Source organism: Acipenser ruthenus, chromosome 31, assembly GCF_902713425.1.
Source record: "Acipenser ruthenus chromosome 31, fAciRut3.2 maternal haplotype, whole genome shotgun sequence".
In the NCBI taxonomy this organism is placed as follows: domain Eukaryota; kingdom Metazoa; phylum Chordata; class Actinopteri; order Acipenseriformes; family Acipenseridae; genus Acipenser; species Acipenser ruthenus.
The window spans coordinates 6,352,480-6,474,375 of record NC_081219.1 but is presented as its reverse complement, the minus strand read 5'-3'; the positions used below and the strand labels follow the sequence as shown (position 1 = coordinate 6,474,375).

The 121,896-nt window shown below is 41.7% G+C and overlaps 3 protein-coding genes across 5 annotated transcripts; 2 read left to right on the top strand and 1 right to left on the bottom strand.

Moving 5' to 3' along the window:
- Positions 1-1,219: 1,219 nt before the first annotated feature.
- On the top strand, positions 1,220-8,043 carry LOC117422255 (endoplasmic reticulum chaperone BiP). Its single transcript, XM_033995157.3, has 9 exons — positions 1,220-1,372; positions 2,792-2,948; positions 3,123-3,354; positions 5,013-5,147; positions 5,241-5,353; positions 5,693-6,083; positions 6,338-6,575; positions 6,671-6,838; positions 7,076-8,043. The coding sequence occupies exons 2-9, from the start codon at positions 2,833-2,835 to the stop codon at positions 7,642-7,644; spliced, it is 1,962 nt and encodes a 653-aa protein (XP_033851048.1). The 5' UTR covers positions 1,220-1,372; positions 2,792-2,832; the 3' UTR covers positions 7,645-8,043.
- Positions 8,044-10,116: 2,073 nt separating this feature from the next.
- Positions 10,117-31,753, bottom strand: LOC131696625 (rab9 effector protein with kelch motifs-like). 3 transcript variants are annotated; one of them, XM_059005598.1, is made up of 5 exons: positions 31,468-31,753; positions 22,009-22,169; positions 21,335-21,484; positions 18,857-19,003; positions 10,117-11,278 (listed from the first exon to the last, which is right to left on the bottom strand). In XM_059005598.1, coding segments are annotated over exons 1-5 (741 nt in total). In that variant the 5' UTR covers positions 31,470-31,753; the 3' UTR covers positions 10,117-10,997. The 3 variants fall into 3 exon arrangements, with proteins under 3 accessions (XP_058861581.1, XP_058861580.1, XP_058861579.1); XM_059005597.1 differs by lacking the exon at positions 31,468-31,753 and adding an exon at positions 24,421-26,147; XM_059005596.1 differs by lacking the exon at positions 31,468-31,753 and having other exon boundaries at positions 22,009-26,147.
- Positions 31,754-31,817: 64 nt separating this feature from the next.
- Positions 31,818-56,939, top strand: LOC117397004 (serine/threonine-protein phosphatase 6 catalytic subunit). Its single transcript, XM_059005595.1, has 7 exons — positions 31,818-31,965; positions 41,898-41,993; positions 42,558-42,623; positions 43,373-43,514; positions 49,730-49,809; positions 55,160-55,369; positions 55,559-56,939. Exons 1-7 carry the CDS (start codon positions 31,891-31,893, stop codon positions 55,805-55,807), a joined length of 918 nt encoding a protein of 305 aa, XP_058861578.1. The 5' UTR covers positions 31,818-31,890; the 3' UTR covers positions 55,808-56,939.
- The last annotated feature ends 64,957 nt before the right edge of the window (positions 56,940-121,896 follow it).

The window sequence follows — 121,896 nt, the reverse complement described above, 5'->3', positions numbered from 1 at the left end:
GTATTGTTGGCGATCATCTTCAAATTGAAAGGGAACAGCTTTCTATGTGAAACAAATACTAACTAACAATATTTTTCAGATTGCTGTAAAATTGCTGTAAAGTGTTGAATTTAAATCAAGGGAAGTAATGTTAAAACTTTACAATGCATTAGTAATACCTCACTGATTCAAGCATTCAAAATCCTAAAAGGTGTAGACAATGTCGACCCAGGGGACTTTTTTGACCTAAAAAAAAGAAACAAGGACCAGGGGTCACATATGGAGATTAGATAAAGGGGCATTCAGAACAGAAAATAGGAGGCACTTTTTTACACAGAGAATTGTGAGGGTCTGGAACCAACTCCCCAGTAATGTTGTTGAAGCTGACACCCTGGGATCCTTCAAGAAGCTGCTTGATGAGATTCTGGGATCAATAAGCTACTAACAAGCAAACGAGCAAGATGGGCTGAATGGCCTCCTCTCGTTTGTAAACTTTCTTATTTATACAGTTGGGTTTTTACTAGAGCAATCTAGGTAAAGTACCTTGCTCAAGGGTCCAGCAGCAGTGTCCCCCACCTGGGATTGAACCCACGCCCCTCCGGTCAAGAGTCCAGAGCCCTAACCACTACTCCACACTGCTGCCCTAGTTTGATGTATGAGTTCTGTATTGTCTGCCTTGAGTCTAAAAAATGAATCTGCCTGGTGGAACTCATGAGAAGTCTACAAATACTGAGTTAAAACTGTGTTTTCTTATTTTATTTTATTTTTTACTACATTATCAGTACAATATAATTGAAACAACACTGTATAAATTAAGACTGAAAAGATAAAGGTATGTACAAAAACTGGGCTTAATAAAAGCTGAATACACTCAATAACTAACCACACTCACGAACATAATAAAATACTGGTATACTGTTTCCTACATAGCATAAAGCTTATTACTTTTGAATTGAATTAGATTATGAAACTTCCAGAAATCATACAAACCGAGGCAAATTCAGAAAAACGACATTAAAGATTAGACCGGCAGTCTTGGCTGCCAATCACAATAAGATCTTGGTCACCGGCTTTCATATGATTGGATCGAGATACCCTTTGTCTACCCAATGAGTAAAATAAATAACATGACTATCAAAACGTCATGAAGCCCCGTACGTGTCCGAATCCAGAGCAGCCAGCGTGCCACTCCCAGCCAATCATTTCGTTCCAACGAGTTGCTTACCGGCCAATCGCTACCCTCCACGATGGGGAAGCGGTGAAGGGTTATATAGAGACAGATCAGAACTGCAAGACATCAGACTTGAAATTAGCAAAGCAGAGGAAGGACTGTCGGATTGTTATTAAAAAAGAGCGGAAAAGCGCATTTAATTCCGAATTTATTACAGTAGAGGTATGTAGTGTTTTTTTTTTCTTTCCTTCAAAGTGACTGTTTATATATATATATATATATATATATATATATATATATAATAAAGTATGTAAGTAATTGTTGTGTAGGTTACCGGCAATATTGTACGCTGATATTGGTAAAAAATACACCTTTAGTAAAATGTTACATTTTAGTCAGCGATTTAGGCCTGCTTTTTTGTGTCTATTAAAAAAACAATGCATTTGATGTGTTGGGTGGAACAACGCAGATCTACTATCTGTATGGAATTAGAAGGGAGATTACGAAGCGTGATTGAATTAATAATGTTTATTATTACACATGTGCGGTATTGTGTCTAGTTTGTGAGTCTGTATTAAATAGCTTGATAGTGTAGATGAGCTTTACTCTTATTTTGTGTGGCTGTGAATGCCAGCATCGTGCGCACCTTCACATTACCGGTAAGCAAGCGTGCACGGACATTAGGACTGGTTTGTGTTGGCCGAGGGTTTTTGTCTGCAGATTTTTGTATTAATTTTTCATAAAACAAAACACAAGACTTGGCGTCAGGTTTTTTTTTTTTTTTTAGCTGTGGGCTGCGCTCTGCTTTTTTCTCCTTTTTTTTTTTTTTTTAGGCCTACCCTACTCCGACTGTAATTCTACCAAGTAATTGTTTTTTAATACCACAATCTGTAATTGTTGGCGCTCACACACAAATGTATATACGTTTAATCCGCGTTGAATCTACCACATTCATGATTTACTATGTAGTATTTAGAGTTGTCGCAGAATTTGACATTGCACCTGAGCCCTGGCAGAGTGCTCCCAGCTCCCATCGAGCACTTAACTGCTTGATTCCGTTTTAGGTCCAATCATAATTTACTTCCTAAATTAAGAAACGCAAATCGCAATACCGTGATGAGAAAATAAAATACATAGGCTGAGTTTGAACAAATGGTCTTTTATCGCGTGGTCAGTGCCACCTACTGGTACTAAAAGTCAATACTTCCATGCATTAAAAGGTTTGCTGCATTAATGGCTGTTGAATTCAGTGACCGCCCAAGTTGCATACCATAAAGGCTGCATCAGTTGCACTAACAAAAAACGTGTTTAATGCTGTATGTATTTTAAATAACTGACAAATATTAAATTAGTATAATATCCGGAGAAGCTAGGAAAGTACGTGGATTTTAGTAAAGGAAGCCATGATTTTGAAGACACTGCTTTTTGTAAATGTGTATTTTGAAACATTCCTACTTTCATTGTAGGCTATTACCCTGCTACATTCATATAACTTATAGACCTTAAGAAGTCTAAAGTTAAGTGTAATTGCAGATACATTGGCATGTTTTATTTACAGTATACAGCAAACTTAACAGTAAAGTTGTGGGTACATAGTATTGTTGCAGTTTTGTTTTAAAAATGAACTGTCTTGTCCAACAGCATTTTAATTGAGCAGTGCCTTGTGAACTACACTACTCAACATGAAGCTGTGCTTTCTTGTTCTGCTGGCCATCAGCAGTGTCTTTGCTGATGAAGATGACAAGAAGGAGAGTGTCGGTACAGTGGTTGGCATTGACCTGGGTACCACTTATTCTTGGTAAGTCTGGCTGATAATACTTGTCTTTGTGGCTCCATTTGAAGTGGTCTATTACACTTGCTATTTAACACTATTCATTGATCAGACCTGTGAATGAACACTAAGCATAAGGCTGGCAATGTTATGGAATACTAAATAACTGTGTTGACAGTATTTGAATTGGTGTTTTTACAGTGTTGGTGTCTTCAAGAATGGACGTGTGGAAATCATCGCTAACGATCAGGGTAACCGTATCACTCCATCTTATGTGGCCTTCACTGTTGAGGGAGAACGTTTGATTGGTGATGCTGCTAAAAACCAGCTGACCTCCAACCCAGAGAACACAGTCTTTGATGCAAAACGTCTGATTGGTCGTACGTGGACTGACCCCACTGTTCAACAGGACATTAAATACTTCCCTTTTAAGGTAATTGGATTGCATTTACAGTTAACTTTAAACATCTAGGCTAGTGTGTACATATGAGACTCGGACAGGGGCGAAATTACAGGCATTATTAATGTTGGGTAGATTACGTTTACAATTAAGCAGGATTAAAATTCAAAGGTAGAGCTCAGCACAGTCACGCTAAAGAATCAAGAAGTGCAGTTAACATGTATTGACCGGTGAGATATTTCAAAGGTGCTGAATTGTTTTGTCATTTCAGATATTTTCACAACATGCTACAATGTGCAGTGCAAAAGAACATCATGAAAAACACATTTGTAGGTGAAAAACGCTAGAATAAAAAATAAACATGTGACATTTTTGGTCCACTAAAATAAATGGCTTTACATAGTCTTAAGTAAGAAAATGTTCGTGTCCAGTACGAAAACACAACACAAATAAATTAACATAGCAACCAAAGTAGCACTGTAGTGTTAAATGTTCAGTTCAAAGAAATGCCCGAGTTACAAGCTCTTGCAGTGTCAAATATGGATTGTAGTGTAACAGGAAAGGGTAATCCGACTGCGTATCATGTGATTTGAAACCGCCAAACTGCACGTCTTCATCATCTGAGTCTTCATTATCAATGATGCAAGCAATTGTCTGAATCATTAATGTACAGAACAACTACTTCTACACAGTTTTTTCTATTTACGTGAGCTGTGATATTTCCCCTTGGGCGTTATTTGCACATGCTTAACCACCCAGCTGGCCATTTATTTTGGCAATTTCCATGTTAATGTTTTTTTTTTTTTTGTAGATTTCATTCTTAACCCTCAAATAAGCAATTTGGAGATTTCAAAGCAATTTGCTATTTAATACACTTTTTTATTGTGATTATGAAAAAGGAATATACAGTATTCCAATAGACCTTCAATAACAACGTTTACAATTGTAGCATTATAATATAGATCACAACAGCATTATACAAGTATAAATAACATCATTTGTTTACAATGGCAGCATTATAATAACATAATTTAATACTTGTGCAGGCATATCACTTTTTAGAAATGATTTGTCAGATTGCAAAGCGGATGCACTTCAAACCTTCATCGATGCTAGCGTCTTTATCAAGGACTTACACCAGAAAACTTGCATTGTAAATTCAGTCACGTCATATACAGTATTTTCCCCAGTTTGAGGCACAGGTGTATAGCGCTGTTATTATGCATTATTATCTGTGACGTGTAGGTCCAATAAATAGGTTGTTTTGACCAGTACTAATCCTGATAAGGCTTCCTTACAACTTGTAACCAACAAATAAAGAAATCTCTTCATTGTATTCTCCTGTAGATACACAGGCATCCATTTTTCACACTCGGCTGTGCATGATCTGGTCTGTCAAGCACATTTCTTAGGGACTGCTGCCATCTGCCAGCGAAACAAACCTGCATACCATCTTACATTAGTGTTCTTATTTTTCATTGAAGCACTTTTTAAAAAGACGTGTTAAACTTGCAGATGCACATATAGCGCCTGCACACTAGTCTCACGGGAGTGACAAACTCGCTCGCACTCCACGTGGAAATTGTGGAAAACCAGGAATTAATGGTGAATTTTACTTTCAGGTCAAAGTTGGGTTGGGGGGTGGTCATTGTTTCTCCCGTCCTATTAATCTAATTACTATTTCTTTTCAGGTTGTTGAGAAGAAGAGCAAGCCTCATATCCAGGTTGATATTGGAGGTCAAACCAAAACCTTTGCTCCTGAAGAAATTTCTGCCATGGTGCTCACAAAGATGAAGGAAACCGCTGAAGCATACCTGGGCAAAAAGGTAGTTTAACATATTGCATCACATATCATTTGACGTATTGGAATGTTACGATTTCTGTGTTTTAACTTTTCCATTACTTTCTGTCTTCAATAGGTTACTCATGCTGTGGTTACTGTGCCAGCCTATTTCAATGACGCCCAGCGTCAGGCCACAAAGGATGCTGGAGTCATTGCTGGACTGAATGTGATGAGGATTATCAATGAGCCGTAAGTGTGTGGTGTTTTTTTATTTATCTTTTATTTTAATTTTATTTAATCTTCTACTTTTGTTTTGGATGAAGGCCTAAATGTCAGAAGATACAGCTTTCCTTAGCTCTGTATTGTCCATGAACTTGTTGCTTGGTATACATGGGTTTTGTTAATTTGACATCCTAATCTCAAATGGCCTTATCCATCAGAATTGAGTGGTCTACAAGTTCTAGCTTGGTGTGACATACTTGTAGATGGATATTTATACTACAATCCGCACTGTTCATTGATATAGCTTCATGTAATTTTTTTAAATGGTCATTTTAAGTTGGGTTTTCATTGACTCTTTCGATACAGAACTGCTGCTGCCATTGCCTATGGCTTGGATAAGAAGGACGGCGAGAAGAACATCCTTGTGTTTGATCTAGGCGGGGGTACATTTGATGTTTCTCTGCTCACCATTGACAACGGTGTCTTTGAAGTAGTGGCTACCAACGGAGATACTCATCTGGGAGGCGAAGACTTTGACCAGCGAGTCATGGAGCACTTCATCAAGCTGTACAAGAAGAAGACCGGCAAAGACGTGCGGAAGGACAACCGTGCCGTGCAGAAGCTGCGTCGTGAAGTGGAGAAGGCCAAGCGGGCTCTGTCTGCCCAACACCAGGCCAGAATTGAGATTGAGTCTTTCTTTGAGGGAGAAGATTTCTCTGAAACTCTTACCAGGGCGAAGTTTGAGGAGCTCAACATGGTAAGTGGATTAACATGGACTGTTAAAACTGTTAACTGTGAAACATGGTTATAACCAGGGCCATCTAAAAGTGGTAGTTAAATCAAGGTCATTAGTCATTGAGGGAGGATATAGACATGTCTTCCTTCCATACAGGAGTTATATAAAGATGCATTTGGGGATAACCAATAGAGAAGACTGGCATGGTCAGGCAATAATTCCCACAAGTACAATGACAGAATTGCATTATAATGTCTGCCGTCTTATCTTCATAGGATCTCTTCCGATCAACCATGAAGCCAGTCCAAAAAGTCCTGGAGGACTCAGACTTGAAGAAAGCTGACATTGATGAAATTGTCCTGGTCGGTGGCTCCACTCGAATCCCCAAGATTCAGCAGCTGGTGAAGGAACTCTTCAATGGCAAGGAGCCTTCCCGTGGCATCAACCCTGACGAGGCTGTGGCTTATGGTGCTGCTGTGCAGGCTGGGGTGCTGTCTGGGGAAGAGGATACTGGTAGGTGTATTGGGACAATAATCCTGATCTTGAATGTTTAATTCAAGTAGAGGTGATAGATTTACACAGGTAGCTAATGAGCTCTGTCTTAACAGGTGATTTGGTTCTTCTTGATGTGTGCCCCCTGACCCTTGGTATTGAGACTGTTGGAGGCGTCATGACAAAGTTGATACCACGAAACACTGTTGTGCCAACAAAGAAATCCCAGATCTTCTCCACTGCATCTGACAACCAGCCCACTGTTACCATCAAGGTTTATGAAGGTGAGGGGACTCTTTCTTTCTGTCTTATTTGATGTTTCTTTACTGCTGTTGGTAAACTGATTTAGAGCATATATATAATTAATTGTATATAAAAAATAAAAAAAAATTACCTTCAAATGCACTACACTATTTCTTTACACGTTGCAAAGAATAATGTTATATGTGAAGTTTAAGAGGAGCACTTAAATTATGAATCAAATTGTAAACTGAAACAGACATTTCTGCCACTTTTTTTAGGTGAACGACCTCTGACAAAAGACAACCATCTGCTGGGCACATTTGACCTGACTGGCATCCCTCCTGCTCCTCGTGGTGTCCCCCAAATCGAAGTCACCTTTGAAATCGACGTCAATGGCATCCTCCGTGTGACCGCCGAGGACAAGGGCACCGGAAACAAGAACAAGATCACCATCACCAACGACCAGAACCGCCTGACCCCTGAAGACATTGAGAGGATGGTGAACGATGCAGAGAGGTTCGCTGAAGAGGACAAGAAGCTGAAGGAACGCATAGACGCCAGGAACGAGTTGGAGAGCTATGCCTACTCTCTGAAGAACCAAATCGGAGACAAGGAGAAGCTGGGGGGCAAGCTGTCCTCTGAAGACAAGGAGGCCATTGAAAAAGCAGTTGAGGAGAAGATCGAATGGCTCGAAAGCCACCAGGATGCTGAAATCGAAGATTTCCAGGCTAAAAAGAAAGAACTAGAGGAGATTGTGCAGCCGATTGTCAGTAAACTGTACGGCAGTGCGGGAGGACCACCACCAGAGGGTGGTGAGGAGGAACAGGCTGAGAAGGATGAGTTGTAGAGCTCCCCCTTCCTTCACATAGGTGTATATATTGGACTCCTTGAGAACTGTAATGTGTTTGAGGAAATCAATATTTTGAATGGTGGAAAACTCATTCACGAATGTAAATGTGGTATCTTCACAGCAAGGTGGAGTGACGTCGTAGCCGGATTGGCTCTGCTGCTGTTCTTTGGCAGTTTCAGATGTGGAGGTCTTCTTCTTTTTTTTTTTTTTTTTTTTCTTTAACAGGGGGGGGGGGGGGGGACGACGACAGATTAAATAGGGAATGGGAACAAATCCAGCGTGTTGAGATGTTTAGAAAATTGTTTACTATTTATTTGAAATTTGGTCATTCTGGGTATTGTAGAAAAATGTTTTCTACTGTAAATTGACCTTGAATAAATGTTAAGTTTGATACTACTTGTCTAAAGTTCATTGCATGATTGATCATGTGCTTGCTATGTTTGCTGACATTCATCAACATTACAAGGGCACCTGTGGGTTTCAAAATTTATCTAATGGAGCAATTTACTAAAATGGCAAATGTGTTACTGGGAGCCAAGCAATGTTCTTTTAAATCATTGGTTTTAGTAATATGATTACTGGTCTCCTTTTAAACATTTTGATCACTTTCATGAAATGCAATTATTTAGAATACAACACTAGACAAACCGCTGCATCCTGGTACATCTCTTCACAGAATATGTACATTTATTTAAATGCCTAATGGGGGTAATGGAACTAAATGCAACAGTATCACTAGTACGTAACATCAAATGTTATAGCCTAATAATTCAGTTGAAATCACAGCAGGCTCTACTGTGTGCTCGAACTATAAGTGGCAATGTCTTTGTAGTTTACTCTCAAAAATAATGACATTAAATTCCCTTTTAAAAGTCATGGCTACAAAGCTTTGTATATATGTCAATCTGTTTGGAACTGGCCATGTTGCTGGGGTGGTGACATTCTTCTGTCTATTTTTGTAAAATCCAGTTGTGTTCTATTCTTGATTCTGGGGGAAGTTTGTTAAGGAGGTTCAGCTGGTCTTCTGTTGGGTGTGGGGTGTGTGTGTGTGGTGTGTGGGTTTTTTTTTTTTTTTCCCCAATTCACCCAATTCAGTTGTCTGTACTAATGTATTCCAGTTTTGAATCGGTTTATCTCTTTGTTTCAGTCCTTACATTCAGGTGACTTCTTAAAACTCAGAAGTTGAAAGCCGCCTTCACCTCTAAGTTCAATGTGGTATTTCTTACATCCACTGGCTGTTGCAGGAGGATATGCTACTGCTTACACTGATGTACCAGCTGTACTTAAATAGAAGACACGGGTTCACCTACAGTCCTTGTTCTCTTAGATCGAGGTGCAGCTTTTGACACCATTGACCGTCTCGAGCATTGTGAGATCGTCAGGCACTAATATTGTCCTGGTTTAAATCATTTCTCTCAAATAGGCAACAATATGTTAAAATTGGGGAAAACATCTCCTTACTATCTAGCCCAATTTTATTTTCATTATATATGCTGCCCTTGGATGACATTGTCTGTAGACATGGGGTCAACTTTCACTGTATGCTGATGACACCCAGCTATATCTGTCTCTAAAACCAGGTGGTGTCTCTTCTATAAAAAATGTGATAAGCTGTCTTGCTGACATCAAAGTATGGATGTCTAATAATTTCCTTATGTTAAAATTAGATAAAACAGAGATAATGATTTTGGGATCAAAAGATAAAAAAAAAAAAAAAATACATCTGTCCACCTTCACAGAGGATAGTTTCCCATACTCTCAGAAAATTGAAATGAGGAATCTTGGTGTAAGTTTTGACCCTGACTTTGCCTTTCAGCCACATATTCGGAATATAATTAAAGTATCTTTCTTTCACCTTGGAGACGTTGCCAAGTTGAGGCACTTCCTTTCACAGCACAATGCTGAGAGACTGATGCATGCCTTCTTATCTAGGATTGATTACTGCAATGTCCTGTTCTCTGGAATTCCAAACTGTGTTCTGTCACGATTGCAGCTTCTACAAAATGCTGCAGCCAGGTGCTAACCAAAACAAAAAAAAAAAAGTGAGCACATTCCCCCAGTGTTAGCAGCCCTCCACTGGCTCCCGGTGCTGTGCAGGATTGACTTTAAGGTCCTTCTTATCACCTATAAAGCCCTAAACGGTTTGGCTCCGGCCTATCTGAAGGATCTTTTAGTCCTGTATGCCCCTGGCCGGCCACTCCGATCCCAAGATGCAGGGCTGCTATCTGTCTCAAGGATTTTAAAGCAAAGGACAGGTGGTAGAGCATTCAGTCATGGGGCACCTGAACTCTGGAATGCTCTACCATGCACAGTGAGAGACGCACCGACATTGGCAATTTTTAAAAATAGATTAAAAACATACTTTATAATAGGGCTTTTATATCCTTATAATATTTATTTTTTATATAGTTTTATTCCTATTTATTGGGTTTGAGTTCCTCATCTGTTGCTTTTATTTGTTTGAATTTTAAAATGTTGTTTTCTCTTGCTGTTTTTATTGTACTAAATGTACTTCCGAATGTTCTTTTTCTTGTTAAAAGCGCCTTATAAATAAAATTTGATTTGATGTTTGAGAGCCCACTGGCTACATGATTAAAGACATGTTATTGCGGAGACAGAAAATGATATGCAAAGTGAATCTAAACAAGAAGACATTCATTAGGATAACTGTGACATCCATATTAAAGTGTTTAACACTTAGTTGGGCAACATAAGTGAATACATTGTCATTCTATTGGCCAGGGGAGAAGAATGAGTAGAACATATACTTCTGTACCCCACATTCTAGGGGCTTTTATATTTACACTTGGTGTTCAATATGAAGTAGACAGTTCAGTGTGAAATACAAAGTTATATTACTGGTATACAAAAAATATGAATCAATTTACAATATACATATAAGCAGGGTAGTAAGCAAGACCGCCCTATTGCATATCAGTTTAAGCCATTTGATGTTTTACAATGATTGAATGCGCAATGCAAGTTTCAATTACGGCACGTCTACGTGACTGTCCTCAAAACAGATCAGCCAAAACAAAGGATTTCATTTTTTTTCCGGTGAAGAAATATTGACAGAATGTATCAAATGACATAAATACAGCTTGTGTTATGATTTTTTCAAAGAAAAATGCGTTTGTTACTTAATGGGTTAAGAACCTAAGACACCAAGATACACATTTCACACAACCGTGCTTCTGATTTAAAATGTAGGGGTGTTTGTAACACTTCAATTTGTGAAAGCTCAGCAACAAGGCATACCATGATGGTTCTCACAGTAAAACCGTGACTAGCTTAAACTGCTATGTATCGAGAATAGCACATTACACTCTGTAAAATAATCGGTGTTCTTGTTAATCAAGTAGTGTTACAATACAGTCATTATAAAGGCCTCCCTCAGTGTCCATGCCACCAAATACAAAGCAGAGGTACACTGGTGCTCCTCGGGATGAGCTGCTGCTCTTCTCTTCTGTGCTGTCAGCTGCTTGCTGGGCTGAATCTTTCCACTCTTGGTCCCCACAAGCTGCCTGTGGACTGGATGCTTTGGGATCAGCCCAGGGAATGACACACATGGAGTGGTCAAGTCTTTTGGCGGGCAGACCTTCAAACTTTAAGAGTGTCCAGCGCTGTTTCTCTGTATGAGAATATAAAAAGAAGGGATTCAGCTTTATAATATACTGTAAAGAAATATTTCTTATCAAGACCCTTATACTTTATAAAAAAACAAAAAAACAAAACTATCAGCTGGCCTCACAGATCCTGATTAGCATCTTGGACTACCTAATGTTACCTTAGCTAAGGTAGTGCAAACTCAGCAGTGTCTTCGGGGTGAAAACACCTTGCTGACTGCAAAGTATGTCAGTCACAAGCAGCTGGTTGGTTACTGTTACTAATGTTTTGAAATAAATATATTTGCTTCAGGATAGATTTTTTAAAAACTACACATCTGAGGATGTGGAAATGTACAGAAGTATTTTGTAGCTTCAATACCTTCAGTTAGGAGGGAAAGCTGGGAGGAATTATAAGTAGGCTGCCTTTGTTCACGGTAAAAAATAGCTTATTTCATGGTCTAAAAACAGGTATTTCACATAATATTCACATAATATCAAATAATATTCACATAAATATTAAACATCATATTTGTTAAAGCAGAAGAAGTGCAGGATGTGCTCTATAGTCTGGACGTCGCGAGGTCGAGTCCAGGCTATTGCACAGCCGACCGAGGGCGGGAGCTTTCAGGGGAAAATAGCAGTCACATTCAAAACTGATCATTTTCTCTGGAAGTATTATACAACAAATGTCTCTAAATATTTAAATGTTTACCTGAAAAACAGGAAATGCTAAATTGTAGAATATTAGATTTTTATGTCCACCTTTTAAAGGCATTCTATCTTCACCATCAGTGAATTATCAAACAAAATAAACACACACACGTGAAATGTCCCATTTTTGTACAATCTTTAGCAGAAATATTTCTGATCTTGATGCAGCTGGTGTCTTTTTAGTTGAAGACATTTTAAAGAAATCGTGCCACTCTATGCAGTGTGTTCAATCATTACCCGGAAGCAAACTAAACTGTCTGTCAGGTTCCTAAATGCAACAGGTAAAGCAAACGTCAGCAATACTGATACCAAGTACAGGATAAGGACTAAGGAGGCAGTGTGGTCTAGTGATTAAAGTCCAGGGCTTATAACCAGAAGGTCACTGACTGACTCACTGTGAGACCCTGAGCAAGTCACTTAACCTCCTTGTGCTCCATCCTGCGGATGAGATGTTAAATCAGTGTATTGTAAGTGACTCTGCATATAATGCACAGTTCTCAGCCTCCCTCGTAAAGTGCTTTGTGATGGTGGTCCACTATGAAAGGTGCTATATAAAGATATTATTACTATAACACAACAAGAAGTGTTTAATCAGTAAAAATAATTGACTGTATTAAATGCCGTTAGGCATGAGAAACTGTAGATTATTTTCTTAACGATTTAGCGCTTTGAGTTGTTTTGTAACCATGGGTGGGTGTTTGGCAGTCAGGAGCAAGGGCTCCTCCCTGGTTCATCCAGCCAATCTATCAATTAACCTCCCTATTAAGCACTGGGTCGAACACTCATTCTCGGCCTTGCTTTTTGCATTGTGTATTGTGACACAGTGCTGCAGACCCCATTTTTCATTCTGCAGTCTGTGCTTCCCTGTGCGTTGTCAGGCTTTTGCTTATATTGTTACATTTTTCTGTGCTTTTGGTTGTGAGAAACCTTTATAGGAGCGGTTCCCCTGGTTTGTCTAGGTGCATTTTGTTTGGGGGTGTGCTTTGTTTGCTGGGCTCTGCCATGCCCCTCTCATCTGTTCTGTGTCTGTCAGCCCTGCATTGTGGTCAGCCCTGCTATGTGTTTCTGACATTATATATATATATATATATATATATATATATATACAGTACTGTGCAAAAGTTTTAGGCAGGTGTGAAAAAATGCTGTAAAGTAAGAATGCTTTCAAAAATAGACATGTTAATAGATTATATTTATCAATTAACTAAATGCAAAGTGAGTAAACAGAAGAAAAATCTAAATCAAATCCATATTTGGTGTGACCACCCTTTGCCTTCAAAACAGCATCAATTCTAGGTACACTTGCACAGTCAGGGATTTTGTAGGCATATAGTCAGGTGTATGATTAAACAATTATACCAAACAGGTGCTAATGATCATCAATTCAATATGTAGGTTGAAACATAATCATTAACTGAAACAGAAACAGCTGTGTAGGAGGAATAAAACTGGGTGAGGAACAGCCAAACTCAGCTAACAAGGTGAGGTTGCTGAAGACAGTTTACTGTCAAAAGTCATACACCATGGCAAGACTGAGCACAGCAGCAAGACACAAGGTAGTTATACTGCATCAGCAAGGTCTCTCCCAGGCAGAAATTTCAAGGCAGACAGGGGTTTCCAGATGTGATGTCCAAGCTCTTTTGAAGAAGCACAAACAAACGGGCAACGATGAGGACCGTAGACGCAGTGGTCGGCCAAGGAAACTTACTGCAGCAGATGAAAGACACATCATGCTTACTTCCCTTTGCAATTGGAAGATGTCCAGCAGTGCCATCAGCTCAGAATTGGCAGAAAACAGTGGGACCCTGGTACACCCATCTACTGTCTGGAGAAGTCTGGTCAGAAGTGGCCTTCATGGAAGACTTGCGGCCAAAAAGCCATACCTCCGACGTGGAAACAAGGCCAAGCGACTCAACTATGCACGAAAACACAGGAACTGGGGTGCAGAAAAATGGCAGCAGGTGCTCTGGACTGATGAATCAAAATTTGAAATATTTGGCTGTAGCAGAAGGCAGTTTGTTCGCCAAAGGACTGGAGAGCGGTACACGAATGAGTGTCTGCAGGCAACAGTGAAGCATGGTGGAGGTTCCTTGCAAGTTTGGGGCTGCATTTCTGCAAATGGAGTTGGGGATTTGGTCAGAATTAATGGTCTCCTCAATGCTGAGAAGTACAGGCAGATACTTATCCATCATGCAATACCATCAGGGAGGCATCTGATTGGCCCCAAATTTATTCTGCAGCATGACAACGACCCCAAACATACAGCGAAAGTCATTAAGAACTATCTTCAGTGTAAAGAAGAACAAGGAGTCCTGGAAGTGATGGTATGGCCCCCACAGAGCCCTGATCTCAACATCATCGAGTCTGTCTGGGATTACATGAAGAGAGAGAAGCAACTGAGGCTGCCTAAATCCACAGAAGAACTGTGGTTAGTTCTCCAAGATGTTTGGGCCAACCTATCTGCCGAGTTCCTTCAAAAACTGTGTGCAAGTGTACCTAGAAGAATTGATGCTGTTTTGAAGGCAAAGGATGGTCACACCAAATATTGATTTGATGTAGATTTTTCTTCTGTTCACTCACTTTGCATTTTGTTAATTGATAAATATAAACTATTAACATGTCTATTTTTGAAAGCATTCTTACTTTACAGCATTTTTTCACACCTGCCTAAAACTTTTGCACAGTACTGTATATATATATATAATATATACACACACACACACACACACACACACATTATATATATATATATATATAATATATACACACATACACACATGAATATACACATATATACAGGGTTAGACTCCTACAGAAAATAGTGAGTGGACTCTCTAGGTTTAACCAATGTTGAGCAATGGTGCACATTTTCCTACCCACAAGGGGTTTTGTGACCCCAGGCCCCAGTGGGGTCCAGGGGCAAAGCTTCACTGGCACATTTACAGTGCCAGTGAAGTCAATTTTACACCTCAAAAGATGACATTGATCTATCGATATTATTTGGGGAGCCAGGTCCATGAAAAATCATGCTGTTGAATGGGAAAATCTTTATTTGCATTTAAATAATGATATTATGTAGAGATTGGATTATTGGTAGTTTTAGGCTACCAATCAGTATAATAATTAGAATTAATAGTGGAGCATATGCTGTCACTGTTGGGTAGATTTTCTATGGAAGGTTCCCAGCCCAGAATAAAGAAAAAGAGACTCTCGCTCTCTAAACTAGGAGGGCTATCCTTGCCTGTTCTTGAGAAATATTATTTGACTGCAAGGCTATCGGTGCAATGCTGCATTTAAAAAAATGTTAATGCGGTATGTACCCATCACATGAAACCATTTGGGAAAATAATCTGACTATTCACATCTCCTGGGCCCCCCAAAAATTGTTTAAACATTTTTTCAAACTTGTATTTTGCATACACTTAATGTCTGGTATAATGTTTACATTTTTTTAGGATTAGACAATAATTTAAAACTGGAGTACAAAGATATTTCGTCCACAAAATAGAAAGCATGGCATCAGCACACTGCAGGACATCTCCAGATGGCACACTGTCATCCTTTGACACGCACAGTCAAGCACAATACAATAGCAAAGGCACTCGGTTCTTTCAAGTCCACACTAATAGCATACATCCAATTGAAGAAATATTATTGCTGCATGCCAAGCCAAATTTTTCAATATTCTAATATCTAAAAACAACATATTTAAAACTCAAAATAAAACATGATTAACATTTTTAAAAGAGGTTTTTAACATAAAATATCACAGTGGTTTCTGCCTTAAAATTCGATGTTTTAATCATTCAATTTAAATAACACTGGCTTAAAACGTAAAAAAGAACAAAATGTGTACAAAGGTTAAAAACAGACAAAATCACCCGTCTCAACAGCACTCATTACAATACCTAATGCCTTTCTAAACATAATAAAACACAATTAAATAAATCCATATCACAGATGTTGGGGTGAGGTGAAGGGCAGCCAGCTTTCTCTCATCCTGCTTCTCGACAGTGAGATTCAACATCGATTCAGCTCCTCAATCACCATCTGCTGCCTCGCTGAAGAGCTCTAATGGGACCGGACTGCACTTCTGCATTACCTGACTTTTAAAGGTGCACAAGACATCTACTATTAAGTTACATTATATGCATTAGTCCGACATTAAACCTACATGTAATATGTGGAAGGTGTATGCGTTGCTCAAATGAGATTCTAAATGCTTTTATTTTTATAGAAACCGAACGTTACTGTAGCCTACTGTATTTGAGTGCTGTTTCTTTTTAATTTCCAAAAATAAACACTTTTAGCAAATCATAATAAAAATAAAAAAAACCCTAGAAGTGCACAAAAAATAAAAATCGGAAAATAACTATCAAAGCACCAAAAAAAAATTGCAAATTATACAACACACAATAAAGCACAAAGCCATCTTATTAAGTTGTATGCATAAAATTTTAAAAAAATCGGACAAAATAGCAAGTCACAAATAAAAAACAACACGACAATTTGTATGCAATAAAATTAAGAACGGAAGGCTTTATATTATAACCTATAGTAAAACAGATGAGCAGTGTCTTTGTAAACACTGATATGCTATGAAACCAAGATCATGCAACAGTCTCTTGACACAGGGGTTGTGCCGACAGACTGGAAAATTGCAAACGTGATACTGATCCACAAAAAGGGAGACAAAACCGAACCAGGTAACTACAGACCAATAAGCCTGACTTCTATTATATGTAAACTTATGGAAACTATAGTAAGATCCAAAATGGAAAATTACCTATATGGTAAGTATCCTGGGAGACAGTCAGCATGGTTTTAGGAAAGGGAGATTGTGTCTAACTAACCTGCTTGATTTTTTTGAGGATACAACATCGACAGATAATTGCAAAAAATATGACATGGTTTATTTAGATTTCCAGAAAGCTTTTGACAAAGTCCCGCATAAACGATTAATTCTCAAACTGAACGCAGTAGAGATTCAAGGAAATGCATGCACATGGATTAGGGAGTGGTTAACATGTAGAAAACAGAAAACAGAAAGTACCGATTAGAGGAGAAATCTCAAAATGGACCGAGGTAATCTACATTAATGACTTAGATTCTGGTATGGTAAGCAAACTTGTTAAATTTGCAGACAACACAAAAATAGGTGTGGCAAACACTGTTGCAGCAGCAAAAGGCCTCTCAAAATGATCTAGACAGCATTCAGAACTGGGCAGACACATGGCAAATTACATTTAATAGAGAAAAGTGTAAGGTACTGCACGCAGGCAATACAAATGTGCATTATAAATATCATATGGGAGATACTGGAATTGAAGAAGGAATCTATGAAAAAGACCTAGGAGTTTATGTTGACTCAGAAATGTCTTCATCTAGACAATGTGGGGAAGCTATAAAAAAGGCCAACAAGATGCTTGGATATATTGTGAAAAGTGTTGAATTTAAATCAAAAGTATTCATACCCTTAGATGCTATGATAGTATTGTCTACAAGGTGCTAGAAATGTCAATATGAACCTAATTCTAGAAAAGTCTACAAAATGCTGGATTGTAGGTGAACATTCTTAGAGAGTATAAAAGGGTTAGGATGATTGCTGCCATTACTAATAAGTCAATATGGGAAAAAGTAAAGAGCTATCTGAAAACCTTAGGCAGAAAATTATTTATTGTCATAAAGCTGGAGAAGGATACAAGAAGATTTCCAAGAATTTGAGTATCCCAATTTCAACTATTGTTTCTATTATCAAGAAGTACAAGACTCTGTCACAACACTCCCTCGGTTTGGAAGGAAGAAGGTCCTTTCACCAAGAACAAGTAAAAGAATTATGATGAAGGTTAATTACAATCAGAGATGGACTGCCAAAGATATTCAAAGTGAACTGGCTGCAAGTGGGACTGGGGTTTCCATTTCAACCATAGGTCGAGTATTGCATGGTGAAGGTCTCAATGGTCACAGGCCAAGGAAAAAGACACTCTTAGGAAAACGTCACAAGGACAAATCGCTTAAACTTTGCAAAACAGCATTTGAATGATGGATATGAGTTCTGGTCAAAGATTTTGTGGAGTGATAAAAAAAAAAAAAAAGTTATTTGTTCATGCTAGTTGTTACATTTGGAGAAACCCTAACCCTTCTTTTTTTCCCTATTGGTGGTGCAGATGCGGGGAGCCAGGGGTTCTCTTTCGGGGGTAAGTGACGTTCACTTTCCAACCTTAGGTTCAGCCGAGCTGGCCTCAAGCTCCGAGAGGATGGTTCTCCGAGTGCCAGAGGGGACCCCCCGGCCAAACCTCTTAACACACTATCATCCCAGGTTTCCCCTGGGGCAGCATACATGCTCCCAGCCTTAGAGGCAGATTGGTTCAGTCTCACCTCTGAGAGTGTGGTTCTCCCTGAGGCAGGGGGCAACCCTGCACTCTTTTCTAACAATCTCTCTCTCATTCCAGGTTCATGCTCCCAGCCTGGAGGCCGATTGGTTCAGTCTCACCTCCGTAAGGGCAGCTCTCTGCGAGCCGAGGGGAAAGCATGTCATCTTCCTGAGGTCACAAGCACAGAATTCCTATTTCAAGTCCCAGAGCTTACTCCTCGCAGCCCTTGCTCCTGTCCAGTAAATAGGCCACTTAAAACATGTATATTTACACTCTTCTTTCAGAATTTCAGAATGGGGATTTTCACGGGAGACCAGTTATTACTCTGCAATAGGTACATTTCACGGAAATTGTGAAATCTGTGATAACTGAAAAAAAATACAGCCTTCATCATAAGTAATGAGTTGCACATTTCAAATATTTTGGCATATACTTTTGATCAGAAAAGTCAGTTAAAAGAATTGGATAACCTTGTCAACGGTCCAGTAAATGTAACTTGGTTCTGTATTTTCTTACCCGTGTGGTATTTATACATAGTGTTTAATGCTCCTGATGCGTCCATTCCTCCGGAGATGTAGATTAATTTCCCCAGCGACACTGCAGAGTGCGCAGCGCAGCCGGCTGGAGCGCCTCCTTTCATCACTCTCTCCCACTTCAGATCAGCTGGAACACAAAAAGGAAACTATTTCAAATCAAAACACCAAAATGTTTCCTATTTATCAGTAAAAGTCACATTCAATATCGCAGGTTTGATTGCACCAACGTGGATTAAAAACTAACCCAGATTAAATCAAGGATTATATTTTAATCATGTTGTACAAAACTTTAAACCAGGTTTTATACTTAAACCTTGTTTAAAATAATCCAAGATTAAAATATAATGCCATTGCACCACTCATTTTAATCCAGGTTTAAACGTGAAAGGTGGATTCAATTTAAACCTTCCTTGCAGGTGGTTTAAACTTGGACATAATAGCAGCATCCTTTAACAAAATGTACCTTTCTATAAAATAAACAAGGGCACAATCCGTCTCAATTTGAGAACATGAAATGCTAGTCAGGGCAAATCTAACCCAATGAATATTCAGTAAAACCCATTAGTTACAAACAAATAAGATATAAGCATGCTTATAATAATAATAATAACAATATAATAATAATAATAATAATGTTCTATAACGACATATTTTAGGATGTGACATCAATGGGGAAGAAAATTACTAGTTATTTTTTTCACAGCCCAAACGGCAAAAGACCAAAAAACTAGTGCTTGTCGCTCCTGTTCATCCGATTAGTCGGCCCACCGCTGGTATTGTTTAAACCTGAAGATTATATTACAACAGGGCTAGGCAAAGTGGGCAGGCAGCTACTGACACCAGCAATAAGACATGAAACCCACAGCACATATATGAAAGCTACTGTAAATCAAGTGCAGTGGATATGGTAGAAATGCTCCCTCAATTATAATAATTGGTACCTTACTGTTTATAAATTAACCCAAACAAAATTTAGTTGCACTAAAATAAATATTTTAAAGTTTACGCAAAGTAAAACGAAGCTATTCTTACAGTTACTCAAAGTTAAACGAAGCTATTCTTACAGTTACTCAAAGTTAAACAAAGCTATTCTTACAGTTACTCAAAGTTAAACGAAGCTATTCTTACAGTTACTCAAAGTTAAACGAAGCTATTCTTACAGTTACTCAAAGTTAAACGAAGCTATTCTTACAGTTACTCAAAGTTAAACGAAGCTATTCTTACAGTTACTCAAAGTTAAACGAAGCTATTCTTACAGTTACTCAAAGTTAAACGAAGCTATTCTTACAGTTACTCAAAGTTAAACGAAGCTATTCTTACAGTTACTCAAAGTTAAACGAAGCTATTCTTACAGTTACTCAAAGTTAAACGAAGCTATTCTTACAGTTACTCAAAGTTAAACGAAGCTATTCTTACAGTTACTCAAAGTTAAACGAAGCTATTCTTACAGTTACTCAAAGGTAAATGAAGCTATTCTTACAGTTACTCAAAGGTAAATGAAGCTATTCTTAGAGTTACTCAAAGTTAAATGAAGCTATTCTTACAGTTACTCAAAGTTAAACGAAGCTATTCTTACAGTTACTCAAAGTTAAACAAAGCTATTCTTACAGTTACTCAAAGTTAAACGAAGCTATTCTTACAGTTACTCAAAGGTAAATGAAGCTATTCTTAGAGTTACTCAAAGTTAAACGAAGCTATTCTTACAGTTACTCAAAGTTAAACGAAGCTATTCTTACAGTTACTCAAAGTTAAACAAAGCTATTCTTACAGTTACTCAAAGTTAAACGAAGCTATTCTTACAGTTACTCAAAGTTAAACGAAGCTATTCTTACAGTTACTCAAAGTTAAACAAAGCTATTCTTACAGTTACTCAAAGTTAAACGAAGCTATTCTTACAGTTACTCAAAGTTAAACGAAGCTATTCTTACAGTTACTCAAAGTTAAACGAAGCTATTCTTACAGTTACTCAAAGTTAAACGAAGCTATTCTTACAGTTACTTGATATTCAGAATGAATGCAGGACGACCCGGTCGGCAGGACTGGAGGTTGTAGGAAAGCTGCAGGCTGCAGTGGGGCCTATGTTGTCACTTTTTGATAATTAATTTAAAACATCATCTGAGCAGAGAAATAGTATATAATGAGTAGAATTAATAAAACAATGTTTTCTTGTGCTCTTCTTTTTTTTGTTTACATTTGCTTTTACATTTACATTTGTTGAATACGGTGTATACAAGTAATGACTGATTGCTAATCAGAAATGTAGGGTTACCTGCTTAATCCAAGATTTACTAATCCTGGTTGAAATGTTTGTGGTGAAATGTAACTGTGATTAAAACATAAACCCAGAGCAACTAACCCTAGATTAGCACTTATTTAATCCTCGTTGATGCACTCAGCCCTAAATGTCTTGTTTCTCATTAAAGCACTGACAATATCCTTAACTGTCATCCATACTTACTTGTATTTATGCAGTACAGATCACTGTAAAATTTGTCTCCAGCCAACCCACCATGGATATACAGTTTGAGCCCTACAGCCACTATTACATGACCATGTCTAGGAGATGGGGCTTTGCCTTGTGTATCTGGCTGTGACCAAGTTAGAGTAGCTGAAAAAACAAGAAGAAAATGGTTTGGGGATTAGGATAGTGCAGTTTGTGTTGAGGTGAACATCTACAGGTGAACCACAAACCATACAGTTCAAAGACAAACGTCTTACCGTCCAACTAACGAGCCAGCTCTAATCAGAAGCAAGCACGGGCGTTATACTGATGTCAGTAATATTAACTCATCGGCCACTAGCAGGAGATTGTATTAAAAGTTAATCAGAAATACTGAAATTCTGTCCCATAAAGTTGGCAACAAGATTAAGAAAGACAAAAAAGATAAGTTATCATACTAGCAAGAAACAATGGTGTTTCATTATAGTTTTAATACCTTTACGGTGTTACACTGAAAATCTAACCCGCTGATTAAGAACATGTTGTTGGATAATCTGAAAGTATTATGGATTGAATGGATGGAAGGTTCTGTGGTTCAATTACATAATTAAGAACACCGTTGGAACAATGACCAGGTCAGGAAGGGACAGAGTTGCCCATCCCTAATTTAATGAAAGGTATTGTCCTCTTACCCAGATCTATAATGTGTGAATCAGAGAAGCTTCCATTAGGGATTGCACCTCCTACAATAAGGATCTTCCCTTTACCCTGGTTGTCCGCAGCGCTGGGAAGGTAGGTGCATGTGTGACCCACTCGAACCCCAGGACTCTCCCCTTGTGGCACAAGGGCATACCTGAAAAACAGGCCAGCAAGGAACACACTGTAGAACATCCCCTCACACCACACTGAGCACACATTAACATTACCCGGGAAGCACGTATTGAGATCCATTCAAAAAACTTCAACTTAAAGTGTTTTTATGAATACAATCTTGAAACAGCAGTCCAGAACAGTTTCAGGAATATCAAATTCGGTTTTATCCAGAAAAACAGACTTTGAAATTACATTCCTTAAATAACTCATGAGTTAATGCTTCATGAATTGCGCCCAATATTTCATGAGGTTAGTTTAAACGTCATCATGAACTGTGTTTGCCTCTTCGACTTCTGTACATTTTCTATCAGGTTTCAAATTTAGACAGTGCTAACCCAAATACAGGGTGTATTCCATATTCAATTCACTGTGAGGCCATGTTGCCAGTAAATTATAAAAGTCATCAGTAACTATTAAACCCTCACTGCTGCTGATGTAAGAAACATTAGAGAAACGTTATAAAGCCAATCACAAGTTTTGAATACAAGTCTGTGGCAGTCTGGCGCGTGTGGGGACGTCACAGACCCAGAAGGAGACAGACACAGACAGCACTGGGGTATGAAACCCCCTAATGCGCGTATTTATTAAATAAAATAAAAAGGTTTTTAAAACAGAACAAAAGACTTTCACAAAACAAAACGGTGTGTTGGCCAAAATAAAAAGACAAACAAAACACTGACCCAAACAAATACTGTGCTGAGGTGGTTTAGCACCAATAGCAATTGTCAATATTTTTAATTATTTCTCCTCTCTCACTCTCCACTCACCGAACACCCAGCCCCGTGTGCGTGAAACACTGGGTGCGTTCACTGAGATCATTCTGCGCAGATTCTGTGCAGAATCTGACCAATTTAGCCAATGATCTTCTATGAAATGGTCAGATTCTGCACAGAATCTGCACATAATGATCTCTGTGAACGCACCCACTGGCTCTTTTACGCATTGTGCTCCCCGTGCTTCCATACTAGTACCCACTTTAATCTGCATGTGGCGTGATTGTTCAATCCCCATGCCTAAATACAAATATACATTTATCAACACTCGTGCTAAACATAGACCCACATTATATCCCGTGCATCAACACATATACACCAACATTAACACGCCACATACAACACATAAATATGCACGGGTCGGGGCACCCCGCCACAAAGTCATTTTGAATACATTGAAAAATACAAGTAGTCATTTGTTACAGAATTAAGTTTCTTTTAGTATTTCGAAATAGTAAGTCCTATATTTCCCTGCATAAGGGCCCTTCACTATTGTTTTTTTTACTTGAGATTTTTTTTTTTTTAAATGTGCAAGTCACACGGGGAAATAAAGACTGAGCACAGCACATTCAAATGATTTTAAAGTCTGTTTTGATTTAATAAATAAAATATGATATTCATGAAAGACTGCTGTTAAAGAAATAGTATTTTGAATATCAAAATCTATTTAACATAATCCATCAAAGCAGGCTTTGTGTTTCTTGTAGTTTAGGAATTTCTGTCCTGACAGGTGTTTAAGATAAATGGCAGGTATTTTTCAAACAGAAGTCCTACTTTATGCCCTTTGATGTACATGTCACCGAATCCCTTGCTATAGATTACAGCAGATGTGTGCTTCACATGCACCTAAACACATCGAAAAAATGAATTCTCTTTGCAGCAAGTCAAAAACCATGCAAACACAGTAAACAAAAAACAACACACACACACACGTTCAGAATATGGCATCGATACTTATTATTTTGCACGTAAACCTGTGATATTTTTTTTTTAGATTACTTCACAGGTCTATAAGCCTTACACCTCTACAAACCTCAGGTCACCAGTGACGTTTAGTGTCTCAACTTAGCATCCCAAGGAACAATATTCCACATCACAGAACCAGCACACATTGAGTACAATAGTCTGTGTATGAGAGTGCACTCGCAGTACTGTCCCTGACTAATTCCTGTGCAATTGTCTTTAATCAACAAATAGAGGGAAGGTAAATTAATAAAATAAAATAGAAAAATCAAAATATTAGGTTTACTTCTATCTAATTGATTGCAGTTTCAATACTAGATTATTCCGTCCAGACCTGAAGTAGCTCATGATCTCATTGTACCTGTTAACCTTGGAGTGGACTGGCCCGCCAGACCGCAGTTAGACACCCCTTGCAATGCAGTATGGTGCTATTTTACAAAGGTAATATACTATATATGAAATAACTCTGCATTAAAAAAGATCCGGGTAGCTTACCAAGTTCCCTTTTGCAGAGACTGATCTGGTTCTAGTACTTGAAGCAGCCCCATAATACTTGAAACACAGAACACAAATTGGGTTGATTATGCCTGGAACAAAACTCAAAATACAGTAATGAGTGTAGTTTTTTCGGAGCTTCACTATGGGCCATTTTGTAGGTAATAATAGTGTGGCCATGCTTTTACTGTGCTTAATATAAGCGTGTTTACAATGCTATACCACAGCCAATTTACCACATTGCCTGTTCTTTACCGTTACTAGATTTGCCGATTTTTTATGTCAATAAATCGCCCCTAGGGAAACCACCAGCTGGATTAATATATCAATAAGAGAAGGCATTCATTAAACAGGTCCTACACATTTTTGCTTAAAAACATATTCATGCATATTAAAAACATATTCAACATATTCTGCGGTATGCTCAACTAGCCACTGAAGCGGAACAGCGAGGATGGAGAGTTCGGGTTTACCCAGTGGAAGTGGGTTGTCGAGGATTTGTGGCACACTCTACAACCCGGTTTCTCAGAGACGTCGGATTCAGTGGCCAAGAGTTGCGTCGCACAGTGAAGAACTTATCTGAAGCAGCAGAGAGGAGTAGCAACTGGCTGTGGTTGAGACTGAAAGATTCTGGCTGGGGATCTCAAGCACAATAGAAAGAAAGAAACGCTGATGTACAGGTAAGTAAGCTGGGCTGAGTTGAGTGGGGGACGGAGGGGGGTGATGCTGGGACGCCAGAATCACCGTCGAGCCCTCTTGAGGTGTCGTGGGCTAGTCGACGAAACACTGAGGATGGAAGGTGCCCACTTGAAAACCCCAGAGATGTACCCTACTTAGCTCAATCCAGACGGTTGTCATGCTGATGCGCTGGGGAGGCCGCACTTTGGTTGATCCCCGGAGCCAGCATCGCAGCCGTTGTGTGTGCTGATGCGCCAGGGAGGCAAAATAAGCTGATCCCTGGAGCCAGCATTACACTTCAGCCATTAACACCAGACAGAAGGATATCTACATCATCATATGGAAGGAAACGTAAATGGATGGAGACACATATGGATCACATTAGTTTACTGTAAAGCTACGTCTTAGTTGGTGCTTATCTTGGCGAGAGCCGAGTTCAAATCAGCATGAAGTTTTAACATCTACTCTCGTGTAATGGAAATCATGAAGATGGAAATCTGGATACGTCCAGTGACTGCTGTGAATAGTGCAGCTGGCAACAAGGGAAAGACCTTGTGACAGCCTGGAGAGACAGCTGACAGGAGGAAAGATACCCCATTGGGGCTGGTAAGGGTTAGCTACCCTTGTCGGCAGTATCCAGCTCTGTGTTTACAGGATGCTGGAGACACCCGCCCAAGGCTTCTAAGAAATTAAAGAGAAAAATACCCCTAGAGTCTGCGAGAGCGGGGGCGGAAGATGACTCAACGTTGGACAACACGGTTAACGACTTAGGAACGGAAACGGATATGAGTATGGAGAGTACTTCACAAAAGACTAGTTCAAGATCTGCAGTTAACAAAGACATGGAACTCCAGGTTTGTGTCTGCGGCTGGAGCAAGGCGGTTTGAAGATTCATCAAGGGAGAATGAAATGCTTGAGGCAGAAGGGACAAGGGCCTCGCATTGATCAGTACTTCTTACGAAGTCAGTCAAGTCAGTCGAATGAAATCCAGCGACAGGAAGCAAACCACAGTTCGCAGGATATCAGCACCCCTGTCATAGATGTGAGGAGGACTTGCATGGACACAGTTAGTGATGAACCTAATGATCCTTGTGAACCCGGTCAGACAAACCAGCATAAGAGAGAAAAGAACCTCAACGGGCACAAGCCTGGAGTTAAATGGCCAAGAGCTTGTGAGAAAACTGCATGGGACACAGTAAACACAGATCTCTGCGTTGCATTGGAAAGATTAAGTGGAACAGTTGAAAAGAAGCTGGATAAATTTGGGGACATCATCTACGCATATGGAAGTGAGAGGTTTGGAGTTGAAAAAAGGAAGGAAAAAGTACAAACTATTCCTGGAAAGTCTAGAAGGCAGCAGGAGATTGAACGCTTAGTTAGAGAAAGGAGACAGCTGAGGAACCAATGGAGAAGAGCAGAACAAAGACAGAAGGAGGGACTCAATCTCTTACAAAGGGTCATAAAAGATAAGCTTGCAACATTGCGCAGAGCTGAGCGCCTACGGAAACGCTACAAAAAGAAGGAGCGTGCGAGAGCTAACTTTTATAAAGACCCATTCAAATTTGTAAAGAAGTGTGGCAAAGTGCCCCGCCCCTGTGTGCATTTGTGTGATCTGTGTTGTATGTTGTATGTTGCGTGTGTTAATGTTGGTGTATAGATTGGTACACGGGATATAAACGGGTCTGTGTTTCACGTGTATTTAAAGTGTAGATTTGTATTTAGGCACGAGGAGAGCACAAATCACTTCACGTGCTGGTTAAATGTAATATGTGAGCACGGGGTTGCACAGAATTAATTCACGTGCTGGGATTCAAGTGAATAATTAATTAGTAATTGAATCCCAGCACAACAGTATAAATAGATGCACGTTTAGTCACTCGTGGAGGTGTTCGGTGAGTGGAGAACGGGATTGGAGACGGAGGTGAAATAATAATAATAATAGTAAAAGTAAAAGTAGTAGTTAACGTGTTTTCACTCACCGTGTTTGTTCGTCTGTGTGTTGTGCACTGTCTAGTCCGTTTTGTTTGTCCTTTTATTTTGGCTACAAGTGCCGTGTCCTGTGTTTTTGTTGTTTCAAACCTTTTATTTTCTGTCTGTTATTAAATGCTGAGCGCAATCACGCGCTCAGCTTTACCAAAACCCCATCTCTCTGTTTATTTATTTCCTCCATCTGGTCTGACGCCACCCACTCCGGCCGTCTTTGTGACAAGAAGTTATTCACCAGTGAGAAGAATGGCACACTAAAAGCATCTAAGGTTGAGCTGGAGAGATATTTGGAGGAAACACATACAGATTCAAAAAGGCAGGAGCCTATGTCAATTCCGTCAGACATCCCACCTATCAATACACCAGAATACCAAATGGAGGACTGTGCACCTAAGTGGAAAGAAATAGAGCAAGCTGTGAAAAAAGCAAGGGCTTCATCATCTCCAGGGCCTAATGGAGTTCCGTACAGAGTGTACAAGAGTGCTTCAGGAGTTCTACGAATTCTGTGGAAATTGATGAAAGTGGCATGGGAAAAACAGGTTGTACCAAGAGCATGGCGCCGAGCAGGTGGAGTCTTTATACCTAAAGAAAAAGATTCTACAAGCATCAGTCAGTTTCGTCCCATTTCCCTATTAAACGTAGAAGGCAAGATTTTCTTCAGCATTATTGCTCAGAGATTGTCAGCTTACCTATTAAAGAACTGCTTCATTGACACTTCAATACAAAAAGCGGGCAGTCCAGGTTTCCCAGGTTGCTTAGAACACATCAATGTGATCTGGCAACAAATTCAATCAGCTAAAAAGGAGAGGAAGGAGCTCCATGTGACATTCCTGGATTTGGCTAATGCATATGGTTCAGTGCCACATGAACTACTTTGGGCAGCATTTGATTTTTTCAGTGTACCGATGACAATAACAAATTTAGTGAAAGCCTATTTTGGAGATTTGCAATTCAGTTTTTCAACTTCAGAATTCAGCACTACATGGCAATGCCTAGAGGTTGTAATAATGGCAGGATGCACCATTTCTCCACTGGCTTTTACCATGGCAATGGAAGTAATCATTAGGGCATCAAAATGGGTAGTAGGAGGAGAGCGCTTGGCTTCTGGAATGCGACTACCACCAATTCGAGCATACATGGATGACATGACAACCATGACTACAACAGTAGCCTGCACTAATCGATTATTGGGCAAATTAACCAATAACATTGAATGGGCACGAATGCAATTCAAGCCCACTAAATCAAGGAGCATCTCTATAATTAAAGGCAAAGTAGTAGATAAAACATTCTTCATTAATGGTGAGGCAATACCAACAGTGTCTGAGAAGCCAGTGAAGAGTCTTGGGAGATGGTACGACGGGGATCTAAAGGACACAGTTCGTGTGGGAGAAGTTAGACAACAAGCAGTGGAAGGGTTGAAGAGCATAAACAGCTGCACTCTACCAGGTAAACTAAAACTCTGGTGCTTTCAGTTTGGTCTACTGCCGAGGTTGCTGTGGCCACTGACTGTGTACAAGGTTTCTTTGACAACAGTAGAGAAGCTGGAAGCTTTAATCAGTTCATACATCAGGAAATGGTTGGGAGTTCCACGTTGCCTCAGCAGAGTGGGACTTTATGGTAAAGGAATACTGCAGCTACCAGTCTCTGCTCTAACCGAGGAGTTTAAGTGCGCCAAGGTCAGACTGGAAATGACATTAGTAGAGTCACGCGATAAATGCGTAAGGGAGGCAGCACCTGTGTTGAAAACTGGAAGAAAGTGGGCGGCAAAGAAAGCTGTGGAAGATGCAAAGGCTGCCCTTCGAATTGGTGATATTATGGAGCAAGTTCAGCATGGAAGAGGGGGTCTTGATTTCAGTTCAGCTCCTCCTACATGGCACAAGGCAGCCCCAGCTCAAAGGAGGAAGCTGGTAGTCAACGAGGTGCAAAAGCAGGAGGAGAGGATGAGGTGTATAAAGGCCATTTCCCAGGCCAAGCAGGGAGAATGGATGAGATGGGAGAGTGTGGAACAACGCAAGATTGGCTGGCAAGACCTATGGTCAATGGAACAGAGCAGGATCAGTTTCCTCATCAGGTCAACATATGATGTTCTCCCATCACCACAGAACCTAAACCTCTGGGTAGGAGAGGATCCCTCATGTCCTTTGTGTTCATCACCTGCAACATTAAGGCACATTTTGACAGGATGTAAGGTGGCTCTTAGCCAAGGACGGTTTACTTGGCGCCATGACCAGGTGCTGCGATGTTTGGCCTTAGCATTGGAAGACAAGCGTAACATGACCAATAAGTTGTCACCTGTTCCATCAAAACATTACACACAAAATACAACATTCCTCCGCCCAGGACAGCAACCACCAAGAAAAGGTGTTAAAACCAATCCTCGCCGAGGACAATTGGAAGCTGCTAGAGACTGGAAAATGCTGGCAGATGTTGGTCAACGGCTTATTTTTCCACCTGAGATTGCTACCACTAACCTTCGACCAGATATTGTCTTGTGGTCTGGATCAGCACGCCTTGTTCACCTGGTAGAGTTAACAGTGCCATGGGAGGATGCTGTAGATGAGGCGTATGAGAGGAAGAGACTGCGGTATGCTCAACTAGCCACTGAAGCGGAACAGCGAGGATGGAGAGTTCGGGTTTACCCAGTGGAAGTGGGTTGTTGAGGATTTGTGGCACACTCTACAACCCGGTTTCTCAGAGACGTCGGATTCAGTGGCCAAGAGTTGCGTCGCACAGTGAAGAACTTATCTGAAGCAGCAGAGAGGAGCAGCAACTGGCTGTGGTTGAGACTGAAAGATTCTGGCTGGGGATCTCAAGCACAATAGAAAGAAAGAAACGCTGATGTACAGGTAAGTAAGCTGGGCTGAGTTGAGTGGGGGACGGAGGGGGGTGATGCTGGGACGCCAGAATCACCGTCGAGCCCTCTTGAGGTGTCGTGGGCTAGTCGACGAAACACTGAGGATGGAAGGTGCCCACTTGAAAACCCCAGAGATGTACCCTACTTAGCTCAATCCAGACGGTTGTCATGCTGATGCGCTGGGGAGGCCGCACTTTGGTTGATCCCCGGAGCCAGCATCGCAGCCGTTGTGTGTGCTGATGCGCCAGGGAGGCAAAATAAGCTGATCCCTGGAGCCAGCATTACACTTCAGCCATTAACACCAGACAGAAGGATATCTACATCATCATATGGAAGGAAACGTAAATGGATGGAGACACATATGGATCACATTAGTTTACTGTAAAGCTACGTCTTAGTTGGTGCTTATCTTGGCGAGAGCCGAGTTCAAATCAGCATGAAGTTTTAACATCTACTCTCGTGTAATGGAAATCATTATAATTGGTTCGGATCAACCATATATCTAAAAACAAAAATACACGTTACAACAATACCATCACAACATACCACGACGATCGGAACAGAAATGTGAAATGATTCGGAAGTATTTCCTTCTAGAAATTCAATTACTACTATCTTGTTAATATTGATTTTTTTTTTAAAATAAAATATCAAACTATATTAATTTACTTTTTCCACCAGCACAACTATGCTTCTATTCCAGTATATCTCTGACACTTTGCTGCCCCACGCAGTTCACTTTAACTTTCCCCTTTGTTCTCTCACAATAGACCAATGAAATTGGACGTTCTGTGCTGCCAAGGAAACGAATGTTGCTGTCATAGAGACCGGGCTGCGTTAATAGGCAGAGCGCTCTGCCATGAAGCTAAGTAACATGGCTCTTATTTAACAGTGTGTTACGAAGAGAGAGCTTTCAAGATGGCAGAAAACACAACTCAGGCGTTGTTTTTGTGTGAATTGATAGAAGATTGTGCAGAAAATCTGCTGTTTAATGCCTCTATTGTACTTGCATCGAGAGCCAACACCATGGCTTTAGCGGCAGTGAATTCAAACACATGTACGGACTGAAAACTATGTTGAGAGCATTGTTCCTCAGTACTATTTTCTGTATTTTTAGTACTACTTTATCGCTCCACTTGAAATGTTCTTTGTATGACTTGAAGTGACTGAGAAACACACACTACAACACACACAGACACACTGATTTACACAGACACACACAGACAAACATACACTGAGACACACACACACAAACTGACATACACACACTGACACATACAAAGAGCATTTCAAGTGGAGCGATAAGTGGAGCGAAGCGATCAAAAAAAGGCGCCAAGTTAGAAGCAAGAATTGTGAATCTTGGGCCCCAGCACCTTTCCAATTGTGCCTATTTGCTTGATGCTTGACAAGATTGGCCTAATTGCTTCTCCTAACATTGGCTTTTGTGTATCACCCCTTTAAACGGCTGTTACGTTTTTCTAACTTGTTTTTTTACATTGTTTTTGTTATAGATAATAAATACGTACATAATCACTGCCTGTCTTTCCTTCACACATCTGGATTTGCAGTCAGTTGTCGCGTCTTTCGAGCTATGTTTTTACGCATGCGCCGCGGAACGGGACAGTGCTCAGAAAATAGTATTTTTCATAATAATTACGTATTGTCAAAATTTGCTAATGTTGCCGTTTTCTTCAAAAGGCCTTGGAAAAATGTAAAATCTATTTTAAAAGTTTGATACATTTTTTAACACGGCGAAAACCAGCAAAATTTCTCACGCCTCCATTGACTCTCCATAGAAACAAGTCGCCAAGCTCTCTGTGTTACCACAATGCTTTGCGCGCAGTGAGACGGAAGTCTCCATTGAAAATCAGCGGAGTCGCTTTTTTGTGTAAAGGGAAGTGACGTTTCGACCCTCCCTTGCAGTCGGTAACACGGTTGTTGTTCCTAAAATGGCGCCGCTAGATCTAGACAAGTATGTGGAAATCGCAAGACAGTGTAAATACCTCCCAGAAAACGATTTAAAGGTAAGAAGGAACACTAATATAAATAAACGGTTGCAATTATTTGGTGCAGACTCAGCCCTATTAAAATGTATAACTGCGCTTAGACGAGTTGTGGGCAACCCGGAGTCTGGAGCGCTACAGCGGAACCCCAACAATTCCTAGTCGTGAAACAGCGCAAAGCTGTTTAAAAAAACAATAACAATAACAACAACAACAACAACAAAAAACTACCAATTTTAAAATAAATATATGTAAAAAGATATTGCTTACAATTCAAATGTTATGCTGGGGAACGGTTATTAAGCGCCACGGCTCAGAAAGTGGGCTGTGCAGGGTGTTGTGTGCATTGAAATATTATAAATTAATCTATATCCCTAATTTTCGTTTAAACTATATTCATTAACTTCTAGCCCAGAACAGTTTGTTTTGTCGCCATAATGTATATGCGTTCACTCTCAATCTATGTTTGTTGTAGTTCAAAATAACTGGCTTGTTATGTAATACTAGTTAATACACTAAATATTACATGTTTCTGTAAAACTAAAGTCAGGTATTGCTGGTTAATACTTTAATATTTTGATCGAAGTAGCAATAGTAAACTAGTTATACTACTTTTTGTACATATACGGATAAGGAAGTGTATACATTGCGATGCACATTAGCTTATACATTAGATCTATGAAGTGTGTTAGAGCTCAATCAAAACATTCACACTAACTAAGGAACTTTTTATGTGTGTAACACTGGTTTAGTACAATAAGCCTGTATCTTACAGTAGGCTGCATATATTGGTGCGAACAGTAAAGAGTTAATATTTGAGCCTACATTTTCTGTCCCAACCAGCTACAATTACAAACATTGTGGAGTAGTGGTTAGGGCTCTGGACTCTTGACCGGAGGGTTAAGGGTTCAATCCCAGGTCTGTACCCTTGAGAGAGGTACTTCACCTAGACTGCTCCAGTAAAAACCCAACTGTTTAAATGGGTAATTGTATGTAAAAATAATGTGATATCTTGTAATAATTGTAAGTCGTCCTGAATAAGGGTGTCTGCTAAGATATAAATAATAATTAATTAGCCTAATCGTTAGGTACTCATTTCCAATGTGTGGGGCTTGATTTGTTCTGCTACACAGCAATAAAGTTAATTGTGGCTGACTAGATAAACAAGTATGTTAGTAACACATCCTCGCCACTACTGTACATTCAAAAACGCGATCGGTGTGACATCCAAAGTATGTATAGAAATGGTAATGACTAGTTTTAATGAAAATTGGTTGTGCTATTTAAAACCTAGCTGTCATTAGGTAAGCAAATGAGGTGTTAGTACCAAGATGGAGTATATTAAAATGACCGATTTACAGTATGTGGAATAACGTTTTGTGTTTAATATACATACCAATGTAAGTGCTTAGAGATAAATGTATAAAAATGGGTTATTCTATGACACGATGGACCTTCAATACTTTCTGAAAGTTTTGTTGAAAAATATTGATGTTTGGGCAAATTACAAGACATTGTTTCACCTGAGTGATTGCTATGACATTAATGCACGTTTATTCACGGGGTCTTTTATAAGCAATAATGGACACTACTCTCGATTTATCTTCTGAAAATAAATATTTTATAAATTCAATAGTTCATTCATTACATTACACCGTGTAACATTTTTTTTTTTTTTTTGGTTCCTCGGTAGCAAGTGTTATTTCCTAATTGCTTATGCCTCAAAAGTATAGAAAATGGCTATTATTCCCCACAAACTTTACTTTTGTGACCAGGACAGTGATATTTTGAAATTTACCTATTTTCCAGAACATTCCAGATAGATTCAGTGCTGAGTAAACTTGGAGTAACTTCTAGAACTTTCTAGAACTTTCCAGTAATATAAATAGTAGTATAAATACAGGGGCCTTAAGCCCACCAGTTCAGTTTAGTTCCAGCTGCCTAAGTGGATACATATCTGCATTTTTCTGAGATGGCATCAAGAGGCTGCAAGCATCTGGCAGACGCATTTTGCTATGTCTGCGGCCAATTTATCAAGACAAGAGCGAAAAAGTACTCTGTGGAAGCATCTGCTAAGATGTGTGAGGCCTACAAGGCATATTTCGGCATGCCTGTTGGGGATCAAGACAAACCCTGGGCACCTTATTTCACCTGCGAGCACTGCAAAAAAAATGGACAATTGTTGCTTGGAATTTTATGTTATAAAATTAGTTACAATTTTTAAAATTGTAAAAGTTTTTAATTTTAAAATGTTTTACAATTTTCAATGTTATTGAAAAAATATATCATATATGAAAAATGTTGCGAGAATCTCTTACACATTAGTCATGGGTGAAATAAATGTATTTTTGTAGGATGGTACAGAGGGGAAAAGAGAGCCATGAAGTTCGCTATCCCAAGAATTTGGCGGGAACCCACTGACCACTCAAGCAACTGCTACTTCTGCATGGTGGACCCTTCCAAGCGGACCGAGTTCTCTGTGGGGAGGAACAACGTCAAGTGGGAGCCACTGGTGGACCCCCGGAAGGTGCTGATGCCACCACTGCACATCAAATTGGGCCTTATGAAACAATTTGTCAGAACTCTAGATAAGGAGTCGGCAGCCTTCAAGTACCTTCAAGACTTCTTCCCTAAGCTGTCTGAGGCAAAGGTCAAAGCCGGTGTCTTCGTCGGACCACAGATAAAGAAGATCCTGGAGTGCAATGAATTCCCCAAGAAGCTCACTAGTAAGGAGAAAGCGGCTTGGAACAGCTTTGTCGCAGTGGTTCGGGGCTTCCTGGGCAATCACAAGGCCGAAAACTATGTGGAGCTGGTTGAGACTCTGGTGAAGAACTACGGCACAATGGGCTGTAGGATGTCCCTCAAAGTCCATATCCTTGATACTCATCTTGATAAATTCAAGGAGAACATGGGAGCGTACTTGGAGGATCAAGGCGAGTGCTTCCACCAGGATATACTGGACTTTGAACGCCGCTACCAAGGACAGTATAACAAGAACATGATGGGAGACTACATTTGGGGGCTGATTCGTGAAAGTGATTTACAGTATAATCGTAAATCTCGAAAAACTACTCACTTCTAAATCTTTTGTAGTCATTTTTGTATTACTTTAGTATAAATACATGTTAATTTGGATTCATATGTTGTTTTTTTCTGACTTTATGTGAACGAAAAGACACAAATTCGCCCGTTTTCTCATTGGAAATAGGTAAATTTCAAAATACCACTGTCCTGGTCACAAAAGCAAAGTTTGTGGGGAATAATAGCCATTTTCTATACTTTTGAGGCATAAGCAATTAGGAAATAACACTTACTACCCAGGAACAAAAATTGTGTTATAGTGGAGGGGGGAAAAAAACATACCTGACAAATTTAGTTTATGAAATAGTACCTGCTTATGTCCACTCGTTTTTTGATATTTATAAATGTTGTAAAAACAAATATATTAACACACAACACAGAATAAGTGTTCTAACTATAAGTCAGATACATTGGATTTACAGTGTTTTCCCTTTTCTCTTGTCGTGTTTTGTTTCTCTGTGCTAGAGTCCTGCATCGGGTTGGGTGTCCACGGGTGACCCGCAAAAGAGGGTCGGGTCGGAATGTGAACTTTTTGGGTCTGAATTTGAATCGCCAAAAATGTTTTCTGTGTAGTCGTCTGTAAGCCTTTCCCAAATAACGTATTAGAAGGTAAATGTACTGTACCAGTATTTCCTGCACTAAAGCAGGAGGCGATTAGGGAGGAATCAGCTGACTAAGCAGTGTTGTTCTCAGTTGTTTGATACGTCGTAAGATCTTTTTATCACATCTGCCTGGTGATATTAAAGGGTTTATATCATGTAGTTAGAGAGGTAAATCAGAAGTGTGGAATTATTTTGGAATCACAGTGAATGAAAATAATTAACATGTGACTGGATTCGTTGCTTGTAAAACCTGTCATTATGTTTTTGTGAACTCTGCAAAAGCACAGGTGGAGCTCCCTTTCAACTGGTGACACGAAAGGAACAGATAGGTATTTTATAGTAAAGTAAGTAAGTAGAGATAGTTAATATGTTACAATGTTAAAATATATCCAGACCATTAGAGAAAGCTACCACGCTGTATAGCCTATTGTGTAAACTCAATCTGTGGAGAATTGTAGAGATGTCTGTGTGTTAATGCAAGAGCATAAGAGTCAGTTAACACAGGCAGTAGGACAAAGGCAAAGGACAAACACTTGCAAGTTCTGGTTGGGTTGCGGGTAAGAATACTGTTGTAGCGGCTTGCTGGTTCGAGTCAGGACCTGTAGTAGGGGGTCTGGATCGGAAACAGGACCCGCGCAGGACTACTCTGTGCTGCTGAAAATTTATCCGCACTTTAACAATTAAATGCCTGTCTCAGTGACGTCGTATGAAAAAACAAACAAGCAGACAGTGAAATTCAGTTCCTCCCCTATCCAATGATATGCATAACAAGCTGTACTGCAAATTATGGTGGCCCAGCAAGTCAAAGAACAAAGTGCGTTTTTTTTGTGTTTACCCAATCACGGGCCCAGAATGACGCTTCAGTATGATTGTGTTTACATGATCGCAAGCTGTTTGTTGTGTTGCTTAGAACTGTGTAACCACATTTTGTTTGGGGACCATCTGGAGTTTACTTACGAACCACAGGTTGGGAACCACTGTTCTAGGGGATGGAAATAAGATGGCCATTGCATTGCAGTTTGATTTTGTGAGCTAAAATACACACTTGTGTTTATTACCTATGCACTGCAGGGATGGAAATAAGACTCCTATTGTATAGCAGTTTGGTCCATTCTAGGTTTTATTAGCCAGTGTATATGTAACAAACTCAGGTGTGTCTTAATAAACTCATAGTAAAACCAGGAATGGATGAAACTGCATGTAGTTGGTCTTATTTCCATCACTGCACTGTATCTTATCAAGCTAATATTAACAAGTAAAGGTCTCAAACTGCTGTATAGTGGTATTATTTTTTACATCCTTGTAATGTATGTGAAAATGTGAATCACATTTTGCATATATTATTGAAATGGCCTTTGTTTCGCCAGCTAAACAGGAATGTAAGACCTTGTGCATGTTCTACTTTTTCATGATACCGACAGCTGTATTTAGGCCCTTGTTGAGGAATGGGTAATTCTGTGACTTTTTTCCATTGACGATGTGTTATTCCTTTGCTCATGTCGCCTGATTCAAATTAAATGTCTGTTGCAGAATTGTTACCTGAACATTATTCAGTTTTCTTTGAAATGGAGGGGGGCAGATTAGGGTTTTGACTTTTTTTAACAGCAAACCAAAAATATTACTAAAATTTTGCACATAAGGGGAGACATTGACATATCCATGGTATTTTTTGAGATTTTTATTTTTGGGGTTTCACCCCAAGGTCAAAGGTGAAAAACTTAAGGTGTATCTTTCCTTGGTTGTCTTCCAGATTTGTTTTCTGGAATAGCTATGTGATTTCCAATAAAAATGACACCTACCACACAAGTCTGGAGCACAAACAGTTTTTGAGTAAAAGCAGGGATGGAATTCTCAACAATGTAGTACAGGTAGTCCTATGCGCAGTCAGGTGTAAAAATAAAAAAAACAAAAAAAAAAACAAACCCACTAACACTAGTAACTGCTGTAGAGAGGGAGTTTTGTTTCAAGATATCCTGAAACAGGTGATATAAAAAAAGAAATTAAATAAAAAGATCTTGGTCAAACTATGCACAATATAGGCTGACATTTTTAATGTAACAGGCACTACTATTAAAAAAATAAATAAAAAATGATGTACTTGACTTGACCATTTTAATCGCCATAGTATTATCTGAAATCACCCCATACTTTCCAGACCCTGGGTACGCACCTACAACAGAACCTGGCCATGCTACATTGATAGCCTGGATTAGAACATAGGGTGCATTACCGGATGCGCCACTAGGGAGCCCCTGACGTTTGTTATAATTTTTATAAAAAGGCATCTCTAAACAAAGGAACAAGGCAAAGCCACTTTTGGAATTATTTTGAGGAATTGGATGACAAAAACACAAGTTCAATGTAGGGCTATAACGAAGGGTACATTTTGACCTTCGAAGGTTCGGAACAAATTAACAAAGGAAGGTTTGAACCTTCAGTGTTACTAATTTGCATAATTTACTGGTGACATTACCATAGCTACTTGTTTATATTTGATTGAAAATCCTATTTTACAGGTAATCCATATAAATGGAATAAAACATCCACATGTAGTTTAAAAATACATTATGTAGAACAGTAATCATGTTCAATCAAATAGGAGGAGTGGCAAACACTGTTGCTGTAGCAAAGGTCATTCAAAATGATCTAGACAGCATTCAGAACTGGGCAGACACATGGCAAATGACATTTAATAGAGAAAAGTGTAAAGTACTGCACGCAGGCAATAAAAATGTGCATTATAAATATCATATGGGAGATACTGAAATTGAAGAAGGAATCTATGAAAAAGACCTAGGAGTTTATGTTGACTCAGAAGTGTCTTCATCTAGGCAATGTGGAGAAGGCCAACAAGATGCTCAGATATATTGTGAGAAGTGTTGAATTTAAATCAAGGGAAGTAATGTTAAAACTTTACAATGCATTAGTAAGACCTCACCTAGAATATTGTGTTCAGTTCTGGTCACCTTGTTACAAAAAGGATATCGCTGCTCTAGAAAGAGTGCAAAGAAGAGCAACCAGAATAATCCTGGGTTTAAAAGGCATGTCGTATACAGACAGGCTAAAAGAATTGAATCTTTTCAGTCTTGAACAAAGAAGACTATGCGGTGATCTGATTCAAGCATTCAAAATCCTAAAAGGTATAGACAGTGTCGACCCAGGGGACTTTTTTGACCTGAAAAAAGAAACAAGGACCAGGGGTCACAAATGGAGATTAGCTAAAGGGGCATTCAGAACATAAAATAGGAGGCACATTTTTACACAGAGAATTGTGAGGGTCTGAAACCAACTCCCCAGTATTGCTGTTGAAGCTGACACCCGGGGATCCTTCAAGAAGCTGCTTGATGATTCTGGGATCAATAAGCTACTAACAACCAAACGAGCAAGATGGGCTGAATGGCCTCCTCTCATTTGTAAACTTTCTTATGTTCTTATGTAATTGATGCTGCTTGCGCGTAAGCTTGCATTGCAGCAGCACTAACTGCAGTGGACTTCGGCAAAACAAACTTAATTTAACAGTTACCGTTCCAAGTAGGTTATCAGTCAGTCACATTTTACTACTACTGAAAATATTAATAATGATAATAATAATATGAACTTAAGTTTGTAAAGGGACCCCAGAGATTGGATGTGCCTCCATGATACATCAATAGTCGCTTGCACAGTTTGCATTCAACTTTTTTTTTTTTTTTTGGTCGTCTGGGCATTTAACAAAAAAAAGCCCAAACAGCAGAGGGAGGGATTGAGAGACATTTCTTTCAATACAGCCTATGCCTATCACTTTGCTGTCAAAATGGTTTATGAAGAAATGTTCCTTTGGTTAACACAGGCTGGAGGGGGGCGGGACGGACGGCGCTCAGTTTTTAGTGTATTTTGTATATTTCAAACATATTCTACCATAGCACTTCTCTTACACTGTCTTGTACACTAGGTATTCAGTACATATTTTATTAAAGCACTACAACTGCTATAGGTACCCCCCAGTGCTTTGGATACTATACCCTGCTCCATACACGGCACCGGGACATATAGAGTTGCTATGTATAAAGATTTGGTTGGATTTTAAAATAAAAAGATCGAATTTTGCTTACGAGTGACATTTAATGTGTGCTTTTATAGTATTCATACATTGACAAACGATTTCTGTTAACAGAAAAGAAAAAAAAAACACAGTGCGTGAATTCCGTTTGACGAACCTTCGAAGGTTAAAACAATCTTTGAATTCCTGGCTAGCGAACAAACTTTCGAACGTTCGAACCTTTTAATACAGCCCTTATTATTATTATTATTATTATTATTATTATTATTATTATTATTATTATTATTATTTCTGCCAAAAGTGGCTTGAAAACTCACCATATTCTGTAGGTTGGTAGATGCTTATGGGAAGATAGAAAATGCTGAAGAACTTATGTCGTAAGTCACGTGGTTTGGCTGCCGTATTCGATTGATATAAAACATTGTAATAATTTTTCTTTCAAAAACGACTTATTGCAGAGTGCTGAAAGTTGGTATAGTTGTTGAGTGATAGTCCAAGATTAACTGGTGTTCGTAAGAAGCTGATAGGTTGTGTGGTATGGCGGCCATGCTGCATGACTAGGGCCCTGTGAAAATCACGATTTCACGGGCTGCGCGGAAATCGTGAAATTAGCCCAATACCGTGATTTTTGTAATATGCTTAAATAAAAATAATTTCATAATTTGTATTTCATACAAAAAAATAACATTAACGCAACTATACAGCGCTGATATGTGCCTGCGTATAATATTAACCATGCACACAGTGCTGTGCAGTGATTGTCATGTGACTAATTAAAATACACACTATAAACAAGAATGAATGTCTCTAAAAAGGCTAAAAATGTGTCTGCAGCTGATCACATAAAGCAATATCCAGCAGGAGTTTACAAAACAATGGAGGTAAGCTCTTCTGTACGTCCTGCAACGTTACTGTAGATCACTACCGAAACTCGTCTGTTGACAGCAAGTATTCACCGAAAGAGAAAGGCGAAAATCCAGAGCAGTACCGCAACTGCTTTACTTGCAGAAACAAAAAAACGGTGACATATATTCCAAAAGTCCACTTATTAAAATTTGACCTGACAGAGGTGTTTGTTTGCGCGAATATCCCTTTTGAAAAACTGGACAACCAAAAGTTACGGAAATTCTTCAGACAGAGGGTAGCAAATGGTAGAGCGATTCCTTCATCAGCCCAGCTGAGTCGCCTCCAGAAGGGGAGGCACCCCTGCCGCCGTCGCCGCCAGAAGGGGAGGAGCCCCTTCCGCTGTCGCCTGGAGTCGCTGCGAGCTCTGCTTCGCCTGGGGTCGCTGCGAGCTCTGCTTCGCCTGGGGTCGCTGCGAGCTCTGCTTCGCCTGGGGTCGCTGCCAGCCCTTCATTGCAGCAGGGGAATATTGTGGCTGGAGCACTACAAAGGGGAGCTGCTGCTGGCCATGAAGAAGGGGGGGGGGGGGGTCAGGAGACCAGCTCCCCCCGCAGCAGTTTCGCTGCAGGAGCGAGTGTGGCCGGAGCCCCAAAAGAGGGAGCTGTCGGCTACGAAGAAGGGGAGGGAGGGGGGGAGGTGAGGAGACCACCTCCACCAAAGCCCTGACCACCCCCCCGTGCCATAGCCCGGTGCCTGGGGGTTGGTTTCCTCAACCTGGGCTCCCAGACACCCGGGCGAGATTAGGCAGCTCGTCCTCTGCCAGTGTATATATAAAACCTTGTGGTAATGCGTGGCTGTCGGTTAGTGCGTTGTTAAACTAGTCGGTAGTCACCCGTAATTAATAAACTCGTGCAGATTGTAGAATAATTACTAGCTAGTTAAACCCCTCGGCCACGTATGTAAACCTTAAGTGCTCTCAGTTCAGTGTGGGAGTACAGAGGAGAAGTACGAGAGAACGGTGAGTTTAAACAGAAACTACAGGATCAGTGAAAGCGATTGCTAAGCCTGACCAATTTTGTTGTGTTTTATGTGTTCGAGATTTGTTTTTGTTTGAATATTTATTTTGCTCTGTGACCACTGTTTTTTGTTAATATTTTATTTATTTTTGTTTCAAAATAAAACTGCGCAAGCGCCATTGCACCATACCTGCAGTGTCTGAGTCTTTCCTGCTTCTGGTCTGACGTCACCACTCTGCCAACCCTGTCACACCTCGCTTTTTATAAGTAGATTAATGTTAGGGAGGGTGCCCATCACGACATGACCTGATGCTTGTTTTTGGGTCTTTTAAAGTGCATTGGAATTTTAAAATGTGTTATTTTATTTTCCAGCGATTATGTGACTATGTCTGTGACCTGTTACTTGAAGAGTCAAATGTTCAACCAGTGTCCACTCCTGTTACCGTTTGTGGAGACATACATGGCCAGGTGAGAAACTCGAAGGAAAGCAAAATTTGCTAAATGTTAAGTAAGCACATGGTACTTGCCTATATACATTTGTTTCTTGCAACTACTTTAACATTATCTGTCCGTTTCCCCCCCCTTTTTAATAGCACTGTTTAGAAGTGCCACTGGCCATCTGTTGTATTTCCCTTTTACAAAGTGATCAAATCATGTACTGCAGGAAACACGAGACAAAGCTGGACTTGGAAAGCTGTATGAAGCACTTATTCAGTGTAATTGTAGACTACAAATGCAGTACATTCCTGATTTGCATTTCCTTATATTGAAGAGTTGAGCTGAGCCTTTAACACCATCTCTCAAAACCAAAATGAGTTCAGTATTGGGTTGCTGCCTTTTGAGGTTTCATAGTCTTATTCTCGAACTGAAACTATTAATGTACTGTACAGAAAACTGCATTCAGTTGACCTTTAATTGCCATTTCTCTGTCATGTGGTCTGTTTTAGTGTTGCTAAACTGTGTATTGGTTTATGTATAGTGGTTGCTAAGCTACACATGTGATTTTAACACTAATTCTCTTTTCTTTTCCAGTTTTATGACTTATGTGAGCTTTTCAGAACAGGAGGCCAAGTCCCAGACACAAACTACATTTTTATGGTAAGTAAAGTCCCAGCACTGGGGTACATGGGATTATTGTATTCTAGTCAATACCACCAAAGCATTGAGTGCACTTCTGCAGTCCTTGAAAGTTTGGTTTCAAGTAAAAAAGACAAATGTTTTGGATCGTCCCCACCTCAATGGAAGTGTTTTAGGAAGAATACCAAAATATTAGCTCTCAACTCTGATTTGGGTCTATAATTGTGTGTTGCCCATGACTGATGAAAATGAGCACCAAAAAGGGGCAATGTTTGAGACTTCAGATCTTTCAAAGTTTTCAAAATACCTTATTGATACTCTGAACACACAGAACACCTATTGGTGACCATGAATGGTAATATGATGCAGGCAAATACGTGGTAAATGGGCAGGTAACTTTAAAGTGACTGCTGTGGTAGAGACCTAGAGAAGTAAACTATGGGAGATACCAGAACTGAGTCAGAAATGGGCTGACCAGATGTGTCTGTATTAAAGAAGCATGTACTTGGTCTTTGTGGTTTGTATGTAAATAAATAATAGGATTCAATGTCCAGATCCTTTTTTGTTAAGTAACAGTTAGTTAGTGGTAAGCCTGTTGATTCTGTATTTGGGTGGAGTGACACATGAGTGCCAACATTTTGTTTTTCATTTGGCTAAGTGTGAACTGTAAGTTTTTAACTGACTCATAAAAATCAGTGCTGCCCAGGTCAATATTTTTATTAGGTCAATCGGTAATCCTGTTTACCTTTTCTGTTTGTTTTTTTTGGCAGGGTGATTTTGTAGACCGAGGGTATTACAGCCTTGAGACATTCACCTACCTCCTTGCCTTAAAGGCTAAGTGGCCAGACCGTATCACACTGCTGAGAGGCAATCATGAAAGCAGGCAGATCACACAGGTGTATGGCTTTTATGGTAAGTTTCATCATTTAGCCAAAAGTACCTTATTGTTGACAACTAACATTAAAGTGTGTTGGTGCAATGCTAAACTACAGTGATGCCTGTAAGGGTCGACACCTTGTAGGTTTTTGAATACACTGTTACTAGTTTATTTAAATGCATAATAACCTTTAAATTACACTGGCTCTAACAGCAGATTGCCCAGTAGGAATGAATCGCTATACTGGTTTTGCGGTTTACCGCGGTTTAGGTGCATTACGGTATATATGTTTCTGTTTTAGCAGTAGGACCCATCATTTCGTAATTCTAGATCAACTAAACAAAGCACTTTGTATTTTTTTGTAAACAGTTAGAATAATGCTGAGAAAAGCCAAGAAAAAAAAATAAAAAACGGATCTGAGGCGGATCTGAGCAATACACATAGTCCCTTCACCACAGACATAACACAAATACCTGCTTCCACATCCAGCGCTCAAAGAATATCGCAGACATTTGCCAAGCTTTTTGAGATGTTCTAGTAATAAAATAATGACTTGGATAGCATTATTGAGGAGTTTGGTGATAAAACAAGATGATTTATCGGTATGCACTGCTGTGAAGAGATGTGATAAATACAGCGAACGTTGAATAGTATTTTAGGTCTATATATTTATAATATTTATAATTTGCTTGTGTATTATGTTTTGTAAAAGTTTCAAACCCCAAATTAAAATTTTCATGACGCAAGTCACTTGTAGTCTCTCTCTTTTGGCATCTTCTACTACTGTAAGTTATGGCCTAATGTTTCATATGAAATCCATTTGTTGCTAATTGACAATTATCATGCTTGAAAACTAACACCTGATAATTATAGAAATAAATACATAATACATTGGAAATCTGTGATTCGAAAAAGCAACAAAAATGTTAACTAAAGACTACAGCAACAGTCTCAAAATGTCAGTGATACAACTAAACGAAAAGGAGAAACTACCAGAAAAATAGCAGAAAGACTTGGTTTACTGAAAAGCAATGTGTGGCTATTATTGACAAACACAGGAGAACAGGAACTACTGCAACTAGCTGAAGGTGTTGAAGACCAAGAAAGATTTCTGCAAAATCTGAAAGAGCAGCCCAGCAAAATCCTTGGATTACTGCAAAAGATTTGACACAAGAATTGAGAGAAGATCAAGAAATTCACAAGCGAACAATTAAACAATACCTTAACAAAGTGAATGTCCATAAGCGATATGAGTTTGAATACTTGAAGCATAATGATTCCTTCAACCAAATTTTATAGTCAGACAAATCCAAAATATAAAGCAACAATATCATATATCCATTTTTAAACAACTTTAGCATAACAGAGACAGAAGTGTTAAAGGGACTAGGAGCTCTTAAAATAAACAAATCCCCTGGGCCGGATGAGATCCTCCCAATAGTACTCAAAGAAATGAAATAAGTTATTTACAAACTAAGATCATGCAACAGTCTCTTGACACGTCAGTTGTACTGACAGACTGGAGAATTGCAAACGTAATACCGATCCACAAAAAGGGAGACAAAACTGAACCAGGTAACTACAGACCAATAAGCCTGACTTCTATTATATGTAAACTTATGGAAGATATAATAAGATCCAAAATGGAAAATTACCTATATGGTAACAGTATCCTGGGAGACAGTCAGCATGGTTTTAGGAAGGGGAGATCGTGTCTAACTAACCTGCTTGATTTTTCAGAGGATGCAACATCGACAATGGATAATTGCAAAGCATATGACATGGTTTATTTAGATTTCCAGAAAGCTTTTGACAAAGTCCCTGTGGCGGAGTGTCCCGCCCTTATTTATTATTATTTGTATTTGTTTGTGGCGCTGATAAAAGCGCTGCGTCTTTTGGTATTGTTTTTTATATTTATAATTTAAAAACCCTGTGAGGATACGTGACTGATCAGCTACTGATTATTTAACTAGCTGACAGTCACGCATCCTTACCAAACGCGTGCAGACTGTGGCCGAGGGGTAATAAGATAATTAACAGCTAGTTAACCCCTCGGCCAGAGTATAAGAACCTGCAGCTGTCCATGCTGCAGGGTTGTGTGTACAGAGAGGAGGTACGGGGAGATAGAGAGGAGACAGAAATTAACAATTGCTAAAACGTGCTGGATTAGCCAGCACGACACTTACTTGTTTGTCTGTCTGATTCGTTTGGCCCTCGTGCCCTTTGGTTTCTGTTTTGTTGTTTGTTTAAATCTTTTATTTTTGTTTTGTTTATTAATAAAATCAGCTGAACGCCGTTGCGTTCAGCTTCACCCGCCCATCCATTGTTTTGATTCAGTTACTTCCTGGTCCGTGACGTCACCACACCTCACCACTGCAAGCCATCCTGCCACAGTCCCGCATAAAAGATTAACCCTTTCCAGTCCATTTATTAAGTGCGCGTCAGGTCCAATTTATTTTCACACGCACAGTTAATTTTAGACACGCTGTTTAACCCTTTGCGGTCCATTTATTAATCGCGCGTCAGGCACGCCAGGTCTAATTAATTTTCACACGCGCAGTTAATTTTATACGCGCTGTTTAAAAGTATTTTTTTTCACAGTCAAACGGGTTTAAATGTCCCTGCATATCAACAAAGCACACACTAGGCATCTCCAGCCCCGCCCCAGCCTTTTGTTTGCTATAGCGTTCAGCTGTGTAAGAAATAAATAATAATAATAATAATAGTCGTAAATACCGATCGATCATCTCCAGATCACTCGTTTTATCACCAAACTCCTCAATAATGCGATCCAAGTCATTATTTTATTACTATAACATCTGAAAAAAGCTCTGCAAATGTCCATGATAGTCTCAGTGCGCTGACCCACTTAGCCAGCTTGTTTACTATGGACGCCCATTATCTGATACCTGATACCATGTATGACTATTCATGAAATACGCCTTTTTTTTTTTTTTTTTTTTTTTCCCCGACTTGTCTCGGCTCCTGTCGCTACCACTCGGCAATTGAATGGTTTTCTCGTCTTTTTCCGGAGAAAAAACGACTAAACACCCGTTTATTGCGTTGCTATAATGATGTCGGACCCAGTCCGACAAAGGACCTGTGAGGAATAATTGCAATGTCGGACCCAGTCCGACAATGGACCGCAAAGGGTTAAAAGTATTTTTTTCCACTGTCAAATGGGTTTAAAAGGCCCTGCATATCAACAAAGCACTCACTAGGCATCTCCAGACCCGCCCCACCCTTTCGTTCGCTATCGCTTTTACATATGCTAAGAAATAAATAATAATAATAGTCGTACATACCGATCAATCATCTCCTGATCACTCGTTTTATCACCAAACTCCTCAATAATGCGATCCAAGTCATTATTTTATTACTATAACATCTCAAAAAAGCTCTGCAAATGTCCGTGATAGTCTCTGTGCGCTGACTCAGTAACAGCCAGCTTGTTTCCTTGTGACTGCCCCTATGTGATGCCAGGGGCAAGTATGACTATTCATGAGATGCGCCTTTTTTTATGTTTTTTTTTTTTTTTTTATCTGCTTGTCTCGGCTCCTGTCGCTCCCACTCGGCCATTGAATGGTTTTCTCGGCTTTTTCCGGAGAAAAAACGACTAGAAACCCGTTTTTTTGATGATGTCGGATAGGGTCCGACAATGGACCGGATAGGAATAATTGCAATGTCGGACCAGGTCCGACATAGGACCGCAAAGGGTTAATTCTCAAACTGAATGCAGTAGGGATTCAAGGAAATGCATGCACATGGATTAGGGAGTGGTTAACATGTAGAAAACAGAAAGTACTGATTAGAGGAGAAATCACAAAATGGAGCGAGGTAACCAGTCGCGTACCACAGGGATCAGTGTTAGGTCCTCTGCTCTTCCTAATCTACATTAATGACTTAGATTCTGGTATAGTAAGCAAACTTGTTAAATTTGCAGAAGACACAAAAATAGGAGGAGTGGCAAACACCGTTACAGCAGTAAAAGGTCATTCAAAATCATCTAGACAGCATTCAGAACAGGGCAGACAAATAGCAAATTACATTTAATACATTAAAGTATAAGGTATTGCACGCGTGCAATAAAAATGTCCATTATAAATACCATATGGGAGACTAGCAAAGTGGTGAGTGGTTACAGATGTGTGCAGTGCAGAACGGATACAAAACAGACAGACAATGATTTCCAGGTGCAAAGGTGTTTATTGATTATACAATGTCCAGAGCCTTAGGGCAAACACCTGTAAATAATAAATGATGGAAGTGATACAACGGCGTGTATCGCTTCGTTTGTAATCCTCTGGTTTGACCCGAAACCATAAAACACAGTCCAAGTTCTTTCCTCACCCACACGTAACACAGAACACAAACACAGTGTTTATTTTAGTGCGTGAAACTAGTGCTCGTGGTGAAGACAGTACGTTTGTGAAACAGGGTGCTGGTGTTTAATAACAAACAAAAGGTTAACAAACGCATCTGCTCCTCCAATCCTTGGATGCCACGCAGTTTACCGTCCGGGTACCGTTGGGTAGCGTAGCTCCGCCCCCTTCCTAAATGACCGACTTCCACCTACTCTAAGGAATAAATTGTCATGCCATTTAGTAAAGGGTACTCTGTTCCTTTTACACAACGCCCTCACAGGTTGGGAGGGAGATCTAACACCAAGAATCATTCGATCTCTGTCACAGAGACACTGAAATTGAAGATGGAATCTATAACAAAATACCTAGGAGTTTATGTTGACTCAGAAATGTCTTCATCTAGACAATGTGGGGAAGCTATAAAAAACTGCCAACAAAATGCTTGGATATATAGTGAAAAGTGTTGAAATAATAATAATAATACGGCGACCAGAACACAGACAAGATTTTGACTTGTTTTTCTGAAGTCAGACAGCTGAATCGATGCCTAGCTAGCTCAGGGCAGTAAAAGACAGTCACAGCGGCATTTGTGACGTCAGGCAGGAAAAACAGTTGCTGTTTACTTTTATTCTTCTCTGTTTTTGTTGGCACAGACTTTGTACAATTTAAATGTATAATGTATAGAAATTTAATGAAAATATAAATTTGTAAAACGGCGTGTCTCCATGTATAAGAACTCCTCCTAAGAGAACACCCTTCTGGTGAAACCAGACACAAGTCGCCAAGAAATTTGGTGTTTTCTGTTTTGGTGAGTTGGTTCACCATTGTGTCAGATGTTCATGTCTCGAACATTGCTTCTGTACATAATTAATCTAGAGTTGCTGCATTTATTGTGTGTGTGTGTGTGTGTGTGTGTATTTTTATTTATTTATTTATTTATTTATTTATTTACATATCAATACACTGAACAGGTCATGTGACACTACTGGCAATGGTAGCGCACAGAGTTCATACAACACAGTGTACGAAAACTTTGGGATCTACTATCTGAACTAATGTTCTCTGTTCTATAATAAACAAACTCGGCTACTTGCCCATTTGTCGACGGTTTCGACTTGCTTACTCACTCTTTGGTATTCAACCCTGGTTCTCTCTCGCTCACGCTCACTCACACACTGTGCTGAAGAGCTTGAGCATGGCAAATAAACAGTTAGGGCGGTTATGTGATGGGTGGATACATGACGGATTACTGTATTTATTAATTTTACTTTTTTTTCACAGCCCTGTTTACCCTTTTGTTTAATTTCACAGCTGACTAAAATCTGACTGTATAAGAACATTTTGTTTACTGTTACAGATGTGTGTGTTTTTATTAAATTTTTTTAAAACTGTTTATTGTTTTTTTAAAATTTGAGAACCAAAACAAATAATTGTTCCAGTATACCATGGTATTTATTTTGACAGTTATACCAGCGCTTCCCTAATTGAACGTTTCTGTTATTTGTGCCACTGTAGTATGTCTGTTGAAATGTGCTGCACATGTCTGCTGGCTATCTGTCCTGACCCCCTTACGAGCAGAGTCGTGCATTCTGGTTATCTGCGCACATTCAAGGAACACCCCAGTAATTGTCTTGAACAGGTTGGTCAATGCAGCCACTGCTTTGAGGGACAAGCCTGTTGCACGGGCACCTGCAATTGTGCCCCTTGTGAACTTGAGATTCTTCAGCTTTCACATGGTTTTTGCTGAATAGTCGCACAAAACTCCCACAGTTTAAGTCTATAGGATGACATGACCTTATACATTTGCATGCTTTAGACGTCTTTTTTTAAATTTTTTTATTCCTTGACTGTCAGCATTATAATGCCTTTTTTCTTTTTCTTAACAGATGAGTGCCAAACCAAGTATGGAAATGCAAATGCTTGGAGATACTGTACCAAAGTTTTTGACATGCTTACAGTGGCAGCAGTGAGTAGATTTTATATTCACAATTTCATTTATTTTGAGAAGTTGTCCTAATACTGAACTCATCTGCACAATTTGCCAGTTTATTCCATATTATCTTTGCATTGTCTTTGGATGTAGACATTTCAGTAGCATTGGTAATGTTTTTTTATGTCCATTGTATTTTTATGTATTGTCCTTTTTCATATACAAACATTTGAAAAAACTGACGTTCTTGCTATAGCAACAGATCAAACAACAAAGCCATGAAGCGAGGACTGAGCATTTTGTTTTCTCCACTAGATGTCTCTCATACATTCATTACAAACATTTTGACCAGTGGCGGCTGGTGGCCAAAATAAATGGGGATTCAGAAAAAAGGCAGAGGATCATTCAGGGGCGGACAAGTTGGTGGTCCGGGCGCCGGGGACTACCAGAAATTGGGTCCGGACTTCCAAACTGTAATGATGCAAAGCCCGCGGGACTACAGACAGCTTCTAAAGATTTTTTTTTTCTTATGCAGTTACTTCAAAGATCTTCTGTATAGAAAATTTTTGGTTACTTTGTACAGACAGACTGATAAAACAGCTCAGTTTACTTCCCGTTTTTAGTACAGCGCAATATTCTGAACTATCCACACAGCACGAATTAGCACAGCTCTTTCCAGTTTTTTCTTTCCTTTTAAATTAGGGGTGGGCAACGATATGAAAATTGTACATCGATATCATGCACGTGTTTTGATATCGATAATATCGAAGTCTTCCAAAAACACAAATATAATATAACACAATTGCAATATGAAACATATATAGACGTTAACAGATATTTACATGTGAAAAGCAATAACTTAACTAACTGTAACTTTGTGGTGCTTTGCTTCACAATATCCATAGAGAAAAACAAGGTATTGTTATTGTTGTACTATTCCATCATCAGCTACCTCAAAAAATAAATATTTCAATGCGCAGACTTTGGAGTTGTTTATTTTTTTAGTTAATCCAGAAGTAATTGAATCTTCATCGTGACTCACGACACCTCTAAAGTATTGTGTATGTAATGCTGAATGTTGCATTATTTTGAGATGTGTTTTGATGTTTAAAAAGTACATCTCATTTATAATAGCGAAAGTTCCCATTTTAAAAATACATTAATAACAGAGTAAGTAATCACATGGACAAATAAGAACATAAGAAAGTTTACAAACGAGAGGAGGCCATTCAGCCCATCTTGCTCGTTTGGTTGTTAGTAGCTTATTGATCCCAAAATCTCATCAAGCAGCTTCTTGAAGGATCTCAGGGTGTCAGCTTCAACAACATTACTGGGGAGTTGGTTCCAGACCCTCACAATTCTCTGTGTAAAAAAGTGCCTCATTTTCTGCTCTGAATGCCCCTTTACATTGTCAATACCTTTTAGAATTTTGAATGCTTGAATGTGATCGCCGCCTAGTCGTCTTTGTTCTGCATATGACATGCCTTTTAAACCAGGAATAATTCTGGTCGCTCTTCTTTGCACTCTTTCTAGAGCAGCAATATATTGCCTGTTCTTTGTTTACACCGACGTCTTCCGCAAGCGTCACTGGGTATCCTCTCTCCGGCCACCCGAATGCACAACCAAGCACAGTTCTTTTGGGCTGAGCAATCCCCCAAGGCCCGCCTCTCAGCCACTCAGAGAGAGGGAACGCCAACACACCCTTTTCCCCACCTCTCCGTGTCATCGCCATGACTGACAGGCGGATCTTGCAAGACTGCTGCCCTCTTCCTGCAGAACCATGGACACACCAGACAGTTAGCACTGATCTCCCATTACAAATAGCTACATTGATAAGTAGTGATTTTCTAATTGATTAAATGTTTTAACTAACATTCGGCCCATCTTCCTCGTTTGGTTGTTAGTAGCTTATTGATCCCAGAATCTCATCAAGCAGCTTCTTGAAGAATCCCTGGGTGTCAGCTTCAACAACATTACTGGGGAGTTGGTTCCAGAATCCCACGATTCTCTGTGTAAAAAAGTGCCTCCTATTTTCTGTTCTGAATGCCCCTTTATCTAATCTCCATTTGTGACCCCTGGTCCTTGTTTCTTTTTTCAGGTCAAAAAAGTCCCCGGGTCGACACTGTCTATACCTTTTAGGATTTTGAATGCTTGATTCAGATCGCTGCATAGTCTTCTTTATTCAAGACTGAATAGATGCAATTCTTGTAGCTTGTCTGCATACGACATAACTTTTAAACCTGGGATAATTCTGGTTGCTCTTTGCACTCTTTCTAGAGCAGCAATATCCTTTTTGTAACAAGATGACCAGAACTGAACACAATATTCTAGATGAGATCTTACTAATGCATTGTAAAGTTAACATTCCTTCCCTTGATTTAAATTCAACACTTCTCACAGTATATCCGAGCATCTTGTTGGCCTTTTTTATTGCTTCCCCACATTGTCTAGATGAAGACATTTCTGAGTCAACATAAACTCCTAGGTCTTTTTCATAGATTCCTTCTTCAATTTCAGTATCACCCATATGATATTTATAATGCACATTTTTATTGCCTGCGTGCAGTACCTTACACTTTTCTCTATTAAATGTCATTTGCCATGTGTCTGCCCAGTTCTGAATGCTGTCTAGATCATTTTGAATGACCTTTGCTGCTGCAACAGTGTTTGCCACTCCTATTTTTGTGTCGTCTGCAAATTTAACAAGTTTGCTTACTATACCAGAATCTAAATCATTAATGTAGATTAGGAATAGCAGAGGACCTAATACTGATCCCTGTGGTACTCCACTGGTTACGTCACTCCATTTTGCGCTTTCTCCTCAGTAATTTCTGTTTTCTACATGTTAACCACTCCCTAATCCATGTGCATGCATTTCCTTGAATCCCTACTGCGTTCAGTTTGAGAATTAATCTTTTACGCGGGACTTTGTCAAAAGCTTTCTGGAAATCTAAATAAACCATGTTGTATGCTTTGCAATTATCCATTGTCGATGTTGCATCCTCAAAAAAATCAAGAAGATTAGTTAGACACGATCTCCCTTTCCTAAAACCATGCAGACCGTCTCCGAGGATATTGTTACAATATAGGTAATTTTCCATTTTGGATCTTATTATAGTTTCCATAAGGATCTCATCCGGCCCAGGGGATTTGTTTATTTTAAGAGCTCCTAGTCCCTTTAACACTTCTGCCTCTGTTATGCTAAAGTTATTTAAAACTGGATAGGAACAGGTCGACATGTGGGGCATGTTGTCCGTGTCCTCCTTTGTAAAAACCTGTGAAAAGTAATCATTTAATATGTTTGCTATTTTTTTCTCTTCGTCTATGATTTTGCCATTTATATCTCTTAGACATTTAACCTCCTCTTTGAATGTTCTCTTGCTGTTATAATATTGGAAAAACATTTTGGAATTGGTTTTAGCCCCCTTAGCAATATTGATTTCTATCTCTTCTTGGGTTTTCTAACTTCCTTTTTGACTTGTGTTTGCAGTTCCAAGTACTCTTTCTGTGTACTTGGTTTTTGGTCCCTTTTTAAACGCTCTGAAAAGTGCCTTTTTTCGCTGAATATTTTTTTTAATTGATCTATTAAACCATTTTGGCCATTTTGTTTTAGATTTAGATTTGTCTACTTTTGGCATGTAATTGTTTTGTGCCTGTAGTACTACATTTTTAAAAAACAGCCATCCTTTTTCTGTGGATGTTCTCTATTTTACTCCAATCTACTTCTGTTAGTCTCATAGTTAGTTTCATACCTTCATAGTTTTCTTTTCTAAAATTGTAAACCTTAGCTTTAGTCATTACTTTTGGGGTTTTAAAAAACACTTCAAATGAGACCATGTTGTCTGAGTTTGCTCTCTGACCACTGTTTTAGTTATTCTGTGTTCGTTATCTACAAAGACTAAATCAAGGCATGCCTCCCCTCTAGTCGGTGCCTTGACAAATTGCGTTTGGAAGCAGTCATTTGTCATTTCCACCATTTCTATTTCGTCCGTCGTGCTACCCACCGGGTTTTCCCATTTTATATGGGGGAAGTTGAAATCCCCCATTAGTATGGCTTCTCCTTTTCTACACGCATTTTGAATGTCATTGTATAACAGATTATTTTGCTCGGCGTTTGAATTTGGCGGTCTATAGCATGCTCCTATTATTATGCCCTTTGAATTTTTGTCCATTATTCTGACCCATATTGATTCTGCATTGTTTTCTTTGTCCAAATTCAACACCTGGGCTTCAAGACTATTTCTTATGTATAGTGCTACCCCTCCGCCTCTTCTGTCCTGCCTGTCTTTCCGATACAGTGTGTACCCACTAATATTATATTCGTCTCCATCACTCTCAGACAACTAAGTTTCTGTAACACCTATCACATCGTAGTTACTTGTTAGTACAGTAGCTTCAAGTTCTAATATTTTGTTTCCGAGACTTCTAGCATTAAGATAAATACATTTAATAGCTGTCTTACCTGAGTTGTTGCCTTTCTTTTGATGTGGTCTCCCTTCTGTTTTTTTTTGTTTTCTCCCCCCTTCCTTTCTAGTTTAAATGCTTCTGGACCTCCTCAAGGATCCTTTCTCCAAGTAGATTGGTTCCCTTTCTGTTTAAGTGCAGTCCGTCCCACCTATATAGATAGTCCTTGTTGTAGAATGTGCTCCAATGTTCAAGAAAGATGAAGCCTTCCTGTGTGCACCACGATTTCAGCTATGCATTTTGATTTTGTATTTCCAGCTGTCCATATAGTCTTTTGCAAGGTGCCGGCAGTATCCCAGAAAATACCACAGTGTTGGTCTTGTCTTTTAATTTCCTTCCTAGCTCTCTGAATTTGTTTTGCAGGGATCTTGGCCCGCCTCTTCCAATGTTGGTTGTAGTTGGATTTATTTTGGGGGTGGGGGGTGTTTATGCTACAACCTAACTTGCTTCCAATTTCTTATTATTACTATGATTAGCTGCAAAGACAACAGGGCCAACCAGTGATTGGATAATGTTTTGCTTGATCGGTTTTTATTGTGCACAATTTCCTAGTAACTGTAATATTACTTGTGTAATAGAAAATAAAAAATGACTTATCATTAATATCTCCAAGTCAAGGAGCTCGAATGTCTGAGGTCACACCAGGTTGAATCTGAGTCTTTTGTGGCTGTGACTAGTCCGAGTCACGAAAAATCTGACTCGAGTCCTACAAGTAATTTTATTTTTTATTTTAAATTGAGCAGGCACTGCCTCTTACCTCTTCACTGCCTCTCTTGCCTTTTTAAATTGAGCAGGCATTCCCTCTCTTACCTCCCCTAAGGAGCATGCACTGATTTGGACGCATGTGTTTTGCTAAAATTGTAACGTGGTAATTGAAAACTGTAAATGTTAACCTTTACCTGTCTTTGGTTTTTGTCTGTAGTTGATTGATGAACAGATCTTGTGTGTGCATGGAGGGCTTTCCCCAGATATCAAGACCCTTGATCAGATTCGGACTATAGAGCGCAATCAGGAGATCCCACACAAGGGGGCGTTCTGTGACCTGGTGTGGTCCGACCCTGAGGATGTGGACACCTGGGCCATCAGCCCTCGAGGGGCAGGCTGGCTGTTTGGAGCCAAGGTCACTAATGAGGTAACCCAAACACATTGCTTCCTCAAATTGTATTTACAATTAAATAAAATTTATTGTGTTCCATACATTTCTGAACCGGTTGCATCACAAAAACACATCCGCCTTCCTTTTATGGCACACCAGATGCAAAACTGATTGGTGGACACCAGCTGTAAGCATGTTAATATTTTCTTTATTTTCTGTTTGCAGTTTGTTCACATCAACAACCTAAAACTGATCTGCCGAGCGCATCAGCTGGTGCACGAAGGTTATAAATTCATGTTTGACGAGAAGCTGGTGACAGTATGGTCTGCTCCTAATTATTGCTACCGCTGTGGAAACATTGCATCAATCATGGTCTTCAAAGATGTGAACACAAGGGAGCCGAAGCTGTTCCGCGCAGTTCCAGATTCAGAACGGGTTATTCCACCCCGAACAACGACACCGTATTTCCTTTGAGCCCCCCCCCCCCCCCGACCCCCCCCCCCCCCCCCTCCTTCTCTACTTTTATGTATGACCTTTTTTTTATTGCCTCCTTCGCTGCTGAAATTGCATCGTTGCCCCCTTTTTTGTGTGTGAAATGTTTAGGTTATAGAAGTTCTTACACTTTTTCTTTTACAAAATTTTAAAGTAGCAGCAATACCAAAGCTCAGCACATTGGCTTGTATTGACACTTCCCGTTCCCGTTATTTCAAAAATATTTTAATTTTTTTGTTTTGTTTTTGTTAATTTGATTTGACATAATCTTGCTTCTGCATATCATAGTTACTGATGGTATTTACAATGAAAGATTAAGTGATACTGAACACTATGCAGAGTTTAATATGAACATGTTACTTGCTGTCTTCTCTGTTGTATGTATCCCTGCAATATCTCATTCAACACAATCGTTTTCATATTTTTCACATGAGCCGGGTCTCCTTGTAAACTGGGGAATGCAGCCAAACCATGGATATGTGGAGGAGCTTGTAGTTACTGACCAGAGGTTTTGAACAGAACGTTCCCTGCTATTGCATCCAAGTAAAAGCTCTCACCTCTAACCTCCATTAAACAATAAACAAACATTAAAACCAGCAAAAATTTGGTTTAGGATAGAAGGTAGGATTTCCTTGGATACACTACTGGGAAAACTATGGCATTACAAACTTGTGATTTACTGGGTTTTAAATTGATTAATGCCCCATATGAAACATTAGTGATCATGTTGATACAATATTACAGGGATACATAGGAGACACAAACTAAGTAATGGATTTGTGTTAAACTCAGTATTGCTTCATTGTGAGTGTAAAGTTCAGCAGCGAAGTAAATAAATGGTGCACACAAGGACTATAAACCTAGTTTGTGCTGTGTAGAGACATCCAAGATGGAAAACTGTCAAATATTTTAAATGGATAATAAAGTGGTCTAAAGGCTGCAATTTTGTTATTTTAACAAGGGGACAGAAGCAGAGAGTGTTCTCGCGGTTTGTACATTTAAATGATTGTATTGATCCTTTTTCTTCCCCAGATTCGTTGTATTTTATTATAGTAATATAGTATCTGCAATCCACCCAGAGGTTAAGTATTGAAATAAACTGCTTTATTATTGACTTTAGGTGTCTTCTATTTGTATATTATGTCAGTAGCCAGTACTTCTGCCATTAGATAAACCTGAACATCAGCTGAAGATGTTGCTAAATAGAAAACATTTTGTCCAGTTTGTCTTGCATTAAAGATTACAATACTTTTTGGTTGACCATCTATTGTCAGTTAGAAATAATCTTTATTAATATATATCTTATTTTTAAATATTTATTTTAGTATTTGATAGGGAGAAGAAAAACACTGTGAGCTTGCTTCAAGATCTCTTGGTGTTTTCATAGAGTTGAGTAAGGTATATAGGGCTTGCCATACACATTCATGAACCTGCATGAACCAGTCTAACATTCAGCAAATGGGGCCAATCATAATGCTGTACAAGCATTTATACATGCCTTCTAGATATCAGTCCTATATAGTATATTGCAGCCATGACATAGAACCATAGTGTTACAGATTTTGAGGTCTTCAAAATAATTATTTTAATACAGATTCTACATTATTATTCACAATCTGATGACAATGGTAGAAGACTGGTTTCTGCACTTGTTTTAATGTGGAAAAAAGTACCTTCTGTAATTGTTCATAGCTACTATGCACTCTCATATCGAAGACCATTCAGAGAGTGACTTTATATTTGCAGCGGTGTGATAAATGTGGTGACCATATAGAGAGTATTTTTGTTATTTTTTTAAAAGTTTTTTTTAATCAGTCTGTGAACATCATTGGGTAAGCAAATTATCATGGTTAAGTATTAAAATGACCGATTTACAGTTTTTCTTCACAAGAAAATGAATATGTGACTTACTGATGGATGGTTATACAGAGAGAGAACAAAGTTCACAAACGAGAGGAGGCCATTTGGCCCATCTTGCTTGTTTGGTTGTTAGTAGCTAATTGATCCCAGAATCTCATCAAACAGCTTCTGGAAGGATCCCAGGGTGTCGGCTTCAACAACATTACTGGGGAGTTGGTTCCAGACCCTCTCAATTCGCTGTGTATAAAAGTGCTTCCAATTTTCTGTTCTGAATAATCTCCATTTGTAACCCCTGGTCCTTGTTTCTTTTTTCAGGTCGAAAAAGTCCCCTAGGTCGACATTGTCAGTACCTTTTACAATTTTGAATGCTTGAATCAGATCGCTGCATAGTCGTCTTTATTCAAGACTGAATAGATGCAATTCTTGTAGCCTGTCTGCATATGACATGCCTTTTAAACCCGGGATAATTCTGGTCGCTCTTCTTTGCACTCTTTCTAGAGCAGTAATATCCTTTTTGTAGCGAGGTGACCAGAAGTGAACACAATATTCTAAAGGAGGTCTTCCTAATGCATTGTAAAGTTTTAACATTACTTCCCTTGATTTAAATTCACCACTTTTCACTATATAGCCAAGCATGTTGTTAGCCTTTTTTATAGCTTCCCCACATTGTCTAGATGAAGACATTTCGGAGTCAACATAAACTCCTAGGTCTTTTTCATTGATTCCTTCTTCAATTTCAGTATCTCCCATATGGTATTTATAACAACATTGCACCTGGATCACTATGTAACACAATTTTTGTTCCTGGGTAGTAAGTGTTATTTCCTAATTGCTTATGCCTCAAAAGTATAGAAAATGGCTATTATTCCCCACAAACTTTGCTTTTGTGACCAGGACAGTGGTATTTTGAAATTTACCTATTTCCAATGAGAATACGGGCGAATTTCTGTCTTTTCGTTCACATAAAGTCAGAAAAAAACAACATATGAATCCAAATTAACATGTATTTATACTAAAGTAATACAAAAATGACTACAAAAGATTTAGAAGTGAGTAGTTTTTCGAGATTTACGATTATGCTGTAAATCACTTTCACGAATCAGCCCCCAAATGTAGTCTCTCATCATGTTCTCGTTATACTGTCCTTGGTAGCGGCGTTCAAAGTCCAGTATATCCTGGTGGAAGCGCTCGCCTTGCTCCTCCGAGTACGCTCCCATGTTCTCCTTGAATTTATCAAGATGAGCACCAAGGATATGGACTTTGAGGGACATCCTACAGCCCATTGTGCCGTAGTTCTTCACCAGAGTCTCAACCAGCTCCACATAGTTTTCGGCCTTGTGATTGCCCAGGAAGCCCCGAACCACTGCGACAAAGCTGTTCCAAGCCGCTTTCTCCTTACTAGTGAGCTTCTTGGGGAATTCATTGCACTCCAGGATCTTCTTTATCTGTGGTCCGACGAAGACACCGGCTTTGACCTTTGCCTCAGACAGCTTAGGGAAGAAGTACTTGAAGGCTGCCGACGCCTTATCTAGAGCTCTAACAAATTGTCCTAACAAAAGGCCCAATGACGGTGAGCCAGACTGACCAACAGTTACACTTGTGTTCCACAGGGTGGCAGCAGACACCCAGAAAATAAATTAGCTGACTGCACTGTAACTGGAACAGTGGGTCTCCACAGCTGTTGGGAAGCAGCACAAGAGTGTGTTTGATATGAAGTAAATTAAGCTTTAACTGTTGCTGTCCACCCTAACCTGACCAAGGTTTCTAAAGTTTGCAATTTTTTTCTTCAATTGTGCTTAACCAAGTTGAGCAGTTTCTCTAAGCTTTATGTATAGAAACTGTACAGGAGTCTATAGGCTCCATGTTTCATTGATCATAATAAATCAAAGAATGCACACACAGGCAAAGTCAAACCAACATTTATGACAGAGAAAGCTGTGTACATTTCAGTTAAGGTAGTAGGATTGTTAAATGTCTCAAGTGCTTTGTTCTTATTTGAAATGTGCTCAGCGTGCCTTTAAGCAGTCATGGTGTGTGGGACTGCCGCTCTGTGTCTCTCAGGTCTACATGTTCAAGTATGACTCCACTCACAGCCCCTTCAAGGGAGAGCTGCAAGCTGAGGAAGGCAAGCTGGTCATCTAACCAGAGGCTGTCTTCCAGGAGTGAGTACGAAAGGAACATATGAGCCGGGGAGCAGAATTCACAAATAAAAACAATAGATAACGCTGTGTTGAGGGTCACAAGTATTTCATGTGCAGTGAACGATTTCCATTTGTTTTTAATGTAAGTAAATAGCCAACCAAAACAACAAAGTCAATGTTGTAATTAATATAAATCCCTATTGTCACTTATACAGTCTAAGGGTGAACCAATACTTCAGAAAAGTAGTTAATATGTCCAAAACAACTAAAATAACAGTTTGAATTTCCTCCTGCTTCCTGCTTCCTGCTTCCTGGTGCATCCTTTTTGGTCTTCCTTCCGATCTCCGTGCCCCATACCTCTGCTTCCTAGAGTCAATGTGTGTTAATGGGAACAGTTAAGCAGTCAATCCACTGCAGCTGCGAGTATTTTAGTTTTGATTAAATATAGCTTGTTCTATTTGCTGTTTCCATGCATTTAAACTGCATCTAAACAGTGATGACAAGTTGATTACTTAGTACATGATCAATTTAAGTCCATACAATTTGAACCCAAATGCCATTTACCCCACATACTTGTGTTAGTTACTTTGTGACACTTACATATGCTGTACAATGCTAACCTATGCTTTTCCGTGCTTTCACTGTGCTTTATTACCCTTCGCTATGCTTTTACTATAGGAAACTTTTACAGTGCCTTGCATAAGTATTCACCCCCCTTGGACTTTTCTACATTTTGTAGTGTTACAACCTGGAATTAAAATTGATTTAATTTGGATTTTTACCATTTGATTTACACAACATACTTAACACTTTGAAGGTGCAAAATATTTTTTATTGTGACACAAAAGTTAATTAAACAAAAAAAAAGACATGTGTTGGTTGCATAAGTATTCACCCCCCTGAGTCAATACTTGGTAGAAGCACCTTTGGCAGCAATTACAGCTGTGAGTCTTTTTGGGTAAGTCTCTACCAGCTTTGCACATCTGGATCCTGCAATGTTTGCCCATTCTTCTTGGCAAAATTGCTCAGGCTCTGTCAAGTTGGATGGGGACCATTGGTGAACAGCAATTTTCAAGTCTTGCCACAGATTCTCAATCGGATTGAGGTCTGGGCTTTGACTGGGCCATTCTAAGACATTCAGGTTCTTGTTTTTAAACCACTCCAGTGTAGCGTTGGCTGTGTGTTTAGGGTCATTGTCCTGCTGGAAGGTGAACCTCTGCCCCAGTCCCAGGTCTCTTGCAGACTGAAACAGGTTTTCCTCTAGAATTTCCCTGTATTTGGCTCCATCTTGCCCTCAATCCTGACCAGTTTCCCAGTCCCTGCCGATGAAAAGCATCCCCATAACATGATTATTATTATTATTATTATTATTATTATTATTATTATTATTATTATGTATTTCTTAGCAGACGCCCTTATCCAGGGCGACTTACAATTGTTACAAGATATCACATTATTTTTACATACAATTACCCATTTATACAGTTGGGTTTTTACTGGAGCAATCTAGGTAAAGTACCTTGCTCAAGGGTACAGCAGCAGTGTCCCCTACCAGGGATTGAACCCACGACCCTCCGGTCAAGAGTCCAGAGCCCTAACCACTACTCCACACTGCTGCCCCAGCATGCTTCACCGTGAGGATAGTGTTCTCAGGGTGATGAGCAGTGTTGGCTTTGCGCCACACATAGCGTTTTGCTCTAAGGCCAAAAAGTTCAATTTTGGTCTCATCAGACCAGAGAACCTTTTTCCACATGTTTGCTGTGTCTCCCACATGCCTTTTGGCAAAATCCAAACAGGATTTTTTCAGCAATGGCTTTCTTCTCACCACTCTTCCATAAAGCCCAGCTTTGTGGAGCGTCCGGGTTATAGTTGTCCCATGGACGGTTTCTCCCATCTCAGCTGTGGATCTCTCCAGCTCCTTCAGAGTTACCATTGGCCTCTTGGTTGCTTCTCTGTTTAATGCCCTCCTTACCTGGTCACTGAGTTTTGGTGGACGGCCTTCTCTAGGCGGAGTCGCAGTTGTGCCATATTCTTTCCATTTTTTAATAATGGATTTAACGGTGCTCCGGGGGGATGTTCAAAGTTTGGGATATTTTTTTATAACCCAACCCTGATTGGTGCTTCTCCAGAACTTTATCCCGGACTTGTATTGATAGCTCCTTGGTCTTCATGATGCTGTTTGTTTAGATATGCTCTCTAACAAACTCTGGGGCCTTCCAGAAACAGGTATATTTAATCTGAGATCATGTGACACTTTAATTGCACACAGGTGGACTCCATTCAACTTCTGAAGTTGAACTTGTGACTTCTGAAGGCAATTGGTTGCACCAGAGCTTATTTAGAGGAGAGAGAGAACCTGAGAGGAGAGGAGAGAGTGATCAGCACCACACCATTCCAGAGGGGCGAGAACCTGAGAGAGGAAAGAGTGATCAGCACCACACCATTCCAGAGGAGAGAAAGAGAACCTGAGAGAGGAGAGAATGACTAGAGGGGAGGCATACCTTTTCAAATAACAAAGACAGAATAACTAAAACAGAGGTCAGAGAGCCACTGGCTAACTCAGACCACAACATGTTCTCATTTGAAGTGTTTTTAAACCCCCAAAAGCAATGACTAAAGCTAAGGTTTACAATTTTAGAAATGCAAACTATGAAGGTATGAAACAGAGACTAACAGAAGTAGATTGGAGTAAAATAGAGAAAACATCCACAGAAAAAGGATGGCTGTTTTTTTTTAAATGTAGTACTAGAGGCGCAAAACAATTACATCCCAAAAGTAGACAAATCTAAATCTAAAACAAAATGGCCAAAATGGTTTAATAGATCAATTAAAAAAATATTCAGCGAAAAAAGGCACTTTACAGAGCGTTTAAAAGGGACCAATATGTTAATTATACTTTTATACTACGTAATTTTTGAGTTTTTGTTCATGTGTGTGAACATCCAAAATGCTAACAGTGTATTACATTTTATATATTAAATATTTTAATGGTTATAGTAAAATTAAACGTCCTCGCTTGCAGTATATGCCACGCCACTGACAGCATGGCCGTGGTTAGCATTGCCACTGGCAGCATTGATACTGCCAGGATTGCCCCAGCTGGAGGAGCCAGCCAGGGCGCTGTCAGCACGTCTGCTGACATAATTTCCACTCTCCGCATTGCCGCTGCCAGCATTGCCCTTAGCAGCATTTCTACTGTCCGCATTGCCGCTGCCAGCATTGCCCTTAGAAGCATTTCCACTGTCCGCATTGCTGCTGCCAGGATTGCCCTTAGCAACATTTCCGCTGTCCACATTGCCACTGCCAGCATTGCCGCTGCCAGCATTGCCCTTAGCAGCATTTCCGCTGTCCGCATTGCCGCTGCCAGCATTGCCCTTAGAAGCATTTCCACTGTCCGCATTGCCGCTGCCAGCATTGCCCTTAGCAGCATTTCCACTGTCCGCATTGCCGCTGCCAGCATTGCCGCTGCCAGCATTGCCGCTGCCAGCATTGCCCTTAGAAGCATTTCTACTGTCCGCATTGCCGCTGCCAGCATTGCCCTTAGAAGCATTTCCACTGTCCGCATTGCTGCTGCCAGGATTGCCCTTAGCAACATTTCCGCTGTCCACATTGCCACTGCCAGCATTGCCGCTGCCAGCATTGCCCTTAGCAGCATTTCCGCTGTCCGCATTGCCGCTGCCAGCATTGCCCTTAGAAGCATTTCCGCTGTCCGCATTGCCGCTGCCAGCATTGCCCTTAGCAGCATTTCCACTGTCCGCATTGCCGCTGCCAGCATTGCCGCTGCCAGCATTGCCCTTAGAAGCATTTCCACTGTCCAAATTGCTACTGCCAGCATTGCCCTTAGTAGCATTTCCGCTTTCCACATTGCCACTGCCAGCATTGCCCTTAGAAGCATTTCCACTGTCCGCATTGCCACTGCCAGCATTGCCCTTAGCAGCATTTCCAATGTCCGCATTGCCGCTGCCAGCATTGCCCTTAGCAGCATTTCCACTGTCCGCATTGCCGCTGCCAGCATTGCCCTTAGCAGCATTTCCACTGTCCTCATTGCCGCTGCCAGCATTGCCGCTGCCAGCATTGCCCTTAGAAGCATTTCCACTGTCCGCATTGCCGCTGCTAGCATTGCCCTTAGCAGCATTTCCACTGTCCGCATTGCCGCTGCCAGCATTGCCCTTAGAAGCATTTCCACTGTCCGCATTGCCGCTGCCAGCATTGCCCTTAGCAGCATTTCCACTGTCCGCATTGCCGCTGTCAGCATTGCCCTTAGCAGCATTTCCACTGTCCTCATTGCCGCTGCCAGCATTGCCGCTGCCAGCATTGCCCTTAGAAGCATTTCCACTGTCCGCATTGCTGCTGCCAGCATTGCCCTTAGCAGCATTTCCACTGTCCGCATTGCCGCTGCCAGCATTGCCCTTAGCAGCATTTCCACTGTCCGCATTGCCGCTGCCAGCATTGCCCTTAGCAGCATTTCCACTGTCCTCATTGCCGCTGCCAGCATTGCCGCTGCCAGCATTGCCCTTAGAAGCATTTCCACTGTCCGCATTGCCTCTGCCAGCATTGCCCTTAGCAGCATTTCCTCTGTCTGCATTGCCGCTGCCAGCATTGCCCTTAGCAGCATTTCCACTGTCCGCATTGCCGCTGCCAGCATTGCCCTTAGCAGCATTTCCACTGTCCACATTGCCACTGCCAGCATTGCCCTTAGAAGCATTTCCGCTGTCCGCATTGCCGCTGCCAGCATTGCCGCTGCCAGCATTGCCCTTAGCAGCATTTCCACTGTCCTCATTGCCGCTGCCAGCATGGCCGCTACCGCATTGCCGCTGCCAGCATTGCCGCTGCCAGCATTGCCCTTAGAAGCATTTCCACTGTCCGCATTGCTGCTGCCAGCATTGCCCTTAGCAGCATTTCCGCTGTCCACATTGCCACTGCCAGCATTGCCCTTAGAAGCATTTCCGCTGTCCGCATTGCCGCTGCCAGCATTGCCCTTAGAAGCATTTCCACTGTCCGCATTGCAGCTGCCAGCATTGCCCTTAGCAGCATTTCCACTGTCCGCATTGCAGCTGCCAGCATTGCCCTTAGAAGCATTTCCACTGTCCGCATTGCCGCTGCCAGCATTGCCCTTAGCAGCATTTCCACTGTCCGCATTGCCGCTGCCAGCATTGCCCTTAGAAGCATTTCCACTGTCCGCATTGCCGCTGCCAGCATTGCCCTTAGCAGCATTTCCACTGTCCGCATTGCCGCTGCCAGCATTGCCCTTAGAAGCATTTCCACTGTCCGCATTGCAGCTGCCAGCATTGCCCTTAGCAGCATTTCCGCTGTCCGCATTGCTGCTGCCAGCATTGCCCTTAGAAGCATTTCCACTGTCCGCATTGCCGCTGCCAGCATTGCCCTTAGCAGCATTTCCACTGTCCGCATTGCCGCTGCCAGCATTGCCCTTAGAAGCATTTCCACTGTCCGCATTGCAGCTGCCAGCATTGCCCTTAGCAGCATTTCCGCTGTCCGCATTGCTGCTGCCAGCATTGCCCTTAGAAGCATTTCCACTGTCCGCATTGCCGCTGCCAGCATTGCCCTTAGCAGCAGTTCCACTGTCCGCATTGCCGCTGTCAGCATTGCCCTTAGCAGCATTTCCGCTGTCCGCATTGCCGCTGCCAGCATTGCCACTGCCAGCATTGCCCTTAGAAGCATTTCCGCTGTCCGCATTGCCGCTGCCAGCATTGCCCTTAGCAGCATTTCCACTGTCCGCATTGCCGCTGTCAGCATTGCCCTTAGCAGCATTTCCTCTGTCCGCATTGCCGCTGCCAGCATTGCCAGCAGCATTTCCGCTGCCGGAGTGTCACCCCACTGTCAGCCTTGGTGCTGCCAGCGTTGCTACAGGCAACCGTTCCGCTGCCAGCACTGCTCTGGTTGGAGAAGCCAGCCTGTAAGCTGTCAGCATTTCCAAGAGAGCAACAAATAAATTAAACAATTGCTACTCGTGCTGGTTCAACACCCAGCAGTTTTGTTTAGTTTGTTCAGTGTGTGTTCTGTTTTGTTAACCCTTTTATTTTTTTCATTTATTAATTTTCAATTAACCGGTGCAACCGTGCATTTACTCACAGTACTGTTGTCATTACTTCCTGGCCTGACGTCACCACCAGCCAGCCTGTTCACAAGCCCTTATCGCTAACATTAATAATATGGGTATACTGTCTGATTTACTCCTTTAAGATTAATATGACTACCTGCTTCCTTCTAATCCCTAAAATATGTGAGGTAATCTTTAAAGTAACACTGTTTTTGTGTATCATGCAATTCCTTGTATTGACCGAGATAAGAATCTATATAGAAAGGTATTTTATGATATGTAACACCTGCTCTGTCAATTAGTCTGGCCTTGGTCTAAAATATATTTCCTCTTTGACATAAAACTTGAATAAATAAACTTTTTAAAATAAACTCTTTAATAAACCTACTTACAGATAAGAATTCCAGTGGCACCCTTTCTAGCATGAGTCACTGGTTAAAGAAACCAGGCTGTAAGCCTATTTTCAAGTTGATTATAGTTCTGTTAAATTCAAGAGACTGCTCATACCAGTATTTTTACTTTAAAAAATCATATAGCTCCAGAAATGAAGCTAGCTCGATCAGGGCCATATACTCCTGCGTCATATACTTTCCACTCAAAGGGTGCAAGAGACTTGTACAAGGGAGAAATGGTTTCAGGGTCACTTGTGACAAAACCAATAGGCAAGTCAAACGTTCACTATCAGCAGCATTCACTGTTTAGACCATGACAAGTATGGCTTCAAAGATGAGGATGCACTTAAAATAAAAGGCTAAAATTGAGTCATATAAGATATGCAAACAGTACTGTTGAATAAGATAACAATTAACACAGGAAGTATTTATTGGTACACTTTTAAATTCTAGGGAAGTTACACGCTCACCAGTGCCATCAATCAATAATACAAACAAGCTTACCATTTTACTTTAAAGATTACAAATAATTCTGTGTAGTAATAATAAAAACCAAAACACAGTATTCATACTAGTTTATCTCCGAGTCAGTCTTTGTCATCTGGGTTGTATTGCAAACTAATTGACCCGATCTTTAGGGGTGATTTTTATCATTTTTCAGCATCTTTAACAAGCTTGTTCAATAGTAACAATGCACTGGATACTGAAGTGAACTGCAGCTACGTTTTAGCATGAATGTGACACTGACAGTGCTCCTCGCTCAACCTTGACCTCTATACATCAGAAGCAGTTTTATTGAACATGTATGTTTACGTGAATTTAAAGCAAAATTGCCTGTGTTGATGATTATATACGATATTGAAAATATAAAAAATCATTGATTCCTAGGATCTCTGGTGATGACACATTGCATAGTATTAATAGCTTGAATTCTATGATTTTTAATTTGCCATGTAAGTACCAAGCACCAGCTTTGGTTTTCATGAGTGTAGCAAAATTACTCTGTTTAAACATGTTTTCATATGTATGGCAGTGTGGTGTGTTTAAACATAAGAACATAAGAACATAAGAACGTTTACAAACGAGAGGAGGCCATTCAGCCCATCTTGCTCGTTTTGTTGTTAGTAGCTTATTGATCCCAGAATCTCATCAAGCAGCTTCTTGAAGGATCCCAGGGTGTCAGCTTCAACAACAGTATGAGTATAATGATTAATAATTATATTTACCATTATTATTTATACTGTACTTCTACAGAAAGCAGAAAGATTGCGCTTCCTGATTAGGAGGCTTGGTGGTCCAGTGGTTAGGGCTATCTTTTTGGAACTTTAACAGCCTTTTGATGGCCTTTTGACAAACTTTTTTTTAACTTTGGCCTTTTGATACCCAGCATGCACTGCAATACCCAGCAGAGTTATACACTGATATTCTGATTGCACAGCAATCCCAGCATGCACTGCCATATCCAGCAGAGTTATACACTGAGATTCTGATAGCACAGCAATCCCAGCATGCACTGCAATACCCAGCAGAGGTATACACTGATATTCTGATAGCACAGCAATCCCAGCATGCACTGCAATATCCAGCAGAGTTATACACTGAGATTCTGATAGCACAGCAATCCCAGCATGCACTGCAATACCCAGCAGAGGTATACACTGATATTCTGATAGCACAGCAATTTAAATGAAGTTCGTAAGTGGTTGTGTTACTCACATACACAATATTGATATTTATAGGGTATACAGTTATACAGCGATACAGTGGTTTCAGCCATCTAAGGACAGGTACTGCATGGGAGCCAAATAAGCTAGACACTCGAGCTTCTGGATTCATTATCTGCATGTCCCACAGGTACTCTGTAGTAATTTGCAGCCTCCTTTCACAGCCTGTTTGAGAGCCTGGCATAGATGGTCAAATTGTGCACAGTACACGTAAAGTCGTGTTCATCTCTTTTTTGGTGTTAAAAATCAGTCTTTGCAGGAATCATTCCACAAACACTGGGATCAGTTACAGACTGCCAGTCTCATACCAGCTAACTTTTTAATGGACTTCATAGCTGGTTCTGTTGCTGAAAAACACTGAAACTGCTTTTTTGAAATTGCAGGCGATATGGTGATTTAAACCACCTGAGGACAGCATTGGAACCAAAAGGCACAGGAACTTGTGCTTCTGGATTTATTATCTGGATGTACTGCAGGTACTCTGTAGCAATGTGCAGACTCCTAGCGCACGCGTTTGTTACTTAATTAAGTAATTTAAGGTACAGATCGAACAAAAACCAGGAGGGACACCAGCCCCCCACGACCAGGATTGGAGACCCCTGCTAGCAGATTCATTTGCTCCATATCACCAGACTTATATTGCGCCCTTTTTAATTCAAACACTTAATGAATCTCCCTATTGTATCTTGCTAATTCTGCATTTGTTATGTGCTTCTCCAGGTAGAATATATGTATTTTATTAAACAACAGGTGTGTAGTGTAGTGACTACATCTTCCTTACAGTGAGTGTAAAGCGATCCGTTTTGTTCAAGGAATGTATAGATAGAAACATGTTTCAACTCATTTCATCATTGTCAGATATCCGTGATGTAATTAAGAAATTGAGTTGGTTTAAAAATGTTAATTACAGCTTTAAAGGCAGGTAGAGAGTAGCAAGCCCAATTATAAACGACCTGTCTTGCATTTTGTGTTTACCCACAGCTGAGTTTGGGATAATGTGCTAAATAAAAATAAAATAAATAAAAAGACAACAAGAAAGTTGCTGTGCCCTCTACCAGCATCCCAAAGGGGCACGGATAAGCAATGGAATGTCCATTTTTCAAACAAATGGCAGTTTCTGAAACTCCAGTAGCAATCAGAGTTTTGCTTATGCTGCCAGCATGCCACATTTCAAGACCCTGGGTGGTTCAGAACCCCCTTTACCATATCAGACAGAGTGCCCTTTCTCACCATTTTTAGGGTGATTCACCCAGGGTCTTTAAACACTTTTAACTCCCAAAATTACGGTACCCCTAGTTTTAAAAAGCTCTTTATTTAAATGAAAGACAATACCTTGGATTTATATAGCACCTTTCATCCCATAGGATACCAAAGCTCTTTAGACGCGGCAGCTATTTACTTTGCCAGTACACTGACACAGCAGTTAAAGTGGGAGAAGTGAGGAATTGTTTAGCCATTTGAACTACAGGAGGAAATTTAGGTAGGCCAGATTGTAAGTGCCTGAGTTGGAATTTAGCCATTATATTTGCATAGTCCAACTGTTTAAACATTATCTACAATCTACAGTTTAAACTACACTATGTAACACAATTTTTGTTCTTGGGTAGTAAGTGTTATTTCCTAATTGCTTATGCCTCAAAAGTATAGAAAATGGCTATTATTCCCTACAAACTTTGCTTTTGTGACCAGGACAGTGATATTTTGAAATTTACCTATTTCCAATGAGAAAACGGGCGAATCTGTCTTTTCGTTCACATAAAGTCAGAAAAAAACAACATATGAATCCAAATTAACATGTATTTATACTAAAGTAATACAAAAATGACTACAAAAGATTTAGAAGTGAGTAGTTTTTCGAGATTTACGATTATACTGTAAATCACTTTCACGAATCAGCCCCCAAATGTAGTCTCCCATCATGTTCTCGTTATACTGTCCTTGGTAGCGGTGTTCAAAGTCCAGTATATCCTGGTGGAAGCACTCGCCTTGCTCCTCCGAGTACGCTCCCATGTTTTCCTTGAATTTATCAAGATGAGCATCAAGGATATGGACTTTGAGGGACATCCTTCAGCCCATTGTGCCGTAGTTCTTCACCAGAGTCTCAACCAGCTCCACATAGTTTTCGGCCTTGTGATTGCCCAGGAAGCCCCGAACCACTGCGACAAAGCTGTTCCAAGCCGCTTTCTCCTTACTAGTGGGCTTCTTGGGGAATTCATTGCACTCCAGGATCTTCTTTATCTGTGGTCCGACGAAGACACCGGCTTTGACCTTTGCCTCAGACAGCTTAGGGAAGAAGTCTTGAAGGTACTTGAAGGCTGCCGACTCCTTATCTAGAGCTCTGACAAATTGTTTCATAAGGCCCAATTTGATGTGCAGTGGTGGCATCAGCACCTTCCGGGGGTCCACCAGTGGCTCCCACTTGACGTTGTTCCTCCCCACAGAGAACTCGGTCCGCTGTGGCCAGTCCCGCCTGTGGTAGTGCGCCTTGGTGTCCCTGCTGTCCCAAAGGCAAAGATAGCTGGGAAACTTGGTAAAACCGCCTTGGAGACCCATCAGGAATGCCACCATTTTGGTCTCCTATGACCTTGATGCCATCTCAGAAAAATGCAGATATGTATCCACTTAGGCAGCTGGAACTAAACTGAACTGGTGGGCTTAAGGCCCCTGTATTTATACTACTATTTATATTACTGGAAAGTTCTAGAAAGTTCTAGAAGTTACTCCAAGTTTACTCAGCACTGAATCTATCTGAAATGTTCTGGAAAATAGATAAATTTCAAAATATCACTGCCCTGGTCACAAAAGCAAAGTTTGTGGGGAATAATAGCCATTTTCTATACTTTTGAGGCATAAGCAATTAGGAAATAACACTTACTACCCAGGAACCAAAAAAAATAAAAAATTTGTTACACAGTGTTATAATCGTCTGTCTGTTTATTGATCACTTGCACCTGCACACTGTTAACCACTGTGCCACAAGGATCTACATTTGTATTTAATAAATAGTTTTGTCACATTTAACCAGCCTGAAAAAACAGCACAGATCGGCTTCTGCAGGTCAGCTTTGCGGTCCTCTCGCCCAAACTGCACGAGATGACATCTCTTATACAATAAGAGTCACCCTTCACACAACGTATTAACTTATAGTATAAAAACTCCTTCTAAGATGTGATATTTTCAGAGACCCGATAGACCCCTGAAACCAATTAAGCTGGATATGACAGGTTCTACTGTAGTATACTTTATCTTTAAAAAAAGCAATTTTGTAGTGTCAAGTTTGCACATACTCTCTCTCTCTCTCTCTCTCTCTCTCTCTCTCTCTCTCTCTCTCTCTCTCTCCCCCTCTCTCTCTCTCTCTCTCTCTCTCTCTCTCTCTCTCCCTCTCTCTCTCTCTCTCTCTCTCTCTCTCTCTCTCTCTCTCTCTCTCTTTCTATATATATATATACAGTGCCTTGCAAAAGTATTCAGACCCCTGACCAATTCTCTCATATTACTGAATTACAAATGGTACATTGAAATTTCGTTCTGTTTGATATTTTATTTTAAAACACAAACTCAAAATCAATTATTGTAAGGTGACATTAAGAGTCACCCTTCACACAACGTATTAACTTATAGTATAACAACTCCTTCTAAGATGTGATATTTTCAGAGACCCGATAGACCCCTGAAACCAATTAAGCTGGATATGACAGGTTCTACTGTAGTATACTTTATCTTTAAAAAAAGCAATTTTGTAGTGTCAAGTTTGCAGTGTGGAGTAATGGTGCACCAGTCAACCATATCAAGAGCTCTGCATAACACTGGCCTGTATGGGAGGGCGGCAAGAAAGAAGCCATTACTCAAAAAGTACCATCTGAAAGCACGTCTGGAGTTTGCCAGAAATATCACATCCCTGTTTTAATACTGTACTGTATCTCTCCAACAATACTATACTATACTGTTCTATATTATATTAATACCTCTCCTGCAGGAACCTGTCCCTTTCCATGACAACACATCCTAATACTACTGTACTATACTATACTGTACTATACTATATCAATACCTCTCCAGCAGCAGCCAGTCCACTTTCCATTTACACTTTGCATTTTCTGTAATATAAGAAAATGGTGCGGTAACCAAGGTCATTTCACAACCAGCACAAGCAGAAAAAAGGGAATTTGCAACAGGGCGTCAATTTCACTTCCTTAACTGTCAAAAACACTTCTGTCAGCTAGAGGGCGGCATTGTATTTATAGCTACGAATACAAATATCAATATGTTGTTCTATATAGCATATCCACAAATATATTATAGAACAATTTATAATTTATAATATACAATTTATCATTTTTTAACCAAATGCAATTTAAATATTAGTCTACGCTGCAGAAACACTTTTTGGTTGTAGAAGAAAGTTGAAAATAATGATAATTCTGTATTGGTTGCAGATGATTGTCTTGCCTGTTCTTTGGAGTAAGGGCGATTACCTTACAAAGTATTTTAAAATATGATTCCCAGTGTTTGAAAATAGAAAGTTCAGTTATTGTTGGTTCCTGGGTAGTGTTTGGTCTATAGGTTTATTGCAGATTGGTGTTTACTGAAGCCCAATAGCAGTTACAATAAGCACACTGAGAAACAGAGTGTGCCTCTGATACTACATTTAAGGACAATTTATCTCAATTAGACATGTATGCATGCTGAAGCTTTTAAGATTTCATGCTTATTTATGCAGATTTCTGACAATGAAGTATCATAAATTATCAATGCTATTGATGACATTATAAAGGAAGCACCTCTAAAATACAGGCATGTCTTCTCTCTACATAAACCCTACTGAATAAAAACAGAGCTCTTAGTATCCACTGGAATTTCATAACCTGGGCCCTCTTAAATCAATGGGTGAAATAAAGCAACTTGAGTTTTTGTATTCAAATATCAAGATGTCATCATTCCACTCCAAGAAAACAGATCTAAAGAATAAATAAGGAATAAAGACATCATGGGTAATTATAAACTCTAAATTAGGATTGTACATCTTAGTAAATATGTAAGTACAATTTTAAAAAATCGTTACAAAATGCTTTTTATCATATGTCCCTGTGGCAATGTGGCCACGCCCTTGTGCGTAGTGTGTGTTATATGTTGTATGTTGCGTGTGTAAATGTTGGTGTATAGTCATTGGTACACGGGATATAAATGGGTCTGTGTAACACGAGTGATTTAAAAATGTAGATTTGTATTTAGGCACGAGGATGGCACAAATCACTTCACGTGCTGGTTAAAATGTAATGTGTGGTCATGGGAGTACACTTAATTAATTTACGTGCTGGGATTCAAGTGATTAATTAATTAGTAATTGAATCCCAGCACAACAGTATAAATAGATGCATGTTTCATTCACTCGGGGTTGGGTGTTCGTGAGTGGAGAACGGGTGTAGAGAGATGGAGAACTGAAGAGAAATAAAGGAAATAACAATTGCTACAGTGTGCTGGAAGTGCCAGCACGGTACTTGTTTAAACGTTCGTCCACTTGTTTTGTGTGTTAGTACGTTTTGTTTGTCTTTTTATTTTGGCGTGAAGTGCCGTGTCCTGTTTTTGTGTTCGCTTATTTTGTTTATTAAATGCTGAGCACAACCAAGTGCTCAGCCTCACCAACCTCACTGTGTCTGTCTGTTTCTTCCGGGTCTGACGTGTCACCACTCAGCCAGCCTTGTGACATATGGTTGTCAGAAGCGGGATAACAGCGCCCCCCAGACTCAGGCCGGAAAGAGTACCGCAGTTTCTTTTGGGGAAAAAAAAATGACAATGGCAGAAGACGCCAGGAAACTACGGGACTGGAACCTGGACAATGCTGGGCTGGAGGCCCAGTCTATGCCCATAGCCACCCGGATCCTGTGGCTGATAGACAGGGAGCGATGGGAGGCCTATGGGTGGGAACACACCCTAAGCACCTGGGAGGAAGGTGTGGAGTTGGTCCTCAGCTACCTGGAGGCAGCTATAAGTAGAACAGCAGCCCAGGTAGCAGGGTCTCCAGCAGGAGGATTCATGGCCAGCTGCACCTTCCTAGAGATGGGGGAGGAGCCCGAACGTCCTACGCCTGAGTGGGGGGAGCCCGAATGTCCACAGCCCAAGAGGGGGAGTCGGTGCATCCACAGCCCAAAAGGGAGGAGTCGGTGCGTCCACAGCCCAAAGGGGAGGAGTCGGTGCGTCCACAGCCCAAAGGGGAGGAGTCGGTGCGTCCACAGCCCAAAGAGAGGGAAGTCGGGGCTTCCACAGCCCTAGGACCCAAGCTGCCAGCAGAGGAAGAATGCCTGCTGGTTCCACCTCCACCAGCATGTCCACCAGCAGAGGGAGAATGCCTGCTGTCCCCATGTCCACCAGCAGAGGGAGAATGCCTGCTGTCCCCATGTCCACCAGCAGAGGGAGAATGCCTGCTGTCACCATGTCCACCAGCAGAGGAAGAATGCTTGCTGTCCCCGTGTCCACCAGCAGAGGAAGCATGCCTGTTGGTTCACCTGCTGCTGCCGTCCCGAGAGCTAGAGAGGGAGGAGCCATCGCTGCCATCCCGAGAGCCAGAAGGGGAGGAGTTACATGCTCAACCCCCTGAATTTTTCTGAAGGGGGAGAAGGGCAGGATGCTGGTGTCCCCCAGCAGCCTCTATTTATGCTGCTGAAGGGAGCATGGCACACACCATCCCAGCCGCCACAGCAGAGGGAGCCAGCACCGCCACAGCCTCCCTCTGAGTGGCCAGCATCCGCCCCATCGCCACTACCTCCACCACAGTCCCCTGCAAGAGAGGCAGAGCCGCACAAGTCCCCTGCAAGAGAGGCAGAGCCGCACCAGTCCCCTGCCACGTCAGGAGACTACACGCTGCTCCCACCTCCATCGTCAGGAGACTACACGCTGCTCCCACCTCCACCGCTTCCGCCACTAGGAGCAGAGCAGCAGGAGCTGCCTCTGCCTCCGCCACCTCCACCGCTTCCTCCACTAGGAGCAGAGGAGCAGGAGCTGCCTCTGCCTCCGCCACCGCCAGGAGCAGAGGAGCAGGAGCTGCCACTGCCAGGAACAGAGGAGCAGGAGCTGCCTCTGCCTCCGCCACCGCCAGGAGCAGAGGAGCAGGAGCTGTCTCTGCTTCCCACACCTCCACCACAGGGAGTACGGTGGCCGGAGCCCAAGAAAGGGGAGCTACCGGCTACAAAGACAGGGGGAGAGGTCAGGAGACCAGTTTCCCCAGCAGCAGTTTCGCTGCAGGAGTTCTTGTGGCCGGAGCCCCACAGGAGGGAGCTACTGGCTACGAAGAAAGGGGGAGAGGTCAGGAGACCAGCATCCCCCGCAGCAATTTCGCTGCAGGAGTGGACCAGCATGCTGTCAGCCGTGCCACTACCGGTAGGGGTGCTGACAGCATTGCCAGCCATGGGCCCACTGAAGCCTCCCTTCCCAGCCCAAGACTTTGTCTTGGACTGCTGGGTTTTTAAGGGGGGAGGTGGCCGTTGAGGCCATGTGTGCTGCGCACAAGGGGGGGTATATGTGGCAATGTGGCCACGCCCTTGTGCGTAGTTTGTGTTATATGTTGTATGTTGCGTGTGTAAATGTTGGTGTATAGTCATTGGTACACGGGATATAAATGGGTCTGTGTAACACGAGTGATTTAAAAATGTAGATTTGTATTTAGGCACGAGGATGGCACAAATCACTTCACGTGCTGGTTAAAATGTAATGTGTGGTCACGGGAGTACACTTAATTAATTCACGTGCTGGGATTCAAGTGAATAATTAATTAGTAATTGAATCTCAGCACAACAGTATAAATAGATGCACGTTTCATTCACTCGGGGTTGGGTGTTCGTGAGTGGAGAACGGGTGTAGAGAGATGGAGAACTGAAGAGAAATAAAGGAAATAACAATTGCTACAGTGTGCTGGAAGTGCCAGCACGGTACTTGTTTAAACGTTCATCCACTTGTTTTGTGTGTTAGTACGTTTTGTTTGTCTTTTTATTTTGGTGTGAAGTGCCGTGTCCTGTTTTTGTGTTCGCTTATTTTGTTTATTAAATGCTGAGCACAACCAAGTCCTCAGCTTCACCAACCTCACTGTGTCTGTCTGTTTCTTCCGGGTCTGACGTGTCACCACTCAGCCAGCCTTGTGACAGTCCCCAACACTTTACTTTGGTCTACCTTTTAACTTTCAACAGAGTATATGTGGGTGTCTGAATGTTTCAAAATTCATATTGTTGCTGGTTAAATTTCCTGTTGAGAAACTTTCCTTAGAATACAGAAAGCATTATCAGTTTTCAGAAAGGTTATTTCCTTGTGTTTGTGATGCCACAATTCCAGAAGATGATGAAACTTATTTAAATGTGCACTGCAGTCAGCTAAATTCCCCTATCAGAGTCAAAGTTTTGTTTAATATGGCCCTAAAGTTTGTGCGTAATTATTATTATTTATTTCTTAGCAGATAGCAGCCCTTACTCAAATAAACACATTTCAAGAATCACAATACAGTTAAGAGCAAATAGAATAACTTAAGCCATAATAAGAGCATGTTTAACTAAGAGCAAAAACAAAGTACAGTACAACATGATTCAATATAGGGGCAGATCAAGTAAGAGAGGTAGTTAGATAAGAATGCTGAGTGCAGTGGAGTAACATACACATGGAGTTAACAGTTAAGGCAAATTCAAGCGCAGGATCAAATACAGATATAATACAGAGCAATAGTAGGGAGTAGGTTAGGTGCCATATTGTCCAGAAGGGTAGAGTTTTAGTGTTTTACAAGTGCTGTCTGAACAGGTGGGTCTTGAGGAGGCGCCAGAAGGCGGTCAGGGACTGGGCGGTCCTGATAACCGGAGGTAGGTCATTCCACCATTGAGGGGTGAGGGTGGAGAAGGAGCAGGCTCTTGAGGCAGGGGAGCAACAAAGAGGTGCAGCCAGTCTTCTAGTGCAGGAGGAGCACAGAGGTCAGGAGGGGATGTAAGGAGACATGAAAGTCTGGAGGTAGCTGGGTGCAGTCTGGCTGAGGCATCCATAGGCGAGTACAAGGGTCTTGAACTGGATGCGAGCCATGATCGGGAGCCAGTGGAGAGCAATAGAGTAACGTGGGAGAAGCGGGGCAGAGAAAACACCCGGTGAGCATCGGAGTTCTGGATGAGCTGGAGCAGATGGGTGGTGGACGCAGGGTGGCCAGCCAGGAGGGATTTGCAGTAGTCTAGGCTGGAGAGAACCAGGGCCTGGACTAGGAACTGCGTGGAGTAAAAACAGAAGGGAGACCACATCAAAACAAAGGCAACAACTCAGGTAAGACAGCTATTAAATGTATTTATCTTAATGCCAGAAGTCTGAGAAACAAAATGTTAGAACTTGAAGCTACTGCACTAACAAGTAACTACGATGTGATAGGTGTTACAGAAACTTGGTTGTCTAAGAGTGATGGAGACGAATATAATATTAGTGAGTACACACTGTATAGGAAAGACAGGCAGGACAGAAGAGGCAGAGGGGTAGCGCTATACATAAGAATAGTCTTGAAGCCCAGGTGTTAAATATGGACAAAGAAAACAACGCTGAATCAATATGGGTCAGAATAATGGACAAAAATTCAAAGGGCATAATAATAGGAGCATGCTATAGACCGCCAAATTCAGATGCTGAGCAAAATAATCTGTTATACAATGACATTCGAAATGCATGTAGAAAAGAAGCCATACTAATGGGGGATTTCAACTTCCCCCGTATAAAATGGGAAAACCCGGTGGGGAGCACGACAGACGAAACTGAAATGGTGGAAATGACAAATGACTGCTTCCTAACACAATTTGTCAAGGCACCGACTAGAGGGGAGGCATGCCTTGATTTAGTCTTTGTAAATAACGAACACAGAATAACTAAAACAGAGGTCAGACTCAGACCACAACATGGTCTCATTTGAAGTGTTTTTTAAAACCCCAAAAGTAATGACTAAAGCTAAGGTTTACAATTTTAGAAAAACAAACTATGAAGTTATGAAACAGAGACTAACAGAAGTAGATTGGAGTAAAATAGAGAAAACATCCACAGAAAAGGGATGGCTGTTTTTTAAAAATGTAGTACTAGAGGCGCAAAACAATTACATCCCAAAAGTAAACAAATCTAAATCTAAAACAAAATGGCCAAAATGGTTTAATAGATCAATTTAAAAAAAATACTCAGCGAAAAAAGGCACTTTACAGAGCATTTAAAAGGGACAAAAAACAAAGTACACAGAAAGAGTACTTGGAACTGCAAACACAAGTCAAAAAGGAAGTTAGAAAGGCCAAGAGACAGGTAGAAATCAATATTGCTAAGCGGGCTAAAACTAAATCCAAAATGTTTTTCCGATATTATAACAGCAAGAGAACATTCAAAGAGGAGGTTAAGTGCTAAGAGACACAAATGGCAAAATCATAGACGAAGAAAAAAAAATAGCAAATACATTAAATGATTACTTATCACAGGTTTTTACAAAGGAGGATACGGACAACATGCCCCACATGTCAACCTGTTCCTATCCAGTTTTAAATAACTTTAGCATAACAGAGGCAGAAGTGTTAAAGGGACTAGGAGCTCTTAAAATAAACAAATCCCCTGGGCCGGATGAGATCCTCCCAATAGTACTCAAAGAAATGAAAGAAGTTATTTATAAACCGCTAACCAAGATCATGCAACATCTCTTGAGACAGGGGTTGTACCGACAAACTGGAAAATTGCAAACGTAATACCGATCCACAAGAAGGGAGACAAAACCGAACCAGGTAACTACAGACCAATAAGCCTGACTTCTATTATATGTAAACTTATGGAAACTATAATAGTCTAAAATGGAAAATTACCTATATGGTAACAATATCCTGGGAGACAGTCAGCATGGTTTTAGGAAAGGGAGATCATGTCTAACTAACCTGCTTGATTTTTTTGAGGATGCAACATCGACAATGGATAATTGCAAAGCATACAACATGGTTTATTTAGCTTTCCAGAAAGCTTTTGACAAAGTCCCGCATAAAAGATTAATTCTCAAACTGAACGCAGTAGGGATTCAAGGAAATGCACGCACATGGATTAGGGAGTGGTTAACATGTAGAAAACAGAAAGTATTGATTAGAGGAGAAACCTCAAAATGGAGCGAGGTAACCAGTGGTGTACCACTGGGATCAGTATTAGGTCCTCTGCTATTCCTAATCTACATTAATGATTTAGATTCTGGTATAGTAAGCAAACTTGTTAAATTTGCAGACGACACAAAAATAGGAGGAGTGGCAAACACTGTTGCAGCAGCAAAGGTCATTCAAAATGATCTAGACAGCATTCAGAACTGGGCAGACACATGGCAAATGACATTTAATAGAGAAAAGTGTAAAGTATTGCACGCAGGCAATAGAAATGTGCATTATAAATATGATATGGGAGATACTGAAATTGAAGAAGGGAACTATGAAAAAGACCTAGGAGTTTATGTTGACTCAGAAATGTCTTCATCTAGATAATGTGGGGAAGGTATAAAAAAGGCCAACAAGATGCTCGGATATATTGTAAGTGTTGAATTTAAATCAAGGGAAGTAATGTTAAAACTTTATTATTATTATTATTATTTATTTCTTAGCAGACACCCTTATCCAGGGCGACTTACAATTAACTTTACAATGCATTAGTAAGACCTCATCTAGAATATTGTGTTCAGTTCTGGTCACATCGTTACAAAAAGGATATTGCTGCTTTAGAAAGAGTGCAAAGAAGAGCAACCAGAATGATCCCGGGTTTAAAAGGCATGTCGTATGCAGACAGGCTAAAAGAACTGAATCTATTCAGTCTTGAACAAAGAAGACTACGCAGTGATCTGATTCAAGCATTCAAAATCCTAAAAGGTATAGACAATGTCAACCCAGGGGACCTGAAAAAAGAAATAAGGACCAGGGGTCACAAATGGAGATTAGAGATTAGAGACATGTGTGAGTATTCAGAACATAAAATAGGAGGCCCTTTTTTACTCAGGGAATTGTGAGGGTCTGGAACCAACTCCCCAGTAATGCTGTTAATAATAATAATAATAATAATAATAATGTTTAAGCTGACACCCTGGGATCCTCCAAGAGGCTGCTTGATGAGATTCTGGGATCAATAAGTTACTAACAACCAAACGAGCAAGATGGGCGGAATGGCCTCCTCTCGTTTGTAATCTTTCTTATGTTTAATCAAATGCAATTTAAATATTAGTCTACGTTGCAGAAACACTTTTTGGTTGTAGAAGAAAGTTGAAAATAATGATGATTCTGTATTGGTTGCAGATGATTGTCTTGCCTGTTCTTTGGAGTAAGGGCGATTACCTTACAAAGTATTTTAAAATATTTGGGAAGTATGTTTAAAGCTAAGATAAAATATGATTCCCAGTGTTTGAAAATAGAAAGTTCACTTATTGTTGGTTCCTGGGTAGTGTTTGGTCTATAGGTTTATTGCAGATTGGTGTTTACTGAGGCCCAATAGCAGTTACAATAAGCACACTGAGAAACAGAGTGTGCCTCTGATACTACATTTAAGGACAATTTATCTCAATTAGACATGTATGCATGCCGGAGCTTATTTATGCAGATTTCTGACAATAAAGTATCATAAATAATCAATGCTATTGATGACGTTATAAAGGAAGCACCTCTAAAATACAGGCATGTCTTCTCTCTACATAAACCCTATTGAATAAAAACAGAGCTCTTAGTATCCACTGGAATTTCATAACCTGGGCCCTCTTAAATCAATGGGTGAAATAAAGCAACTTGAGTTTTTATATTCAAATATCAAGATGTCTGCTGTAGGGGAATGTGTGAAAAGAAACTATCATAAGTTGTCTTATTTATGAGCGAGACCTTGGCGCCAGTATCAACCAGCAGCGGAATCAAAATGTCATTCACATAGCAACCACAGGTTTCAAAGGGAGTGGCTGGCTGGGACACTGAGTTGATTGCTACTGGTGATGAAGTTGCAGTGTCGGAAGCGGTAGCAGGTGAGGTGGGTGCTGAGCAGCACCACCGGGCAAAGTGGTTCAATCTTTGGCAGTTCCTACAGCGCTGGCCATTTGCTGGGCACTCAGGAGAACGAGTAGGATGCCTGAGTGACCCACAATTAATGCACCGTCTGGGACATGATGGAGAATTATTTTGCACTTTTTGTACAGGGACTTGTGCTGTTATGTCTACAGATGGCGGTGTTGAGGAGCCTGCTAGTTTACTAGCAGCTGCTAATGCAGCTTCCACTTGCTTCCCGATATCCACTGCTTTCCCCAATGATAAGTCATCAGATTCTAATAACAGGCACTCCCTAAGGTGTGCACAAGACGTTTTTTCAATTAACTGATTCCTTATTAATTCATCCTGCAGCGCTCCGAATTTGCAGTGCTGTACTAGCTCTTGCAATGCCGATATGAACTGTACAATTGACTCAACCGGCTGCTGAGCTCGCTGACGAAACTGAAAACGGTTGAGAAGAACACTTTGCCGGGGTCCGAAATGTGCAGACAGGGCATCGACAGCTGCTTTAAACGTGTCGTCCGCCGGTTCCAAAGTAGAGAAAATGCGCTGGCCTTCTGCGCCCAAGCAATGTAAAAGAATGGCTCTCTTCCGTGCATCCGCCACATCTTGTAAACCCAACGCTATTAAGTAAGTTTGGAAGGATTGATGCCACCGGCGCCATGGGACTGTGGGATCGCCTGGGACGGACAGGAATGATGCAGGCGGAGGTAACGAACAATCAGCCATCCTCGTCGCCAAATGTTGTGTCAGGAAGGACGCAAGACTCTTGTACTTAGAAACGTTGTTGTTTATTATGTGTCAGAACAAACACTCACTAACACTCAGCTTTATTTTAGAAGTCCGACCCTCTGTGTTCCTAGCCCAAGCTGTCCCCCCAGGAACCGTCACCCGATTTTCCACAGTTCCCCATTACGTCACCCCTGTAGCATCGAACATGCACAACTCTAAACATAACATCAGCTAGAGGGCGGCATTGTATTTATAGCTACAAATACAAATATCAATATGTTGTTCTATATAGCATATCCACAAATATATTATAGAACAATTTATAATTTATAATATACAATTTATCATTTTTTAACCAAATGCAATTTAAATATTAGTCTACGCTGCAGAAACACTTTTTGGTTGTAGAAGAAAGTTGAAAATAATGATAATTCTGTATTGGTTGCAGATGATTGTCTTGCCTGTTCTTTGGAGTAAGGGCGATTACCTTACAAAGTATTTTAAAATATGATTCCCAGTGTTTGAAAATAGGAAGTTCAGTTATTGTTGGTTCCAGGGTAGTGTTTGGTCTATAGGTTTATTGCAGATTGGTGTTTACTGAGGCCCAATAGCAGTTACAATAAGCACACTGAGAAACAGAGTGTGCCTCTGATACTACATTTAAGGACAATTTATCTCAATTAGACATGTATGCATGCCGGAGCTTATTTATGCAGATTTCTGACAATAAAGTATCATAAATAATCAATGCTATTGATGACGTTATAAAGGAAGCACCTCTAAAATACAGGCATGTCTTCTCTCTACATAAACCCTATTGAATAAAAACAGAGCTCTTAGTATCCACTGGAATTTCATAACCTGGGCCCTCTTAAATCAATGGGTGAAATAAAGCAACTTGAGTTTTTATATTCAAATATCAAGATGTCTGCTGTAGGGGAATGTGTGAAAAGAAACTATCATAAGTTGTCTTATTTATGAGCGAGACCTTGGCGCCAGTATCAACCAGCAGCGGAATCAAAATGTCATTCACATAGCAACCACAGGTTTCAAAGGGAGTGGCTGGCTGGGACACTGAGTTGATTGCTACTGGTGATGAAGTTGCAGTGTCGGAAGCGGTAGCAGGTGAGGTGGGTGCTGAGCAGCACCACCGGGCAAAGTGGTTCAATCTTTGGCAGTTCCTACAGCGCTGGCCATTTGCTGGGCACTCAGGAGAACGAGTAGGATGCCTGAGTGACCCACAATTAGTGCACCGCCTGGGACATGATGGAGAATTATTTTGCACTTTTTGTACAGGGACTTGTGCTGTTATGTCTACAGATGGCGGTGTTGAGGAGCCTGCTAGTTTACTAGCAGCTGCTAATGCAGCTTCCACTTGCTTCCCGATATCCACTGCTTTCCCCAATGATAAGTCATCAGATTCTAATAACAGGCACTCCCTAAGTTGTGCACAAGACGTTTTTTCAATTAACTGATCCCTTATTAATTCATCCTGCAGCGCTCCGAATTTGCAGTGCTGTACTAGCTCTTGCAATGCCGATATGAACTGTACAATTGACTCAACCGGCTGCTGAGCTCGCTGACGAAACTGAAAACGGTTGAGAAGAACACTTTGCCGGGGTCCGAAATGTGCAGACAGGGCATCGACAGCTGCTTTAAACGTGTCGTCCGCCGGTTCCAAAGTAGAGAAAATGCGCTGGCCTTCTGCGCCCAAGCAATGTAAAAGAATGGCTCTCTTCCGTGCATCCGCCACATCTTGTAAACCCAACGCTATTAAGTAAGTTTGGAAGGATTGATACCACCGGCGCCATGGGACTGTGGGATCGCCTGGGACGGACAGGAATGATGCAGGTGGAGGTAACGAACAATCAGCCATCCTCGTCGCCAAATGTTGTGTCAGGAAGGACGCAAGACTCTTGTACTTATAAACGTTGTTGTTTATTATGTGTCAGAACAAACACTCACTAACACTCAGCTTTATTTTAGAAGTCCGACCCTCTGTGTTCCTAGCCCAAGCTGTCCCCCCAGGAACCGTCACCCGATTTTCCACAGTTCCCCATTACGTCACCCCTGTAGCATCGAACATGCACAACTCTAAACATAACATCAGCTAGAGGGCGGCATTGTATTTATAGCTACGAATACAAATATCAATATGTTGTTCTATATAGCATATCCACAAATATATTATAGAACAATTTATAATTTATAATATACAATTTATCATTTTTTAACCAAATGCAATTTAAATATTAGTCTACGCTGCAGAAACACTTTTTGGTTGTAGAAGAAAGTTGAAAATAATGATAATTCTGTATTGGTTGCAGATGATTGTCTTGCCTGTTCTTTGGAGTAAGGGCGATTACCTTACAAAGTATTTTAAAATATGATTCCCAGTGTTTGAAAATAGAAAGTTCACTTATTGTTGGTTCCTGGGTAGTGTTTGGTCTATAGGTTTATTGCAGATTGGTGTTTACTGAGGCCCAATAGCAGTTACAATAAGCACACTGAGAAACAGAGTGTGCCTCTGATACTACATTTAAGGACAATTTATCTCAATTAGACATGTATGCATGCCGGAGCTTATTTATGCAGATTTCTGACAATAAAGTATCATAAATAATCAATGCTATTGATGACGTTATAAAGGAAGCACCTCTAAAATACAGGCATGTCTTCTCTCTACATAAACCCTATTGAATAAAAACAGAGCTCTTAGTATCCACTGGAATTTCATAACCTGGGCCCTCTTAAATCAATGGGTGAAATAAAGCAACTTGAGTTTTTGTATTCAAATATCAAGATGTCATCATTCCACTCCAAGAAAACAGATCTAAAGAATAAATAAGGAATAAAGACATCATGGGTAATTATAAACTCTAAATTAGGATTGTACATCTTAGTAAATATGTAAGTACAATTTTAAAAAATCGTTACAAAATGCTTTTTATCATATGTCCCTGTGGCAATGTGGCCACGCCCTTGTGCGTAGTGTGTGTTATATGTTGTATGTTGCGTGTGTAAATGTTGGTGTATAGTCATTGGTACACGGGATATAAATGGGTCTGTGTAACACGAGTGATTTAAAAATGTAGATTTGTATTTAGGCACGAGGATGGCACAAATCACTTCACGTGCTGGTTAAAATGTAATGTGTGGTCACGGGAGTACACTTAATTAATTCACGTGCTGGGATTCAAGTGATTAATTAATTAGTAATTGAATCCCAGCACAACAGTATAAATAGATGCATGTTTCATTCACTCGGGGTTGGGTGTTCGTGAGTGGAGAACGGGTGTAGAGAGATGGAGAACTGAAGAGAAATAAAGGAAATAACAATTGCTACAGTGTGCTGGAAGTGCCAGCACGGTACTTGTTTAAACGTTCGTCCACTTGTTTTGTGTGTTAGTACGTTTTGTTTGTCTTTTTATTTTGGCGTGAAGTGCCGTGTCCTGTTTTTGTGTTCGCTTATTTTGTTTATTAAATGCTGAGCACAACCAAGTGCTCAGCCTCACCAACCTCACTGTGTCTGTCTGTTTCTTCCGGGTCTGACGTGTCACCACTCAGCCAGCCTTGTGACATATGGTTGTCAGAAGCGGGATAACAGCGCCCCCCAGACTCAGGCCGGAAAGAGTACCGCAGTTTCTTTTGGGGGAAAAAAAAATGACAATTAGCAGAAGACACCAGGAAACTACGGGACTGGAACCTGGACAATGCTGGGCTGGAGGCCCAGTCTATGCCCATAGCCACCCGGATCCTGTGGCTGATAGACAGGGAGCGATGGGAGGCCTATGGGTGGGAACACACCCTAAGCACCTGGGAGGAAGGTGTGGAGTTGGTCCTCAGCTACCTGGAGGCAGCTATAAGTGGAACAGCAGCCCAGGTAGCAGGGTCTCCAGCAGGAGGATTCATGGCCAGCTGCACCTTCCTAGAGATGGGGGAGGAGCCCGAACGTCCTACGCCTGAGTGGGGGGAGCCCGAACGTCCACAGCCCAAGAGGGGGAGTCGGTGCGTCCACAGCCCAAAAGGGAGGAGTCGGTGCGTCCACAGCCCAAAGGGGAGGAGTCGGTGCGTCCACAGCCCAAAGGGGAGGAGTCGGTGCGTCCACAGCCCAAAGAGAGGGAAGTCAGGGCTTCCACAGCCCTAGGACCCAAGCTGCCAGCAGAGGGAGAATGCCTGCTGGTTCCACCTCCACCAGCATGTCCACCAGCAGAGGGAGAATGCCTGCTGTCCACATGTCCACCAGCAGAGGGAGAATGCCTGCTGTCCCCATGTCCACCAGCAGAGGGAGAATGCCTGCTGTCACCATGTCCACCAGCAGAGGAAGAATGCTTGCTGTCCCCGTGTCCACCAGCAGAGGAAGCATGCCTGTTGGTTCACCTGCTGCTGCCGTCCCGAGAGCTAGAGAGGGAGGAGCCATCGCTGCCATCCCGAGAGCCAGAAGGGGAGGAGTTACATGCTCAACCCCCTGAATTTTTCTGAGGGGGGAGAAGGGCAGGATGCTGGTGTCCCCCAGCAGCCTCTATTTATGCTGCTGAAGGGAGCATGGCACACACCATCCCAGCCGCCACAGCAGAGGGAGCCAGCACCGCCACAGCCTCCCTCTGAGTGGCCAGCATCCGCCCCATCGCCACTACCTCCACCACAGTCCCCTGCAAGAGAGGCAGAGCCGCACCAGTCCCCTGCAAGAGAGGCAGAGCCGCACCAGTCCCCTGCCACGTCAGGAGACTACACGCTGCTCCCACCTCCATCGTCAGGAGACTACACGCTGCTCCCACCTCCACCGCTTCCGCCACTAGGAGCAGAGCAGCAGGAGCTGCCTCTGCCTCCGCCACCTCCACCGCTTCCTCCACTAGGAGCAGAGGAGCAGGAGCTGCCTCTGCCTCCGCCACCGCCAGGAGCAGAGGAGCAGGAGCTGCCACTGCCAGGAACAGAGGAGCAGGAGCTGCCTCTGCCTCCGCCACCGCCAGGAGCAGAGGAGCAGGAGCTGCCACTGCCAGGAACAGAGGAGCAGGAGCTGCCTCTGCCTCCGCCACCGCCAGGAGCAGAGGAGCAGGAGCTGTCTCTGCTTCCCACACCTCCACCACAGGGAGTACGGTGGCCGGAGCCCAAGAAAGGGGAGCTACCGGCTACAAAGACAGGGGGAGAGGTCAGGAGACCAGTTTCCCCAGCAGCAGTTTCGCTGCAGGAGTTCTTGTGGCCGGAGCCCCACAGGAGGGAGCTACCGGCTACGAAGAAAGGGGGAGAGGTCAGGAGACCAGCATCCCCCGCAGCAATTTCGCTGCAGGAGTGGACCAGCATGCTGTCAGCCGTGCCACTACCGGTAGGGGTGCTGACAGCATTGCCAGCCATGGGCCCACTGAAGCCTCCCTTCCCAGCCCAAGACTTTGTCTTGGACTGCTGGGTTTTTAAGGGGGGAGGTGGCCGTTGAGGCCATGTGTGCTGCGCACAAGGGGGGGTATATGTGGCAATGTGGCCACGCCCTTGTGCGTAGTTTGTGTTATATGTTGTATGTTGCGTGTGTAAATGTTGGTGTATAGTCATTGGTACACGGGATATAAATGGGTATGTGTAACACGAGTGATTTAAAAATGTAGATTTGTATTTAGGCACGAGGATGGCACAAATCACTTCACGTGCTGGTTAAAATGTAATGTGTGGTCACGGGAGTACACTTAATTAATTCACGTGCTGGGATTCAAGTGAATAATTAATTAGTAATTGAATCTCAGCACAACAGTATAAATAGATGCACGTTTCATTCACTCGGGGTTGGGTGTTCGTGAGTGGAGAACGGGTGTAGAGAGATGGAGAACTGAAGAGAAATAAAGGAAATAACAATTGCTACAGTGTGCTGGAAGTGCCAGCACGGTACTTGTTTAAACGTTCATCCACTTGTTTTGTGTGTTAGTACGTTTTGTTTGTCTTTTTATTTTGGTGTGAAGTGCCGTGTCCTGTTTTTGTGTTCGCTTATTTTGTTTATTAAATGCTGAGCACAACCAAGTCCTCAGCTTCACCAACCTCACTGTGTCTGTCTGTTTCTTCCGGGTCTGACGTGTCACCACTCAGCCAGCCTTGTGACAGTCCCCAACACTTTACTTTGGTCTACCTTTTAACTTTCAACAGAGTATATGTGGGTGTCTGAATGTTTCAAAATTCATATTGTTGCTGGTTAAATTTCCTGTTGAGAAACTTTCCTTAGAATACAGAAAGCATTATCAGTTTTCAGAAAGGTTATTTCCTTGTGTTTGTGATGCCACAATTCCAGAAGATGATGAAACTTATTTAAATGTGCACTGCAGTCAGCTAAATTCCCCTATCAGAGTCAAAGTTTTGTTTAATATGGCCCTAAAGTTTGTGCGTAATTATTATTATTTATTTCTTAGCAGATAGCAGCCCTTACTCAAATAAACACATTTCAAGAATCACAATACAGTTAAGAGCAAATAGAATAACTTAAGCCATAATAAGAGCATGTTTAACTAAGAGCAAAAACAAAGTACAGTACAACATGATTCAATATAGGGGCAGATCAAGTAAGAGAGGTAGTTAGATAAGAATGCTGAGTGCAGTGGAGTAACATACACATGGAGTTAACAGTTAAGGCAAATTCAAGCGCAGGATCAAATACAGATATAATACAGAGCAATAGTAGGGAGTAGGTTAGGTGCCATATTGTCCAGAAGGGTAGAGTTTTAGTGTTTTACAAGTGCTGTCTGAACAGGTGGGTCTTGAGGAGGCGCCAGAAGGCGGTCAGGGACTGGGCGGTCCTGATAACCGGAGGTAGGTCATTCCACCATTGAGGGGTGAGGGTGGAGAAGGAGCAGGCTCTTGAGGCAGGGGAGCAACAAAGAGGTGCAGCCAGTCTTCTAGTGCAGGAGGAGCACAGAGGTCAGGAGGGGATGTAAGGAGACATGAAAGTCTGGAGGTAGCTGGGTGCAGTCTGGCTGAGGCATCCATAGGCGAGTACAAGGGTCTTGAACTGGATGCGAGCCATGATCGGGAGCCAGTGGAGAGCAATAGAGTAACGTGGGAGAAGCGGGGCAGAGAAAACACCCGGTGAGCATCGGAGTTCTGGATGAGCTGGAGCAGATGGGTGGTGGACGCAGGGTGGCCAGCCAGGAGGGATTTGCAGTAGTCTAGGCTGGAGAGAACCAGGGCCTGGACTAGGAACTGCGTGGAGTAAAAACAGAAGGGAGACCACATCAAAACAAAGGCAACAACTCAGGTAAGACAGCTATTAAATGTATTTATCTTAATGCCAGAAGTCTGAGAAACAAAATGTTAGAACTTGAAGCTACTGCACTAACAAGTAACTACGATGTGATAGGTGTTACAGAAACTTGGTTGTCTAAGAGTGATGGAGACGAATATAATATTAGTGAGTACACACTGTATAGGAAAGACAGGCAGGACAGAAGAGGCAGAGGGGTAGCGCTATACATAAGAAATAGTCTTGAAGCCCAGGTGTTAAATATGGACAAAGAAAACAACGCTGAATCAATATGGGTCAGAATAATGGACAAAAATTCAAAGGGCATAATAATAGGAGCATGCTATAGACCGCCAAATTCAGATGCTGAGCAAAATAATCTGTTATACAATGACATTCGAAATGCATGTAGAAAAGAAGCCATACTAATGGGGGATTTCAACTTCCCCCGTATAAAATGGGAAAACCCGGTGGGGAGCACGACAGACGAAACTGAAATGGTGGAAATGACAAATGACTGCTTCCTAACACAATTTGTCAAGGCACCGACTAGAGGGGAGGCATGCCTTGATTTAGTCTTTGTAAATAACGAACACAGAATAACTAAAACAGAGGTCAGACTCAGACCACAACATGGTCTCATTTGAAGTGTTTTTTAAAACCCCAAAAGTAATGACTAAAGCTAAGGTTTACAATTTTAGAAAAACAAACTATGAAGTTATGAAACAGAGACTAACAGAAGTAGATTGGAGTAAAATAGAGAAAACATCCACAGAAAAGGGATGGCTGTTTTTTAAAAATGTAGTACTAGAGGCGCAAAACAATTACATCCCAAAAGTAAACAAATCTAAATCTAAAACAAAATGGCCAAAATGGTTTAATAGATCAATTTAAAAAAAATACTCAGCGAAAAAAGGCACTTTACAGAGCATTTAAAAGGGACAAAAAACAAAGTACACAGAAAGAGTACTTGGAACTGCAAACACAAGTCAAAAAGGAAGTTAGAAAGGCCAAGAGACAGGTAGAAATCAATATTGCTAAGCGGGCTAAAACTAAATCCAAAATGTTTTTCCGATATTATAACAGCAAGAGAACATTCAAAGAGGAGGTTAAGTGCTAAGAGACACAAATGGCAAAATCATAGACGAAGAAAAAAAAATAGCAAATACATTAAATGATTACTTATCACAGGTTTTTACAAAGGAGGATACGGACAACATGCCCCACATGTCAACCTGTTCCTATCCAGTTTTAAATAACTTTAGCATAACAGAGGCAGAAGTGTTAAAGGGACTAGGAGCTCTTAAAATAAACAAATCCCCTGGGCCGGATGAGATCCTCCCAATAGTACTCAAAGAAATGAAAGAAGTTATTTATAAACCGCTAACCAAGATCATGCAACATCTCTTGAGACAGGGGTTGTACCGACAAACTGGAAAATTGCAAACGTAATACCGATCCACAAGAAGGGAGACAAAACCGAACCAGGTAACTACAGACCAATAAGCCTGACTTCTATTATATGTAAACTTATGGAAACTATAATAGTCTAAAATGGAAAATTACCTATATGGTAACAATATCCTGGGAGACAGTCAGCATGGTTTTAGGAAAGGGAGATCATGTCTAACTAACCTGCTTGATTTTTTTGAGGATGCAACATCGACAATGGATAATTGCAAAGCATACAACATGGTTTATTTAGCTTTCCAGAAAGCTTTTGACAAAGTCCCGCATAAAAGATTAATTCTCAAACTGAACGCAGTAGGGATTCAAGGAAATGCACGCACATGGATTAGGGAGTGGTTAACATGTAGAAAACAGAAAGTATTGATTAGAGGAGAAACCTCAAAATGGAGCGAGGTAACCAGTGGTGTACCACTGGGATCAGTATTAGGTCCTCTGCTATTCCTAATCTACATTAATGATTTAGATTCTGGTATAGTAAGCAAACTTGTTAAATTTGCAGACGACACAAAAATAGGAGGAGTGGCAAACACTGTTGCAGCAGCAAAGGTCATTCAAAATGATCTAGACAGCATTCAGAACTGGGCAGACACATGGCAAATGACATTTAATAGAGAAAAGTGTAAAGTATTGCACGCAGGCAATAGAAATGTGCATTATAAATATGATATGGGAGATACTGAAATTGAAGAAGGGAACTATGAAAAAGACCTAGGAGTTTATGTTGACTCAGAAATGTCTTCATCTAGATAATGTGGGGAAGGTATAAAAAAGGCCAACAAGATGCTCGGATATATTGTAAGTGTTGAATTTAAATCAAGGGAAGTAATGTTAAAACTTTATTATTATTATTATTATTTATTTCTTAGCAGACACCCTTATCCAGGGCGACTTACAATTAACTTTACAATGCATTAGTAAGACCTCATCTAGAATATTGTGTTCAGTTCTGGTCACATCGTTACAAAAAGGATATTGCTGCTTTAGAAAGAGTGCAAAGAAGAGCAACCAGAATGATCCCGGGTTTAAAAGGCATGTCGTATGCAGACAGGCTAAAAGAACTGAATCTATTCAGTCTTGAACAAAGAAGACTACGCAGTGATCTGATTCAAGCATTCAAAATCCTAAAAGGTATAGACAATGTCAACCCAGGGGACCTGAAAAAAGAAATAAGGACCAGGGGTCACAAATGGAGATTAGAGATTAGAGACATGTGTGAGTATTCAGAACATAAAATAGGAGGCCCTTTTTTACTCAGGGAATTGTGAGGGTCTGGAACCAACTCCCCAGTAATGCTGTTAATAATAATAATAATAATAATAATAATAATAATAATAATAATAATAATAATAATAATGTTTAAGCTGACACCCTGGGATCCTTCAAGAGGCTGCTTGATGAGATTCTGGGATCAATAAGTTACTAACAACCAAACGAGCAAGATGGGCGGAATGGCCTCCTCTCGTTTGTAATCTTTCTTATGTTCTTATGACAACACATCCTAATACTACTGTACTATACTATACTGTACTATACTATATCAATACCTCTCCAGCAGCAGCCAGTCCACTTTCCATCTACACTTTGCATTTTCTGTAATATAAGAAAATGGTGCGGTAACCAAGGTCATTTCGCAACCAGCACAAGCAGAAAAAAGGGAATTTGCAACAGGGCGTCAATTTCACTTCCTTAACTGTCAAAAACACTTCTGTCAGCTAGAGGGCGGCATTGTATTTATAGCTACGAATACAAATATCAATATGTTGTTCTATATAACATATCCACAAATATATTATAGAACAATTTATAATTTATAATATATAATTTATCATTTTTTAATCAAATGCAATTTAAATATTAGTCTACGCTGCAGAAACACTTTTTGGTTGTAGAAGAAAGTTGAAAATAATGATAATTCTGTATTGGTTGCAGATGATTGTCTTGCCTGTTCTTTGGAGTAAGGGCGATTACCTTACAAAGTATTTTAAAATATTTGGGAAGTATGTTTAAAGCTAAGATAAAATATGATTCCCAGTGTTTGAAAATAGAAAGTTCAGTTATTGTTGGTTCCAGGGTAGTGTTTGGTCTATAGGTTTATTGCAGATTGGTGTTTACTGAGGCCCAATAGCAGTTACAATAAGCACACTGAGAAACAGAGTGTGCCTCTGATACTACATTTAAGGACAATTTATCTCAATTAGACATGTATGCATGCCGGAGCTTATTTATGCAGATTTCTGACAATAAAGTATCATAAATAATCAATGCTATTGATGACGTTATAAAGGAAGCACCTCTAAAATACAGGCATGTCTTCTCTCTACATAAACCCTATTGAATAAAAACAGAGCTCTTAGTATCCACTGGAATTTCATAACCTGGGCCCTCTTAAATCAATGGGTGAAATAAAGCAACTTGAGTTTTTATATTCAAATATCAAGATGTCTGCTGTAGGGGAATGTGTGAAAAGAAACTATCATAAGTTGTCTTATTTATGAGCGAGACCTTGGCGCCAGTATCAACCAGCAGCGGAATCAAAATGTCATTCACATAGCAACCACAGGTTTCAAAGGGAGTGGCTGGCTGGGACACTGAGTTGATTGCTACTGGTGATGAAGTTGCAGTGTCGGAAGCGGTAGCAGGTGAGGTGGGTGCTGAGCAGCACCACCGGGCAAAGTGGTTCAATCTTTGGCAGTTCCTACAGCGCTGGCCATTTGCTGGGCACTCAGGAGAACGAGTAGGATGCCTGAGTGACCCACAATTAATGCACCGCCTGGGACATGATGGAGAATTATTTTGCACTTTTTGTACAGGGACTTGTGCTGTTATGTCTACAGATGGCGGTGTTGAGGAGCCTGCTAGTTTACTAGCAGCTGCTAATGCAGCTTCCACTTGCTTCCCGATATCCACTGCTTTCCCCAATGATAAGTCATCAGATTCTAATAACAGGCACTCCCTAAGGTGTGCACAAGACGTTTTTTCAATTAACTGATCCCTTATTAATTCATCCTGCAGCGCTCCGAATTTGCAGTGCTGTACTAGCTCTTGCAATGCCGATATGAACTGTACAATTGACTCAACCGGCTGCTGAGCTCGCTGACGAAACTGAAAACGGTTGAGAAGAACACTTTGCCGGGGTCCGAAATGTGCAGACAGGGCATCGACAGCTGCTTTAAACGTGTCGTCCGCCGGTTCCAAAGTAGAGAAAATGCGCTGGCCTTCTGCGCCCAAGCAATGTAAAAGAATGGCTCTCTTCCGTGCATCCGCCACATCTTGTAAACCCAACGCTATTAAGTAAGTTTGGAAGGATTGATGCCACCGGCGCCATGGGACTGTGGGATCGCCTGGGACGGACAGGAATGATGCAGGTGGAGGTAACGAACAATCAGCCATCCTCGTCGCCAAATGTTGTGTCAGGAAGGACGCAAGACTCTTGTACTTATAAACGTTGTTGTTTATTATGTGTCAGAACAAACACTCACTAACACTCAGCTTTATTTTAGAAGTCCGACCCTCTGTGTTCCTAGCCCAAGCTGTCCCCCCAGGAACCGTCACCCGATTTTCCACAGTTCCCCATTACGTCACCCCTGTAGCATCGAACATGCACAACTCTAAACATAACATCAGCTAGAGGGCGGCATTGTATTTATAGCTACGAATACAAATATCAATATGTTGTTCTATATAGCATATCCACAAATATATTATAGAACAATTTATAATTTATAATATACAATTTATCATTTTTTAACCAAATGCAATTTAAATATTAGTCTACGCTGCAGAAACACTTTTTGGTTGTAGAAGAAAGTTGAAAATAATGATAATTCTGTATTGGTTGCAGATGATTGTCTTGCCTGTTCTTTGGAGTAAGGGCGATTACCTTACAAAGTATTTTAAAATATGATTCCCAGTGTTTGAAAATAGAAAGTTCAGTTATTGTTGGTTCCAGGGTAGTGTTTGGTCTATAGGTTTATTGCAGATTGGTGTTTACTGAGGCCCAATAGCAGTTACAATAAGCACACTGAGAAACAGAGTGTGCCTCTGATACTACATTTAAGGACAATTTATCTCAATTAGACATGTATGCATGCCGGAGCTTATTTATGCAGATTTCTGACAATAAAGTATCATAAATAATCAATGCTATTGATGACGTTATAAAGGAAGCACCTCTAAAATACAGGCATGTCTTCTCTCTACATAAACCCTATTGAATAAAAACAGAGCTCTTAGTATCCACTGGAATTTCATAACCTGGGCCCTCTTAAATCAATGGGTGAAATAAAGCAACTTGAGTTTTTATATTCAAATATCAAGATGTCTGCTGTAGGGGAATGTGTGAAAAGAAACTATCATAAGTTGTCTTATTTATGAGCGAGACCTTGGCGCCAGTATCAACCAGCAGCGGAATCAAAATGTCATTCACATAGCAACCACAGGTTTCAAAGGGAGTGGCTGGCTGGGACACTGAGTTGATTGCTACTGGTGATGAAGTTGCAGTGTCGGAAGCGGTAGCAGGTGAGGTGGGTGCTGAGCAGCACCACCGGGCAAAGTGGTTCAATCTTTGGCAGTTCCTACAGCGCTGGCCATTTGCTGGGCACTCAGGAGAACGAGTAGGATGCCTGAGTGACCCACAATTAATGCACTGCCTGGGACATGATGGAGAATTATTTTGCACTTTTTGTACAGGGACTTGTGCTGTTATGTCTACAGATGGCGGTGTTGAGGAGCCTGCTAGTTTACTAGCAGCTGCTAATGCAGCTTCCACTTGCTTCCCGATATCCACTGCTTTCCCCAATGATAAGTCATCAGATTCTAATAACAGGCACTCCCTAAGGTGTGCACAAGACGTTTTTTCAATTAACTGATCCCTTATTAATTCATCCTGCAGCGCTCCGAATTTGCAGTGCTGTACTAGCTCTTGCAATGCCGATATGAACTGTACAATTGACTCAACCGGCTGCTGAGCTCGCTGACGAAACTGAAAACGGTTGAGAAGAACACTTTGCCGGGGTCCGAAATGTGCAGACAGGGCATCGACAGCTGCTTTAAACGTGTCGTCCGCCGGTTCCAAAGTAGAGAAAATGCGCTGGCCTTCTGCGCCCAAGCAATGTAAAAGAATGGCTCTCTTCCGTGCATCCGCCACATCTTGTAAACCCAACGCTATTAAGTAAGTTTGGAAGGATTGATACCACCGGCGCCATGGGACTGTGGGATCGCCTGGGACGGACAGGAATGATGCAGGTGGAGGTAACGAACAATCAGCCATCCTCGTCGCCAAATGTTGTGTCAGGAAGGACGCAAGACTCTTGTACTTATAAACGTTGTTGTTTATTATGTGTCAGAACAAACACTCACTAACACTCAGCTTTATTTTAGAAGTCCGACCCTCTGTGTTCCTAGCCCAAGCTGTCCCCCCAGGAACCGTCACCCGATTTTCCACAGTTCCCCATTACGTCTCCCCTGTAGCATCGAACATGCACAACTCTAAACATAACATCAGCTAGAGGGCGGCATTGTATTTATAGCTACGAATACAAATATCAATATGTTGTTCTATATAGCATATCCACAAATATATTATAGAACAATTTATAATTTATAATATACAATTTATCATTTTTTAACCAAATGCAATTTAAATATTAGTCTACGCTGCAGAAACACTTTTTGGTTGTAGAAGAAAGTTGAAAATAATGATAATTCTGTATTGGTTGCAGATGATTGTCTTGCCTGTTCTTTGGAGTAAGGGCGATTACCTTACAAAGTATTTTAAAATATGATTCCCAGTGTTTGAAAATAGAAAGTTCAGTTATTGTTGGTTCCAGGGTAGTGTTTGGTCTATAGGTTTATTGCAGATTGGTGTTTACTGAGGCCCAATAGCAGTTACAATAAGCACACTGAGAAACAGAGTGTGCCTCTGATACTACATTTAAGGACAATTTATCTCAATTAGACATGTATGCATGCCGGAGCTTATTTATGCAGATTTCTGACAATAAAGTATCATAAATAATCAATGCTATTGATGACGTTATAAAGGAAGCACCTCTAAAATACAGGCATGTCTTCTCTCTACATAAACCCTATTGAATAAAAACAGAGCTCTTAGTATCCACTGGAATTTCATAACCTGGGCCCTCTTAAATCAATGGGTGAAATAAAGCAACTTGAGTTTTTATATTCAAATATCAAGATGTCTGCTGTAGGGGAATGTGTGAAAAGAAACTATCATAAGTTGTCTTATTTATGAGCGAGACCTTGGCGCCAGTATCAACCAGCAGCGGAATCAAAATGTCATTCACATAGCAACCACAGGTTTCAAAGGGAGTGGCTGGCTGGGACACTGAGTTGATTGCTACTGGTGATGAAGTTGCAGTGTCGGAAGCGGTAGCAGGTGAGGTGGGTGCTGAGCAGCACCACCGGGCAAAGTGGTTCAATCTTTGGCAGTTCCTACAGCGCTGGCCATTTGCTGGGCACTCAGGAGAACGAGTAGGATGCCTGAGTGACCCACAATTAGTGCACCGCCTGGGACATGATGGAGAATTATTTTGCACTTTTTGTACAGGGACTTGTGCTGTTATGTCTACAGATGGCGGTGTTGAGGAGCCTGCTAGTTTACTAGCAGCTGCTAATGCAGCTTCCACTTGCTTCCCGATATCCACTGCTTTCCCCAATGATAAGTCATCAGATTCTAATAACAGGCACTCCCTAAGGTGTGCACAAGACGTTTTTTCAATTAACTGATCCCTTATTAATTCATCCTGCAGCGCTCCGAATTTGCAGTGCTGTACTAGCTCTTGCAATGCCGATATGAACTGTACAATTGACTCAACCGGCTGCTGAGCTCGCTGACGAAACTGAAAACGGTTGAGAAGAACACTTTGCCGGGGTCCGAAATGTGCAGACAGGGCATCGACAGCTGCTTTAAACGTGTCGTCCGCCGGTTCCAAAGTAGAGAAAATGCGCTGGCCTTCTGCGCCCAAGCAATGTAAAAGAATGGCTCTCTTCCGTGCATCCGCCACATCTTGTAAACCCAACGCTATTAAGTAAGTTTGGAAGGATTGATACCACCGGCGCCATGGGACTGTGGGATCGCCTGGGACGGACAGGAATGATGCAGGCGGAGGTAACGAACAATCAGCCATCCTCGTCGCCAAATGTTGTGTCAGGAAGGACGCAAGACTCTTGTACTTATAAACGTTGTTGTTTATTATGTGTCAGAACAAACACTCACTAACACTCAGCTTTATTTTAGAAGTCCGACCCTCTGTGTTCCTAGCCCAAGCTGTCCCCCCAGGAACCGTCACCCGATTTTCCACAGTTCCCCATTACGTCACCCCTGTAGCATCGAACATGCACAACTCTAAACATAACATCAGCTAGAGGGCGGCATTGTATTTATAGCTACGAATACAAATATCAATATGTTGTTCTATATAGCATATCCACAAATATATTATAGAACAATTTATAATTTATAATATACAATTTATCATTTTTTAACCAAATGCAATTTAAATATTAGTCTACGCTGCAGAAACACTTTTTGGTTGTAGAAGAAAGTTGAAAATAATGATAATTCTGTATTGGTTGCAGATGATTGTCTTGCCTGTTCTTTGGAGTAAGGGCGATTACCTTACAAAGTATTTTAAAATATGATTCCCAGTGTTTGAAAATAGAAAGTTCAGTTATTGTTGGTTCCAGGGTAGTGTTTGGTCTATAGGTTTATTGCAGATTGGTGTTTACTGAGGCCCAATAGCAGTTACAATAAGCACACTGAGAAACAGAGTGTGCCTCTGATACTACATTTAAGGACAATTTATCTCAATTAGACATGTATGCATGCCGGAGCTTATTTATGCAGATTTCTGACAATAAAGTATCATAAATAATCAATGCTATTGATGACGTTATAAAGGAAGCACCTCTAAAATACAGGCATGTCTTCTCTCTACATAAACCCTATTGAATAAAAACAGAGCTCTTAGTATCCACTGGAATTTCATAACCTGGGCCCTCTTAAATCAATGGGTGAAATAAAGCAACTTGAGTTTTTATATTCAAATATCAAGATGTCTGCTGTAGGGGAATGTGTGAAAAGAAACTATCATAAGTTGTCTTATTTATGAGCGAGACCTTGGCGCCAGTATCAACCAGCAGCGGAATCAAAATGTCATTCACATAGCAACCACAGGTTTCAAAGGGAGTGGCTGGCTGGGACACTGAGTTGATTGCTACTGGTGATGAAGTTGCAGTGTCGGAAGCGGTAGCAAGTGAGGTGGGTGCTGAGCAGCACCACCGGGCAAAGTGGTTCAATCTTTGGCAGTTCCTACAGCGCTGGCCATTTGCTGGGCACTCAGGAGAACGAGTAGGATGCCTGAGTGACCCACAATTAATGCACCGCCTGGGACATGATGGAGAATTATTTTGCACTTTTTGTACAGGGACTTGTGCTGTTATGTCTACAGATGGCGGTGTTGAGGAGCCTGCTAGTTTACTAGCAGCTGCTAATGCAGCTTCCACTTGCTTCCCGATATCCACTGCTTTCCCCAATGATAAGTCATCAGATTCTAATAACAGGCACTCCCTAAGGTGTGCACAAGACGTTTTTTCAATTAACTGATCCCTTATTAATTCATCCTGCAGCGCTCCGAATTTGCAGTGCTGTACTAGCTCTTGCAATGCCGATATGAACTGTACAATTGACTCAACCGGCTGCTGAGCTCGCTGACGAAACTGAAAACGGTTGAGAAGAACACTTTGCCGGGGTCCGAAATGTGCAGACAGGGCATCGACAGCTGCTTTAAACGTGTCGTCCGCCGGTTCCAAAGTAGAGAAAATGCGCTGGCCTTCTGCGCCCAAGCAATGTAAAAGAATGGCTCTCTTCCGTGCATCCGCCACATCTTGTAAACCCAACGCTATTAAGTAAGTTTGGAAGGATTGATGCCACCGGCGCCATGGGACTGTGGGATCGCCTGGGACGGACAGGAATGATGCAGGCGGAGGTAACGAACAATCAGCCATCCTCGTCGCCAAATGTTGTGTCAGGAAGGACGCAAGACTCTTGTACTTAGAAACGTTGTTGTTTATTATGTGTCAGAACAAACACTCACTAACACTCAGCTTTATTTTAGAAGTCCGACCCTCTGTGTTCCTAGCCCAAGCTGTCCCCCCAGGAACCGTCACCCGATTTTCCACAGTTCCCCATTACGTCACCCCTGTAGCATCGAACATGCACAACTCTAAACATAACATCAGCTAGAGGGCGGCATTGTATTTATAGCTACGAATACAAATATCAATATGTTGTTCTATATAGCATATCCACAAATATATTATAGAACAATTTATAATTTATAATATACAATTTATCATTTTTTAACCAAATGCAATTTAAATATTAGTCTACGCTGCAGAAACACTTTTTGGTTGTAGAAGAAAGTTGAAAATAATGATGATTCTGTATTGGTTGCAGATGATTGTCTTGCCTGTTCTTTGGAGTAAGGGCGATTACCTTACAAAGTATTTTAAAATATGATTCCCAGTGTTTGAAAATAGAAAGTTCAGTTATTGTTGGTTCCAGGGTAGTGTTTGGTCTATAGGTTTATTGCAGATTGGTGTTTACTGAGGCCCAATAGCAGTTACAATAAGCACACTGAGAAACAGAGTGTGCCTCTGATACTACATTTAAGGACAATTTATCTCAATTAGACATGTATGCATGCCGGAGCTTATTTATGCAGATTTCTGACAATAAAGTATCATAAATAATCAATGCTATTGATGACGTTATAAAGGAAGCACCTCTAAAATACAGGCATGTCTTCTCTCTACATAAACCCTATTGAATAAAAACAGAGCTCTTAGTATCCACTGGAATTTCATAACCTGGGCCCTCTTAAATCAATGGGTGAAATAAAGCAACTTGAGTTTTTATATTCAAATATCAAGATGTCTGCTGTAGGGGAATGTGTGAAAAGAAACTATCATAAGTTGTCTTATTTATGAGCGAGACCTTGGCGCCAGTATCAACCAGCAGCGGAATCAAAATGTCATTCACATAGCAACCACAGGTTTCAAAGGGAGTGGCTGGCTGGGACACTGAGTTGATTGCTACTGGTGATGAAGTTGCAGTGTCGGAAGCGGTAGCAGGTGAGGTGGGTGCTGAGCAGCACCACCGGGCAAAGTGGTTCAATCTTTGGCAGTTCCTACAGCGCTGGCCATTTGCTGGGCACTCAGGAGAACGAGTAGGATGCCTGAGTGACCCACAATTAATGCACCGCCTGGGACATGATGGAGAATTATTTTGCACTTTTTGTACAGGGACTTGTGCTGTTATGTCTACAGATGGCGGTGTTGAGGAGCCTGCTAGTTTACTAGCAGCTGCTAATGCAGCTTCCACTTGCTTCCCGATATCCACTGCTTTCCCCAATGATAAGTCATCAGATTCTAATAACAGGCACTCCCTAAGGTGTGCACAAGACGTTTTTTCAATTAACTGATCCCTTATTAATTCATCCTGCAGCGCTCCGAATTTGCAGTGCTGTACTAGCTCTTGCAATGCCGATATGAACTGTACAATTGACTCAACCGGCTGCTGAGCTCGCTGACGAAACTGAAAACGGTTGAGAAGAACACTTTGCCGGGGTCCGAAATGTGCAGACAGGGCATCGACAGCTGCTTTAAACGTGTCGTCCGCCGGTTCCAAAGTAGAGAAAATGCGCTGGCCTTCTGCGCCCAAGCAATGTAAAAGAATGGCTCTCTTCCGTGCATCCGCCACATCTTGTAAACCCAACGCTATTAAGTAAGTTTGGAAGGATTGATGCCACCGGCGCCATGGGACTGTGGGATCGCCTGGGACGGACAGGAATGATGCAGGCGGAGGTAACGAACAATCAGCCATCCTCGTCGCCAAATGTTGTGTCAGGAAGGACGCAAGACTCTTGTACTTATAAACGTTGTTGTTTATTATGTGTCAGAACAAACACTCACTAACACTCAGCTTTATTTTAGAAGTCCGACCCTCTGTGTTCCTAGCCCAAGCTGTCCCCCCAGGAACCGTCACCCGATTTTCCACAGTTCCCCATTACGTCACCCCTGTAGCATCGAACATGCACAACTCTAAACATAACATCAGCTAGAGGGCGGCATTGTATTTATAGCTACGAATACAAATATCAATATGTTGTTCTATATAGCATATCCACAAATATATTATAGAACAATTTATAATTTATAATATACAATTTATCATTTTTTAACCAAATGCAATTTAAATATTAGTCTACGCTGCAGAAACACTTTTTGGTTGTAGAAGAAAGTTGAAAATAATGATAATTCTGTATTGGTTGCAGATGATTGTCTTGCCTGTTCTTTGGAGTAAGGGCGATTACCTTACAAAGTATTTTAAAATATGATTCCCAGTGTTTGAAAATAGAAAGTTCAGTTATTGTTGGTTCCAGGGTAGTGTTTGGTCTATAGGTTTATTGCAGATTGGTGTTTACTGAGGCCCAATAGCAGTTACAATAAGCACACTGAGAAACAGAGTGTGCCTCTGATACTACATTTAAGGACAATTTATCTCAATTAGACATGTATGCATGCCGGAGCTTATTTATGCAGATTTCTGACAATAAAGTATCATAAATAATCAATGCTATTGATGACGTTATAAAGGAAGCACCTCTAAAATACAGGCATGTCTTCTCTCTACATAAACCCTATTGAATAAAAACAGAGCTCTTAGTATCCACTGGAATTTCATAACCTGGGCCCTCTTAAATCAATGGGTGAAATAAAGCAACTTGAGTTTTTATATTCAAATATCAAGATGTCTGCTGTAGGGGAATGTGTGAAAAGAAACTATCATAAGTTGTCTTATTTATGAGCGAGACCTTGGTGCCAGTATCAACCAGCAGCGGAATCAAAATGTCATTCACATAGCAACCACAGGTTTCAAAGGGAGTGGCTGGCTGGGACACTGAGTTGATTGCTACTGGTGATGAAGTTGCAGTGTCGGAAGCGGTAGCAGGTGAGGTGGGTGCTGAGCAGCACCACTGGGCAAAGTGGTTCAATCTTTGGCAGTTCCTACAGCGCTGGCCATTTGCTGGGCACTCAGGAGAACGAGTAGGATGCCTGAGTGACCCACAATTAGTGCACCGCCTGGGACATGATGGAGAATTATTTTGCACTTTTTGTACAGGGACTTGTGCTGTTATGTCTACAGATGGCGGTGTTGAGGAGCCTGCTAGTTTACTAGCAGCTGCTAATGCAGCTTCCACTTGCTTCCCGATATCCACTGCTTTCCCCAATGATAAGTCATCAGATTCTAATAACAGGCACTCCCTAAGTTGTGCACAAGACGTTTTTTCAATTAACTGATCCCTTATTAATTCATCCTGCAGCGCTCCGAATTTGCAGTGCTGTACTAGCTCTTGCAATGCCGATATGAACTGTACAATTGACTCAACCGGCTGCTGAGCTCGCTGACGAAACTGAAAACGGTTGAGAAGAACACTTTGCCGGGGTCCGAAATGTGCAGACAGGGCATCGACAGCTGCTTTAAACGTGTCGTCCGCCGGTTCCAAAGTAGAGAAAATGCGCTGGCCTTCTGCGCCCAAGCAATGTAAAAGAATGGCTCTCTTCCGTGCATCCGCCACATCTTGTAAACCCAACGCTATTAAGTAAGTTTGGAAGGATTGATACCACCGGCACCATGGGACTGTGGGATCGCCTGGGACGGACAGGAATGATGCAGGCGGAGGTAACGAACAATCAGCCATCCTCGTCGCCAAATGTTGTGTCAGGAAGGACGCAAGACTCTTGTACTTATAAACGTTGTTGTTTATTATGTGTCAGAACAAACACTCACTAACACTCAGCTTTATTTTAGAAGTCCGACCCTCTGTGTTCCTAGCCCAAGCTGTCCCCCCAGGAACCGTCACCCGATTTTCCACAGTTCCCCATTACGTCACCCCTGTAGCATCGAACATGCACAACTCTAAACATAACATCAGCTAGAGGGCGGCATTGTATTTATAGCTACGAATACAAATATCAATATGTTGTTCTATATAGCATATCCACAAATATATTATAGAACAATTTATAATTTATAATATACAATTTATCATTTTTTAACCAAATGCAATTTAAATATTAGTCTACGCTGCAGAAACACTTTTTGGTTGTAGAAGAAAGTTGAAAATAATGATAATTCTGTATTGGTTGCAGATGATTGTCTTGCCTGTTCTTTGGAGTAAGGGCGATTACCTTACAAAGTATTTTAAAATATGATTCCCAGTGTTTGAAAATGGAAAGTTCAGTTATTGTTGGTTCCAGGGTAGTGTTTGGTCTATAGGTTTATTGCAGATTGGTGTTTACTGAGGCCCAATAGCAGTTACAATAAGCACACTGAGAAACAGAGTGTGCCTCTGATACTACATTTAAGGACAATTTATCTCAATTAGACATGTATGCATGCCGGAGCTTATTTATGCAGATTTCTGACAATAAAGTATCATAAATAATCAATGCTATTGATGACGTTATAAAGGAAGCACCTCTAAAATACAGGCATGTCTTCTCTCTACATAAACCCTATTGAATAAAAACAGAGCTCTTAGTATCCACTGGAATTTCATAACCTGGGCCCTCTTAAATCAATGGGTGAAATAAAGCAACTTGAGTTTTTATATTCAAATATCAAGATGTCTGCTGTAGGGGAATGTGTGAAAAGAAACTATCATAAGTTGTCTTATTTATGAGCGAGACCTTGGCGCCAGTATCAACCAGCAGCGGAATCAAAATGTCATTCACATAGCAACCACAGGTTTCAAAGGGAGTGGCTGGCTGGGACACTGAGTTGATTGCTACTGGTGATGAAGTTGCAGTGTCGGAAGCGGTAGCAGGTGAGGTGGGTGCTGAGAAGCACCACCGGGCAAAGTGGTTCAATCTTTGGCAGTTCCTACAGCGCTGGCCATTTGCTGGGCACTCAGGAGAACGAGTAGGATGACTGAGTGACCCACAATTAGTGCACCGCCTGGGACATGATGGAGAATTATTTTGCACTTTTTGTACAGGGACTTGTGCTGTTATGTCTACAGATGGCGGTGTTGAGGAGCCTGCTAGTTTACTAGCAGCTGCTAATGCAGCTTCCACTTGCTTCCCGATATCCACTGCTTTCCCCAATGATAAGTCATCAGATTCTAATAACAGGCACTCCCTAAGTTGTGCACAAGACGTTTTTTCAATTAACTGATCCCTTATTAATTCATCCTGCAGCGCTCCGAATTTGCAGTGCTGTACTAGCTCTTGCAATGCCGATATGAACTGTACAATTGACTCAACCGGCTGCTGAGCTCGCTGACGAAACTGAAAACGGTTGAGAAGAACACTTTGCCGGGGTCCGAAATGTGCAGACAGGGCATCGACAGCTGCTTTAAACGTGTCGTCCGCCGGTTCCAAAGTAGAGAAAATGCGCTGGCCTTCTGCGCCCAAGCAATGTAAAAGAATGGCTCTCTTCCGTGCATCCGCCACATCTTGTAAACCCAACGCTATTAAGTAAGTTTGGAAGGATTGATACCACCGGCGCCATGGGACTGTGGGATCGCCTGGGACGGACAGGAATGATGCAGGTGGAGGTAACGAACAATCAGCCATCCTCGTCGCCAAATGTTGTGTCAGGAAGGACGCAAGACTCTTGTACTTATAAACGTTGTTGTTTATTATGTGTCAGAACAAACACTCACTAACACTCAGCTTTATTTTAGAAGTCCGACCCTCTGTGTTCCTAGCCCAAGCTGTCCCCCCAGGAACCGTCACCCGATTTTCCACAGTTCCCCATTACGTCACCCCTGTAGCATCGAACATGCACAACTCTAAACATAACATCAGCTAGAGGGCGGCATTGTATTTATAGCTACGAATACAAATATCAATATGTTGTTCTATATAGCATATCCACAAATATATTATAGAACAATTTATAATTTATAATATACAATTTATCATTTTTTAACCAAATGCAATTTAAATATTAGTCTACGCTGCAGAAACACTTTTTGGTTGTAGAAGAAAGTTGAAAATAATGATAATTCTGTATTGGTTGCAGATGATTGTCTTGCCTGTTCTTTGGAGTAAGGGCGATTACCTTACAAAGTATTTTAAAATATGATTCCCAGTGTTTGAAAATAGAAAGTTCAGTTGTTGTTGGTTCCTGGGTAGTGTTTGGTCTATAGGTTTATTGCAGATTGGTGTTTACTGAGGCCCAATAGCAGTTACAATAAGCACACTGAGAAACAGAGTGTGCCTCTGATACTACATTTAAGGACAATTTATCTCAATTAGACATGTATGCATGCCGGAGCTTTTAAGATTTCATGCTTATTTATGCAGATTTCTGACAATGAAGTATCATAAATTATCAATGCTATTGATGACATTATAAAGGAAGCACCTCTAAAATACAGACATGTCTTCTCTCTACATAAACCCTACTGAATAAAAACAGAGCTCTTAGTATCCACTGGAATTTCATAACCTGGGCCCTCTTAAATCAATGGGTGAAATAAAGCAACTTGAGTTTTTGTATTCAAATATCAAGATGTCATCATTCCACTCCAAGAAAACAGATCTAAAGAATAAATAAGGAATAAAGACATCATGGGTAATTATAAACTCTAAATTAGGATTGTACATCTTAGTAAATATGTAAGTACAATTTTAAAAAATCGTTACAAAATGCTTTTTATCATATGTCCCTGTTGCAATGTGGCCACGCCCTTGTGCGTAGTGTGTGTTATATGTTGTATGTTGCGTGTGTAAATGTTGGTGTATAGTCATTGGTACACGGGATATAAATGGGTCTGTGTAACACGAGTGATTTAAAAATGTAGATTTGTATTTAGGCACGAGGATGGCACAAATCACTTCACGTGCTGGTTAAAATGTAATGTGTGGTCACGGGAGTACACTTAATTAATTCACGTGCTGGGATTCAAGTGATTAATTAATTAGTAATTGAATCCCAGCACAACAGTATAAATAGATGCATGTTTCATTCACTCGGGGTTGGGTGTTCGTGAGTGGAGAACGGGTGTAGAGAGATGGAGAACTGAAGAGAAATAAAGGAAATAACAATTGCTACAGTGTGCTGGAAGTGCCAGCACGGTACTTGTTTAAACATTCGTCCACTTGTTTTGTGTGTTAGTACGTTTTGTTTGTCTTTTTATTTTGGCGTGAAGTGCCGTGTCCTGTTTTTGTGTTCGCTTATTTTGTTTATTAAATGCTGAGCACAACCAAGTGCTCAGCCTCACCAACCTCACTGTGTCTGTCTGTTTCTTCCGGGTCTGACGTGTCACCACTCAGCCAGCCTTGTGACATATGGTTGTCAGAAGCGGGATAACAGCGCCCCCCAGACTCAGGCCGGAAAGAGTACCGCAGTTTCTTTTGGGGAAAAAAAAAATGACAATGGCAGAAGACGCCAGGAAACTACGGGACTGGAACCTGGACAATGCTGGGCTGGAGGCCCAGTCTATGCCCATAGCCACCCGGATCCTGTGGCTGATAGACAGGGAGCGATGGGAGGCCTATGGGTGGGAACACACCCTAAGCACCTGGGAGGAAGGTGTGGAGTTGGTCCTCAGCTACCTGGAGGCAGCTATAAGTAGAACAGCAGCCCAGGTAGCAGGGTCTCCAGCAGGAGGATTCATGGCCAGCTGCACCTTCCTAGACATGGGGGAGGAGCCCGAACGTCCTACGCCTGAGTGGGGGGAGCCCGAACGTCCACAGCCCAAGAGGGGGGAGTCGGTGCGTCCACAGCCCAAAAGGGAGGAGTCGGTGCGTCCACAGCCCAAAGGGGAGGAGTCGGTGCATCCACAGCCCAAAGGGGAGGAGTCGGTGCGTCCACAGCCCAAAGAGAGGGAAGTCGGGGCTTCCACAGCCCTAGGACCCAAGCTGCCAGCAGAGGGAGAATGCCTGCTGGTTCCACATCCACCAGCATGTCCACCAGCAGAGGGAGAATGCCTGCTGTCCCCATGTCCACTAGCAGAGGGAGAATGCCTGCTGTCCCCATGTCCACCAGCAGAGGGAGAATGCCTGCTGTCCCCATGTCCACCGACAGAGGAAGAATGCTTGCTGTCCCCGTGTCCACCAGCAGAGGAAGCATGCCTGTTGGTTCACCTGCTGCTGCCGTCCCGAGAGCTAGAGAGGGAGGAGCCATCGCTGCCATCCCGAGAGCCAGAAGGGGAGGAGTTACATGCTCAACCCCCTGAATTTTTCTGAGGGGGGAGAAGGGCAGGATGCTGGTGTCCCCCAGCAGCCTCTATTTATGCTGCTGAAGGGAGCATGGCACACACCATCCCAGCCGCCACAGCAGAGGGAGCCAGCACCGCCACAGCCTCCCTCTGAGTGGCCAGCATCCGCCCCATCGCCACTACCTCCACCACAGTCCCCTGCAAGAGAGGCAGAGCCGCACCAGTCCCCTGCAAGAGAGGCAGAGCCGCACCAGTCCCCTGCCACGTCAGGAGACTACACGCTGCTCCCACCTCCATCGTCAGGAGACTACACGCTGCTCCCACCTCCACCGCTTCCGCCACTAGGAGCAGAGCAGCAGGAGCTGCCTCTGCCTCCGCCACCTCCACCGCTTCCTCCACTAGGAGCAGAGGAGCAGGAGCTGCCTCTGCCTCCGCCACCGCCAGGAGCAGAGGAGCAGGAGCTGCCATCGCCAGGAACAGAGGAGCAGGAGCTGCCTCTGCCTCCGCCACCGCCAGGAGCAGAGGAGCAGGAGCTGTCTCTGCTTCCCACACCTCCACCACAGGGAGTACGGTGGCCGGAGCCCAAGAAAGGGGAGCTACCGGCTACAAAGACAGGGGGAGAGGTCAGGAGACCAGTTTCCCCAGCAGCAGTTTCGCTGCAGGAGTTCTTGTGGCCGGAGCCCCACAGGAGGGAGCTACCGGCTACGAAGAAAGGGGGAGAGGTCAGGAGACCAGCATCCCCCGCAGCAATTTCGCTGCAGGAGTGGACCAGCATGCTGTCAGCCGTGCCACTACCGGTAGGGGTGCTGACAGCATTGCCAGCCATGGGCCCACTGAAGCCTCCCTTCCCAGCCCAAGACTTTGTCTTGGACTGCTGGGTTTTTAAGGGGGGAGGTGGCCGTTGAGGCCATGTGTGCTGCGCACAAGGGGGGGGTATATGTGGCAATGTGGCCACGCCCTTGTGCGTAGTTTGTGTTATATGTTGTATGTTGCGTGTGTAAATGTTGGTGTATAGTCATTGGTACACAGGATGTAAATGGGTCTGTGTAACACGAGTGATTTAAAAATGTAGATTTGTATTTAGGCACGAGGATGGCACAAATCACTTCACGTGCTGGTTAAAATGTAATGTGTGGTCACGGGAGTACACTTAATTAATTCACGTGCTGGGATTCAAGTGAATAATTAATTAGTAATTGAATCTCAGCACAACAGTATAAATAGATGCACGTTTCATTCACTCGGGGTTGGGTGTTCGTGAGTGGAGAAAGGGTGTAGAGAGATGGAGAACTGAAGAGAAATAAAGGAAATAACAATTGCTACAGTGTGCTGGAAGTGCCAGCACGGTACTTGTTTAAACGTTCATCCACTTGTTTTGTGTGTTAGTACGTTTTGTTTGTCTTTTTATTTTGGTGTGAAGTGCCGTGTCCTGTTTTTGTGTTCGCTTATTTTGTTTATTAATCCTGAGCACAACCAAGTGCTCAGCTTCACCAACCTCACTGTGTCTGTCTGTTTCTTCCGGGTCTGACGTGTCACCACTCAGCCAGCCTTGTGACAGTCCCCAACACTTTACTTTGGTCTACCTTTTAACTTTCAACAGAGTATATGTGGGTGTCTGAATGTTTCAAAATTCATATTGTTGCTGGTTAAATTTCCTGTTGAGAAACTTTCCTTAGAATACAGAAAGCATTATCAGTTTTCAGAAAGGTTATTTCCTTGTGTTTGTGATGCCACAATTCCAGAAGATGATGAAACTTATTTAAATGTGCACTGCAGTCAGCTAAATTCCCCTATCAGAGTCAAAGTTTTGTTTAATATGGCCCTAAAGTTTGTGCATAATTATTATTATTTATTTCTTAGCAGATAGCAGCCCTTACTCAAATAAACACATTTCAAGAATCACAATACAGTTAAGAGCAAATAGAATAACTTAAGCCATAATAAGAGCATGTTTAACTAAGAGCAAAAACAAAGTACAGTACAACATGATTCAATATAGGGGCAGATCAAGTAAGAGAGGTAGTTAGATAAGAATGCTGAGTGCAGTGGAGTAACATACACATGGAGTTAACAGTTAAGGCAAATTCAAGCGCAGGATCAAATACAGATATAATACAGAGCAATAGTAGGGAGTAGGTTAGGTGCCATATTGTCCAGAAGGGTAGAGTTTTAGTGTTTTACAAGTGCTGTATGAACAGGTGGGTCTTGAGGAGGCGCCAGAAGGCGGTCAGGGACTGGGCGGTCCTGATAACCGGAGGTAGGTCATTCCACCATTGAGGGGTGAGGGTGGAGAAGGAGCAGGCTCTTGAGACAGGGGAGCAACAAAGAGGTGCAGCCAGTCTTCTAGTGCAGGAGGAGCACAGAGGTCAGGAGGGGATGTAAGGAGACATGAAAGTCTGGAGGTAGCTGGGTGCAGTCTGGCTGAGGCATCCATAGGCGAGTGCAAGGGTCTTGAACTGGATCCGAGCCATGATCGGGAGCCAGTGGAGAGCAATAGAGTAACGTGGGAGAAGCGGGGCAGAGAAAACACCCGGTGAGCATCGGAGTTCTGGATGAGCTGGAGCAGATGGGTGGTGGACGCAGGGAGGCCAGCCAGGAGGGAGTTGCAGTAGTCTAGGCTGGAGAGAACCAGGGCCTGGACTAGGAACTGCGTGGAGTAAAAACAGAAGGGAGACCACATCAAAACAAAGGCAACAACTCAGGTAAGACAGCTATTAAATGTATTTATCTTAATGCCAGAAGTCTGAGAAACAAAATGTTAGAACTTGAAGCTACTGCACTAACAAGTAACTACGATGTGATAGGTGTTACAGAAACTTGGTTGTCTAAGAGTGATGGAGACGAATATAATATTAGTGAGTGCACACTGTATAGGAAAGACAGGCAGGACAGAAGAGGCAGAGGGGTAGCGCTATACATAAGAAATAGTCTTGAAGCCCAGGTGTTAAATATGGACAAAGAAAACAACGCTGAATCAATATGGGTCAGAATAATGGACAAAAATTCAAAGGGCATAATAATAGGAGCATGCTATAGACCAAATTCAGATGCTGAGCAAAATAATCTGTTATACAATGACATTCGAAATGCATGTAGAAAAGAAGCCATACTAATGGGGGATTTCAACTTCCCCTGTATAAAATGGGAAAACCCGGTGGGTAGCACGACGGACGAAACTGAAATGGTGGAAATGACAAATGACTGCTTCCTAACGCAATTTGTCAAGGAACCGACTAGAGGGGAGGCATGCCTTGATTTAGTCTTTGTAAATAACGAACACAGAATAACTAAAACAGAGGTCAGGGAGCCATTGGCAAACTCAGACCACAACATGGTCTCATTTGAAGTGTTTTTTAAAACCCCAAAAGTAATGACTAAAGCTAAGGTTTACAATTTTAGAAAAGCAAACTATGAAGTTATGAAACAGAGACTAACAGAAGTAGATTGGAGTAAAATAGAGAAAACATCCACAGAAAAAGGATGGTTGTTTTTTAAAAATGTAGTACTAGAGGCACAAAACAATTACATCCCAAAAGTAATCAAATCTAAATCTAAAACAAAATGGCCAAAATGGTTTAATAGATCAATTTAAAAAAATACTCAGCGAAAAAAGGCACTTTACAGAGCGTTTAAAAGGGACAAAAACAAAGTACACAGAAAGAGTACCTGGAACTGCAAACACAAGTCAAAAAGGAAGTTAGAAAGGCCAAGAGAGAGGTAGAAATCAATATTGCTAAGCAGGCTAAAACTAAATCCAAAATGTTTTTCCGATATTATAACAGCAAGAGAACATTCAAAGAGGAGGTTAAATGCTAAGAGACACAAATGGCAAAATCATAGACGAAGAAAAAAAAATAGCAAATACATTAAATGATTACTTATCACAGGTTTTTACAAAGGAGGACACGGACAACATGCCCCACATGTCAACCTGTTCCTATCCAGTTTTAAATAACTTTAGCATAACAGAGGCAGAAGTGTTAAAGGGACTAGGAGCTCTAAAATAAACAAATCCCCTGGGCCGGATGAGATCCTCCCAATAGTACTCAAAGAAATGAATGAAGTTATTTACAAACCGCTAACCAAGATCATGCAACATCTCTTGAGACAGGGGTTGTACCGACAAACTGGAAAATTGCAAATGTAATACCGATCCACAAAAAGGGAGACAAAACCGAACCAGGTAACTACAGACCAATAAGCCTGACTTCTATTATATGTAAACTTATGGAAACTATAATAGTCTAAAATGGAAAATTACCTATATGGTAACAATATCCTTGGAGACAGTCAGCATGGTTTTAGGAAAGGGAGATCGTGTCTAACTAACCTGCTTGATTTTTTTGAGGATGCAACATCGACAATGGATAATTGCAAAGCATACAACATGGTTTATTTAGCTTTCCAGAAAGCTTTTGACAAAGTCCCGCATAAAAGATTAATTCTCAAACAGAACGCAGTAGGGATTCAAGGAAATGCATGCACATGGATTAACATGTAGAAAACAGAAAGTACTGATTAGAGGAGAAACCTCAAAATGGAGCGAGGTAACCAGTGTTGTACCACAGAGATCAGTATTAGGTCCTCTGCTATTCCTAATCTACATTAATGATTTAGATTCTGGTATAGTAAGCAAACTTGTTAAATTTGCAGACGACACAAAAATAGGAGGAGTGGCAAACACTGTTGCAGCAGCAAAGGTCATTCAAAATGATCTAGACAGCATTCAGAACTGGGCAGACACATGGCAAATGACATTTAATAGAGAAAGATGTAAAGTATTGCACGCAGGCAATAAAAATGTGCATTATAAATATGATATGGGAGATACTGAAATTGAAGAAGGGAACTATGAAAAAGACCTAGGAGTTTATGTCTTCATCTAGATAATGTGGGGAAGGTATAAAAAAGGCCAACAAGATGCTCGGATATATTGTGAGAAGTGTTGAATTTAAATCAAGGGAAGTAATGTTAAAACTTTACAATGCATTAGTAAGACCTCACCTAGAATATTGTGTTCAGTTCTGGTCACCTCGTTACAAAAAGGATATTGCTGCTTTAGAAAGAGTGCAAAGAAGAGCAACCAGAATGATCCCGGGTTTAAAAGGCATGTCGTATGCAGACAGGCTAAAAGAACTGAATCTATTCAGTCTTGAACAAAGAAGACTACGCAGTGATCTGATTCAAGCATTCAAAATCCTAAAAGGTATAGTCAACCCAGGGGACTTTTTTGACCTGAAAAAAGAAATAAGGACCAGGGGTCACAAATGGAGATTAGATAAAGGGGCATTCAGAACATAAAATAGGAGGCACTTTTTTACTCAGAGAATTGTGAGGGTATGGAACCAACTCCCCAGTAATGCTGTTGAAGCTGATACCCTGGGATCCTTCAAGAGGCTGCTTGATGAGATTCTGGGATCAATAAGTTACTAACAACCAAATGAGCAAGATGGGCGGAATGGCCTCCTCTTGTTTGTAATCTTTCTTATGTTCTTATGACAAGACATCCTAATACTACTGTACTATACTATACTGTACTATACTATATCAATACCTCTCCAGCAGCAGCCAGTCCACTTTCCATTTACACTTTGCATTTTCTGTAATATAAGAAAATGGTGCGGTAACCAAGGTCATTTCACAACCAGCACAAGCAGAAAAAAGGGAATTTGCAACAGGGCGTCAATTTCACTTCCTTAACTGTCAAAAACACTTCTGTCAGCTGTTGTGTCAGGAAGGACGCAAGACTCTTGTACTTATAAACGTTGTTGTTTATTATGTGTCAGAACAAACACTCACTAACACTCAGCTTTATTTTAGAAGTCCGACCCTCTGTGTTCCTAGCCCAAGCTGTCCCCCCAGGAACCGTCACCCGATTTTCCACAGTTCCCCATTACGTCACCCCTGTAGCATCGAACATGCACAACTCTAAACATAACATTCCCCCCCCCCTTTTTTAAACACCATTAGCCAGTCACATAGTCCTTCATCCATGTAGGCTGTTGTTTGGCCCTCTGAAGTCGCCATACAACTTGAGGAGCCCTGAGAGGTGCAGGTGGGGCTGCCAGCCCGTTGTCAATCACAGCCGGGGGCTGCCAGGAAAGAAGTGAAGGAGTGCTCCCCCCCTCCTTGTGCTTCTGTTGGCACCGGAACCTTCCTCAGGTGATCTGCATGCCATTGTGACCCATCCTGCAGACAGTAAGTAGCTGGACCCAGCTTTTTCATAATCTGTGACGGTTCTGACCATCGAGGCTGTAGCTTGCTGTGACGCCGGGGAAGCCAGACACGCACCCAGTCCAGCTCCTGCAGTTTAGGTGGTTTGGCCCTTCTGGACTGGTCAAACCTCAGCTTCATACGCTGCTGCTGAGCCTCTACGTGCTAACGTGTAACTGACGGTGCAGGATTACTCTTTGCAAAACTAAGGCGATCAAGAGGGAGTTGTAATTCCCTTCCCAGCATCAGCAACGCTGGGGACACCCCTGTAGTTGTGTGCTTAGAGGCACGGCAGTGTAGGAGGGTTTGCAAGAGAGCTGCTTCAAACTGCCAGCCCTCGGTCAGGTAGGCACGAATGCCATTCTTTAGCGTCTGGTTGAGGCGCTCCACACCTCCGTTAGACTGGGGATGGTAAACAGCTGTCCTGATGTGTTTAATAGCTTTTTCTGCCAGGTAAGTGGTAAAGTCATTTGAGATGAATTGGGGCCCGTTGTCTGTGGTAATGATGTCTGGTAGACCCAAACGAGCAAACAATGAATCCAAACTTTGAATCACTGCTTGAGTGGTGACTGACCCCATCGGCAGAGCTTCTGGCCACTTTGAATGAAGGTCATGCACCACTAAGTGCTTGAAGCAGTTGCACTAGGTCAGGTTCGGTGTCCGTTACCTGCTGGACTGTTGACGGTGGAATGACTGCTCTTGACAGAAGATCAGCAACTGTGTTCTGTCGGCCTGGTGTGAATTCTAGAGTATAATTGTACTGGTTTAAACGGTCAGCCCATCTCAGTAGCTGTAGTGGTTTATGTCCTGAGCCGCTAGTGGACAAAAGTGCAGTGAGAGCTTGATGATCAGTTCGCATTGTGAAGGCTCTGTCGTAGAGATAGAGGTGCCAGCGCTCACATGCCCAAATGCAGGCCAACGCTTCCCTCTCACCCACCGAGTACTTTTGTTCAGCTGGAGTGAGGGAGCAAATGCCACCGGTTTCTCTACACCATTATGAAGTTGTGACAGTACAGCACCCAGAGCCACTGCAGAGGCATCACAGGTAACAACTGTAGGTGCTGCAAGACTGAAGTGTGCCAACATATGGGGCTGAAGTGAGCTGATGCTTAATAGTCTGCACGGCACGGCGACAAGCTGTGGTCCACTCCCATGGTATGTCCTTTTTGAGGAGGTGGCGTAGTGGAGATGTAGTGGAGGCAAACTGTGGGAGATAACAGAGGTAATACGTAGCCATGCCCAGAAAAGATGCCAGTTGGGGTACTGACTGTGGGTCAGGGAGGGTCTGGATGGCGTCCACATGCGAGAAGATAGGAGTGATGCCTTGCCCTGAGAGCTTGTACCCTACAAATTCTATCTCTGGAACACCAAGTAGGTACTTCTCAGTGTTAAGCGTAACGTGATGGGCAGAGAGCTGACGGAAAACCTGAAGTAGACAGGCATCATGTTGAGACTGGGTGGCTCCATGAACTACAATATCGTCCAAGTAAATGGACACCCCAGGTATGCCAGCTAGAAGAAGGGACATTATCTTCTGGAAGCAGCTGGGGGCGGAGCTGAGGCCAAAGGGCATGCGTTTATATCGGAAAACCCCCATATGTGTGATAAAGGCCGTGAGGTCTCGGCTGGCCGGTGCCAGGGGCACTTGAAGATAGCCCTGCTTTAAATCCAGTTTGCTGAAAACAGTGGAGCCATGGAAATGTGTGGTGAGTTCTTCAGCGGTGGGCAGGGGGTATTTATCTGGAATGATGGCTTTGTTGACTGCACACAGGTCCACACAAAGACGCAGTTCTCCAGATTTTTTGCGTGCGATGACCAGGTTCGAAATCCAAGGGGAGGCGTTGATGGATTCGATGATGTCCGAGTCGAAGAGGCGCTGTAGTTCTGCTGTGACCTGGTCTCGGAGGGACAGAGGCACTCTCCACAGGGGTTGGATGACCGGGGTTACAGCCGCGTTGACTGAGGGCTGGTGTACAAAGTCCGTGATGCACCCCAGGCCTGTAAAACGTGTGGTGCCAGGTAGTTGTTACATGCAGGACGTCTGTGCCACAGGAATCAGACAGCCGAAAGTGTAGGCTTTGACTGGTGCCATCAAATTGGCACCAGTCGCAGTGATGTAGAAAATTGAAGGGGCAAGGGTGTGGTTTTTGTACCGCACAGAAAGGCAGACAGTGCCCAGCACAGTAATTGGGGCGTGGCCATAACCAGAGAGAGTAACTGAAGTCTGCTGTAGGGGAATGTGTGAAAAGAAACTATCATAAGTTGTCTTATTTATGAGCGAGACCTTGGCGCCAGTATCAACCAGCAGCGGAATCAAAATGTCATTCACATAGCAACCACAGGTTTCAAAGGGAGTAGCTGGCTGGGACACTGAGTTGATTGCTACTGGTGATGAAGTTGCAGTGTCGGAAGCGGTAGCAGGTGAGGTGGGTGCTGAGCAGCACCACCGGGCAAAGTGGTTCAATCTTTGGCAGTTCCTACAGCGCTGGCCATTTGCTGGGCACTCAGGAGAACGAGTAGGATGCCTGAGTGACCCACAATTAGTGCACCACCTGGGACGTGATGGAGAATTATTTTGCACTTTTTGTACAGGCACTTGTGCTGTTATGTCTACAGATGGCGGTGTTGAGGAGCCTGCTAGTTTACCAGCAGCTGCTAATGCAGCTTCCACTTGCTTCCCGATATCCACTGCTTTCCCCAATGATAAGTCATCAGATTCTAATAACAGGCGCTCCCTAAGTTGTGCACAAGACGTTTTTTCAATTAACTGATTCCTTATTAATTCATCCTGCAGCGCTCCGAATTTGCAGTGCTGTACTAGCTCTCGCAATGCCGATATGAACTGTACAATTGACTCATCCGGCTGCTGAGCTCGCTGACGAAACTGAAAACGGTTGAGAAGAACACTTTGCCGGGGTCCGAAATGTGCAGACAGGGCATCGACAGCTGCTTTAAACGTGTCGTCCGCCGGTTCCAAAGTAGAGAAAATGTGCTGGCCTTCTGCGCCCAAGCAATGTAAAAGAATGGCTCTCTTCCGTGCGTCCGCCACATCTTGTAAACCCAACGCTATTAAGTAAGTTTGGAAGGATTGCTACCACCGGTGCCATGGGACTGTGGGATCGCCTGGGACGGACAGGAATGATGCAGGCGGAGGTAACGAACAATCAGCCATCCTCGTCGCCAAATGTTGTGTCAGGAAGGACGCAAGACTCTTGTACATAAACGTTGTTGTTTATTATGTGTCAGAACAAACACTCACTAACACTCAGCTTTATTTTAGAAGTCCGACCCTCTGTGTTCCTAGCCCAAGCTGTCCCCCCAGGAACCGTCACCCGATTTTCCACAGTTCCCCATTACGTCACCCCTGTAGCATCGAACATGCACAACTCTAAACATAACATCAGCTAGAGGGCGGCATTGTATTTATAGCTATGAATACAAATATCAATATGTTGTTCTATATAACATATCCACAAATATATTATAGAACAATTTATAATTTATAATATATAATTTATCATTTTTTAATCAAATGCAATTTAAATATTAGTCTACGCTGCAGAAACACTTTTTGGTTGTAGAAGAAAGTTGAAAATAATGATAATTCTGTATTGGTTTCAGATGATTGTCTTGCCTGTTCTTTGGAGTAAGGGCGATTACCTTACAAAGTATTTTAAAATATTTGGGAAGTATGTTTAAAGCTAAGGTAAAATATGATTCCCAGTGTTTGAAAATAGAAAGTTCAGTTATTGTTGGTTCCTGGGTAGTGTTTGGTCTATAGGTTTATTGCAGATTGGTGTTTACTGAGGCCCAATAGCAGTTACAATAAGCACACTGAGAAACAGAGTGTGCCTCTGATACTACATTTAAGGACAATTTATCTCAATTAGACATGTATGCATGCCAGAGCTTTTAAGATTTCATGCTTATTTATGCAGATTTCTGACAATGAAGTATCATAAATTATCAATGCTATTGATGACATTATAAAGGAAGCACCTCTAAAATACAGGCATGTCTTCTCTCTACATAAACCCTACTGAATAAAAACAGAGCTCTTAGTATCCACTGGAATTTCATAACCTGGGCCCTCTTAAATCAATGGGTGAAATAAAGCAACTTGAGTTTTTGTATTCACATATCAAGATGTCATCATTCCACTCCAAGAAAACTGATCTAAAGAATAAATAAGGAATAAAGACATCATGGGTAATTATAAACTCTAAATTAGGATTGTACATCTTAGTAAATATGCAAGTACAATTTTAAAAAATCGTTACAAAATGCTTTTTATCATATGTCCCTGTCACAAAGACGGCCGGAGTGGGTGGCGTCAGACCAGAAGCAGGGAGTAAACAGACAGAGACTTGGAGTTTGGTGGAGCTGAGCGAATGGTTTCGCTCAGCATTTAATAAAACAGCACAGAAAATAAAAGGTTTGAACAGACAAAAACACGGGACACGGCACTACACGCCAAAATAAAAAGACAAACAAAACGTACTAAACACTTAACAAACGGTGCACGGAGAGACAAACAAACACGGTGAGTACAAACACTTCTAGATATTATTTTTACTTTACTACTTTACGTTCTCCTTCTCTCTCACCCGTTCTCCACTCTCAAACACCCAACCCTGACTGAATGAAATGTGCGTCTATATATACTATTGTGCTGGGATTCAATTACGAATTAATTATTCACTTGAATCCCAGCACGGGAATTAATTCTGTGCAACCCCGTACTTGCATATTATATTTTAAATGCACGTGCGTGATGTGCAATCCCGTGCCTAAATACAAATATACAATTTAAACACACGTGAAACACAGACCTGTTTATATCCCGTGTACCAATCTATACACCGACATTAACACACGCAACATCCAACACATAACACACAATTGCACACAGGGGCGGGGCACATTGCCACAGTCCCCAACACTTTACTTTGGTCTACCCTTTAACTTTCAACAGAGTATATGTGGGTGTCTGAATGTTTCAAAATTCATATTGTTGCTGGTTAAATTTCCTGTTGAGAAACTTTCCTTAGAATACAGAAAGCGTTATCAGTTTTCAGAAAGGTTATTTCCTTGTGTTTGTGATGCCACAATTCCAGAAGATGAAACTTATTTAAATGTGCACTGCAGTCAGCTAAATTCCCCTATCAGAGTCAAAGTTTTGTTTAATATGGCCCTAAAGTGTGTGCGTAATTATTATTATTTATTTCTTAGCAGATGCCCTTACTCAGGGTGACTTACAGTTGTCACAAAATATACACATTTCAAGAATCACAATACAGTTAAGAGCAAATACAATAACTTAAGCCATAATAAGAGCATGTTTAACTAAGAGCAAAAACAAAATACAGATTCAATATAGGGGCAGATCAAGTAAGAAAGGTAGTTAGATAAGAATGCTGAGTGCAGTGGAGTAACATACACAAAGGGTTAACAGTGGAGAGGGAGGGGTCCAAGGTGACTCAGAGGTTCTTGGCTGAGGAGGAGGGAGAGAGGGTGGTAGATTCAAGAGGAATGGAGATGGAGAGATCAGAGAACGGGGAGGAGGAGGGGAAGAAAAGAAGGTCAGATTTTCAGGTTGAGTTTGAGATTATTATTATTATTATTATTATTTATTTCTTAGCAGACGCCCTTATCCAGGGCGACTTACAATCGCAAGCAAATACAAATACATTCAAGTGTTACAATATAAGTCATACAATAAGAACAAGAAATACAATAATTCTCAAGTGTGACAAACCACAATTCAATAATACAGCAGATAATAGTGAAAGTTACATCAGGATATGATTAAATAGTGATAGTTACATCAGGATATGATTAAGTACAAAATACTACAGATTAAACACTTGGCAGATTACAATATTCTGAGGTACAGGATTAAATGCAGTAAAATAGGGGGCAGATAAGAGCAAAATAAAGCATATTTAAATGAAGGGTGATAGTGTCCCAGGATACAACAGAGGAGTTCTACAGGTGCTGTTTGAAGAGGTGAGTCTTAAGGAGGCGCCGGAATGTGGTCAGGGACTGGGCAGTCCTGACATCTGTAGGAAGGTCGTTCCACCACTGCGGAGCAAGGGTGGAGAAGGAGCGGGCTCGGGAGGCAGGGGAGCGTAGCGGAGGTAGAGCCAGTCTTCTAGTGCAGGCGGAGCGGAGAGGTCGAGTGGGGGTGTAGGGAGAGATGAGGGTCTGGAGGTAGCTGGTTGCAGTCGATCAAGGCATCTGTAGGCTAGTACAAGAGTCTTGAACTGGATGCGAGCGGTGATCGGGAGCCAGTGGAGCGAGCGGAGTAGTGGAGTAGCGTGGGCGAAGCGAGGTAGAGAGAACACCAGGCGAGCAGCAGAGTTCTGGATGAGCTGGAGCGGACGGGTGGCGGACGCAGGGAGGCCAGCCAGGAGGGAGTTGCAGTAGTCTAGGCGGGAGAGTACCAGGGCCTGGACCAGGAGCTGGGTAGCATAGTTGGTGAGGAAGGGTCGGATTCTTCGGATGTTGCTCAGGAAGAATCTGCAAGTGCGTGCCAGAGTGGAGATGTGCTGGGAATAAGAGAGGCAGGGGTCCAGGGTGACTCCAAGGTTCTTAGCTGAGGAAGAGGGAGAGAGTGTGGTAGATTCCAGAGGAACAGAGATAGAGAGATCAGAGGAGGGGGAGGAGGAGGGAAAGAAAAGGAGGTCAGATTTAGAGAGGTTGAGTTTGAGGTGATGCGAGTGCATCCAGGAGGAAATAGCAGACAGACAGGTAGAGATACGGGAGGAGATGGTGGAGTCAGAGGTGGGGAAGGAGAGGAAAATCTGAGCATCATCAGCATAGAAATGGTATGAGAAACCATAGGATGCGATGAGGGGGCCCAGGGAGCGGGTGTAGAGAGAGAACAGGAGAGGACCCAAGACTGACCCTTGGGGGACTCCAGTTAAGAGAGGGTGAGGTGTGGAGGTTGCTCCACGCCAGGTTACCTGGTAAGTGCGGTTGGAGAGGTAGGAGGAGAACCAGGCCAGAGCAGTGCCAGAGATCCCCAGGTCAGCAAGAGATGATAGTAGAATAGAGTGATCAACAGTGTCAAAGGCAGCAGAGAGGTCGAGGAGAATTAGGACAGAGGAGAGAGAGGCAGCTCGGGCACACTTAAGTGAGTTGGTGACAGACAGAAGGGCGGTTTCAGTGGAGTGAGCAGAGCGGAAGCCAGATTGGAGAGGGTCAAGCAGAGAGTGGTTGGACAGGAAAGCAGAGAGCTGGCGGTGTACAGTCCGCTCGAGGGTTTTGGAGAGGAAGGGTAGGAGGGAGACAGGACGGTAGCTCTGGAGGGAGGTGGAGTCGAGGGTAGGTTTTTTGAGGAGGGGAGTGATAGAGGCTTTTTTGAAGGCAGAGGGGAAGATGCCAGAAAGTAGAGAGGTGTTGAGGAGGGAGGAGATGAAGGGGAGTAGAGCAGGAGCAGCAGCTTGAAAGAGGTGAGTGGGGAGGGGGTCCAAGGCACACGTGGTGGGTTTGTGACCCTGGAGCAGGGAGGAGAGGTCAGAGTCTGAGAGGGGCAAGAAGGTGGAGAGGGAGGGCGAGTTAGTAGGGGATGTAGTGGGTGTAGGGGTTGGAGCAGGAGGGGGTGCGGGGGAGGGAGAGGTGTTAAAGAGTTTGCGGATATCTGAGATTTTAGAAGAGAAGAAGGAGGCAAAGTCGTCAGGGGAGATAGAGGAGGGAGGAGGAGGGGGGGGAGGGTTTAGGAGGGAGGAGAAGGTAGAGAATAGTTTACGTGGGTTGTTAGTGGAGGCTTGGATTACAGATTGGAAATAAGCACATTTAGCAGAGGAGAGAGTAGAGGAGAAGGAGGAGAGAAGAGTGCGGTAAAGTTCTAGAGCAGCAGGGAGTTTGGTTCTCTTCCATTTCTTTTCAGCAGATCGCAGTGTGATTCTTGCCGAGCGGAGCACAGAGGAGAGCCAGGGATGGGGAGGGGAGGGGCGAGCAGGTCGGGAGGTGAGGGGACAGAGGGAGTCGAGGGA

Excerpts from the sequence above, each read along its gene's own strand:
- LOC131696625 (XM_059005596.1), bottom strand. The coding sequence starts at position 22,267 with ATGGATCTCAATACGTGCTTCCCGGGTAATGTTAATGTGTGCTCAGTG. Across the intron at positions 21,485-22,008 it reads TTCACACATTATAGATCTGG|CTACTCTAACTTGGTCACAG; the intron begins GTAAGAGGACAA and ends TTGTTTTTTCAG. Across the intron at positions 19,004-21,334 it reads TCTGTACTGCATAAATACAA|CTGATCTGAAGTGGGAGAGA; the intron begins GTAAGTATGGAT and ends TTTGTGTTCCAG.
- LOC117397004 (XM_059005595.1), top strand. The coding sequence starts at position 31,891 with ATGGCGCCGCTAGATCTAGACAAGTATGTGGAAATCGCAAGACAGTGT. Across the intron at positions 31,966-41,897 it reads TCCCAGAAAACGATTTAAAG|CGATTATGTGACTATGTCTG; the intron begins GTAAGAAGGAAC and ends TTTATTTTCCAG. Across the intron at positions 41,994-42,557 it reads GTGGAGACATACATGGCCAG|TTTTATGACTTATGTGAGCT; the intron begins GTGAGAAACTCG and ends TTTCTTTTCCAG.
- LOC117422255 (XM_033995157.3), top strand. The coding sequence starts at position 2,833 with ATGAAGCTGTGCTTTCTTGTTCTGCTGGCCATCAGCAGTGTCTTTGCT. Across the intron at positions 3,355-5,012 it reads TTAAATACTTCCCTTTTAAG|GTTGTTGAGAAGAAGAGCAA; the intron begins GTAATTGGATTG and ends ATTTCTTTTCAG. Across the intron at positions 6,839-7,075 it reads TACCATCAAGGTTTATGAAG|GTGAACGACCTCTGACAAAA; the intron begins GTGAGGGGACTC and ends CACTTTTTTTAG.